The sequence below is a fragment of the Peromyscus eremicus genome, chromosome 10, assembly GCF_949786415.1.
Source record: "Peromyscus eremicus chromosome 10, PerEre_H2_v1, whole genome shotgun sequence".
NCBI lineage: Eukaryota > Metazoa > Chordata > Mammalia > Rodentia > Cricetidae > Peromyscus > Peromyscus eremicus.
Window position 1 is genome coordinate 78,202,819 of NC_081426.1, and position 141,645 is coordinate 78,344,463.

Below are 141,645 nucleotides of genomic sequence, written 5' to 3' on the forward strand. Positions count from 1 at the left end.
AGTTTATGATGCATTGTTTCTTTTCCTACACTGACCTCTTGTGGGCAGTTTGTGCTAATGCTCAGTTCAGGGTTGTTAAAACAGCTCGAATACCCAGCAATGATCAGTGTGGCTCAGAGAAACTGACAAACAAATGAACTGAAACAATTGATGACATAAAAAGAAAATAGTTAACTAGAAATCCTAGGTATAGAAAGAAATTTTGAAGTCAAAATCCAATTTAAACTACATGCAGTTTGCAAGAGTAATGATATGATAAAATAAAAATGGACATAAATCACAAATATTTAAATAAAACAAGATGGGTGATTGTGACTGAGAAAATAATCAAAAACAAGGGGATTGGAGGTATAAATCCGGGATGAAGGTCTGCCTAATGTAAGGTGCTGTGAAATAATCCTTTTGTACACTGTGAAGATGTTTTGTTAATAAAGAGCTGACTGGTCAATAGCCTGGCAGGAAGAGGTTAGGCAGAGGAGTCAAACTGAGAGATGCTGGGAAGGAGGGGATGGAGTCACCAGCCAGACACAGAGGAAGCAGGAGATGAACATGCTGTGCTGAAAAAAGGTACCTCCATGTGGTAGAGCATAGATAAGAATTATGGGTTAATTTCAGTTGTAAGAGGTAGTAACAAGCCTAAGTTATTGGCTGGACATTTATAATTAATAATAAGTCTCTGTGTGGCTATTTGGGAGCTGGCTAGCAGGACAGAAAACCCTGCCAACAGTAAGGTGGTAACGATGCTTTGAATCTGTTTACTGACAATTCCAGGGCACTTAGCTGACTGCTGGGAGCTATTGAAGTTGAGATTCAGTGAGGTAGAAAATTAGTATTTCCTACTATGATCTTGTTCATTCTTTTCCTTTAAGATTTATTTTATTTTTAATTATGTGTTTGGGGTTTGTAAGTGCATGTGAGTGCAGGTGCTCACAGAGGGCAGAGACATCAGGTTCCCTGAAGCTAGAGTTACAGGCAGTTGTGAGCAGCTCAGTACTGGGAATCAAACTCAGTCCTCTGTAACAGCAGTACATTCTCTTAACTACTAAGCCACCTCTGAAGCCCTTGTTTATTATTTTTTATTATTCTTTCTGTTCCCTTTGAATTCATATATTTTTTACATCCTCTGCAACGGATGAATGCACTTCTGATAGCAAGAGCTTATTTTTTTCTTCTCAGCTCAGTTTTGTTTTCCATAACAATGTATTCCTCTCTGAGCATTTAAATAATAATTACTTTGATTTTATAATTTGATGTTTACTTTTATCTGCAATCTTTAGGTACAAAACTTCCTATTTTATATAGTGGGTGGCGTTTTCTCAGTCACAATCACCCATCTTGTTTTATTTAAGTATTTAAAAACATGCTGACTTATGATTTTATTAGTTCTGTTATCATTATACTGTTACAGTGATGGGACATGAAATTTTGGCTACCCAAATCTGTGTTCCTGTGCTATGTTCACTGTTAGATCCAGAATAAATAACCTTTTGGTGAGCGCTGATTTTTCTTATATTGACAATGGAAACAAACATAATGGAGGAAGGAATTTCAAAAATAAGAACGCGAGTCCACAGAACTAAATAATGAACTTAAGCAGTGGTAAATAGTATGGTTGGCCACAGGAAAAGAAATGTAAATTAAAACTACTCTTACATCCTATCTCACTCCAGTCAGAATGGTTACAATCAGCAACACAAATGATAGTATATGCTGGTGAGGATGTGTGTGTGGAAAGGAGAAGCCTTATATACCATTGTTGGGTTATATATTAGAGAAGCCACTCTGGAAATCAGTTTGGAGATTTCCTAAAACAATAAAAACAAAACTACCGTATGACCCAGCTGTACTATTCCTGGGCAGACTCCCAAAGGACTTCATGTCCTACTACAGAGATGACTGTTCAGACATGCTCATGCTACTCTGCTCACAATAGCCAGCAAATGCAACTAGACTAGATGTCCTTCCGTGGAATACAGAATCATGAAAATGCGGTGGTGCATATATATCACAGAATTACATTCGGCTGTAAAAAAATGAAATTTGCAGTAAAATGTATGGACTAGAAAACATTGAACTGGATGAGATAACCCAGGCTCAGAGACAAATGCCTCACTGCCTTACGCTATCTCTCTTATGTAGAGCATAGCTTCAAGTATTTAGATTTATATTTAACCCAGGCTGTCTATAGAAACTGGGAAACTAACATGGAGCCATGAGATGGGAATAATCCTGAAGTAATATTGAAACTGTAGAACATGAGAAATATGAAGGTAGGGGGCTGGAGAAGACCAGACATGGCAATGTTTAGACAAGTAGAGGGACCGAGAGACAGAGAAAAGAAGGGGGTGGAGAGAGATCAAACAAGATTAAGTGTATCTGAAGAAGTCACATGGAAACCTACTACTGTACAAACTACTGAAAAAATATTTTTGAATTGAAGTGTCCTGCCTGAGCTCGTATTATGAGCCATGTGGTTCATGCTACACTTGTTTACTGCGTCATGGTGTAGCTAGAAGACCCTCACCAACTGTCAGTGCAATGCTCTTTGAGCTGGTCACACAATAGAATAATGAGCCTCAGACATTTTGTAGCAATACAAAATAAAGTAAAAACAAGCAAAATACAAAAGGCTTTTACAATCCTGTAAACATGAAACACAGAATTATCAGTTTAACTTAATATGTTAAGGTATATGTGTTTTTAATCATCAGAGTTTTCAAATACACAATTACTTAATGACATCTAATTAATAATTATGGATTTACTTGCATTTATAATTTTATATAGCTATACACAATACAGACCAGCCAGGAGGGCTTCCAGAGTATGCTATTTTTGACACTGCTCCAAAAATGCTACACACAAATTATATATATAAAACCTATAAATGCAAAGCCATTCTCTCTTGGTTGGAAGATAGCCTTATAGAACTGAAAACGATACAAAACAATTTTTAGAACCTTAAGGTCATTGAAGTTCTGTTTGGCAAACTACATTCCACACCATCAGAAGCTGCCCATTAATAGTGGACTTTGAAGTGTACGAGTTACACATTAACTTCTTGATTGATTTCTTGTTGCGTATAAGCTTGGGTTCATAGGGACAACCAATGTAAAAGAAGCCTTTAAATTGCACTAAGCTACCTACAAAGGTTACCTCAGTTCTTTTGCTGATGCCAGTGACATCTTACCTCAACTCTGGAAATTGTGTAAGAGTGCTGATGTGACTGGAAGACAGCCATCAGATCACTATCGCCATATCCTGAATGGATTTGTACTGAGATCATGAGGTGAATTCGATTGTTACTGATCCCAGCAAACTGGGTTCCTCTAAATTTGATATTTTTCTCTGTATATTTGATGAAATAGGAGTTTGAAGATCACATCATGAAATGGGTCAACTGGTGAATATGCGAGTAATAAAAGTGTTGATTTGGGAACTATCAGTCCCAATAATGAAGAGACTTTGCAGATTTTTTTTTTTTTTTTTTTTGGTTTTTTGAGACAGGGTTTCTCTGTGTAGCTTTGCGCCTCTCCTGAAACTCACTTGGTAGCCCAGGCTGGCCTCGAACTCACAGAGATCCGCCTGGCTCTGCCTCCCGAGTGCTGGGATTAAAGGCGTGCGCCACCACCGCCTGGCTGACTTTGCAGAATATTTGAATATTGTGAACTAGTGCTGCAGAGATTCATGATAAAACTACAGGACTCAAACTTTGATGTTATACTTGAAGATGCCACTTGTCAGTGTGGTGAACTGGTGGTTGAGGTTCTTAAAACATGTTTTAAAAAAATACCCTCTGCACTTCCTGCTTGGCTGTACAGTAGAAGAGTATAGTGAAGACTTCCCCTCCTGTGTACCACTGTTCTCTCAGAGCTAAGTGAGCAGATGACATTCATTGAGAAGGTTTAAAAACACAATTTATGTGCTCTGTCTTTGGCTTTTGGTTCCAATTATTTACTGAGAAAAAAAGGAAATAATTTTAGAGTGAAGTTCTAGGGATGTTTTAAAATAGGTGTTGCATTATGTTAGTGTTTCTGTCTCTTTGAAGGTGAACCTGTATATTATTTTTATTCAAAAGACTGGATTTGTGTAAATCAATCAGGGAATCTCTTGTAAGATTGTGTCTCCTGGCAATATCAGAAGTTATAACCATAAAGTCTCACCAACATGACCACCTAAACATGAGATGAACAAGGACAACAACAAGAGACATGTCAAAGTAGACAGAGAAAAAACAGAAGGGCTCAATGAACTGCATGCAGCTAGCTAAGGAATGCTGAAAGCAGGAGAAATAATCTTCTCCATTGAAGAGCATACCAGTTGATTATCCAAAACCAAATGGTCATCCCTGAAAACATACATACAAGTAACGTTATACAGATTTAGATATAGATTTAGCTGGTTATGTTTAGGAGTGTGTGTGTGTGTGTGTGTGTGTGTGTGTGTGTGTGTGTGTGTGTGAAAGAGAGAGGAGAGAGAGAGAGAGAGAGAGAGAGAGAGAGAGAGAGAGAGAGAGAGAGAGAGGAGAGATCATACATATATACATGTAACATTTATTGTCACCTGAGAGATAGTTCAGAGGTTAAGAGCACTGGCTGCTCTTCCAGAGGTCCTGAGTTCAATTCTCAGCAACCACATTGTGGCTCACAACGATCTATAATTGGATATGGTGCCTTCATCTGGAGTGCAGGCATACATACAAGCAGAACACTGTATAAATGATAGACAGACAGATAGATAGATAGATAGATAGATAGATAGATAGATAGATAGATAGATAGATAGATAGACAGACCTGTATTTCCATTATTTAAGAGTCCACATAAGAGAGAAAACATGTGATACTGTCTTTCTTAGATTTGCTTAACTACCCTAATACGCATAACTCCAATTGAGTTTATTTTCCTGAAAATGACATAACTTCATCTTTTAAGGCTGAAAAGTCCTGTTGTGTATATAAACTACATTTTCTTTGTTGCCTGTGCTGAAACCTAAGTTGGTTCCATGACTTAGCCACAGTGAATAGGCTTCCAACATTGATGCATATACATCTCTGTGATGTGCAACCTTGGAATCTTCAGAGTTCATGCTCAAGAGGGATATAGTTGGGTCATATATAATGTAATTTTAGCTCTGTTACATTGTTTGCTCATTTTCTGTGTGTTTGTATGGTGTGTGTGTGTGTGTGTGTGTGTGTGTGTGTGTGTGTGTAAACAAACACATAAATACAACCTTCTGGAGCTCAGGGAACATCATGGTAGAGGGGGTAGAAAAATTGTAAGAGCCAAAATAGCAGGAAGCCTGTTGTAAAACAGTCTCTCCTAGAGATGGCTGTGTAAACAAGACTGGAACAATAGCAGTATCAATGAACATGTTAATATAAAAGGGAGAAATTTTCTAGAGGTCCCTTCCGTAGACAGAAAAAACCCTGCAGGCAACTAATGACTCTTAGGAGAAGAAGAATTAGCCTCTCCCAAGAATGAGTCCTTTTATTGGTTGTCCAGATCAGTGTGGTCAGCACTGAAACCTTAGACACACAAACAACAAGAATATTCCCTTGTTCTGAGAGCGGACTGTTCATTTCATTTGCTCTTTTACTAAGTGGGCTGTCTCGTATTTTCAGTGTTCCATTTTGTGAGTTCTTCATATATTCCGTGGTTTAATCCTCTCTCAGGTATGTAGTTGGCAGGGTTTTCTCTCATTCTTTAGGCTTTTTTCCCTGGATTGTACCCTTTGCTGTGCACAAGCTTTTTAAATATCATGCAATCCCACAGGTCAGTTCCTGATTTCATTTCCTTGTCTCTGAGAATTCTTTTCTGAAAGTTTTTGCTTAACATCATGTCCTGAAACACTTCCTTGCTTTCTTTAACAGTTCCTAAGTTCAGGTCTAACGTCAAGGTCATTATACATTTTGAATTGTGTTTTGTTCAGGGTGAGGAATATTAATCTAGGTTCAGTATTACACATATTGATGTCAATTTTTCTAGCATTCTTTATTGCAGAATTTTCTTTCCTTCAATGTATGATTTTTGCATCTTTTTTTCCAAAAAATAATGGTGGTGGTAGCTGTGCAGGTTCAATTATGAGTCTACTATTCTGTCCCATTGAACTACATGTCTCCTTTGTGCCTGTATCATGTTGCTTTTGCTACTATGAACTGGCAGTGCAATTTCAAATTGGACGGGGTGATACTTTATGAATTATTCTTTTTGCCCAAGATTGCATTGGATATTTGGAATCTTTTGTTCTTCCATGTGAGTTTTATGACATTTTATGCTTCTGTATAAAGCATAATTTTTATTTTGATGAGAATTGTACTGGATCTGTAGTTGTGCTAGGAGAGTGATGCTTACACTATTAAATATGTCATGAATATAGTGGGTCTTTCCATTTTCTAGTACCCTCTTACATTTTTTTCTTCAGTGTTTTAAAATGTCTACTGTAGAAATCTTTCCCCTTATCCCTTGGTTGAGTTTATTCCTAGGTTATACTTTGGTGGTAGTGGGTTTTGTTTTAAAGCTGTTTCGCATAGATTTTTTTCTTGATTTCTTTCTCAGAATGCTCATAATTGACATATATAAAGCGTCCTGGATTTTTGCATGTATTTTTGTGTGTAGCATGCATGTGTCTATATATGTGCATTAGTGCGTTGTGAGTGTGTTGTGCACATGTGTGTGCATTGTTTGGAAGTCTGAGGTTGGTATTGGGAGTCTTCTTCAATCATTCTCCACGTCTTTCACTGAGCCAGTCTCTCATTTGAACTCAGAGCTCACCAACACGGACTAGTCTAGTTAGCCAGTTTGATCTCAGTTCCCTTGTCCTGAGACCTTTGAAATAATGAAATATAGGTGGGCTACCTTATCCATCTGGGTTTACTCTGGTTCTCATGCTTGAGTGGCAGGTGATTTCACTACTGAGTCATCTTCCTGGCCTACTACTGATGTTTGTATATTGATTTTGTGTCAAAACATTGATGAAATAGTTCATTAGTTCTCAGAATTGTCTGGTGGACTTTAGGTTCTCTTACATGGATCACACAATATGCAAATAGCAGAAAATTTTTTTTCTACTTGTATCCAGTTTTTTTCTTTCTCTTGTGTTATCGCTCTAGCTAAGATTTCAGGGACTATATTAAATACACATGGACAAATTGATCCATGTCTTTATGCCTTATCTCAGTGGTAATGCTTGTTTTTTCCATTTAGTATAATGTTAGCTACAAATTTTTCATATATAGTCTTTCTTACATTCCTTCAATTCACAGTATCTTGAAGGCTTTCATCATGAAGGAATGTTGGATTTGTCAAGGATTTTCTGTATATATTGAGATGAATTAAATCCTTTCTTGACTCTCCAGCCATGGACCTTATGATCATTCTCAAATTTCATTTCTACTGTTCCATTAACAGGACTTAAAATTACTCATTATCACCTTCTCTCTAGGAAAAAAAGTTGTGTTGTCTCCTGACATTGCATTTTCACTCTAGGAAATATTACCCCATACAAAGATTCCAATTATAAACCAATGACCACGTGAAGATCAAAGCAAAACTTCATTACTTGTATGACAAGGCTATGATGTTTGTTTTTTTTTATTTTTGAGATTATAATATACTTACATTTCTCCCCTCCTCCTTTGAAACCCTCCCATATACCCCTTCCACTTCTCCTTCGAACTCATGGCCTCTTTCTTCAATGATTGTCATTGAATGCATTCATGTATTTGTGTATACATAATTATTCCAAATATAACCTGTTCAGTCCATATAGTGTTACCTGTACTTCTGTCTTCAGGCCTGACTGTTCGGCACTGCACCACCAATGGGTGTGCTCTTCCTGGGGAAGACACTTGTCCTCCTCCCAGCTTCCATCCATTGTCTATAGTTCTCTGTGTAGAGCTGAGGTTCCTGGGCTGCTGTTTGTGTTATTGATTTTAACCATTCTGACAGGTATAAGATGGAACCACAAAGTAGTTTTGGTTTATATTTCCCCTATAGGTAAGGAAGAAGGAAGTTGAACAATTTTTTCTCATTTGTTCAGCAAATATTTATTGAACAGCATCTTTGTTGGACATGGTTCTAGGTATCTGGAAGACATCAGTTTCTCACTGGTATCATTGGCAAATCTTTTGACTTTTTAAATTACTTTTTAAAAATATTTTATTTATTTATTGTTCCTTCACAAAACACATCCCAACTGCAGCCTCCTCTTCCACTCCTCCTCCCAGTGCCCCCACCCCACGTCCCCTCTCCCCCAGATCCACTACTCCTCCAGTTTCCTTCAGAAATGAGCAGGCCTCCCAGTATGTCAACCGAACTCAGAATAGTAAGGTGCAATAAAACTAGGCACAAGCCTCATATCAAGGCTGGATGAGGCAACCCATTAGGAGGAAAAGGGTCCCATGTGATGGCAAGAGAATCAGAGACAACACCCACTCCCATTGTTAGGAGTCTAACAAAAACCCTAAGCTAATGAACCACAGCATGTATGTAGAGGACCTGGTGCAGATCCATGAGGTTCTGTGGTTGCTGCTTCAGTCTCTGTGATCCCCTATGAGCCCTGTTTAGTTGATTCTGTGGGACATGTTCTCCTGGCATCCTCAAATCCTTTGTCTCCTACCATCCTTTCTCCCCCTCTTTTGTCAAGTTCTCTGAGCTCTGATTAATATTTGACTGTGGGTCTCTGTATCTGTTCCTATCAGCTACTGGAGGAAGCCTCTCTGATGACAATTAGGCTAGGCATTGATCCTATGAGTATAACAGAATATCATTAGGAATCATTTAAGTGTTTCTCAGCCATTTGAATTTCCTCTATTGAGAATTTTCTGTTTAGATCTGTAACCCATTTTTTTAAATTGGAATATTTAGAATTTCCTATATCTAATTTCTTGAGTTCTTTATATATTTTGAATAGTAGTCTATCAGATGTGGAGTTGGTAAAAATCTTTTCCCATTCTGTAGGCTGCCATTTTGTCTCATTGACTATGTCTTTTGCCTTAGAGAAACTTGTCAGTTTCATGTCAAATATCTGCTCTCAGAGCTTTGGGAACCCTGTAAAAGAGAAGGAGGAAAGAGTGTAAGAGAAGAGGGGATGGAGGACACCAAGAAAACACGGCCCTTTGAATGAACAAAACAAGGCACATAGGAACTCACAGAGACTGAAGCAGCAAGCACAGGGCCTACATGGGTCTGCACCAGTCTTCTGCATATATATTACAGCTTTCAGTTTAGTGCTCTAATGGGACTCCTGAGTGTGAGAATAAGTGGTTCTCTGATTCTTGTGCCTGCTCTTGGGCCTCTTTTCCTGCTGTTGGGCTACCATGTGCAACTTGGTTATGATAGTTTTTTCTTTATTTTATTTTATTTTATTTTATTTTATTTTATTTTATTTTATTTTATTTTATTTTATTTTATTTTATTTTGTCTTGTTTGGTTGTTATCTCTTAGAAGACTATTCTTTTCCAATGAAAGACAAAAGAGAGTGGATCCAGAGGGAATGTAGGGAGGAATTGGGTGGAGTAAAGTGAGGGGAAACTATAATCAGGATATATTACATTTGAAAAGAATCTATGTCCAATGAAAGGAAAAAATATTCTGGATAATATATAGTCTACATGGCTATCATTTGGAAACTTTTCTATGTTTCTTTCTTTGAAAATTCTTTTTTGTTGTTGCATTAAACATACATTCTCATGCAAATATTTTGCCATGAATAAATCAATAAATAAGACAATATTGCACGATGTGTTTTTTAAGTGTTTGGCCAATTTAAAAAAAAATTTAAACCAATGATTAAAAAGTTTTAGAAAGTCCACATTTCATATACTAAAGAATTGGTAATATTTTTGCAGTGAGAAAATAATGTATAATATGTGGGAACCCGTTTTCAGGTTCCTCGTGGCTTTACCCAGCTGGTCCGCATAGAGAGGATGATTAGGACCACGGGCCTGAGTGCAGGTGTCTGAGATGGTCTGCGCTTGGCTATGCTAGGGGGGAGGTCTTTTGCTCCACCCCTTGGCATCTCTATAAATACCCTGGGGCAGAGACAGACAGGAGCCGTTGGAATAGGTTCCCGGCCCTCTCGAGGCTATCCTTTATTTTCTATCTCTTCATCTCCACAATCTAAATCCTTCTATCTAATATTTCCTGCTGCTCGCACTCAAGAAAACTCTGGGGAGCTGTGGTATTGGTGAGTAAATGCCCCATAATAATGTAAATAAAATAGTTAAAGAGTATTATACAAATTACATGGATTCAATAAAACTTTCGCCACACCTAGTTGTTTCCTTTAGAGCGGTTTGTTTAATTTCTTCTTATTTTGTCTAGACTTTTTTTTTGCGACAAGATATTACTGTGGTCTCAGATTCAATATGTAGATGAAATGATCTTGAGTTCCTGGACATCATGCCTTCACCTTTCAAGGACCATTACCTGAAAGGGGAGTGTGTGATGCTTGGACAGGAACTCAGGTCTTTGTGTAAGGGAGACAAAGGCTTTACCAATCAAATTCCAGCCCCATACCAAGATTTGATTTCATAAAATGCTACGAATTGAAGGCTTGGTCTCCAGATCACAGCAATAAACATTTTAAGTGGTGGGGCCCAGTGAAAGGATGTTGTGACATTTATTCCTAGAGTGAGGTGAGGTGCCTGCTCTGCCCTTCATTCTTCCCATGATGGCCAGAATAAATGCTGTCTCCTCACGAACTAATTTTGTCAGCTATTGTTCCAGGAAGAGGAAAGTAGCATAAAGGGGAGTGGAAATGAGGCAATATAAGATCATTATGTTTGTAGATAACAACTGGATTTTAAAAGGTCAAGGTTGGGACTTGGACATATGAAAAATGCTCAATTTCAAGCACATTTTACCAAGACCAAATGGTCTTCTGTGAATTGCTGATAGACATCTTCCACTGTGGTTTAAGTATTCCCTGTAAGGACAAAGAGAGCTGAGAGAAGGATCTTCCCATGCCAGTTATACAAGGTGCATTCCATGGGGACATTAAATTGATATTAGAGCAAAAGGTGTCTTACACACACAGTTACATAAGAACAGTGAACATAACATTAAAGCAGGTCAATTGGAGTACATACTTCTGGATTACAAATAGGGCTCTTCTACTAAAATTCTAAATTCCAGCAACATTAACCTGAAAGTCAGAATTTCTTCACTTCTTGCCATGAAAGAGTGATTTTGGTGCCAAGACTGGAAAACTTTTACAAACTTAGACAATATATAAAGGAAGACAGAGGCTAAGAGATGAAAATATACTACAATTTTAATTCCAACTACTTCTTACATAGCTCATAATCAAAGAAAAAAGTTATACTCAATGAAATGAGTCCCAGATAACCTAAAAGAATTTTCTAAAAGTATAATGATAAATAAATTTAAAGTAGCTAAAATACCCTTTCCCTTTTGAAAATACATTGTGAGAGCTGAAGAAATGTCTCAGGGTAAGAGTACTTGTTTCTCTTCAGAGGAGCAGAGTTTGATTTTAAGCATCTGTGTTGGTTGGCTTAAAACTACCTACATAGAATCCTGCTTTGGGGATCTGACATCCTTTTCTGACTGCCATAAGTATAGGCACACTTGTGCACACACACACACACACAGACATCTAATTAATTAATTAATTAATTAATTAAAATGTATACATATCTATAAATGTTAATGGTAAACAATAACATTGTAAATGATAAGTATGAGTAGAACGTTTTCTTAGTGTCCCCAAATAAGCATATTCAAAAGAAAATATGCCCAACGCCTGTGAAAATGTTGTGAGGTATCCACCAGAGAAGACTACTTGGATACGAGTTCAAGCCAATAGTAAGCTTTTATTCACTGGCTGGAGAATACACTGGATGTTTGGGACTCCAATGAAGTCCCAAGTCTTTCTCAGGTTGAACTTTGAAGCACAAAAACAACATCCTGGGTTGACACATCTCAGTTAGCAAAACAGTTAGTTGGAAGTAGAACTACAGAAGCCAAAAAGTAATGTTAGTACTTTTAGAGACTTTCCCAGAACTGTAGGCTTTGATGGATTAGGTCTTTGTTCTTGTTTTTTTCTCAGTGTTTCTCAGTTGTTGCTGCCTAAGTGCTGGGTTCCAAGGCCTGAATGACACTTCCACTATGGCGTCAATTCTGCTAAGATCTGAAGGTCTGTTACAAAAACACAACAAAGTAACTTTATTTAAGACCATGACAGTTAGTGTCTCTATCACTGCAATCATATTTTCAGTGGGAAGTACTACAGTTTGAATCTGACCTGTCCACACAGGAAATCATGATAAACTTTGGTCATTGTAACAAGGTTGAGAAGCAGTAGAGATTTTTTGACAGATGATTAGGCATTCAAATTATAAAGTTCTCCTGGAAATATCTTAGATCAGCTAGGACTAGAGTAATTACATAATAATAAATTGTTATGAAGTAATCCACATACTTGGCCTCTTTTGCACATACACATTTCACATTTTACTTCTCTGTCATTTTAATATATAGACAAATAGCTGTCATTAGGTATTAACCCCAGGCTGTCTGGACTTTCCAACCACCAGAATCATGAACAAAATATAGCATTTTTCCATGCATTGTAGTATGCCATAAGTATTTTGTTATAGAAACATAAACAAAAGATTTTTTTTAATGATGAAAGCTTGATTTGAACAAATGAAATGCAATTTTATAATTCTATGGATTTACTGTGAAACACTGAACTGTAACTTTTGAATTCATGAATTGTATGCTATGTTCATTTTATATTACCAAAATGTTAAGCACATTTTAAACTGGAGATTAAATTTTGACACAGCTGCATTATTTTACCTTTATATTTCTAAGTAAAGGAAAAAATGTAAGCAAAGTGGTTGTGGTTGTGAAAGAGAAAGGAAATGGCAAGCAAACTTTTATGACCTTTGGGTCATCTGAGTTCTATAGTACCCAAGTGTCCACATGATCAAAAGCTAAAAGAGTATTGATTTGTAAGAAGCCATAAAGGTTAGACTTTAACTTTTTTTAATGCTTTGTCCTTAAAGTAAACCAGAGAAGGACAGCAAAATTTGGCAGAAGCACTGGTATTGCAGCAATGTCCATGAGCAGTGGATTTCAGTTCTGCTGATATGTACTGGGGCATCTGTACAGAGGTCACAGGACAACTGGAGAGAATTGCTTCTCTCTTTCTACCACGTATTTACTTAGGATTAAACGCAGATCATCAGGATTGGCAGCAAATGCCTTCATCAGCACAGCAATCTTTCTGACCATAGTCATTTTTTTTTAAATTGTATCTCTTAATTAAATAAAATGTAAAGTAAGGGTCTAGAAAGATTTTGACAGTCAAAAGAACTGACTGCTCTTCCAGAACCTCGATTTTCCCATAGGGAGGCTCACTCTCTTCTCTAACTCTAATCTCGGAGGGCTCCATTGCCCTCAGCTGGCCTCCCCAAGCACCAGGCACATGAGTGGTATACAAACACACACAGCAGCAAAACACTCACACATACAAATAAATAAACTAAAAATTTAAAGAATATGTGAACTGATTGCAAGCTTCTACACTGGCTATTGGCTAAGTTGCCCAAGCCCACCGGTAGCATCCTTCCTACATTTGTAGGCCTGGCAATGGCCACACAGCTCCCGCACAGACTTTCCCAGGTGAGTGTCACTGAAAGCAAGCCTTCCTGTGTCAGCAGCGAATTCCCATGCCTAATTCCAGTTGTGCAGCTCCTGCACTGGCTTTCCCTAGTAGGTGCCATCAGAAGCCTGCCCAAGCCATCTCGGAACTTCTAGACATAGCTCCTGACATGCAGTGCAGACTTTGTCTGCGAACCTCAACAGAATCTTATGCTTCAATACTGTCCTCAAACTCCAAGGCTCCAGGGGTATATCTCCTACAAAGAGCCCAGGCTGAAGCAGGCCAGAATACTAACTACATCATACAGAAAACAAATGAGAAATGTCTACATGCCCATATCACAATGTGAAACACAAATATGAAAGGTCAAAACAGTATGTCCAACCCTTTAACAGAACAGTCCTATGGAAATGTTCTCCAGTGAAAACTACTTAGATGAGCCACAGGGCACATACAGCTAGGGAAGACTGCTTAATTGCTTTCTCTCTTGGCAGATTTCATAGTATTTTCTGGAACCATTGAAGTTAGACAGTAGGAAGAGGCTTACTGGTCAGATCCAGGTCAAATCCTCTGAGTTCTGTGTCCCAAGTGTGTAATGTCTTCAGAAATGAGGTCCAGGGGCTGCATCAGTAGCCAATATTGTTGGGGAGTCATTTGGACAACCACGACCAACCATTTGAAAGGAGGTTGTCTTAGTTAGGGTTTTTATTGCTGTGATGAATCACCATGACCAAAAGCAAGTTAAGGAGGAAAGGGTTTATCTGGCTTATACTTCCATGTCACTGTTCATCGTTGAAGGAAATCAGGACAGGAACTCAAACACAGCAGGAACCTGGAGGCAGCAGCTGATGCAGAGGCTATGGAGAGGTGCTGCTTACTGGCTTGCTATTCATGGCTTGCTCAGCCTATTTTCTTATAGAACCCAGGACCAGCAGCCCAAGGATGACATGAATCATAATGGGCTCTCCCCCATCAATCACTAATTAAGAAAATGCCTTACATCTGGATATAATGGAGAAATTTTCTCAGTTGAGGTTTCCTCCTTTCAAATAACTCTAGTTTGTGTGTCAAGCTGACATAAGACCAGCCAGCACAGAGGTATAGTGTGCTGGAGAGAAATCATGACTGATACTGGAAACCTAGCCAGCCTCCTGGGGCTAGTGACATTATTGCCCTTAGGGTAAAAAAAAATCATTGAATTCCACTTTGCTAGACCAGCACAATTCCTTACTACATTCTAAATATTATCCTTATACCCATAGGTAAGTGTGTGCCTTAGTCAATGTTCTATTGCTGTGAAGAGACACTGAGATCAAGGCAACTCTTATAAAGGAAAGCATTTAATTGGGGTTGGCTTACAGTTTGGAGGTTTAGATCATTGTCATCATGGCAGAAAGCATGGTGGCATGCAGGCAGACATAGTTGAGAGTTCTATATCCAGATCTGCAGGAAGGGAAAGAGAGACATGGGGCCTGGCTTGAGCATTTGAAACCCCAAAGCCCACTCCCAGGGACACACTTGCTCCAACAAGGCCACAGCTACTTCAAAAAGCCACATCTCCAAATAGTGTCATTCCCTGGTGACCAAGTTTTCAATTATTTGAGCCTATGAGGGCCATTTCTATTCAAACCACCACAATGTGGCTGTCACACTCTACAATAGAGAACTATCACAATAAAAGCACAACTTGGCATAATGAAAATATCAAAATGTCAGAAAGTTCTGCCCCAATAGATACATGTACATCACAGCTCCTGTAAATACAGCTCAAGGAATATGATGAAAGAGAGAGCACATGATTGTAAGAGATGGAATGCCAGGAAGTGAAGTCTATGGTGAAACAGGTTTTTTTAGAGCCTGCATAGGCAAGCCTGAAGCCATGGCAATGTCAACAGACATATTAACGTTTAAGGGAGGAAATTTTGTTTGTTCCCCACTGGCTCTAAGAAACAGAAAAACAATTGCATCCCTTTTTTTTCTACTTTCCTTGCCAAATCAGAGACTAGTGAGGAAACGAGAATCGTCATCTCTCTCTTAAATGCTGTACTACTCTCTGTATAAAAGAAAGTTCTTTATAGATCAGTAGCTGAGTCTCAGTAGCATTTACATCACCCAGAGCAACAGCCATACAAACCACTCTACTAGAGTAATCTTTGATTTTATCTGTATCTGTCCCTCTTTGGGCTACAATTGCATAGATGATTTTTCCTAGAAATATGAGAACAAATGTCTATTAAGATCAGAACAGGCATTGATTCCACTCAGGTATGGCAAGGTGAGCCAAGGAATCTATTTAGTTCTTTACAAGAGCATAGAAGAGTGCATATCTGAAAGGCCCATCCCATCGTGGTGAACTCTTAAGAAAGATGCATCTTTGGAATTTCCTATGTTACTTTGTGCTAGTGAGTTTTTAGTCAACTTGACACAAATTAGTGTCATCTGAGAAGAGAGAACCTCAGTAGAGAAAATGCTTTAATCAGATTGTCCTGTGGGTCTATTTTTTGTTTGATGAATGATTAGAAAAGCCCACCCCACTGTGACTGTTGGCATCCCTGGCAAGGTGGTCCTGGATGTAAGAGAGAGCAAACTGAGAGAGCCATCAGGATAAGCCAGTAAATGTTGTTCCTCTATGACCTCTATTTCAGTTCTTCCTTCCAGGTTATGGCCTTGAGTTACTGCCCTAACTTCTCATAATGAATAACAGCTCTAAGCTGAAATAAGCCCCATATTCTCCGGGTTTATTTTAGTCATGATGTTTATCATGGCAATAGAAATCTAAAGAGGACACACTTGTAGATATGTCCACCAAAGAACCTCCAGGATCCAAGTAATTGTGTGTTATATAATCTGGAAGAGATATGTTGTAAATTTTTTTAGTCCCCTGAGCATTATAGGACTGCCTCTTCCTTTCAGGAGGGAATATGGCAATTTGAATATAACATAATGCATCATACATAATCAAAAATTTTGAAAAATACCAAGATCTAAGAAATGCTGATCTCCCTATACCCTTGTTTGATCTTTACTGTTATGTAAGAAATAGGAGGTTCTCATTTGTGACTCTTCATATGACTCTAAAATGTTATATTTAAAGCAAGATAATTATACATGGAAAGTGTTTGATCTTAGCTGAGTAGTATCAGGCACCAGAAAGAAAGAAAGAAAGAAAGAAAGAAAGAAAGAAAGAAAGAAAGAAAGAAAGAAAGAAAGAAAAGAAAGAACGAAAGAAAGAGAGAGAGAGAAAGAAAGAAGGAAAGAAGGAAAGAAAGAAAGAAAAAAGGAGACAAACAAACTTTGTTAACCTTGAGTTCATGTTCCATGTGCATATTTACAGATGATATCACACCACCAGGCTTGTTTACTCATTGATGGTTTTGAAGTTATATGTTAACTTCTTGATTTATTCAAATTTGCATAAAAGCATGAGAACCTGCAAAGAATGATAGATGTCAACAGCATTCCATTTCAGCAAGATGTCTATGAAACAGACTTCAGTTTTGCTGCTGATACAGCTGATATGCTACTTTAGACTTGGAACTTGTGGAAAAGTGCTGGTGTGGCCAACAGAATACAGCCATTGGATCAATATAAAGATGATTCTGGATGAGCTTTTGCAGAGAGGTCATGAAGTAACTGTTCTGACATCTTCAGCTTCCGTCCTTATTGAGCCTAGCAATGAATCTTCTATTAATTTTGAGATTTATCCTGTACCTTTGAGTAAAGATGATCTTCAATATACTTTTGAGAATTGGGTAACTCAATGGACATATGATTTTCAAACACCCTCACTTTGGACATATTATTCAAAAATGCAACAAGTCTTTAGTGAGTATTCTGATGTTATTGAAAGCTTCTGCAAAGCTGTAGTTTGGAACAAGAGTCTTATGAAAAAACTCCAAGGATCTAAGTTTGATGTCATCCTTGCGGATACTGTTGGTCCCTGCGGTGAGCTGTTGGCCGAAGTGCTGAAGATACCTTTAGTGTACAGTCTCCGCTTCTGTCCCGGATACAAATGTGAAAAGTACAGTGGGGGGCTTCCACTCCCTCCTTCCTACGTGCCTGTGGTTCTCTCAGAATTAAGTGACCACATGACATTTGTGGAAAGGGTGAAGAATATGTTGCATCTGCTATACTTTGACTTTTGGTTTCAACCATTTAATGAGAAGTCTTGGAGTCAGCTTTACAGTGACGTTCTAGGTAAACTGTCTTTCACTGTTACAGTGAAATCCCAACTTGCTGCTTCTTTGAATGTGAGTGTGTGTGGATGAATATACAGTCACAGAATGAGGTTGCTAATTGTGAGCTGATAAAGCAAAAATAGAAAAAACTAAATAGCCTCAAAACAAGGTAGAACACTGTAGAGTTGTTCAGAACACTCCAGAAATTGCTCTCCATGCAAATTGAGACAAAGATTTCTCTTGGTAATCATTTGATGTATTCTATGTTTGTCTTAGTATAAGAAACCCTAGGTTTCAATGAATGCATTAGTGACTGTAGATATGTGCACTAAGGACTTATAATTTGCTACCGTGACTATCTGTATAGCACTAAAGAAAATATGTTCCCTTCTAAAAGTTTTTTCACTTGCAAATTGAAACATTTATCTAGAATGTCATGAAAGGTCTTTCACAATTAATCAGTATCTCTAATACCAGAAACAGTCAAGGGAACTTGGTTTTCTTGGAGTTTGAGACGTCTTAGATGCCTAAAACTGATGACTTAAAGCCTAAAATCTTGCTGAAAAAATGCAGGCACTTTTATTGGCTAGTTTTTTAAAATACCTTTCCATTAAATAAAATAACACCTAAATTAAGAGTAAGAAAAATTTGAATGTTAAATTTTTTATGGAAAGTATCTAGCTGTAACTTCCACATACACAAATGTTAGTATTACCAATCCCCTTTGATAGACCCAGTACAGCAGTATCTAAAAGGAATTTAGCCATACCTTACAGATTATCACAGTGCATTTGAAGAGTCAAGGATCAAGAAACTAGCTTCAAAAATACATAAACTAGACTAAATATTCTATGAAAGCTGTTTTTTCAAGATTCTTTGCAGCAGTCAAAAAGCTTTGAAATTATTGGTGTACGTTTGGAAGACAATGTAGTTTTTACACAAATTATTACTTAATTTTATAATAATATTAATAATATTAAATTTAATATTAGTACATCTATATTATAAACCACAAGTGAAACATTTCAAATTGTTGTCTACATTATTTCAACTCATCACTAGAAATCACATGCTATATGCCAGACAAAATCATTGCATATTTTTACTTGTTTTTGTGGTGCAGGGAGACCCACAACATTATATGAAATGATGGGGAAAGCAGATATGTGGCTCATTCGAACTTACTGGGACTTGGAATTTCCCCACCCACTCTTACCTAACTTTGACTTTGTTGGAGGACTCCACTGCAAACCAGCCAAACCATTGCCTAAGGTAACCCTATATTGTTTCCTTTGATAAATTGCTTTGCCTTTTTCATGGAAACAATTCTTCAACACTCTTTCAGGATGTTTGGTTTCATGAGAGATATAAAAAGTGGATTAGAATTCTCTGACAACTGACATACACATTATTTCCATACTGTAACACATCTCTGTGTCTCACTACTGTTAAGCAAAATGTCATATCATTTTAGAATGTGGTCAGTGACTTAAGGGCCTTTATGTAACTCATAAAAAAAGAATTAATATTCTATAAGAACATATAGTAAATGCCAGAGACATATGTTGAAAATCTAAAGAAAGAAGAATAAATTTCTCTAACAAAGAGAACTTATATTCTACTTGAACAGATTATAAGAATGAAGAAATGTTGTATATAGTATAATAAATATTGTGTATTGTGTTACCAGAGGAAGACAGATATGTGGCAGACATATCCACCAGAGATCATAGGAGCTGTCCCAGAATCCTTGCATAGTTACAATGACCTGACCAGTGTGCAGGATTAGATGAAAGAATGAAAGGGAGAAAGAGGAAAGCAGACAATTCCAAGAACCATTGAGGAAACTCCACACTCAGCCAAGCAGGATGACAAAGCAGGCAGGTCACGTGAGAGCCGCGACTAGGAGCGCTCCACATGGCCTCTTGTTCTTTCCGACTTCTTTGTAGTCTTTCTACAGTTATGTTTTTGCTGGTATTTTGTTTTTGTCTTTGTTGTTTCCACTTATAAAAGAAAACAAAGTTTCTCTTTGTGTGCCTGGCTTATTGCTTAACATGGTGACCTCTAATTAATATCTGGGTAGAACACAATTATGTTTATATACCAACACTTTTTTACACATTTGTCAGTTGAAGACTATCTAAGCTAATTCCATAATTGGGACATTGTGGGTAGTGGTATAATAAATACCGTTACGTGTATTTTTTTCTCTTTGTGACTATTTCTCTCAGATGTCTCACCCAAGAATGGCATAACAGAACTGTACATTTAGAGCTAATGTTATTTGTATAAAGAAGCTTTTTTGTGTTTTTCATATTGGTATCATTTCACATTCCTAACTACAACAAATACATAAATGTTTAATTTCATAATGTCTGTGGGAGTATTTGCTATTGTTTTAATTTTTGTGACATACATGCTAACTGGATTACGATGGAATATCAACATATTTTGAATTGCATTTTCCTAATAGCTAAAACTATTAAAATAATTTTTCATATAATTATAGGTTACTTGTACCTCTACTGAGAATGGTCCCTTCTGGATCATTTATCTATGTTGACTGAATTATTTTTTCTTTTGATATTAGAATTTTTTAAATTCATCTACATTCTGGACAAGTTCACAGATTTTTCCCCCAGTTTTTAGAGTCTCTTCATTTTGATGATATTTTTCTTTGTTATTCAGAAGTGTCCCACTTGTCAGTTCCCAATTTATTCCCTGGGCTGATGGGATTCTAAGAAATAAATTACTATCTTTTTCAATGTCATTGAGTTCACTTAGAGAGATTTGAACTTTCAGTTTCCATTTTCATGTCTTTTATCCATTTTGAGTAAAATTTCCAGAGTGAGAGAGAGTTCTATTTTCAACCTATATGTGCAGATAAATAGAATTCTCTGCACCATTCTTTAAAAGGTCTGTCTTCAACTTCCATGTGCAATTTGTGCACCTTTGTTAGGATTATAGACAATCTGTAAACTTATTTCTCATACTTGGTCTATGTGTTTCTTTGCTTTTTCCTGGTTCTTTAAGAATTTTATAGAGTGTGTTTTCATTATATTCAGCTCTCCTTAACTTCTCCCAAATCCACCTCTGATCCTTACCCACTCTAACTTATGTTCTTTTCTTTTTTCACTCTTTTAGTCAAATTTGTGGAATAAAAAATTTTAAATAGAAAAAGAAATCAACATAATATGAAATATGATAGATATTGTTGATATGCCACTGAATTTTACTTACAAGTATTTTATTCCATCTGTGTTCACTGGGGGTGTGTGGAAATTTATGTTGTTTTTTTTTTTTAACCAAATTGTAACAACAGAAAAATACTAGCTTAATAAGAAGGCTTAACAAATATTCCTTCTCTTTCCACTTTATGGAGCTACTTGGGTAGCTTTGGTATTATGTATTTATTATAGCTGGACAGCATTCATCGTTGAATCTACTTAGTGTGCAGTGTTTGGCTTTGTAACAATTGTTCTTTAAAGTTCATTGTTCGTTACTGTTGTGTGTGTTTACAATGAAGTTCTTATATCTTCAGCTTTCTTTCATTTCTTCAAGATTTCCAGATGTGTTAGCATATTGATTTACTTTCTTTTTTGAAGCAGAGTTGGAATTTATTAAAAGACATTTATAACATAGATTTTTTTTTGAGACAGGGTTTCTCTGTGTAGTTTTGCTGCCTGTCCTGATGTTGCTCTGTAGATCAGGCTGGCCTTGAATTTACAGAGATCCACCTGGCTCTGCCTCTCTAGTGCTGAGATTAAAGGCGTGTGCTGCCACTGCCTGGCCATTAATATAGATTTAAATCACAGAGATAAATAGAGAGATGTTCATGCTAAGATGAAGACATATGCAAGTGTGTATATGAACTTTGCAAGGGAGTGTCACAATTGCCTTTACAGTAGCCATACTGGAAAAAATTGGAATTTTTATTCATTCCAAATATATTTTTTTTTTTTTTTTGGTTTCTCTGTGTAGCTTTGTGCCTTTCCTGGGTCTCACTTGGTAGCCCAGGCTGAATCTGCCTGGCTCTGCCTCTCGAGTGCTGGGATTAAAGGCCTGCACCACCACCGCCCGGCCCAAAACTTTTTTCATATAATACATTGTGATTATCTTCTGCCAGATCATACCCACCTCCCCACCCATACTTTTTGTTCTCTCTGACTCTCTGTCAGTCTGTGTGTGTGTGTGTGTGTGTGTGTGTGTGTGTGTGTGTGTGTGTGAGAGAGAGAGAGAGAGAGAGAGAGAGAGAGAGAGAGAGAGAGAGAGAGACAGAAACCACAAAAATGAAAATCAAAACAATGACCTAAAAATCAATAAGACCAAAAAATGCCCAGGCAAAACAAAGTGAAAGACAAAGCCCACAAAAGAAAAAAATCATGGGATTTATTTTGTGTTGACCAAGTACTCCTGGGCATGGGTCCTGCTCTAGGATATGACTGATTTACCCAGTGATATTCCAATAGAGAGAGAATTGATTTTCCCCTTTACTATCGGGTATCAATTGCAAAAAGCTTCCTAGTTAGAAATGGAAGTCCATGTCCATTTTCCACTCTCAGTGCTGGGACCTCATCTGGCTTGGACCTGTGCCGGTCTTACGTGTGTTGCCACAGTCTCTGTGAGTTCATATATTCCTCAGTTTTACTGTGTCTGGAAGACACTGGCATGTCACCGTTCCTTCTGGCTTTTACAATCTTTCTGCCTCCTCTTTGTGTTGTTTTTAAAATACCTCCTAATGATCATCTAAATTTCAGTGATATCTCTAGTAACATTACTTTTTTTCCTCTAATTTACTTATTTTGGTCAGTTGCACTGTAGCACAAATGTACTCTCAATGAATATTGAGTACTGAAGCAATGGAACCACTGATCTTTCTAAAATAATTCCAGTTATTACATGATTTCCTCTCATAAAGTTTGTTGTGGTCCTTCCTATGCTGCCATTCATTTGCGATGTCACATCTCTCTTTGTAGGAAATGGAAGACTTTGTTCAGAGCTCTGGAGAACACGGTGTTGTGGTGTTTTCTCTGGGTTCAATGGTTAGAAATTTAACAGATGAAAAGGCCAATATAGTTGCATCTGCTCTTGCTCAGATTCCACAAAAGGTGAGATAAAATGTCCACTAGGTGGACAATTGTACTATAAGTTTATTGAACTCTGAAAGATTTTAAGTAGAGAAAATTCCTGTGTGAAAAGTAAAATGAAGGTCTCTTTCCTATTCATCTCTAACACTGTTTTAAAAAGAAAATTTTAAATTGTTCAGGGTGAAATATTAGTCTGGTTCTGATTGACCTCATGATCTGAAAGTTTGTAGTTACAGCCATGCATGGTTGTGCATAGCTGTCATTCTGGCTCTTAGAGACCAGAGTGGGTCTTTTTTCTCACATTTAAAGCCAGTTTATACTTCGTGGTGATTCCCAAGCTTTTCATATCTCAAAGAAGTGAGAAGAAAAAGAAAGAAAGGATGGGGAGAGAAAGAGGAAATAAAATAATAAGAAATATATTGGAGCTTGTGTGATGACTCAGTGGTTAAGAGCATTGGCTGCTCTTCCAGATAGCCTGAGTTTGATTGCTAACACTTATATACTAACTAGCTCACAACTGTCCCCAACTCAAGTTCCAGGAGATCTAATACATTTTTCAGGCCTCCAGGTGGCATACTCGAAATGCACAGAATTACATGAGGGCAAAACACCCACATACATAAAATGAAACACAAATGCTTGTAAAAAAAAGGGGGGGGGGAAATGTCTTCTTCCCAATGGCTGATGTAGAAAAATGTAAGAGAAAGGATGATGAAAATAGGTCCTGACCCTGAAGTGAGCCCAGGAGGATAAAATTATGATTGCATCTATAGGAACTCTGCTTCTAGCACATCAAGTGAACATCTTTTTCTGGTTGGTGAAAAAGCATGGAATTTAAGATGGAGTCAGGTGTATGTCAGTATGCCATAGGAAGATTCTAGAAGCTCCTGACTCCATATACTTTTGTATGGTTGACTCACTTTCTAAAAGCATCACTCCTTGGCTGTTTGGGGGCTGAATTTACTCTAGTACTTGATAACAGTTTCTCCTGTTCATGAAGATAATTTTTATGTAAACTTATTTTATGAGATAGAGAGCATATAGAAAGTGAAAATGAACAGTTTGTATTCATTTGTGAGGATTGCTTGTATTTCAGAACTCAGTTTGGCACTAAACATGAATTGTATTTAGAGCAATAGAAACCATGCTTAAAATTTTCCTATTGACGTTTTTCCCTTGGGCAGACCTTAAAGTTTCATCTGAAACAAAGTAAATACACTTTCTAGTATGAAAGAAATTATTTCTCAGAATAGTAAACTATATCAATATGACATTTTTATGCATCAAAAATAAACCTATTATAATGAGTAGACTAGGGAAGATGGGAATATAGGTAAAATTATGTGCCCATGTCTCAAAAAGATATAAATTAATATTGAATTTGTAATATAAGAGCTACAATTTTATATAATATATACATAATCATAAATTGTTACTAGTTGTATATAGTATTCCCATTCAGGATCGCATTAACTGCCTAAAATTTTCATGTATGCTTTAATTTGTCATTAATCATTAGACCTATATAAATTAGCATGATGAAATATCATGCTCAAGTTATTATAAAGCTATGTACAGAAAATGTATTATTTACTTCAGTCTTTTAACATCTCATACTATTTTGAAAGCCCCTCTCTTAATTTCATTAGCAATCACTGGTTCAACTGAATAGTCTTCTCCGTTCTCCAGAATCAAAATATACCAAAGCTTTTGAATTTCTGCAATTGAATAAGGTACTTTCTGTGTATAACAGGTTCTGTGGAGATTTGATGGTAAGAAACCAGAGACCTTAGGATCCAATACTCGGCTGTACAAGTGGATCCCCCAGAATGACCTTCTTGGTAAGACAGAGGTCAATAAAGTAAGAAAACAAAGGGAGCAGCAGATCCTGAGGACAGTCAAAAACAAAGCAAATTTATTTATATTTATTTTCATAAATACAGAATGGAAAATAGCTACCTATAAATTCTGTCATCCTATTGTTAAAAATCAACTCCTCTATGTCTAAAATCTGCATACCTTCAGTTCAGCTGTAATAACTGCTCTAAGAATTGTCCAGAGACTGTATAAATTGCCCCTTTCTCTCTTGCTTCTTAATTTTTCATTATTGTTTATCCTACTACAGGAATATTTCCAATTCCACTGAGAATCTTAGCCCTTCCTGTTGCACCAACTCTGTATTTTCTATGCAAACAAGTGTACTATCTTTACCACAAAGTGCTAATATATTTCATGACGAATTGTAGCTTGATTGGCCTTAGATCCCACCATCTACTATCCTGGTGACTATACACTACACACCAGACCCAGTGCCACAACCATTTCTATATAAATAGTCTACTTGTATTCTGGGTTTTAATGTGGTATTTTAATAAATAAATTTCACACAATATATTTTAGTCAAATTAAACCATCAACTCCATTTATCTTAACTCTTCTCATATCCACCCTCGTCCTTCCCACCCACTCCCTTTTTTTCTCTTTCTCATTGGTTATTATTATTGCATCTGTACATATATATGGATATACAAATACAATCTGCTAAGTTCATCTAGTATTCCTGCTAGGTTTCTGAACTCACCATTGGTATTGGATAATAAATTTGAATTCATCCCTGGGGAAAACTGACTCTCAGCAGTCATTATGTGTCTGTGCCTCTTCACCTGGGGACAAGGCACTGTAACATTTTCTGTCTTTACATTGGCACGTCAACTGGTATATTCATTGTACTGATCTTGTTTAGGCCACCATAAAATCAAGATTCAGTGACTGCAGTCTCCCTGTGCTGTATGAAGACACAATCTCAGAGCAGATTTCCTTGTCCTATGATTCTTACCATATTTCCACCCCCTCATCTGAAATGTTTCTTGAGCCATATATATAGGGGGTTTGTGTTATAGATGTATCACAGCTTCATACCCAAGGTCAGTTGTTCTCTGTATTTTGACAACTTTGGCTTTTTTTGTCTCTGTGTGCTGCAAAAATAAGATACTCTGATGAGGGATGAAAACTACACATACATGCGGGTATAAGGTAAGGATTTCAAATGCAAGGAGAAATGACATTGGTTTAGAAAAGTGTCAGTTGTGGGTTCTTCTCTATGTTCAGAGCCCCAGGGGAAATTCACAACTGGTACTATAAACCTAACCATGTGGATTCTTTCCCACTGGATCTTTTACCCACAATCTTCCTTTCATTTTCGTATGTTGCAATCTTGTTTCATTTTGCAGTTCTCGAGACACATACTACTTCTTCCAAATACTCTTCTACCTCTCCAGCTCACTTAAGAGCTTCTTGATATAAACTTCCAAAGCAGTTTCGCTGCAAATTTGTGGCTATAGCATGTTTTCTATGAAAACAGTCCCTTTGGAACCCTTATATTTCACTTCTTTTTTAATATTTTAATCAATGATTATATAAAAATAATTCTAATTGTAGGTCATCCAAAAACCAAAGCTTTTATAGCTCATGGTGGAACCAATGGCATCTATGAAGCAATCTATCATGGCATTCCTATTGTTGGTATTCCATTGTTTGCGGATCAACCTGATAATATTAACCACATGGTAGCCAAGGGAGCAGCTGTTAGAGTGGACTTCAACACACTGTCAACCACAGACCTTCTCACTGCCTTGAGGACCATCATTAATGACCCTTCGTGAGTACAACTATTTTTTGTTTGAGTTTATTTTTCTTTTTTGAAACAGGGTCTCACTGTATAATCCCATGACTGACCCTGAACTCATAGAGATCTGCCTGCTTCAGCCTACAATGTGCTGGGATTAAAAATTGGTCTCATCATGCTTGATGTATGTAACTACCTCTTTAAAAATATTGATAGAAAGATTATTATCATCATCATATTGATTTTAATCCCATTTGAAGGAGAATAACAGTGAAAAACTTCAAATTATTTTGCATATCTGAAATATGTACTTGTTTTCAAGAATAAAGTTACTCTAAATTCATATTTGACTTCATATGAGAAATGATTAGTCTGAAAATTCTCTGTATATGTGTAAATAATGTTTCAAATATACATCTACTGGTAGCAAGGACATTAAAATATAACAGAATATACATAATGAAGTAATCATGAACTTTAAAATTTATGAAAGAATGTTTAAATGTTTATCCATACTTTCTGAAGCTATAAAACTTTTGGTGAAATTTTATATTATTTCTATCATTTTTTAAACAGGGTCTCATTTTGTAGTACTGAGCTGGCCTCAAATTCAGAAAGATTCTCTTGACTCTGCCTCCCAAGTGCTCAGATAAAAGGCATGTTCTACCAACCCTGCAATAGAAGCTGAAGTGACTAGCTTTGAGAAAATGTGTTCTAGATTCAATTTTATGACATCTCAAAAGCCCTTAGAATAGTTTAGGTCATAAAATTAATATCAAGTCTCACTGAACTCATAGCCAACATCTAAGACTTCTAAGCCAGTGATGGCAACAAAAGAACCCATGTTAGTTGAAATTTATGTTAAGGCCTGGACAATGAGATTAAAACAAGCACACTGGAATGAGAGACAATATTAAATTCATAACATACCCAGGGAACATCATTAGTACTTTCAAGGTTTACCAGAAAACAGATGTACCTAATCAGAAAATCCAGAAGCAAAACAACAGGAGAAAATTATGTTGGTTCTTATAGACACAGTCTCCATGTCTGGGTGCAGAATTGGATTTGTTTTTTCATTATGTTGAGAATTCTGGTGGAAGTTCTGTGCAAGGAAGAATCATACTTCAAAAAGTGTTTTCAAACATAAATCTAGTTTTAGATTGAAATTAGAAAACAGAGGTAGGAGAGGAGATATCCAACATGACACCTTACCCTGTGATGCTTAAGACAATTATATGTCTATTCACTTATTTGTCTTACATCATATGTTATATGTTGCTCACATGAAAAAGATTTAGCTCTCATTATTAATGATTTCTTGCCAATTTGAAAATATAGCTGAACTTCAAAAATTCCAATTAAGAATTAAAATTTTATGGGAATAAAGCAAAAACAGACCCAGCACTTGTAACTGAGATGCCAGTAGATGCTGGTAATCTCATCAATTGGAAAGTGGATAGAGAGGTTCATTAAGTATTTTTAAGGCCAGTGTAACCTACACGACAAGTTCAGACCAAACTTGTGCTACACGAGGCTGACTCAACTCTCCTCCTTGCCACTCAACTCTTCTCCCTGCCACTAAACTGTCCATCCTGTCCCACAACTATCCTCCATGCCGTCTGATAAACACAGCAAATCTATTTGGTTAATTTTTAGTCACTTTGGGGGCTTTTCCCCAAACCAACAAATGTTAGGTAGCTCTGAAAATTAGTTTCATTTTAAATTTAGTTGTACACATTGTCCCTTCAGGTATAAAAAGAATGCCATTCGGCTATCAAGAATCCAACATGATCAACCAATGAAGCCCCTGGACAGAGCCATCTTCTGGATTGAATATGTCATGCGCAACAAAGGAGCCAAGCACCTTCGTGTGGCAGCACATGACCTCACCTGGTTCCAGTACCACTCTCTGGATGTGCTTGGATTCCTGCTGGCCTGTGTGCTGACTGTGATGCTCATCATCATGAAGTCTTGCCTCTTTTGTTGCCGGAAGTGTGCTAAATCTGGAAAGAAGAAGAAAAGGGAGTAGCTGACGTGGGGAGGACTGCTAACGTGGGTAAAAAGAAGAGAAAAGAGTAGCTGCATTGAAGCCTCATGAGTCCTGAGAGATGAGCATCTCACAGCTGCTCCCAGCAAGAAAAGGTTGAGATGCCAGGTCTTTCCCTCTAAGAGAAGACAGTTTCAGGTCTTCAGTAAAGAAGGCTTTCATGTATTTCATATGTTTAAGATGTGCAAGATTTCATGACAAATAGGCACTCAGTGTTATAAAACAAAAATCATGTGTTCACTTTAGAATGTTTTGATGTAATTGAGGAGCTATCCCCAATAATAATCACTGAGATTAACTGTGGTTCACAAAAGTCACATGGGCATAGAATCTTTGGAAATACCATGTTATGTTATGTAAGGGTAAATATGTCATGTTAGGTAAAGGTAATGTCAGTTACCTTTACAAATATCCAGCCTGTTCTGACTTCATTTGGTGGACTATTTTCTTTCTTGTTTTTACTACTCATAAATAATAGTGTTCAGGAGCCTAACTTCTGAAATAGACTTGCTTTTTCTTTGTATAAGGGAGGCCGTTGTTCTGGTTATTTTCCTGTATACACACCACACATCCTTTATTTATTAAAGGACCTGTGATGAAGGTCCCTCCTCAAAACAGAGGCATTTCTTCATGGCATTCAAACAATTATTTCTACCTGCTTGTGTTAAATTCCATTACTTGGGAGGTTCTACAACTTGACAGGATTATTCATTCACTCTCCATCTTATCTCTTAGTCACAACTGACCTGGACACTATCACTCTTTTTTCAACCTTTTGAAGTAGACATGAGCTTTTAAAAGTTCCATTTCCTCTCCCTTATAAAGTACACAGGGTTAGCTACAAGAAGCCGAGTCTCGAGATAAATGCAAGACAAAAGAAAACTGTATCTAGCACATGATGTGGATCCATATGTTATAGATTTAAAAAAATGTGTTGTGCAGTGCAGAATCACAAAAAGATTTACCCCATTGCCACTCTAATCACTGCAATAAAATATCTGTACATTCTGAAATGGACTCCTGTAATGGTGAGCACTGAATTTCAGAATGGACATGAGGACTTCTGTTCAAATGTAAGCAGAGCCTCACTGGAGGATCAGGTGAAACTAACACGATTTTATCAACATCAAGAAGGAAGTCCTGAATGAGAAGCACACACACTGAAACTAGAAACCATTCTACTACCAATGCAGAGCTGAGCCCTTCCACCATAAACAGTTCAAAGCTCAGAGTTCAGGAGCATCAGGAACCCTAGTTAATGAAGATAAAGTGAGCCCTGGGACACCTGTCACACATGTAAAGTATACTGACCCCAAAAGGTTTGGAAATGAATTATGATCAGGTTACCCAGGGAAGGAAGCATCAGTCCTGGACAAGGACAGAAAGGAAGATTAACTGCAATAGTGCAGAGTGTCCAACAAAAGGAGAGATGAGAAAGCTGGTCAATCACAAGACCTTGCTCCTTCTAAACCCAGGAGAGAATGTGACCCCTGTGTCTTAACCCCAGGGCAATACAAACAAGCTGATGCTAGAAATACATGAAATAAGGAAGAGAGCTGAAGCTGGCCAAGAGTGTTCTGTGGATTGAGAAACAGGCTATGTCAATGTGCCTAGGTTACTGGATCTACCCCTAAAGGCAACACTGGGCAAAAGAAAACTTTGCTTACAAGGGTTAAGAGAACACTGTTCAAAGGGAGAAACATATCTGATAACATGCAGAGGGTCCAGCCTTCTGCAGGTCAGGGAGACTGGAAAAGAGATGCAGAGTCGGTGAGAAAAACACACAGACGTCTTTTCTGAGGGATTGTAGCATGAATCTTAAAGAGTCTTACTAATAAAATCAAACCTGGAGTCAAGTATTGGGATGAACACTGGAAGATCAGAGAGACAGAATGGGCCACAGCTAACCTCAGCTGGCCAACTTCTCAGCTGGTCTTTTTTCCTCAGACTGGAAGCCTCTGTGTCCTCATATCTGAATGGTTCTCAGCTGAACTGTGCTGCTAGAAGTCTGAAAGCTTAACCACCCAAATGCTTAACCAGCCAAATGCTTCTAGTTTCTGGTCCTCATGCCTTATATATCTTTCTGCTTTCTGCGTCACTCCCTGGGATTAAAGGATCGATTTCTGGGATTAAAGGTGTGTGTCACCATGCCTGGCTGTTTACAATGTGGCCTTGAACTCACAGAGATCCAGAGGGATTTCTACCTCTGAAATGCTAGGATTAAAGGTGTGAGTGCCACCATTTTCTAGCCTTTGTATCTAGTGGCTGTTCTGTCTCTGACCCCAGATAAGTTTATTAGGGTGCACAATGTTTTGGGGGAACACAATACCACCACAAGGGATAAAAGTTTTTATATTGTTTTCTTCTTCTTCTTTTTTTTTTTTTTTGCCTGTTCTACTCTTTTTTTTGTTCTGTTCTTCTACTCCCATATTTCCCTTTCTCTTTCCTGATGACTTCCTTCCATCTACTTCCTGATGTCTTCCTTCTACATCCTTACTTCTACCTGTATCTTTTCTGTTTTTTCCTTCCATGTATCTTTATTTTTTCCATTACAGCTTATATACCACAGCAGAATCTTTCAAGCAATATAAGAATTACAATGTGGTCACATTATATTTTTATGTGAATGATTACAGTGAATACAAGTAAAAAAGAGCATATTTTCTATATTCCTTAAATGTTTAAACATTTTATATATTACAAGTGGAAAACAAATTATCCCCAAGAACCCACATACACTTAAACATTTATCTTTTAGACTTCTCATAGATCAGGAGTCTTTCAGCTATAACTGTTTACATAGGCAATAGTCTTTATAATTGGCAGAAAAACAGATTACTGGTTTCGCTTTTCATATTTCAGAGTACAGTCTAATTATGTTAACTAAACATGCAATTCTTTGTTTTCTAGTTACAGAAGTCATTATTTAAAACTTTGTTTTAGCTATGATGCACACCAAAATTCATGAACACATTTCCCACTATCAAAAAGAGCTAACTGCTGTGGGATGGTCTGTATGTCAAGTGTGTTGCTGATTTGTCAGTAAATAAATCACTGATTGGCCATTGGCTAGGCAGAAAGTATAGGTGGGACAAAGAGAAGAATTCTGGGAAGTGGAAGGCTAGGAGAGACACTGCCAGCCGCCATCAGGACAAGGAAGATGTAAGGTACCAGTAAGCCATGAGCCATGTGGCAAAGTAAAGATTAATAGAAATGGGCTAAATATAAGAGTAAGAGCTAGACAATAACAGGCCTGAGCTAATGGCCAAGCAGTTTAAATAATGTAAGAGTCTGTGTGTTTATTTTATAAGTGGGCTCTGGGACTGGCGGGACTTGGTGGCGGGAGCTGGAGAGAAATTCTCCAGCCTGAGAGAGATTTGCCCTGACCGTGGGCCAGGCAGGAAAACTCTAGCTACAAATGGCGCCCAACGTGGGGCAAGAGTTTCCACCTAAAAACTTAGAAAAAAGATTCCAAAACGGAGCTAAAAACAGCTTCATAATTGTCTCTCTCAAATGAGCAGCAGCTGCCGGTTTGAGCTGCTGGCGGGTTCCTAGCGTGTGCTCTCGACCTGCAGTATGGTGGGAATGAGGCCTCTGCAAGTGGCACATTAAGCTGTGTGGTGGATTTAGCCTTTGCTAGTACAAAAAAAAAAAAGAGATTTCTGGGCTACACGCTGCTTTGATAGAAACATAGACCCACTATTTCTGAGAGTTGATGGCTCCCAGAACTGGCGGAAAACGTACTACCGCCATGTTGGGAAGCTGAAGTGGGCAGAGCCAGCAGCCACAGGGCCAGCGCCCTTTCAGGCTTAGAAGGCTGCAGTTTAAAGCAATAGGCTCAAGCTAATATAAAAAAATAAGCCACGTAAAGATGGCTACCACACAGAGAATCTGGATTATGTTCTCTTTGATATTCATAACTGAAGAAAAACATTTGATTACAAAAGCTGTTGAGTTATGCCAAAATGTATATTTTAAAGGTACCTTGACTTCAAAATTTGGATGTAAGGATATGTTGCTTTGGAAAGGAGGCTCTGATTTTGTTTCCACAGAAAGCCAGAGGCTATGGATTTGTTCAAGATTAAGATACATCAGATTTGACCAGCCAAGACCCCCTGAAAGGTCTCTGATGACACCATGGCCCTGATGATCCAACATCCAAAATGGTTTCAAGGCAACTGGCTCAGACGACATACCCTCATGGACTATTCCATAATTCTAAAATTTTCTTTGTATCCCCATAAGATACAGCGCCCCCCTCCAGCAGGAAGTAGTAAGAGAAACTACGCCCAAATTCCCAAATATACCAAGCTGACTTTGGAGATATGTAAAGGTTAAAACCTTCCTTTTTAAGAAAAGAAAAGGGGAAGTGCTGTGGGATGGTCTGTATGTCAAGTGTGTTGCTGATTTGTCAGTAAATAAATCACTGATTGGCCATTGGCTAGGCAGAAAGTATAGGTGGGACAAAGAGAAGAATTCTGGGAAGTGGAAGGCTAGGAGAGACACTGCCAGCCGCCATCAGGACAAGGAAGATGTAAGGTACCAGTAAGCCATGAGCCATGTGGCAAAGTAAAGATTAATAGAAATGGGCTAAATATAAGAGTAAGAGCTAGACAATAACAGGCCTGAGCTAATGGCCAAGCAGTTTAAATAATGTAAGAGTCTGTGTGTTTATTTTATAAGTGGGCTCTGGGACTGGCGGGACTTGGTGGCGGGAGCTGGAGAGAAATTCTCCAGCCTGAGAGAGATTTGCCCTGACCGTGGGCCAGGCAGGAAAACTCTAGCTACAGCTAACTTCTGGGACTTGATTGTTTTCGTTAATCATTAACTTAAGCCACTCTCTGTATGGTTCCTCCAGAGAAACTCATAAGTCCTAGCTGTGTGGCATTTCCTTGTTCTTATTTTCTATCCTCTATGGCCCCTAATTATGAGAGGAGAGACAACACTGTATCCTATCTTTACCCATATTAATTTTCCCCATCATAATCCCTTACTATATTTGTTACAAACCCTTAATAATTAAAATTATATTTAAACTAACACCATTATTGTGTATTATATAATAACATATTATTACTTCAGTTAAACAGTACAGCTTAAAATGAAATCATCTGCATAATAATCCACAGGTGAAAATGCCCAGTAGAACAGGATATGTCCATGAGATAATCACACTACACTAAAGGCAGTAAGAATCCCCATGTGCCCATTCACACTGTACCAATAACAGAAAAAAATGGCAGCAGCAAACATGTAAAGGCACAGCAGTAACTAAAGATATTCTGAAGCCAAAGCCTTATCTGAGATTGACCCATCAGTGCCCTGCTTCCTGGTGGGCTGAAATTCCTGAATTCAAGTGCCAGCTTCTGCTCCTCTGACATGGCCATGAGCAATAACAAAAGCAGGCTCTGGCTCCTGCCAATATTTGGATTCAAAACAATCCTAAGCAGAAACCAAAATTCACCTTAGATGAGATCAAGTGGGTTCAGGGTGATGTGCCCAATCTAAGGTTCACTTTTAACACCATCTTTCTGCCCTGGTTAGCAGTTAATTCCAGTCTCTGCATATCTAGAATTAAAAGGCATATTGCCCCATTAATTTCCGTACTTCCGTTTTTATTTTATAAAAATTGCTTTGTAATGGGATTCTAATCCCTCTCCAAGCCTACTTGCTCAGAATTACATTTTAGGTTCCTATTTTTAAATCATATTTATTTAATAAGGATAATAATTTAATAGGATAGCATCAGGATGCTGGGCAGGCCAGGGTATTATCTGCTTGTTGGCCAGGATTCCAAGAAGTAGGTCTGAATGCTAACATTCCTCCCTTTTGATTATTATAAAAAGGTGAGTTATAGATAGCAAGTGGGGGGAGTAGGGGCACTGATTTCTTAAGACTACTTCCTGCTGACAAGTGGCAAAATGGGAAGGGGAAGTTGGAGGTCGATGTCATGCCTGATGGGAGGTGTGAGTAAAGAAGCTCTTAGTTAGCTGTCATAGTGGAGTCCTCAGGCATTTGTTCCTTGAGAGAGTTGAGAAGGCAGATTGCTAGCAGAAAAAATGGCATTGGTCCTATGAATGGGGCTAGCCATGGGAAGAGTGAAACCTGCCAGAAAGCATGGAACAGAGAAGTGCCTTGGTTGTACAGAAGAGGCAAGTGTGAATGAGTGAGACACTAGAACAGATATGTTCTTTATTGGGACATCTTGGAAAACTAGGTACCAGTTGCTGGGTTGGTGCCCACTTGAGCCTGGAGAGGGGGTTACCAGCAGTGAATTGAGGGATGATGTGTTTTTCATGAATACTTGAGCCATCCCATCTGCTGTTTCTCTGGAGGTGGAAAACGCCTTTATCCATCCTGGGAAAGTGTCAGCAAATCGGGAGATAACAGAGTTTTTATGAGTGGGCATGTGGGTGACGTTAAACTGGCAGTATTTGCCTGGTTGGTGTCCTCAGTTGCTACAGTGGCTGGTGGTGTATCTGGAAGGTCTTTGAGGGTCTGGCCTTGGCACAAGTCTTGCAGGAAGGGTCAATCTGTGCAGGGACCTGCAAGTGTTTGTAAAACAATTGGCACAGATTTACATCTTGGTGTCATAGCAAAAGCTATGGCTTTGGGTTAAAAAGCATGAACATATCTTTAAATCTATAACCAGAGGAAACTGACTAAATGGAAGTGGTTGAATGAGTGAAGGAGGAGGGCAGATCCCTACCCTCTCCAATACTAACCTGTCTCCTAAAAGCTGGTAACTGTAAAATCCACAGAAGTTTAAGGACTCCCAAGACTGTCTGTAGTCAGTGATCTATCAGTTTATCAAAACTGCATTTATCAATGTTAAACTTTTGAACCTCTGAAGTTACATCTGAAACCAGTTTTATCCTGTACCATGGAGTCTGTGAATGAGGCACATCTGCCTGTACTTTTGACAGGAAACTTATTAATGAGCTACCAAGGATTGGGGGAGAGATGTAAAATTGGCAAATCCTGGTCATCAAACACCATCAGATCTGAGAAGGATAAGTAAGTGAACAGAACTGAGACAGCTTTCTAGCTATGTAGGCAGTCCCAGGTTTCTCTTAAATGGGAAGGAGGGGGTCCCATCCACCCCTATGACAGGAATTGACAAGGGAACTGTGGGACCCAGGGAAGAGATTAGAACAGAATAAGTAGCTCCTGAGTCCAGTAGAGGGTCAATGGACTTACATGCTACCTGCAGTGCCACCACAGGCTTGGAGAGGGAATGGGAGTCACCAAGTCTAGATGCCATCAGTCTTCCACCAGGCTTAGAAGTTCAAAGGCTGGGAGAGTCAGATGCCAATGTTGCTGAGGCTGGACTTCCATGGCATGGCATAGAGGATGAGCCAGCATGGGGCATTCAGATCTCCAGTGTCCAGGCTGTCAGTAGACAGGGCATGGCCTCGTGGGTGGCTGAGGGTCAGGGTGATACTGTGACCAGTGGCCCCAGGCTGCATTTGACACAGGCTCCTGGTGGTATTGACTTGGGCTGAGCTCCAGCAGGATGGAGCCTCATGGTCAACTTCCCTTGTCTCCCGTGTGTGGGGGCTGATGGGTCTAGTGGCCTCAGGGCAGCTGCCAAGGCATGGGCTTGGAGTGTAGGTTTCTGTTGCAGCTGTGCCCATCAGGAAGACTCAGCTGTCTCTTTTTGGGCGTTAAAACAAGCCAATTTTGCCAATTCCTGTATGGGAATTGGGTACCCTCCTCAGCCCCTTTAAAGCTTACAGAAGCATCTGATTTGACCCACCTGGAAACAAGGAGCATTTATATCCGCTGGGTTGGTCCATATCAGCTTTTAGTAAGTCCATGGTTTACAGGTTGAAGTCAGCAGGTAATGGGTATCTAGACTCATACCTTTGAGTCCTAGCAAAATTACAGATTTGGGTTAAAAATATGTACTTTTTTTGTTTAGAGAGTCAGGTACAGATTCGACAGAGATGTCTTTGGCCTGATGAGAAGTTTAGGTTTATATTTAGAAGACAACCAAAACAAAAAAGTCTAAAATCTTGAGCTTGTGACCCAAACAGTATCAGAATTTTATTAATGTTAAAATCTGAACTTTTGAAATCTTAATATAACAATATAGTAGAAGGGGAAAGTAATCTGAAGCATTTAAATCATCTATTTATATCTTTGTAACTGGTATTTATATACTGAATCATTTTCTGAGTCCTTCAAAGCATGCATGTTATATCTTATAACATGTTTTTTATCAAGAGACCTAATAGCTTTAGAACAAGTAAGGCTTGATTTATGATCTATAAAATGACCTGCAAGTTGTCCATAGCCTTATAAATTTAAATATCTTAAAAACTGTTAAGAAAAAAAAAGGTTTAAAATCCCTCAGATGTCTTCCTGTGATATCAAAAATAAAGTACCCTCTTGTTTTTAGAAATAGCTAACTTTCCAACAAGGCAAACAAAAACTTTTTCGCAACCTCTCAAGCATGTTAGTGTTGCTACCCTATCACAGATTGGGAGAAGCCCCACCCACAGGCATGGGAGCTGGGAGGCTGAAGTGGCAGAGCAGGAAAGGTGAGTCCTCTGGGGCTACAGGAGCTGCTGTCCCGCCCATAGAGAAGTGCAAGCTGGTGACACCGGAGAGGGAGAAGACAGTATTGACAAGGCAGCTCAGGACTCACTGCAGGGTCTGGAAGGCAAGCTCTAGCTCAGGGCCTGCCAGGGTCTCAGGGCCCCCTGTTCTTAGGAGCACATTCAGAGCCTCAGTGGAGTGCCAGACTGTGACCAAAGCCTGCAGAGGCCTGCAAGGCTGGAGTCCTCAGCCCTGTAAAATAATGCCTAGCACTGGGCAGAGCTTTCTTGGCCCAGAGCAGATGTCCCACATCCCCAAACAGACGACCTAAGCACTGGGCACCCCACCAATACTTGAGTCATGGACAGGAAGTGACTTTCTGCTGCCGTTAGTAAAGATGGCAATGAGGCCATATGACCTGTCTGGGGGCCTGACCACGTGGTCATATTTTTTTTTTTTTTAACAAGACAAACAGTTTTAAATGCAAGCATTAAAAACTCAGACAGAAACACAGTCACATGGCCACATCCATCATACACTTCCATTTGCAAATATGAAATAAACTTTTTTTTTTTTAACAGAATGACAGACAAAACTTCCCAGGAAAGGTCAGGTGACAAAAACCCAGAGAGAAGAATTTACAAGATTGCAGGCATACACTGAGAGACAGCAAGGTGGGAGACAGTCAAGGAGAAGAAGGAGATAAGGGAGCCATCAAGCAGTGGCAGCTGGAGCTGCCTAAACGCGGGTGGGTGCCAGAGGCAGGGGCTCAGTTCCTGGAGGCCGCCCTGGTGCCATGAGCGCTGGCAGCAGTGACCACAAGCAGGAGGGAGGGAGGAAGGGATGAGAGTGCAAAGCCCAAGAATCCTTGGATCTGAGTAATTGCCCATGAGTGAGGCAGAAGGTGAAAGCTGCTGAGCAATTCATCAAAAGCAGAGCAGGGGACCGAAGGACACTGAAGTCTGAGAAACAGGACAGCACAGGCTGCTGCAATGTTTCCTCAAACAGAGAACAAGGTGCCCAAATAGAGTGCCCAGTACTGGGATTTCAAGGTGAGACAAATTCTCACTTGTGGGAAATGAACAGAAGCGGGGTAGGGGCTTACCAATTTGAAGGTTCCAGGGATCCTAGGGCGTCTCAGACTGTGTCAGGGGGGCCTCTGCCGAGCCATATAGCACCAATGTTGTGATAGGGTGAAAGAAGCCATATCAATTGTGAAATACAGAAAAAAAACTGATTTATTTATCATGATCACTTCAGGAAGAGAGACAGAGAGAGCCAGTCACCCTTACCCAACTCCATCTTTGGGATTCTGACAAGACATATGCATAGCTAAGCAGTTCAGCCATAATGTGGTCCCTTGCCCAACATTACCTTAGCTCCTAGGCTCTTCAGAAATGTTATCCCACACACACACCCTGTAAATGGCCCTGGAGGACAGATTCTTCTTGAGTACATCCAAGGCATCAGACAATTCTTCTCCCAGCAGGTCACCAGGAAAGTTCAAATTCTTAGTGTCCATTTTTTTCAACAGTCTGATAGTCAAGGGGGGAGGCAGAAGTGTCTCATTAGAATATATTCGCTCCTGCCATGGTGACTACCTGATTGGGTACAGCTGAAACCAATGGAAAGGCTAAAAGAACGGGGCTTCTATCCAGGATAAAATCAGCTCTAAATTTAATTGCAGTGTTTATAATTATAAGGATCTACTCTGGACCTCTGAGTCATATATCTAAAATCATTAAATAGTATGGTAAATTATTGATGTTGCCAACCTCACATGAAAAAACACTAACTATAAAATAAAAAAAAATATGACTCAATAGCTATGTCTTTACTCCAATTTCTTATCAAGGAACCTATATTAGAAGGAGAGAGAGATCTCACTTTCTACTGTTCTTCAAGTTCATTATACATTCAAGGTCACTGAGAATCAGAAATCATTTCCCATGTTCATATCTGACACCCCACCCCCATTTTGCATTTGATATCCAGAGGCTGTGACTATCCCATGTAACTGAAGTTTCCTCTGGTCCTGCCCAGCCCCACAGACCCCACAACCGCTTTTAAAATAATCACTTCAGTTATAATCCCATGTGTATTTGCTTTGGTAGGTACAAGTTATACTTTAACTAATTGATTATTACTCTGTCTATATCTGCAAGAGTTGAGCAATCACCATTTGAAAGGCAGCTTTGAATTTAATCAAGATGTCTGTGAAAATGACAGCAGCCCTGCTCCTACTACAGCTGAGTGGCTTCTTTGGATCTGGGAGTGGTGGGAAGGTGCTGGTGTGGCCAATGGAATACAGCCATTGGCTCAACTTAAAGGTAATGCTAGAAGAACTTGTGAAGAAGGGCCATGAAGTGACTGTTCTGAGACCTTCATCTTCCCTTTCTTATGAGGTTGACAACACATCTACTATCGAGTTTGAAACATACCCTTCATCATATTCCATGGCTGATGTAGAGGAACTTTTCATGGAGTCAATCAGGAAACAAATTTATGAGATGCCAAAGAAATCACTTTGGAGATACTTTTTAATGTTGCAAGAAGTGGTTTGGAAGTATTCAGATTATTTTGAAAGTCTCTGCAAAGATGCAGTTTTTAACAAGGAACTCATGACAAAACTACACAATTCAAGCTTTGATGTTATTGTAGCAGATCCTTTCATACCCTGCAGTGACCTGCTGGCTGAGCTTCTCAAGACACCACTTGTGTACAGTCTCCGCTTCTTTCCTGGATCCACATATGAAAAGTACAGTGGAGGACTCCCACTGCCTCCTTCCTATGTGCCTCCTGCTATGTCAGAATTGAGTGATCGAATGACATTCATGGAGCGGGTGCAAAATGTAATCTATGTGCTTTATTTTGACTTTTGGTTCCAAACATTTAATGAGAAGAGGTGGAATCAGCTTTACAGTGAAGTATTAGGTAAGTGTGTGTTCAATAGGGATTGTTGCATTCTAAATTTGCTGTGTCATTGAATGTGAATTTGAAACAACAGTGTTGACAGCAGAAGGATTTATCTTTCCTAAGTAAAATGGTAAAATGTCTGGGAAATTCTCTGTCATATTCAAAGCATTGTGGAAAACCTTTTGTCCCAATGCCAAATGCAAAGCCTTGGCTATAAGATGAACAGGAATCTTCAGGAAGGCATACACCACAAACCAAAGCTTTGATAATTTCTCTAAGAAATAACATCCATGGGCCATTTTACCTCATGTTTTAAAACAGTAGGTTTACCTTGGTTGTGGCATGATCATCATCATCATTATATCGATGCCATTACTATTATTATTATGAGTAACATGCAGACTTCTATTACGGGTGTAGTGCTCTGTGTTGTGTATGTGGAAATCAGATTAAACCTTGATGAGTTTTTACCTCCAACTTTATTTGGATTTTCAGGATGAATTCAGGTGTTCAGGCTTGTATGAGGACTGAAAATGTCGTGCTTTCATGGTAAACACTTTAACCATCTAAAGCATATCACTAGCCCGTAAAACAGTAGCCTTAAACAAATTCAATGTCTTCATGATTTACACATATAGGCTGAGCACTAATATACATTTCTAGATACGTATCTACATAGTATTGAGAAGTTTTCCATTTATATAAATTAGTTTTCTCATTTATAGTTTGAAATATTTTCTTATTTTTACCTACTAAGTTTCTGCACAGCTGTGAATACAATGTTTATGTACCAAGCTCAGAAAATGTGTGAAATCAGGATTTTGGAGAAACTATATTTATTTATTAGGGGTGTTGAAATTGTGTTTAGAATGTTTAACACTGAAGTGTATGAATAATGATTACTAGTTACAGTGTATTAAAATATACCTAATGACCATACATTGCTCTTCCCTTATTTTAAGACTTGCTATCCTTATTATCTGCAAACAAACTTACACATACTTAATTATTACAGTCAATCATGAATCAAGAGCAGCATGAAGACAAGGAACTCAGGCATAATTGAAAATTCTCTTTGAAGTCAGCCAGGGCAATATAGTAAGACCCTGTCTCAAAATGAAATCCTGAAACAAAATTCCCACAAATGTTTACATTGGGCATGGCAGCACACACCTGTAATCCCAGCAGTTGAGACATGGAGGACAAGGATCTGGAGTTCAAGGTCAGTTTTGGCTACATAGTGACATAGGGACCACCCTGGGGTCCATCAAAATATCTCAAAAAAAAAATAAAACAACACAAAATTCTCAGTTCCCTCAGAGGAGCACACATCAGGAGCACACAGCAGCTAAACAGGGCAAACTAGATGGGGTGTTCCAAGAAAAGCGTTTCCCTGAGCATGACCAATGGGATTCATAGATAATGGCATTGATTATTCTTCACTTCAATGGCATATTTAGATATTTGGTAATCATGAATTTCCAAGGTGTGAAATACCAGATGTGGTATTTTCTCCCAAGTTGCTTGCACAGTGACTTTATATATATATATATCAAAGCATAAGAAATATATATATATATTATATAATATATATTAGTATAAGAAATTCATATTGCAAACTTACATCAGACATTATACACAGAGATATAGATAGATAGATAGATAGATGATTGATAGATAGATAGATAGATAGATAGATACAGATATATAGATACATACAAACATGCTTTATAACCCAGCCCCCCCAAAGAAGGAGAAAAACAAAAGAAAATAAAACACATAGCCATTTAAAACTGTGGTATAGAACTAAACAGAGAATTCTCAAAAAAGATGAAACACAAATGCCTGATAAACAATTAAAGAAGCATTAAATAGCCTTAGTCATTGGGGAAAGGGAAATTAAAACTACTTTGAGATTTCATCTAAAACCAGTTAGAATGGCCAAGATTAACAAAAAATTATAGCTCGTGCTGACAAGGATGTGAAGAAAGGGGAATACCCATCCATTGCTAGTCAGAATGCAAACTTGTACAGGAACTATGGGACTTGGTGTGTGGGTTCCTCAGGAAGATGGAAAGCGATATACCTCAAGATTCAAATATATCTCTCTTAGACATATATACAAAGGATTCTATATCCTATTAAGGAAACACTGGCTCATCCATGATGTTGCTACTCTATTCATAATAGCCAAACTGGAAACAGCCTAGACGTTCATCAATAGATGAGTGGATAATGAAAATGTGGTGCGTTTACATAATGGAATATTATGCAGCCTCTAAAAAGAAAAACTAAATTATGAAATTCATAGGTAACTAGATGGAGCTAGAAAATCATGTTGAGAGAGGTAACCCAGATTTAAAAAAAAAAAAGACAATTATTATATTGTTAGCTTTTAAGCCTGCAATAGACATGCTACAATGTGTAAAATCCCTGAAGTTTGGTACAGAGTAAGGGACTGGGGGATGAGAAGATCTCCCAAAGAAGGAGAAATACAATACATAGTTATGGAGAGACAGTGGGAAGAAAGACACAGGATTGAATGATGAAGAGGATCGGAAGTGGAGCATAAGAGATATAATACAGGCAGTTACTACAAATCCAAGGGCCATTTGGTTGTATGGAAACCTTCTACTATAGAAGCCTTTTTAAATATATAGAGATATGAAAGAAATATAAGTAGAATTACAAAATAATTAGGGAGGCTAGACATCTCCCAGCACAAAGAGAAACTCCTGGTGTTACAAATGGATTACATCTAAATGAGTTGTTGGCCAAAGGAGCCCCATGGAAACCCTCAAACAACTCTGACTATTGCCAAGGCTATTGATTTCTCCCCATGAACTGATGGTAAGGCCCTATTGCTGAAGACCACACTTAACTCATGGAAAAATGGAGAAGTTGAGCTAGCACCTACCGAGAGCCTTCCCCTCTACTGTCCAGTGTTCATGGTACTGAAAGGTACTCTGCAACCTATTGGAGGAGAAATACAACCACCAGCTCAGCTATCAACTCTTAAATCTACAGAGGTGACCTGCCTGCATGATACACCAGAGCAACAGTGGCAGAAATGTGGTGGGAGCAACCAACCACTCTGATTGGAGTGATAGTCCACTTTGTAGTATGTAGTCCACATACTACAATTCTGCTAAAGGAACATAGGAATATAATGACATTTTGCTATATCCATAGATCAGTGTCTTGCTCAACCATCATCAGGGAAGCTTTCTCTTTATAGTGGATGGGAACTAATACAGAGACCCATAACTTGGATAATGTGTAGAGAATGAGAGACTTTGGAATACTCAGTCCTGAGTGTGATAAGATTGTAAGACATCAATGAATTTATGCCTCCCAGATACAACAGGAAAGTTATAGCTATGAACTTACAGAGACTGTGGCACCAAGCACCGGGCAGGCACAGGTTCAAGCCATACAGGATCTCAGTGTGGAGAGAAGGAAGAGTATAAGCTCCCATCCCTAGTCACGAAGCTAACTCCAACTGATTCAAACTGCTCTCAAAGAAAAAATTACTGTTCTCCATTAGAATATCTATGGATATATAAACCACAACTAAGGGTAGGCTCCATGCTCAGTAGTAGATGGCCAACACTAAACAAGTTCAATGATGTTTTTGTGGAGAATTTTTGTTTTTTTGTTTTTGTTTATGTCTCATATTGCTTTATTTGGGCTCTCTTCATCATACTGGTTTTTTTGCTAGTGTGTTATGGTTGCTTTTGTATTTTCATGGTTTTTTTTTGTGTGTGTGTAGCACACACACTTCTTTTGCCTTATCTTTGTTTTTTCATTTTTAATTTTGGTTTGTTTGTTTGCCTGTTTGTATTCTAAAGAGAGAAAAAGGCATGGAGTTGGATGAGTTGAAAGGTTGGGAGGAGATGGGGAAGAGGAAACTATGATCAGAATATATTGTATGAAAACAATTATTTTCAATAAATAACATCAACATTTATAGGGGACAAATGTGAGGGAACAACAAAGAAATAATCAGTTCAGGAATGAATAAATAAGTGTGGTCTTATATTACAAAATGGGGTTTGATGACTACACAGAACTAATTTGCATGCTTGTTATAACATGAAGAGTCCTCAAAAACTTCAGAAATATTGAAGCCATATGCAAAAAACTACCCATATTATAATATAACTTACGTGATATGCTCAAAATAAGGAAACCATAACATACAGAAGTAGAAAAGAAGTTGGAAAAGACTGAATCAAGTTACAAGTTGATTCAGTAAAAAGACTGTGGTTATATCTGGGATAACAAACATCTCTAAACTTTATTACAGTGGTTTGTTTACAATTAAGAGATTATGTTATGAATTTCAGGAGTATAGATCTAATATCCATGGGTGATATGATACATGATTGCCATGTCATACACATTCATATGGGAAAAAGTCACTGAACTGTAATAGAAAAAACTCTGCCTCAGCAGTGTTGCCTTTATTTCAGGACTTATGTCAATATATATAATTTTTACTGTTCTAAAACTATTTTAAAATTTCTAGCATACTACTTCACACTATGTGAGCCCCTATGAACCCTGCTTAGTTGATTCTGTGGGCCATGTTCTTGTGGTGTCCTCTACCCCTCGCTCCTACAATCCTTTCTCTCCCTCTTCTGTGGGATTCCCTGGCTCCACCTAGTGTCTCTGCATCTGCTCCCATCAGTTGCTGGATGATGCCCTGTCTGATGACACTTAGGCTAGGCACTGATCTATAAATATAACAGAATATCATTAGGAATAATTTTGTGGAGTTTTTTTTCTTGCTACTCATGTTTGGTTCTATCCTGGGTCTCTAGGCTGCCCTGACTCTAGTTCCTGGCCATCCAGGCAGTGTCAGGTGTGGGATCTCTCTCATGACCCTGTATGTGTCTGAGCTAGGTCCTCTCCATATACCTTATGGTTATGTAGCTTGATATTCTTGTGGGACTCCCAACAGTGGGAATGGGAGGTATCTCTAACTCTTTTGCTTGTTCTTGGGACCTTTTTCCTACTACTGGGTTGCCTAGTTGAGCCTTAATATGAGGGTTTGTGCCTTGTCTTATAACTTAGTAGGTCATGTTTGTGGATATCCCTGAGAGGCCTCCTTTTTCTTTTAAAGGAAAATAGAGGAGGAGTGTATCTGGGGGAGAGGAGAGGTTGGGGGGAGGACTAGGAGGAGTGGAGGAAGGGGAAACTGCTGTTGGGATGTAATATATGGGAGAAGAAAAGAAAAAAATATCTAACATACCAAAGATAAATTACCCATTTAAGGTCACTAAGAATCAGGAGTCATTTCACATGTTCACATCTGCCTCCTGGAATTACACATGGCATCCAGAAGCTGTGACTATCCCATGTATATTGACTTTGGTGGGTATAAGTTATACTTTAACTAGTTGATTATTACTCTGTCTATATCTGCAAGAACTGAGTGATTGCCATTTGAAAGGCAGCTCTGAACTTAGCCAAGATGTCTGTGAAAATGACAGCAGCCCTGCTCCTGCTCCAGCTGAGTGGCTTCTTTGGATCTGGGAGTGGTGGGAAGGTGCTGGTGTGGCCAATGGAATTCAGCCATTGGATCAACTTAAAGACAATCCTAGATGAGCTTGTGAAGAAGGGACGTGAAGTGACTGTTCTGATACCCCCAGCTTCCCCTTCTTATGAGGTTGACGACACATCTGCTATTGAGTTTGAGATGTACCCTTCATCCTTTTCCATGGCTAGTATAGAAGAACATGTCCTGGAATCAATCAGTAGATACATTTATGAGATGCTAAAGCAATCATTTCGGAGATACTTTTTAATGTTGCAAGAATTGCTTTGGAAGCATTCAGAATATTGTGAGACTATCTACAAAGATGTAGTTTTTAACAAGGAACTCATGACAAAACTACAAAATTCAAGCTTTGATGTCATGGTAGCAGATCCTTCCTGTCCCTGTGGTGACCTGCTGGCTGAGATTCTCAAAATACCACTTGTGTATAGTCTCTGCTTCTTTCCTGGATCTACATATGAAAAGTACAGCGAAGGACTCCCACTGCCTCCTTCCTACATACCTACTGCTCCATCAGAATTAAGTGATAGAATGACTTTTATAGAGAGAGTGCAAAATGTAACCTATGTGCGTTGTTTTGACTTTTGGCTCCAAACATTTAACAAGAAGAGGTGGATTCAACTTTACAGTTAAGTATTAGGGAAGTTCCCCATTCAATTGGGATTGTTGCTCTCTCAATTTCTCTTTCAATTTGCTGGGTCATTGAAGGCGAACTTGAAACAACAGGATTGACAGCAGAAAAATTTATCTCTCCTAAGTAATATGGTGAAAAGTCTGTGAAATTATCTGCCAAATTGAAAACATTGTAGAAAAGCCTATATCCCAGTGTCAAATGGGAAAGCCTTGTCTATAACTTGTACAGGATACTTCAGAATGGCACATACTCACCAAACAATGCTTTGTGGGTTTCTCTAAGGAAGTATATAGCTATTTTATCTCAGCTTTTAAAACAGTTCTACCTCAGTGGTATTTATCATCATCATAATCATCATCATTGTTATCATTATTTATTTGTACACTGACTGTGAGGTTGTATGTCAAGACACACATGTGAAGGAAGTTCAGCAGATAATTTGTAGAGTCTATTCTCTCTTTATACTTTTACACATATTCTAAGGGTTATAGGAAGCTTTTTCATTGGTTGACATCTCACAAGTAAAGACACGTAAGCATTAATTATGGAAAGTTTTCCTTTAGCTTAGGCTTCTTTCAATTAGCTCTTATAACTTAAATCAACCCATTTACATTAATCTACGTCCTGCCATGTGGTGTTACCTCTCTTCCATCTTGCACCTCCTGTTTCCTCTCCATGTCTGGCTGGCAACTCCACATTTCTTCTTCCCAGAGTTCTCTCTATGCCCCAAATTCCCACCTATACCTCCTGCCAATCTATTGGGCATTCAATTTTTTATTATATCAATCACAGCAATACATTTTCATACAGTGTACAAATATCCCACAAGAAAGGACAGAAATATGTCTGCCACCTTGCATAGCAAATGCTTTAATCCATTGGACCACCTGGCTGACCCCTAAAATGATTGTTTTAAACTCATCCAATGTCTTCTTGAGTGACAGGCATGTAGATTGAGGATTAACACATATTTCTACCACAGTTATCTACACAGTGTGGGGAACTTATCACTTCTAAGGTAATTAGTTATTTTATTTAAAATTTGAAATTATTTCTGACTTTACAAAATGAATTTCTTCACAGTTGTGAATACACCATCTCTGTCACAGACACAGCAAATTTATGAATGCAGGATTTTAGAAAATCCATGTTCAGTCACTGGGTGTTTAAAATTCTTCTTTTTTAAACCTTTAATGGTTCTAGCAAATGGCTCACCAGGTAGAGGCACATGCTATCAAGAACCTGACGACCTTAGACCCATTCACCGGACATAAGGAGTAAAAGGACAAAATGCTTTCCTACAAATGTCCTCTGAACACACACACACACACACACACACACACACACACACACACAAATGCAAATAAGTAAATATTTTTCAAAAACCCTACAATGTTCACATGTGGACATGGAAATTATTAGTTACAGAGTTTTAAATGATATCTTTTTTAAATGAAAAATTGTAGGGAATAGACATCTCTTTCCATATTGTAAGGCTTGTTATCACTTAACATTTGCGAACATACTTATATATACATTCCGTCATAATTTAAGAGCAGTACCAGGACAAGGAACTCATGCATAATAGAACTTATATTGTAGATCAGCCAGGAAGATATCATGAGAGCTTGTCTCAAAATGAAGTGCTGAAGCAGAATCCACAAATGTTTACACTGGGTGTGGCAGTACACACCTCTAATCCCAGCAGTGGAGATTTAGAGGAAGAGGATCTGGAGTTCAAGGTCAACTTTGTTACATAGGGACCATCCTGGGCTCCATCAGACTCTCTCATAACAGCAAAAAATTCTCAGTTTCCCTTAGAGGAGCACACATCAGGAGCACACAGCAGCTAAACAGGGCAAACTGGATGGAGAGTTCCAAGAAAAGTGTTTCCCTCAGCACAACAGGCAGGATTTATAGATAATGGAATTTGATTATACTTCAATGACATGTCTAGATATTTGGTAATAATGAATTTCCAAGCTGTTATGTATGTGTTGTCTTCTCCCAAGTTGCACACACACACACACACACACACACACACACACACACACACACACACACTATCCCAGCCACACACTTGTAAACGACTCTGGCTACATTATCGGAAGTGCTTTCAGAAGACTTCCTGGCATATTCATCTTCACCTGACACTTATGTCATGGGTTATACCTTCTCTGTTCTGATTCCTCTTCAGGAAGACCCACAACACTCACTGAGTTGATGGGAAAGGCAGATATATGGCTCATTCGAACCTACTGGGATTTGGAATTTCCTCACCCTCTCTTACCAAATTTTGATTATGTTGGAGGACTTCACTGCAGACCTGCCAAGTCTCTGCCTAAGGTAAATATATTCCTGTCTGCTTGCTTCTCTTTACCTTACATATTTGGCAGGAATGATTCTATTTATTCCTTCAGAATGTTTGTGTCAAACTCAGAGTGTCATAGGAATTTAGATGAAGAAACTGGCCAGTAGAAATGAGTGTATCTATCCCATCACAAGAGTCTGAATTTATTTTATGGAGCCCCGTGGGACTTCTGAGGACAGGGACAGTTAGAGTCCTATTCAACATAAGAAAATCTCAGTGATTCATGCAGAACATACAGATAAGTGACAGGGACACCCCACAGGAAAGTACCGAGCAGACAGAGAAACAAAGTGTGCACAGGCTCACCCAGAAACACCAGCAATTCTGTTTTGAAGACAAACTGTGAACAAGTAACAAACTATGGAAATGTTACAGTGAGGAAAGGCCAAGTTGCCTGGCAGTAAAAGTAAAGAGCAGAGATGGAGCACAGGTAGGGAAACAGTTCTGCTTAGTGAGGAAAACTCAGCTCTCTCTGGTCACTAAAGCCTGCCCTTAGTTAATGACTGCAAATTGCTGCAGGCCGCAGGAATATATCATAAGAACTCAGCTGGTTATGGCAAAGTCACTATCTGGAGGAATCAGGGAATTCCTCCAGAGGAAGCCAAATCCCAAGGAGTTTTTGGTGTTACTTGGCTTGTTATATATCAGCTGTCTTCTGTTATGAAAATTGAAAGGACCAAGCAGATGCCATAACAGGCTGCTCAGTCTTCTCTCAGAGATCAGGCCACAATTTCAGTTTCCTGAGACTTGAGCAAGCAGTTTCTGGGAGGGCCATGAACAAAAGACAGTCCTTGCAGTTGCTCCCTTTCTGCACGTACCCTGACTGCTCAAAGTTCAGCCAGATGTTTACTTTCTGGGGCCCCTCACCAACTTAGAGTTATGTGCAGTACGTGCTTGGCCAGCCAGCCCCCATGGTGGTTCAAGGACAAAGCCTGGGACTTGTGCTGGACTGCCCCAAAGTAATAAATTGTAACCACCAACCAGTAAATTCAAAGGTTACATACCCTCACCCAATTAAAAGAGAACAGAGATAAAAATAAACCAATCCGAGTTGCACCCGTGCAAAACTCCCCCAACCCCCTGAAGGGCTTGTGGATTTTGCCTTTAAAAAGCTAGGCACACAAAGAAAAAGCAAGTTCCTCCTGGCCTCAGGACTACGAGTGAGTGCTTTGGATCGAGCTTCCCTGTCACGGTTTGTAAACAAACAGAAATAAACCATGCTATTGCATTCTGTACCTAAGGTCTGTGGTGAAGTCTTTGGGGTCCCAATCTGGGCATAACAAAAATCATGTGTGCCTTCATAGTTTTCCCAATTGATTTTTCCCTAAGAAGGGCTAACAATGTGGACTGATCACTCTCTGGACATACACATTCCAGGCATTTGGAGAACAGCCTCAGGAAAGGCTTTCTCTGGAATCAGATATCTCCCCTAGCCACTTTCAAGGACTAAAGGAGACACCACCCAGGTGGTCGCCCAGTTTCCGAGGACTAACAGTGATAATAACCCACAGGCAAGTCTCCTGACTTAAGGTAAATTCCACAAGGAGACACCACCCAGGGGGGCGCCCAACTTCCTAGGACTAACAATGATAGCAGCCCACAGGCAAGTCTCCTGATTTAAGGTAAATTCCACAAAGAGACACCACCTAGGTGAGGTGGACATTAAGTAAATAGCTTCACACAATTTAGCTTGGACCCTTCCTATATATCCTGGGACTTCCAGAGCACAGGGGAGAAGAGAAAAGAGAATGGAAGAACTAGATGGGTAAGAACTTGAGAGGAACAAACTGAGATAGAGAAGAACTAGATTGAAAGGCTAGAAGATAGTACTAGAGGAACGAGATGGGAGATGAGGAAGAGCCAGATGAGAGAGAAGGAGACAGGAGAGGACCTGATAGGGGAAAGAACTAGATAGATGAGAACCTAGAAGGGACAGAACTAGATGAAGGAATTAAGATAGAACCTAGAGGGGACAGAGAAATCAGGAAAGAAAGGAGCTAGACATGAGAGCAGAATAGAAGCTGTGTAGAGAGAACTATCACAGAATAATAAAGTGTATGAACTAAGGAGTTTCATGTACATATTCATTTCTTTTTATCAAAGATTAATTATCAGCTGGTTGTAGATTCTTCCCAGACCCTAGGAGGGGACTATCGAGGGGCTGGACCCCCCAAGTCCCCAATAGCAAATGAATTGTGTAAGCTCATAGATGATATTCCTCCGAAGGTTCAGAGGAATGCAGTGTGATTTTAACATAACACTTCATGATGCAAGAAAAGTGAAAGTTTTTTTTCTGCTGTAGTAAGAAATGTCTCCTGAGACACCCCACTCCTTAGTTGGGCAATACAGCAACATACAATCTGATCTTACCCCAAAGTTTACACGCCTTTTTTCAAAGTTAGTTAAGATGTAACTGAGAAGTCCAAAAGCTGAGGGAAGATTCATAAAACTCCATCTTTACATTAAGGATGGTAATGTCAGCAGGAGAGATGGGAGGGAGGTAGACTGAGGACCTATAGGGTATGCTGAGGCTGTGGTTCAGTAGTGGAGAGCTGGCCCCACATGCCCAGTGCACCAAAAAGGAAAAAGAAGTAGGGGGGATTCTAATCATGGTAATCGGGAACAATAGAGGGTGGATTGAAGTTTGAGACACAAGTTTTCAGTTTTAATAACTTTGGATTCTTTTTGTCATTTGTGATGAGAATTGTTGTTCCTCTATAGCACCTACTTCATATCAGATTCTCAAATATTTCTGTGCATCTCAAAGAACATATATTTGATAAAGTACATCAATAATGCAAATATGCACATTAAATTTTAGTGTATATTTAAGAATAGCTAAAAGGCCTGGAGAGATGGCTCAGGGGCTAAGAGCACTGGCTGCTTTCCCAGAGATCCTGAGGTTAATTCCCAGCAAACACATGGTGGCTCACAAGCATCTGTAATTAAATCTGGTGCCCTTTTCTGGCTTGCAGGGATACATGCAGGCAGAACACTGTATACATAATAAACAAATAAATCTTTAAAAAATGTATATATATTCTAATATATATATTAGGTTTGTAACACACACTACTCATAAAAGAGGCCATGAAAAAGCAAGTAAGGGAATATACATTGTTATGTTGGACTATATGAGTAGTTTTTATGGTAGTATTATATTATCTAAACAAAGAAACAGTAAAATAGTATAACAAATAAAAAATATTTAAAAAAAGATTAGCTAAAAGATAATATTTGGAGCATTCTTAAACTAGAAAACTAAACATTATTTAATTGGGTGAATATACTATTTGCTATGATTTGAAAATCCTTCATATAAAAAAAGAGAACCAATTTCATGAACTTACTAAATATGTGTATGTTCATATGAAATAGTTTAATCTAAATATTGTTAAACCCACCAAATGAGTATAGATACCACTATCTGCTTGGGATATCCTGTAAATATATGTTACTATGATTGATAAATAAAATGCTGACTGGCCAGTAGCCAGGCAGGAAGGATAGGATAGGCAGGACAAAGAGAGAGGAGAATGCTGGGTGGAAGAAGGCTGAGGCAGGGAGAGATGCTGCTAGCTGCCACGAGGAGAAGCATGATGTGACATACTGGTAAGCCACAAGCCACATTGCAAGGTATAGATGAACAGAAATGGGCTGAGTTTAAGTGTAAGAGCTAGACAGTGGTAGGCCTGAGCTAATGGCCAAACAGTTTAATTAATATGAGCTTCTGAGTGATTATTTGAGTCTGAGTGGCTGCCAGCCCAGGCGGGACTGGAGATAACTCCAGCTACAATTATCCAAATACTTTGGTCAAATTATGCAAGCTTTATTTTCTGCATCTCCCCAAAGCAAAGTTTGAGAAAATGGCAGCAAACATAGGGGGATATTATAGCTTCCAAAACTGTGAGACTGGGGGGCTTTCAATGGTTGCAGAATTACCAAAGGAATTTTGGTTATGCAGCAATGTAGTTGAATATTTCAAGATTCCTTGGCAGAACTTCCTATCAGGGTAGAGTTCAGGGTAGGTTCAACAAGTAAGTCAGCCTCCAGAGGGTGGGGAGCATATTAGACTCCACAAACAGGTTAAAGCATGATCAAACTTGAATTTTGCAGCAAGTAGAAACAAATTTATTCTGACTTAACAAAAAAATGGCTTCTGATATTATGAAGGAATCAGGCTGGTCCATCAGTGTACCATACATAAGGGATTATGCTCACCCTGACCCCACATCTTGACAAAAAAGCAAAACTCTGGGTATGGGATACTGTCCCTGGTGGTATTGTTCAGAGGTATCACACAGATTCCTAAAGCAATGCAGGGTGTTTCCAAGGCTTCTGGTTGACCCCTAAAGCTACATGAAAGACTACTGCTGAAGACAGGACATATTTTGGTCATAAGACTTGGAGATATCCAAGTGAAACTAAGTAGGAAACTTCCTCCTTGCTGGCTAGTTAGCACACTTAGTGCTGGAAGGTGCTATGAAAAAAATGTCCTCAGCAGTCATCCCAGATGGTAACCCAGTGAACTACAATTGTGACTAGCATGGCAAGACCAGTCAATGAGGACAACAGCAGCATGAATGTTATGGGAATAACCAACTGCTCTGAGCTTAGATTTAAAGCCTGCTTCATAGAAGAAAAGACATGGCTGGCACCATAAATTTGGTCATGACCTTATTTGGGGGGAGCTCACAGGCCCCAGTGATGAACATACTCCTATTATTTTGCAAAATGGAGATAGCATCAGATGCCTTCTTAATTAATATCTCCTTACTATAAACTAGTTCAGTTCTCTGACCTCATCTAAGAAGCTTCTTGGGTAATCAGCAGTGGATAATGCAGAAACAGACTCTACTGCTCAAAGTACAGAGCATAAGTGACTGTGGAGTACTTAGCCACAAATTTGACATCTGTGTCAATATCTCTCTCTCTCCAAGGGCCAGGAGCCATGGAGTAATAGGAGGTAGACATACTGTAAGGGCTGTGGGATGGGTAAGAACAGAGGAAACAGTGTCTTCTGGACATGACAGGACCACTGCATTAGCAAACTCCCAGAACCTGTAGCTATCTGCGTAAGAGCTGCACAAGACCAAGCTAACAAGCATGCTTGCATGGAGTAGGAAGGGGCTCATGAGCTCATACAACTTACTGAGGAGCTTCGACAGTTGTTGGCTTCTAAAGGAATGGAGTAGATTTTCTTTAAGCATGCAACTCCTGAAAGGTTAGCTGTGCTCCGGTGAATGGCCCCAATGTTCAGTAGTAAGTGGCCAGAACAAATTGAAATCAATGGGTTATTTATTAAAGGTTTCGAGAAGAGGATCAAAAAATGGAGTACCAGGCAGAGCAGTGGTGGCACACTTCTTTTTTTTTTTTAATTTTTTATACCAACCACAGATCCCCCTCTCCTCTCTCCTCCCGTCCCCCAGTCTTCCTCCTCAACTCCAACCCCATTGCCACCTCCTCCAAAGCAAGGCCTCTTTTCCAGAGTCAGTAGAGTCTGGAACCTTTAATTGAGGCAGGTCCAAGCCCCTCTCCCTGAACCAAGGTTGTGTAAGGTATCCCATCATAGGCACTGGACTCCAAAAAGCCCGCACACGCACCAGGGACAGATCCTGATCCCACTGCCAGGGGGCCCCTTAAGCAGGTCAAGCTACACAACTGTCTCGTCTATGCAGAGGGCCTAGTCTAGTCCCATGCAGGCTCCATAGCTATTGGTCCACAGTTTATGTGTTCCCATTAGTTTGGTTTTGTTGTCTCTGTGTTTCCGCATCATGATTTTGATGCCCTTTGCTCATAGAATCCTTCTCTCTCTTCAACTGGACTCCTAGAGCTCAGCCTGATGCTTGGCTGTGAATCTCTGCATCTGCTTCAATCAGTTACTGGATTATTGGTGAAATTATTAAGGTCACTCCACGTAGTTAAAAGGAGATTTATTTAATGGCGTAACTTACAAATTAAGGGATAGGTAGGTCGCGGGGTCTGGGGAAGGTGTATCACAGTCCAGCGGTGTTCTCTGGAGCTCTCCTCTGTCTACCTCCACCATCCAGCGTCCTGGAACCAAGAGCGCGTTCCCCGATCCGGATCTCGGGTCCCCAGGCGCCTCCCTTGGCCCCGCCTTGTAGGCGTGACAGTTGCCGAAGTCTCAATGGGGGTTGGAACTTCCAGAACAAAGCTGGAATGGCTACCCACTACATCTCCCCCTTTTTGTCTAAATAAGAAAGTTCTAACCTAATACAAGACTATATACAAAGGAATGGTTATCAAATATTGTCCAGGAATAATGAGGGATAATGACCTAGATAAGATGGAACTACTTCCAATGCAAACAATATCAAGCAAGAAACACATATTAAAATCCAGAGAAGTATAGAGCATAGATAAATGGCATGTTACAAAGATCATTCCAAAAGGTGTCCTACCCTAAAGAACCTGAATCTAATACTTAATATGTTCTATCTACTAAGTTGTAACTATAACTGCTAGTCTTCAATCCCATCAAAGACCTGAGAAGGAATATAATGGTACCTGAGAAATGGTAGATGGATGCAAGCAACTTTTGGGAATCTTGCGAGAGTAGACCGAGACAGCTGGCAGCCTGGACAATCACCTAATGTTTCTCAGCATTGTTGGTGCATTCAAATTGGCTACAGGCCTAAAGTATCTGACAGACCATTTTCAGAAGCAGGAATTCTGAAAGACCATCTTACCCTGTCTTGGCAGAGTACAGTGGTCGCTTTCCTTGTGACCCGCTTGTCCAGAAAAGATAGCATTGCATTTGTACTGTCAGCTGTCGAGGCAAGGGCAGTTCTTTGCCCAGTAGGCCATTTTGTGCCAAGAAGACAAACTTCCAAATGGAAATGTCTAGAAGCCCAACATTCTCTCGGGATCAAATTGGTGCAGCCAGGAGCAATTGTGTCTCACATCAACAGAATTCTAAGTTATTTAAATGCCATATTCTCTAGGTCTATGAAGTGTTTGAAGATTACCTGTCCATCTGACCTATGTATCTGTAAATCTGTATAACCTGACTAACGTAACTATAGAGATAACAAGCATAGGTGACTATAAATCTACAAGTCTTATCTACTGAAATAACCTAAGGACTAAGGCTTCACGTAAACAAGGTAGACAGTCTATAAGCAAGTGTATGGTAAAGAACGATGACTTCAAAGTTGTGACAATACACAAGATGTTATAACAGAGGTAGGAGTGTATAGTGTGATATACAATATGACAATAATCTTAAATATATATCAATATTTATAACAGAGGTAGGAGTATGTAGTGGGATATGCAATATGACAATAATCTTAAATATATATCAATATACCGAATATCCTAAACAGAAGTAGAACATACATAAAGTATGACAGATATAAATTTACATTTGTATCAATATACAAACATTTCAAATAAGAGTAGAAATATATGTACATTATACCAAGTATAGTTCTGTATTTGTATCAATATACAAATTATCTTAAACAGGAATATAAAAATAGTTTACATTTGTATCAACATATAAGAATCCATAACAGTGCAAATTACAGTGCAAATTATTTAAGGCTGCTATTTTACTAAATTTGTTTACTAGTATACACAATAATCTACCATAATGTCTTATACGTATCCATTCCATTTCTTCTTTTCCTTTTTTTTTTTTTTTTTTTTTTTGGGAGTACTGAGTTTAATATTTCCTTCCACCCCCAACCCTATAACCATCATCCATAACCCTGAGAATTATGAAACCTAAGGGAGAAGGGGCGTCGTTTTCTTAGAATTGCTTCCTGCTGTTTAGGGGGTGATGTTATCTCTGTTGGGTACTGTGAGAAAGCGCAGATAGTTAAATTTCAGTTAGACTAACTGTAGGTTCTGCAGCAAGTCTTAGAGTAATGGGTAAGATTGTCTGAAATTCTGGTAAGAAGTGTAGTATGATGATGATTACCATGGCATCATTCTGGATTGGGTAGAGTTGTTGTTGGGGCCCCATCTTCCTTCTGGAGACTTCTGAGATTGCTATTAGAAAAACCTATTTGTTATCAAAATGGAAGATTTGGATTTAAAGAGGACATAGCATGTAAAAAAGGATTCTGAGAAATCAAGAGTAAGCATGGAGAGAATTAGAATCTAGAAGACAATGGTCCCTTTTTATTGGTTTCCTTCTGTCCTACACCAGAGGGCTCTTCTGATATGGTACTGAAGAATCTCTCAAACTTTTCTTTTAGCAATGTGCTTGGGTTTAGAGAAGGAGTGAGCCAATTCCATCTCCAAAGCCAGCTTGGCTTATAATTGAATTGGGACCACAACTTTTCTATATTGATAGAGAGATAGATGTTAGACAGTGAGATTTTACCGTGTGTAGATTGGTACCAATAGATTCTTTCTTTCTGCTGTAAACATCCGGATATCCAAGGCCTTATGATTTTTGGAAGATGGGTATTTCCATTATCCTGGAAAGACAAAAACAGAACCCTACCCCAACCTTGATTGTTAAATTTTTCTTACAACTTGTAGAGATGTCACATTGGTGGATGATCTTTTACTTCACCTCATCAAGGGGTTTTTCCTGTTCAAATCGAATTTTTATTAATTTTGTTGGTATCCATAGCTTTTCTTCTCCTGCAGAAACAAAGGCAAAACCCCTTCCCCAACGTAGAACATATCCAGGTTTCCATTCTGAGGTCAGCACATCCTTGAAATAAACCGGTTGGTTTAGCTCGGGAGTTTTGTCTGTCGTCCAATGTCTCTCTGCAGCTGTTGTTCCTTTCTCATCAGCATTGAGAAAATTCAAGGTTAATAAAGCACTATGCAATCTATTTCTAGGAGTCATTGTTACCTGTTGCTGTTTATTTAGCATATCCTTTAAAGTTCGATTGGATCTTTCTATGACTGCTTGGCCTGTGGGATTGTGTGGTATACCTGTAACATGCTTTATATTGTAATAAGCAAAGAATTGTCTCATTTTATTGGAGACATATGCTGGAGCATTGTCTGTCTTAATTTGTACAGGTATCCCCATGATGGCCATAACTTCTAATAGGTGTGTAATCACAGAATCAGCCTTTTCAGAACTCATAGGAGTTGCCCATTGAAATCCTGAATAGGTGTCAATGGTATGATGTACATACTTTAATCTTCCAAATTCTGCAAAATGAAACACATCCATCTGCCAAATTTCATTTCTTTGTATACCTTTTGGATTGCTCCCTGCAGGTAATGGAAGTTGGTTATAGATGGAACAAGTAGGACATTTTTTCACAATATCCTTAGCCTGTTGCCAAGTGATGGAGAAATCCTTCTTCAAACCTTTGCTATTTGCATGGTATTTCTTATGAAATTCTGAAGCTTCTAGCACATTACCTATTAGTAACTGATCAATCTCATCATTACCTTGTGCTAGAGGTCCTGGCAGACCTGTATGGGATCTGATATGTGTTATATATATAGGATGTTCCCTTTTTCTGATGATTTCCTGCAATTGTATGAATAATGAAGTTAATTCTGTATTATCAGGAATAAATTCAGCAGTTTCAATATGTAAAACAACTCTCTCTGCATATTGAGAGTCAGTGACTATATTGAGGGGTTCTGTGAAGTCCATCAGTACCATAAGAATGGCATACAGTTCTGCCTTTTGTACAGAGCTGTATGGACTTTGTACCACTTTACTTAAGTCTCCTGATTTATATCCTGCTTTCCCTGATTTATTTGCATCAGTATAGAATGTGAGGACTCCAGAAATTGGCTTTTGTCGTACAATGTGAGGAAGGACCCATTCGGTTTTCTTTATAAATTCTATTCTCTTGCTTTTGGGATAGTGGTTGTTAATCTCTCCCAAAAAGTTACTGCAGGCTCTCTGCCAGTATTCATTATCTTTCCATAGTGATGAAATTTCTTCATTAGTTAAAGGTACTACAATTTCTGCTGGGTCCATTCCTGTCAACTGGCGAAGTCTTAGTTTACCTTTTTGAATCAAATCAGAGATCTTTTCTATATAAGTCTTTAATTTCTTATTTGGTTTACGTGGTAGGAATATCCATTCTAATATAATATCTTCCCTCTGCATCAAAATACCTGTTGGGGAATGTCTGGAGGGGAATATGACAAGAATACATTTAAGTTCTGGATCCACACGATCCACATGTGCTTCTCGAATTGTCTTTTCTACTAGAGCCAATTCCTTCTCAGCTTCGGCTGATAATTCTCTTGGACTATTTAATTCTTTGTCCCCTTCTAGAGTATTAGCTAAATTTCGTAGTCCATCTTTGGGTATTCCCATGATACCCAGTAAGTTGGAAATGCTTCCTAATAACTTTTGAAAATCATTAAGAGTCTTCAATCGATCTCTCCTTAGCTGTACCTTTTGGGGTCTAATTTTTTGTAGCTCTATCTTATATCCTAAGTAGTTAATAGAATCTCCTCTTTGTATTTTTTCAGGAGCAAGTTGCAGTCCCCAGTGAGGCAAAACTTTTTTTACTTCTTCAAACATGCTTTCTAATGTATCTAACTTTGGATCAGCTAATAGGATATCATCCATATAGTGATAAATTATGGATTGTGGAAACTTTACACGAATTATCTCCAATGGTTTCTGCACAAAGTATTGGCACAAAGTAGGGCTGTTTAACATTCCCTGTGGGAGGACCTTCCATTGATATCTCTTGACTGGCTGAGAATTGTTATAATTAGGTACTGTGAAGGCAAATTTTTCTCTATCATTTTCTTGTAAGGGTATGGTAAAGAAACAGTCTATTAAGACAATAACTGTTATAGGCCATTCTTTAGGTAGCAGAGAGGGCAAGGGCATCCCAGTCTGTAGGGAGCCCATTGGCTGAATTACTTTATTAATAGCTCTCAGATCTGTCAGCATTCTCCAATTACCAGACTTTTTTTTTTAATAACAAATACAGGAGAATTCCAAGGGCTGGTAGATTCTTCAATGTGTTGAGCATTTAACTGCTCTTGAACCAGCTGTTCTAAAGCTTGTAGCTTCTCTTTTGTCAAAGGCCATTGTCCAACCCAGACAGGTTTATTACTTAGCCATTTTAAAGGTAAGGCAGTTGGTACTTCTGAGAGTTCAACAGCAGTTGTGCTCTGTTTGTGAACAGCCTGAATGGTTGGTGCCTGATTTTTATAGCATGCGATGATATTATTCCTAGAAACATGCATTGGTCTGTATTCTTTTTCTGAAAGTGTAGGAATTTTAATCTGGGTATTCCACTGTTGTAACAGATCTCGGCCCCAAAGATTTACTGCTACATTTGCTACATATGGCTTCAGTCTTCCTCTCTGTCCTTCTGGCCCTATGCATTCAACCCATCTCGAACTCTGTTTTATCTGAGATAGGGTGCCAATCCCTAAAAGTTGGACATCTACCTCTTGAAGAGGCCAATTCGGATGCCATGATTTTGGTGTAATTATAGTCACATCTGCACCTGTGTCTACCAGTCCCTCCATAACCAGGCCATTAATTCGAATTCTAAGCTTTGGTCTTTGACCATTTATGGAAGTCTGCCAAAATATTTGTTTTATAGTGTTCTTTGTAAACTGTGATCCATCCATCAGAGCTGTTTTATCATCCATTGCAGTATCGGTTTTTACATTAGGCAGTGGTTTATTCAGTTGTCCTGGAGAGGAATTTCTTCCACAGTGGCTGGAAATGTTCGTACTACATTTGATTTGGGGGCCTGCAAGAGGCCCCCTGAGGCGTTTCCCGCCAGTAAAGGGTTACCTCGTATATCTATTTTTGATCTGCACTCACTGGTCCAATGTCGGCCTTTGCCACACCTTCTACATAATCCGGGAGGTGGTTGGGGTCTCCTGTTTAGGCTATTCCTAAAAGGAGTATTATTCCTAGGAGTACCCCATGTACAGTTTTTACTTATATGACCTGGTGTACCACATTTAAAACATTTGGTAACACGGGGCCTTCTCTCACCTCTGGGATTTGTCTCTCCTATCCAAGCCTCATTACTGTAGTTACGAGACTCAACACCATTAGTATACTGAATCCATTCTTCCAAAGGAGCTGATCTGATCTTTAATGGTGTAAGTATTCTTCTGCATTCTGCATTAGCATTGTCGAATGCCAAGGACTCAGTTAATACTTTTCTTAATTCTTTATCTGATACAGCTCTTGTTATAGCTGTGTTCAGTCTTTGTAAAAAATCAGTGAAGGGTTCGTGCGGTCCCTGAAATATCTTTGTGTATACCTCAGTTGGTTTTCCAGGTTCTGGAATTTTTTCCCAAGCATTTAGAGCTGCTGTACGGCATAGGGATATTGTATGTTCATCATAAATGGCTTGTACATTCCTGTCAGCAAAACATCCCTCACCAAGTATTTGATCTTGGGAGATCACAAAACCTCTGAGTTTACCTTGTTGTTCTAAATTTTTTGCCTCTTCTCTCAACCAGCTTTTCCACTGTAGCTGCTGACTATATTCTAGAACAGCTGAAATCAACTGATGCCAGTCATCTGGGATGATTCTATGTGAGGTAGACCATGAATTTAACAATTGTTTTACGTATGTGGAGTGTATCCCATACGTAACTACTGCTTCCTTTATATTTTTAAAGTCCCTTGTTGAAATTGGTTGTAATGTATATGTATTATATGGCTCGGGGTGTGTGTCATCCGCTGGCTTCTCCTGGATGATAACAGGATAAGCCATTGTGTGAGAGCCATTTGGAGATGTTACAACCTCTATGGTCTTGCCCTTCTGCTTATTAGGTCCCTTGTCATGTTTACTGAGAGTTTCTTCTAAGGCCTGCAAACGAGCACCTAGGGTCTGTTCTAGGGAGTGAACCTCCTCTCTGGCAAGGGACTCCAGATTTCTCATGGAATCATAGAAGTTTTTATGTTCCTCAGAAACACATGATTCCATGGACCTTATCTTATCAATTAATGATAATCTTTCTTCCTTATATAGTGTCTGGAGAGTTAGTGTTCTATCCATTAAATATTCACATTTATTATCAATAAGATCAATTTTTGGTACAAGCCTGTTTTGTAAATCCTGATTAGCAGATTCCAGAGAAAGAATCTTTTTCTCTAAGGTCTCATTGCTATCCATTAAAGCAGATTCCAGAGATAGAATCTTTTTCTGTAAGCCATCATTGTTAGTTTTGAAAGCCTGTAAATCCTGATTAGCAGATTCCAGAGAGAGAATCTTTTTCTCTAAGGTCTCATTGCTATCCATTAAAGCAGATTCCAGAGATAGAATCTTTTTCTGTAAGCCGTCATTGTTAGCTTTGAAAGCCTGTAAATCCTGGTTAGCAGATTCCAGAGAGAGAATCTTTTTCTCTAAGGTCTCATTGCTATCCATTAAAGCAGATTCCAGAGATAGAATCTTTTTCTGTAAGCCATCATTGTTAGTTTTGAAAGCCTGTAAATCCTGGTTAGCAGATTCCAGAGAGAGAATATTTTTCTCTATGGTCTCATTGCTATCCATTAAAGCAGATTCCAGAGATAGAATCTTTTTCTGTAAGCCATCATTGTTAGTTTTGAAAGCCTGTAAATCCTGGTTAGCAGATTCCAGAGAGAGAATATTTTTCTGTAAGCCTTCATTGCTCTCACTTAAAGCCTGTATCAGTCCCAATAATAACTCATCTTTGTTCTTGTTTTTAAACCAGTGTTTGAACACTGTGTGAATTATTACGATGAATGCCAAAATGGTACAGGCCAGATATGCCTTAGGAAGGTCGTATATTTCCAGGAAGATGTCATTCATCATACAGGCAAAAAGGTTTTCAAATTCTTGTGAGGTAATGTTGTCAGCCATATTACCAGAATTACTCAAAATTTGTCAGTCAATTTTAAGGTGTAAAATTATCAGGTACTTTTACTTACCTTTCGTGGTTTTGGGGGGTGTAGTAGCACTTTTCAGCCAGCAGGTGGCGATGGTACAGCTCCAAAGCAGGGCCTGCTGGTGATCTTGGCTGACTGCAGCTCGCTGGAGTCAAGATGGCGGGAGCCGGAGCTGGCGCCGGCACGGAGGAAGCTGGGGAGTGCCTCTTTCGCTGGTCTGGGGCTAAGCTAGGGAGCTGAGACCGGACTAGCTGCTCCCTTTTTCGGGAATGGAACCGTGTAGGTGTTCCCTGGTTATATGGAACTTTGCAGGCGGGTTTAGGTACCTGTTAGCCGGGGAGGAGGCTGAGGGCAGGAGCCACCCAGGCTTTTGGGATTTGCCCCACGTGAGCGCCAGATATTGGTGAAATTATTAAGGTCACTCCACGTAGTTAAAAGGAGATTTATTTAATGGCGTAACTTACAAATTAAGGGATAGGTAGGTCGCGGGGTCTGGGGAAGGTGTATCACAGTCCAGCGGTGTTCTCTGGAGCTCTCCTCTGTCTACCTCCACCATCCAGCGTCCTGGAACCAAGAGCGCACCCACCGATCCAGATCTCGGGTCCCCAGGTGCCTCCCTTGGCCCCGCCTTGTAGGCATGACAGTTGCCGAAGTCTCAATGGGGGTTGGAACTTCCAGAACAAAGCTGGAATGGCTACCCACTACACTGGATGAAGGCTCTATGATGACAATTAGGGTATTCACCAATCTGACTACCAGAGTAGGCCAGTTTAGGCACCCTGTCCACTATTGTTGTAGTCTAAGATGGGATCATCCTTCCTTGTGGATTTCTAGGAACTTCCCTAGCACCCTGTTTCTCCCTATCCCCATGATATCTCCTCTATCATGATATCTCTTTCCTTGCTCTCCCACTCTGTCCCTGTTCCAGCTCAACCATTGCATTCCCTTATGATTTCATCTCCCATACCTCACCCTCCATTGCCCCTCCACCCCCATTTACTCATGGAGGTCTCATCTATTTCCCCTTCCAAGGGTAATCCATATGTCCCTCTTAGGTTTCTCCTTGTTAGCTAGCTTCTTTGGAGCTGTGGGTTGTAAGTCTGGTTATCCTTTGCTTTACTTCTAGTACCCACTTATGAGTGAGTATATACCATGTTTGTCCTTCTGATTGTGGGTTACCTCACTCAGGATGATATTTTCTAGTTCCATCCATTTGCCTACAAATTTCATGATGTCATTTTTTTTTTTTTTACTGCCAAGTAGTACTCCATTGTGTATGTAGGTGGCACACTTCTTTAATCCCAGCACTCGGAGGCAGAGCCAGGAGGATCTCTGTGAGTTCGAGGCCAGTCTAGTCTACAGAGCAAGTTCCAGGACAGGCTCCAAAGCTACACAGAGAAACCCTGTCTCAAACCGCGCCCCCCCAAAATGGAGTACCATTATAAGGTCACTTCTCTGCTAAAATAAGGGATTCATTAACTAAATGTCAGGAAGTAAATAAAGGAGGTTTGAGAGAGCTAATATGTGAAAGAGCAGGTAGTATGAGGAAAGATAATAATGTCTCTTACGGAGATTGTTAACTTATGTCAAAAACATTAATAAGGCTTAATTGTGCTGTCTTCTTCTGTAATAACATTTTCCATACCACCTTTCTCTCAGCTTTCTTGACATATAGAAAAGAGAGTGAGATGTTGCAAAAGGTGAATTCTTGGGAGTTCTTGTCAGTGTGTTGTGAATGAGGGCATACTCAGAAACCATTTAAAATTGCATCTTTCCACAGGAATTTAAAATGTGCTTTTTGTATCTCTGCATTAAGATAGAAAATGGAGGTATGAATGTAACAATCTGTCACATGAACTTGGGGTCCCAGAGCCACACACTTAAGGATTTAAAATTTTATAACGCAGTAATGCATTTGGTTCTAAAAATATGAGTTTGATTGAGTTGTGATTGATGACCATTGGTGTTAACGTTAGAGAAGAAGGCATTGAATTCTATCATAGCATCTTTCAATAAGTTGTACTCTGTGGAAGGAGAGAGAAAGAATATACCATTAACATCTGTTTCATGGGGCCAGAGAGATGGCTTAGAATTTAAGAGCACTTGCTGCTCTTGTAGAGGACCCAGGTTTGGTTCCCAGCACCCACGTGGTACTTTACAATCACCTATAACTCTAGTACCACAGAATCTGACTCCCCTTTTCTGGCCTCAGGGAGCACTTGCACACACATAGAACACATACATAAGTGCAGGCAAAACACTCAAAAGAAAATCTTTTAGAAAAGAATTTGTTTTACTATAAACTGTTGGGAAATTATGCATATAAATAATTAAGATGTATTTATGATTAAGATTCATAGCAGTTATTCATGAAGGAAGCACTGAATGTTACTTACATGTATAAAAAGCTGGTTTTATTTTTATATGCATGCTGTATGCCTACAAAAATGTTACGTTTTTTATTGAAAATTCATACAATATATTCTATAATTATTTTTCATAGAATATTTAACTACTCACAGCCACAACACAAATTTACATATAAAATGAAGAGAAAATGAAAAAATAGGGAGAAACAATGTTGTTCTATAGGAGTAAAAATGTCTATATTATAGGACTTTAATTTTCTAAATGTATATCACATAATCAGCATGTGTAATATATATATATATATATATATATATATATATATATATATATAGTAATTTTACATATGTGTTTGCTGGGGTAAAACCCAAGGTTGCAATAATGGAACACATGTGACATGAAAATAGACTGTGATCCCTGCAGTAGAAGATGGAATGGGGAATGGAAGCTCAGGGGCACGGGACAGCAAAACAAAAGCAAATTATATTCCCAAATGTCACAACGAAGCCTACTGCTCTATGTACTGATTCAAAAAGATGGAGGACTGAAGAAACAGCTCACTGAACCAGAGCAATTGCTGTTCTTGTGGAGGACCCAGGTTCTATTCCCAGCTTTTCAGTATCAAGTAAAAAGAAGTTTTTCCCTTTAAAAGTCGGGAAATGACCCCCCCTCTAGAGTCAGTCAGCAAGATTTCCAACCAAGAAGGTGCCTCAACTCAACAGACTGTAACTAAAACTAGATTCTAGAAGCCAGGGAATTTCAGCCAGCCTATTAGAATTGGGGAACTGAGGAAACTGTCCTCCATTTCTTCTGAATTCAAATTCAACTTATAAAGGGTAGTAAGGTATTAGTAGACAAAATATGCCCCATGCAACATCAACAAATGTTTTTTGATCAGGAGTTTGACTCAACAGCTGACAATCAGCCTATTTTGACCACTGGCCACGGCTTCAAAGATGCACATGTACGGCGAGGTATGGCCATGTCAGGACGACAGTGATGTGCTTTGGCTCTCTCTGTGGTAGAACATCAAAATTGTTGTGGGAAGAAAGTTATTCAGGACATTTTGGGTCAAATATCCCCTAGATGGCATATGCAGGAGTTGAAAAATACATGAAGGATGATTAGGACCAATTTCAGCATTTGGATCAAATTGATTCAAAAGATCTGTTAAAGACTGTTTTCTCAGCTGGGCAGTCGTGGCACACAGCTTTAAGGCAGAGAAAGGAAGATCTCTGTGAGTTTAAGGCCAGGCTGGTCTACAGAGCAAGTTCTAGGACAGCCAAGGCTACACACAGAGAAAACTTGTCTCAAAAAAACAAAAAGAAAAAAAAAACTATTTTAAAAATGTTTTCTTTCATTCAAACATGCAAAGGAGAACACACAAATACTTAATGCAAGAGCAGTTCCAGAAGCCAAGTCCTATTCAAAGTGAACTAGGAGAAGACAAATGGAGTTATGTCAAAGAAAAACTTATTGTCAAAAGTCACAATGGCTGTATGTACTGTCTTGATCAATCAGTCACACAAGTAGAAACACACTCATGTACACAGACACATACATACATACATACATACATATATACATTTATACAAGGAAGCACAGTAACATAAATTGACAACATAGTAAATATCTTGCCAACAAAATGAGCACCTCTTAAAATACACACATACTATAGAAAAGAGAATGAACATTGTTAACGAAATTAGAAAAAGATTCGTGTTCCATGAATTCTTGGGTCTGTGTGCAAAAGAATGGATGGAAGGATGATCACAGCTGCCCTGTTCCTGACAGGAAGATGTGTGGTAGTTGAAGAAGAATGTCCCCATAGGGTCATACATTTGAATGCTTGGTGTAAAGTCGAGGAACTGTTTATAAAGGACTAGGAGGTGTGGCCTTGCTGGTGTGTCACTGGAGACAGGCATTGAGGTTTCAAAGGCCCAAGCCATACCTGGTGTCTTTCCCTCTGACTACAGTTTATGGATCAGGTTGAGCTCTCAGATACTCTGCTGGTGCCATGCTTGCCTGCCTACCGCAGTGCTCCCTACCACAGTTTTCATAGACTAAACCTCTGCAACTGTGACCAAGCTCCCAGGTGGCCTTAATCATGGTGTCTCCTCACAGCATTAGAACAGTAACGAATAAAGGGAGAAACAGTCTAGGTATCACTAGAAGTATAAGTAAACAATATGTAGTACATAAATACAAAAAAAAATCACTAAACCTTTAAAACTGAGAGTATAGAGATACATGGTATGACCTTTAATGACTGTACACAAAGTAAACTCAGCCACAGAACAAGACAGAAATAAGAAGAAAATCTTATGTATACTACCCAGACTGGTCAAAATTATAGAAACAGAAAACAGATGTATGGTAACCAAGGGACTGGAGAAGGAGAAAGATAATGTTGGATTTAATTTCTACAAATCTTGCCTTTCAAGATGAAAATGTTCCAGAACTGTTTATATGAATGTGAATATGTGTAACACACAGAACTGTAACCTTACAGTTGGCTACAACTGTCCATCCATATGGATAGTTTTCAGCACCCACTACTCTATCATTTCTATTGCTGCTCAGTTTCTTCCTGTGGATGTTGGTGTCAGTTTTTATGCAGGTTATTTGGTGTTGAAGCTGTTAGTGATGAGCTGATATTTCATTAACAGGAAATAGAAGACTTTGTCCAGTCATCTGGAGAACATGGTGTTGTGGTGTTTTCCCTGGGATCCATGGTGGGTACCCTAACAGAAGAAAGGGCCAATGTGATTGCAGCAGGCCTTGCCCAGATTCCACAGAAGGTGAGATACAGTGCCTCAGTGTTGCATCCTGTTCAGGTGTGATTGCAGAAACCTCTTTTGTGTGAAACTGAAGTTGTCCTGATAACTCTAGCTCATCTCTGAAGTCACCTGTGACACAGAAATAGAGGGGACAGATGCCAAATAGTAGGTGATGTTTTTGATTAATAACTTTGTTATTAACATTATGTTCAGAAAAAAAAACTAAACAAGAGTTTGTGAACTTAGTGTCAAGAAGGTATTATAGGCACAACAATGTGCCTTCTTACTTCCTCCATTCACTTGGAGGACTCTGTGCACACTACCTTAAAACCATACAGCATTTAAATTATAACCAGTAAGTGCACTGGCCCAGTAACAATAAGGAAGCAATCAAAATTTGCAGTTGTGGGACTGCAGAAGTGCCTCATCCTTGAAGAGCATGTGTTGCTCACCCAGAGGACCTGAACTTACTTCTGAGACCCAACATTTGTCAGCTCACAACTGCCCATAACTGCATCTCCATAGGATCCAACGCCCTCATCCAGCCTGTCATGACACCCATACACACTTTCCATCCATATGTATACACATACTGTCTTAGTTAGGGTTTCTATTGCGGTGAAGAGACACCATGACCATGGCAATTCTTTTTTTTTTCCCCCCTTGATTTTTCGACACAGGGTTTCTCTGTGTAGCTTTGTGCCTTTCCTGGAGGCAATTCTTACAAAGGAAAACATTTAACTGGGGCTGGCTTACCATTTCAGAGGTTTAGTCTATTATCATCATGGCCAGGTAGACATGGTGATGGAACAGGGGCAGAGTTCTACATCTTTATGCACAGGCAGCAGAAGGAGATGACTGTGTGCCACACTGGGCTTAGGTTGAGCATATGAGCCCTCAAAGCCTGTCCCCACAGTGGCACATTTCCTCCAACAAGGTCACACTTCTTCCAACAAGACCACTGCTCCAAATAGTGCCACTCCCTATAGGCCAAGCATTGAAACACATGAGTCCACAGGGGCCATACCTATTCGAATCACCATACATACACACTCACACATGCAGACACACTAGCTTACACATAAACAAAAATAAATCTTTACTTTTAAAATGGAATTAGTGCTATTCTGGCTTATTTGCTTATCTGTTATATTATTTTATTTTATTATTTAGATGCCAGTTTGCTTTCTAAGGAGAGAGAAAGAATGGGTATGGATTTGGATGGATGAGGAGAGGCTGGGGGAGGGAAAATATAATCAGAAGATACTGCATGAAAAAAAATCTCTTTTCAATAAAATGAAAATAGAAAAAGAAGAAAATGTAAATTTAAAAAGAATGAGGTTTGGTTTGCCTGGAGGTGTTGGCGCACGCCTTTAATCCCAGCACTCAGGAGGCAGAGCCAGGAGGATCTCTGTAAATTCAAGGCCAGCCTGTTCTACAGAGTGAGATCCATGACAGGCACCAAAACTACACAGAAAAACCCTTTCTCAAAAAAGAAAGAAAATAAAAAATGAGATTTGTATAATGGCATAATATCCCTTTGTAGCTTGGCCAAATGTGACCACCTACATACTAAAATAGGCTTATGCAGGGTACTGTTTTCCTTGCTACACAAAACAATAGGTAAAATAGGATTTACAAACCCCAGGTCCACCTGGGGGACTGAGGATGTTAATGCTGAAATAGGAGGCAACTCAGACACTTGCTCTTGAAGTGACCCTGTGCTTAAACAGTGCCATGCGACAAGGATATAATCTAACAAAATACCTTTGATAAAAGTGATGATACATGAACTAACTCAAATATCATTGACAAATATTTATATTGAATTTGGAAAATAAAAACTGCTATAAATATATATTAGAAAAAATCAAGTTTTGTATTAGTAACATTGGTAGATTGTTTAACTGTAATTTCAATCATATATTTCTTTTTATTTTTTTAAATTTGTATTGGTGTTTGGCCTGCATGTATGTTTGTGTGAGGGTGTTGGATCCTCTGGAACTGGAGGTACAAACAGTTGTGAGCTGCCATGTAGGTGCTGGGAATTGAACCTGGGTCCTGTGGAAGAGCAGCCGGTGCTCTTAAACACTGAGCCATCTCTCCAGCCCTGACACATTTCTTAATCCTGCTTGACATTGCTGGACCTGCCTTTGCCTAAGTTGCTGTTGGTTAAATGTTAAGGTGGCATGCTGACACTTAGATAAGCATGGGAATAAATGCAGGAGAATGAAAAGTATTGCATCCTTGCTGTAGTCGTTCTTCACAGTTCCCATCATGTATCCTCACCTCCTGGCTCCTCAAGACTGGGCATTTATCTCAATTGATTCTTAAATATCTTGAGAATTCTAACAGGAGTAACTTGCATTTGACCAAAGTAATAAGAGGCTAGCTTAATCTTAACAGGTTTTTTGGCGATTTGAAGGCAAGAAACCAAACACCTTGGGCTCTAACACTCGGCTATACAAATGGATCCCCCAGAATGACCTTCTTGGTAAGTATTAGGAGACGCCTGAGACATAAAAATGGCTGGTCAACACTAATGCATTTATGACAGCTGTGATCTAGTCCTGGGGAAAATGGATACAAGAACTAATGGGAATATTCTAACACTAATATCCAGATGGGATAACCCATTTTTATCTCTTCTTTAATTACTGTTCCAATACATTTCAGTCACTTCTTTTTCTCCACCTCCTATGTCTATACCTTTACATACACCCTTTCCCCTATTGTAGGTGAATTTCTAATGCCAGTGAGAATGGTATTTTTTCATTAATGACTCTTCAGTTACTAGCTCCCAAAAACTCCACATCATGAGGCAGTCCTGTATTTGGTGAAGTATTGCTTGTCGTAATTCTCATTCCATCAGTATGGTCAACCAACCCCCTACTACACGGAGGCAACCTACCATGAGCAGTGGCTTCACTGTTGCTTTAAGAGAACACACTCTCCTGAACCACAGCCTGTGCTTACACAAGCTGTTTGCTGCACTTGGGAGGAGCTCTGCCCTTTTTGGTCATTGTACAAAATCATTCTGCTTCCACACTGCACCTCCTCTATGTGGCCTTCACTTAACCTCTGTGGACTTGTGGTGCTCTTTAGTCTAAGATATGGGGGGAATTCAGTGTAGTCCTGTGGTTATGATAATGTTAACTAGAGAATATTTACCATTTCTGTGCCTTTTCCCCCTGCCTCTCATTTTCTATCTCAGACTCATGATTAACACTTGCCCTTAATATCTCCCCTTCCTAGGTCATCCTAAAACCAGAGCTTTTATAACTCATGGTGGCACCAATGGCATCTATGAGGCGATCTACCACGGGATCCCTGTGGTTGGCATTCCTTTGTTTGGAGACCAGTTTGACAATGTTGTTCACATGAAGACCAAGGGAGCAGGTGTTAGACTGGACTTTCTCACAATGTCCAGTGCAGATCTGGTCAATGCACTGAAGACAGTCACTGATGATTCTTCGTGAGTATAGTGATTTTGTTCAAATTGGTACTGGTCTACATAGGCTCTCTCCAAGATAACAGTAGAATTCATCTGGTCTTATTCTAAGTTTGAAAACAGCAACAATATAAAACTCATTTAAGCACTATGGAATGAGCTTTCACTGTCAATCAAGACTGTAAATTGGGCTGGAGAGACAGCTCAGTGGTTAAGAGCACTGCTACTCTTCCGGAGGTCTTGAGTTCAATTCCCAGAAACCATATGGAAGCTCACAACTACCTGTAAGGAGATCTGGTGCCCTCTTCTGGCCTGCAAGGATACATGCAGACAGAACACTATATATAATAAATAAATAAATCTTTTAAAAAAAAGACTGTAAATCGCTATAGACTTACTGTATGAGAGGTTAGTTTAAAATAATTTGATGATGGAAATAGTTTCTAAGCAAGTTATCAATGAGCTGCATCCCAGCCCTCAAGTCATCTGGTGCAAAGTATGTCCCATTCTCACCAGTTCCCAATTTTTAATCATCAATAGTGTTTTTATTGAGATTATACAGAATTTTGACACCTTTTCTTCTAAAGAGCATCAATGTGATCATGCTCAATGTCTATGAATCACCTCACTTACAGTGCTAGAAAAGGATTATGAACATTTGCTCTGCTGGAAAGATTTACTTCCCAAATGATTTCCATTTTCTGAGAAAGAATTTCTCAGAAAATGACAGCTTACAGGCAAACCTACAAACATGTCCCGATCAAACCACACTGTATCTAGGGCTAATCTAAGGAATGTACTGAGTCTCGTGATACTTTCCCAGAACCTTCCATAGGCTTGATGCACTTAAGTAAACTAATTTGTTTCCCACGTTGCTGTCTTTAGCTATAAGGAGAATGCCATGAGGCTATCAAGAATCCACCATGATCAGGCAGTGAAACCCCTGGACAGAGCCATCTTCTGGATTGAGTATGTCATGCGCAACAAAGGAGCCAAGCACCTTCGTGTGGCAGCACATGACCTCACCTGGTTCCAGTACCATTCTCTGGATGTGCTTGGATTCTTGCTCGCCTGTGTGCTGACTGTGATGCTCATCATCATGAAGTGTTGCCTCTTTTGTTGCCAGAAGTTTGCTAAATCTGGAAAGAAGAAGAAAAGGGAGTAGCTGAAGTGGGGAGGACAGACATACAGACCTCCCCCAGTGCATCCCAGCAAGGCAGGCTTTCCATCTTATCCCTTAGTCACAACTGACCTGGACACTGTCACTCTTATTTCAGCCTTTTGAAGTAGACGTGAGCTTTCAAAAGTTCCTTTTCCTCTCATTATAAAGTACACATGCAAGAGAAGACCACAATTTTTTAAGTCCCAACATCACTTACCTCATATTATATTCCAATCCTGAAAGGTTCCCCACAGACTCCCAATTTGTTTGGTTTATTTTGTTTAATTTATTCATTTATAATTTGTAACCTTGATTCAGTGAAATATTAAATTGGTCCCTCCTGATCACGTATCTGCTTCCCACTGGATCTCACCCAAATACGTCCAAATCCCAACTTCCTGTCCTCTAATTATTAATAACCCAGTAAGTCCAATTAGTGATGCCTATAGATGCATGTGTGCATTCATAGGGAGACATTGCTGGATCATGGCCAATGTACCAGTGTCCACCCAACCCCCATAATAATGATTCATCCCTTCCTGGAATCTATGACTGCCAAAAACTCTTTATTTATGGGTGGAGTATTAGGAGATCCTCCCCATTTATTATGGAATTTTGGCTACCTGATCTTACACAAGTCCTGTGCAGCTGACAGATTCTTTGAGTTTATGAATGAGAAAGCCATGGCATGTCCAGAAGAAAGTGTTCCATATCACTTCTCATCATTGGGTTCTTACGTTCTTTCCCCGTTCTTCTGCAGATTCCCTGAGCCTTGGCATGGACTTCATCACTCTCAGCCCTTTGGGCAGTTGTGAGTCTCTGAGTTGATTAGTGAACACAACAACAAAAGCTTCTTTGATAAAGGCTGAAAGTAAGCCAGATCTATGGCTATGGCTGTTACCATAAACATTGAAACTAGAAACCATTCTACTACCAATGCAGAGCTGAGTCCTTCAACCATAAACTGTTCAAAGCTCAGAGTTCAGAAGCAGCAGGAACCCTAGTTAGTGAAGAGGAAGTGAGCCCTGGGACAGCTGTCACACCTGTAAAGTATACTGTATACTTTACAAAAAGTGTAGCGTGAATTCTAATTGGTGTTAATAATAAAAATCTGAAGTCAGATATTGGAGTAAATGCTGAAATGTCAGAGAAGTGAAAGAGCCAGACACTGGAGAGACTTCTTACCTCTACTGAATCCTCAAACCGAATGGCTGAGCTCCTGTCTCCTAATGCTTTGTATTAATGTCTCCATCTCCCTAGTGCTGGGATTAAAGGCGTGAGCTTCCACCACCTGGCTCTGTGTCTCTTTTAGAGATAAATCTCCTGTAGCCCAGGGTGGCCTTGAGCTCCTGATTTTCCTGCTTTCTCCTCCCAAGTGCTGGGATTAAAGGTGTGTGTCACCACTGCCTGGCCTCTATGGTTAACTAGAGCTAGCTCTGCACTCTGATCACTAGTCAAGCTTTATTTGTTAGAGCATATACAAAATATCACCACACAGACAAACACACACACACAAAAAAAGGTTGGGAAATGAATTATGAACAGGTTACCCAGGGAAGGAAGCATCAGTCATGGACAAGGACAGAAAGGAAGAGTAACTGCAATAGTGCAGAGTGTCCAACAAAAGGAGAGATGAGAAAGCTGGTCAATAAAGAGCCCTTGCTCCTTCTGAACTCAGGAGAGAATGTGACCCCTGTGTCTTAACCCCAGGGAAACACAACCAAGCTGATGCTAGAAATACATGAAATAAGAAAGAGAGCTGAAGCTGGCCAAGAGAGTTCCATGGATATGGAAGCATTATGTCAATGTGCCCAGGCTGAAGGATCTAGCTATAAAGGCAACACTGGCCAAAATAAAACTTTGCTTACAAGGTTAAAAGAACACTGACTGTTCAAAGGGAGAAAATTATAGGATAACAGAAGCAGTTTCCAGCTCCTGCCAATACTTGGATTCAAAACAATCCTAAGCAGAAACCAAAGTTCACCTTAGATGAGATCAGGTGGCTTCAGAGTGATGTGCCCATTCCAAGGTTCACTTCAAACACCCTCCTTCTGCTTGGTTAGCACTTAATTCCAGTCTCTGCGTATCTAGAATTTAAAGGCATATTGCCCCATTAATTTCCATATTTCTGTTTTTATTTTACAGAAGTTGCTTTATAATGGGGTCCTAATCTCTCTCCAAGCCTACTTGCTTAAAATTACATTTTAGTTACCTATTTTTAAATTTATTTATTTGTATATGCTGCATGAATGTTTTCTCGACAAGTATGTGTGTGTACCACATGTGTGCTTGGTGCATTCAGAAGCTAGAAGATGGATTAGGAAACCCTAGGACTGGAGTTACAGATGTGTATAAGTTGTGTGGGTGCTGGGAATCTAACTGGGTCCTCTGGAACAGCAAGCAGTGCGCTTAACTGCTGAGCCATCACTTCAGACCAGGGTTTGAAGTGAAACATATGTTTATCACTTTCTTTTTATTTCTTTTATTCTTTTATTTGTTCTTCTTTGTGATTGTTGACTTGTATACTTGAGACAGACTCTCACTATGAATCTCTGGGTGTCCTCAAACCCTCTATGTAGTCCAGGCTGGCCTTGAACTCACAGAGATCTACCTGCATCTGCCTCCTTAGTGCTGCGATTAAAGGTGTGTGCCATCTTGCCTGGCTACTTAAACTTCTTCTTCATTTATTTACTTTTAATTATTTTAAGTACCTAGGCGGGGTGGTGCACTCTTTTAATCCTAGCACTCTGGATGCAGATACAAGGGGATCTCTGTGAATTCAAGATCAGCTTGGTCTACAGCCTTGTCTCCTAAACCAAAAAAGAAAAAATATATTTTATGTAAATAATACAAATTAAAAAAAATAGTCAAGAATGGTAGCACAAGCCTTTAACTCCAACACTCCAGGGGTAGAGGCAGGTAGATCTCTGAGTTTCAAGCCAGCCTGGTCTACAGAGAGAATTCTAGGACAGCCAGGAATACATGAGCAACTCTCTCTCCAAAAAAAGATATTTGTAGTAGACAAATATTTGTAATAGACACACATATATATGTATGTTTAGAATTCCTATCCATTTTCATTGTTACAGTGCTGGGAAATAATTGTTTCATATTTGATTTTTGATCTGGGTTTGATTTTTATCTTTATTTAAAAGAAAACTGTTATATCAATAAATTATGCTCTTTGGCATAGGTAATGTCTACAGTTTTTCTGTACACATAAACATATTAAATCATGTATTGGCAATAAAAGATTCTTAATGCTTGATGATGGTTTTATTACTTTTATGCTGTATTAATTTTGTGTAAGAGTGCTAAAGTTATAGAGAATATAAAAATATACAATTTGATTGATATTTGACAAGGATCATAAAACTATCCATGGGAAAGTTGCAGGGTTTAGTTTTGTTTGTTTGCTTTGTTTTTTTTTTCTTTTTTTATCAAGGGCTTCTAAGATATCTATTGGCATGAAAAATTAAAAATGGACCTCTAACTCTTAAATAATCATGTAAAAGTATCATTTAAAATGCTTTGAGAAGTAAATGTAACAATTATAAATATTAGATGTTAATAAATGGGTAAATGTATATTTGTTATTGAATTTGAAATTTGATTTTCTCTTTGACCTCAAAAGCAGAAGCAGCTAAGCTAAACTTCATTAATTGGACTCATAAAAATGAAAACTTCTCTGCATCAAAAACATCACTGTAAGTCCTGAAAACACAAATCACAAACCTGGAGGATGCATTTGAAATTCATATACCTCCCCCACCCCAAAGACTGTATAAAGAAAGGTCATAACTTCATAATGTGGAAGGGAAAACACCTGACATGACTCAAAAATAAAATATGGACACAGGATCTGAATAGACATTTTTCCATGAAAGAGCTACATGTGGCCAATACGCATGTGGAAGTATGTTCAGCATCATTATGCTTAACGTCAACCAAGCTCAGCTCAAAACAATTGAAAACCACAATGAGATAGGGCTTCATCCTCTTAACTGCTTGTAATCAAGAGAGAAACAGTAGAGAGCAAGGGGAGACATCAGGATACTACTGTACTCTGCTGTGGGTGGCAACCTGAGCAGCTCCTTGGAAACAGTCTGCCACTTCTGCAGACTTCAAAGATTTCATCATTAGGCTCCTGTCAAACAGATCCAAACAAACCTCTTACAGGAAACTGGGATGGAGACACAGCAGCAGGCAGGGTGGATCCCTATTTCTTCAGGTCCCCGCCCAGAGCCTGTTAAACTCCAGATAAGAACTGCAAGAAGTCTCTGCCCATGCTGCCTGCCCGCCCAGCTGCAGTACTCCCAGCTGCACCCCACTTCCGTGCTCACCCCAGGACAGCCACGAGTTCCACCGGGTGTCCCTTTCTTCAATGCCCATTCAGGAGCAACTCTGCCGTTTTGCTAGGCAGATCCCACTAAGGAGCTCCAGACAGCACACCTCAAGGTAAACTGGGTTCTGCCCAAGAGCATGATGGTGTTTTCACCTTTTCCCCCTTTCCTGTCCCAGCTTGCTCAGTCCTCTTGCCTTTGCTCTATGAGTTGGAGCCCACGTAGGAGCTCATGGTTTGCTTGGTGCTGTGTGTAGGACACCACTGGAGCTAAGCAAGGAGGCACCCTGGACTTTTTCTAATAACATTTTGCCTCAATGAGGGAATAATGAAAATAAGGGGTTATATTCTTTGTGAGGTCTGCTAAAGATACATGGACTCAGGAAAGGGTTGAGATCAAAATATAGAGCAGACAAATATATGGTAATGAATATTAATAAAAAACAATAGTAGTCAAAAATTGGGAAGAAAAGCTAATGTCAAATTAGAAATGAGCAAGTGTGGACTTTCTGTTACAATATGTAGTTAACATTACATAAAAGAAACTTGGCTACCTCCTATAACATGACAGTACTTTAAACCCTTAATATAATCAAAGCCAATCACAAAGCACCACCCATTTTATACCAACTATACAAAAAGCACAGAATAAGGAAAAAGGGGTTTCATGACTAAGGGGTTTCAGCCTGTGTGTCCCAACAAGCCAGTTACACACACACACACACACACACACACACACACACACACACACACACACCTAAATAAGCCCATCAAAGGAGCCAAATAAACTGTAAAATGCAGAAAAAAAAACAGATTTACTGATTGTAATCTCTTTAGTAACAGAGGCAGAGAAAACCAGTCACGTTTACCACTCCATCGTCGGGATTCTGACAAGATATATGCATAGCTAAGCAGTTCAGCCATGATGTGGTCCCTTGCCCAACATTTTCTTAGCTCCCAGGTTCTTCAGAAATGTTAGTCCCCTTTAGTTGTAAATGGCCCTTGAGGATAGATTTCTCCTGGGTACACTCAAGGAATTAGACAATTCTCCCAGCAAAAGGTCATCAGGAAAATTCTAATTTTTTAGCATCCATTCTTTCAAGTCTGATAGTCGAAGAGTGAGGCAAAATGTCTCATTAGAATATATTCATTCCTGCCAGGGTGTAGAGAGCCGTGCACGGCTGTGCCTCAAGGATGGCGCGGCGTCTGGTTTCTGCCTTCCCGATGGCAGATGCTCCTTATTTGGCTAAGGCTAGGATCTGGCTTGCTTCTACACACCTGGACCTAATCTGGCTTGCTTGCGTATGTCTGACCCTAGCGGCATTGTCCACGTAGCACCACGGGGTTGATTGCCCAGTGGCTATAAAGGGCGTGGGCTGACTTTCCCGATGAATGACTGTGAGAGTGACTGTGAGAGTGACTGTGGGGGTGACTGACTGTGAGTGAGGATGAGAGAGAGAATGGGAGAGTGAGTATGAGTGAGGGAGAGAGTGACAGTGAGAGAGTGAAGAAGAAAATGACTTTCCCCGGGGTCAGAAGATTGTTCAAGGTTCCTGAATAAACTGCTTGGAGAAGAGCCTGGCGTTGCGTCTTCCTTGCTGGTCGAGGCGGACGTGACACCAGGGTGACTAATTTCAAGAAAGAAGATTCCTGATTGGGTAGGTCCGGAACCAATGGAAAGGCTAAAAAATGGGGCTACTACCTTGGATAAAATCAGCTTCAAATTTAGTTGCAGTGTTTATAATTCTAAAGTTATACTATGGACCTCTGAACCATTTATTTAAAATCATTAAATAGTATTGTTGTAGATATCACTCTGTATGTTGTAAATGTATTGCTCTGATTGGTTAATAAATAAAGTGCTGATTGGCCAGTAGCCAGACAAGAAAAATAGGTGAAAAAAGCAGAGAAGAGAATTCTGGGAAAAGGAAAGCTGAGTCAGGAGTCACCAGCAAGACACAGAGGAAGTAAGATGTAAAGACAGAACTGAAAAAAGGTACCAAGCCACAAGGCTAAACATAAACAAGAATTATGGGTTAGTTTAAATGAAAGAGTTAGTCAATGGTAGACCTGAGCTAAAGGCCAAACAGTTTTAAATAATATAAGCCTCTGTGTGTTTACTTGGGTCCAAGTGGCTGCAGGACTGGCAGAGAGATTTGTCCTGCCCATGGGCCAGGTGGGACATAGAAAAACTTCAGCTACATAGTATGGTAAAGGAATGCTGTTGTCAACATTCATATGAAGACACATTGGACTGTGATATTTTAAAAGTGTGACTCAACAGTTATGTCTTTTTTGTAAGTTCTTTATCAAGGAAGCTACATTAGAAGGAGAGAGACAAAGAAAGAGAGGGAGATCTTACTGTTTACTGTTCTCCAAGTACATTATATGTTCAAGGTCACTGAGAATCAAGAGTCATTTCACATGTTCACATCTGCCTCCTGTTTTTTTGCACTTGGCATCCAGAGGCTGTGACTATCCCATGTGTATTTGCTTTTGTGGGTACAGGTTATACTTTAACTAATTATTACTCTTCTATACCTGTAAGAGCTGAGTGATTGCCATTTGGAAGGCAACTCTGGATTTAACCAAGATGTCTGTGAAAATGACAGCAGCCCTGCTCCTGCTCCAGCTGAGTGGCTTCTTTGGATCTGGGAGTGGTGGGAAGGTGCTGGTGTGGCCAATGGAATACAGCCATTGGCTCAATTTGAAGATAATCCTAGAAGAACTTGTGAAGAAGGGCCATGAAGTGACTGTTCTGATACCCTCAGCTTCACTTTCTTATGAAGTTGAGGACACATCTGCTATTGAGTTCGAGAAATACCCTTCATCCTTTCTCATGGCTGATTTGGAGCAACTTTATATGGAAGCAATCATGAAATGCATTTATGAGCTACCAAAGCAATCATTTTGGAGATACTTGTTAATGTTGCAAGAAGTGGTTTGGAAGCATTCAGATTATTTTGAAAGTCTCTGCAAAGATGTAGTTTTTAACAAGGAACTCATGACAAAACTACAAAATTCACACTTTGATGTCATGGTAGCAGATCCCTTCATACCCTGCGGTGACCTGCTGGCTGAGATTCTCAAGATACCACTTGTGTACAGTCTTCGCTTCTTTCCTGGCTTTACACATGAAAAGTACAGTGGAGGACTCCCACTGCCTCCTTCCTATGTGCCTGTTGCACTGTCAGAATTGAGTGATCAGATGACATTCATGGATCGGGTGCAAAATGTAATCTATATGCTTGGTTTTGACTTTTGGTTCCAAATATTTAATGAGAAGAGGTGGAATCAGCTTTACAGTGAAGTATTAGGTAAGTGTGTGTTCAGTTGGGATTGTTGCATTCTAAATTTGCTGTGTCATTGAATGTGAATTTGAAACAACAATATTGACAGCAGAAGGATTTATCTCTCCTAAGTAAAATGGTGAAAAGTGTGTATAATTATCTGCCAAATTCAAAGCATTGTAGAAAAACTTATGTCCCAATGTCATTTGCAAAGCTTTGGCTATGACTTGAACATGTCTTGTCAGAAAAGCACATACCCACAAAACAAATCTTTGATAATTCCTCTAAAAAATAACATATCCATAAGTCATTTTAACTCATGGTTTGAAACAGTAGCTTTAACTGTGTGGTGGCATCATCATCGTCATCATCCTCACCATGATTACTATACTGCTGCTATTACTTTTATTGTATTATGACTATGCACATGCGCAGTTGTGACAGGTAGGGCATTTGTGCTCTTTGTAACATATGTGAAGGTCAGATTCAAATTTGCTGAGTTTTTACCTCCACCTTTACGTGGTTTCTCAGGATCAATTCAGGTGTTCAGGCTTGTATGGGGACTGCACTCAAGTCATTAAGCTTTCATGATAAACACCTTACCATCAAATCCATTTCACTATATAGAGGCCGACAGAGGTTTCCTAGTAAGATCTGAACTTACCCTGACCAGCAGTGCTGCATTAAGAGATGACTTGACCACATGCATAGTTACCAGGTGATTGGAAGGGTCTGCACTTGCTTGATCTAGAGGAAGCTGCTTTGCCCACCCCTTAGCATTCCTATAAAAAGCCCCTTTGAAGAGACAAAAGGGATGGTGTATACTGATCCAGGCCCTCCTGAAGCTATCCTGTGTTTCTATCTTTCTTCTCTCCTCTCTATGTTTCTATTTAAATATTTCTCATCCCTCTCTCCTCAAGAGTACCCTGTGGAAAAAGTGGGAGTTGGCCTCCCACAGATGACACTATGAACAGGGACAGGGACTTGGCAAAAAGAGGGTTGGGGGCCCACAGGAAGCAGTAAACATGCCCCTTTTTATAGTATAATTTAAGGCAGGCATATTCCGTTTTCGGAAGTGAAAGTAGAGTGGCTGAAAGAAATGACGAAGGGAAAAGTGAGGCTGCAGTGAATCTCTCACACACGTTTTATCTATAAAAATTACATAAAAATATAGGGTCAAATATAGGAATATTGGTAAGAAGAAACTTAGGTAAGAAGAAACTTAGGATAAGAGTAGAATTTCCCTAGTGCCAAAATGAGGCAGGAAAACAGTAAACAGATCTTCAATGATTCACTTGAAGAAAGTTTGAAAAACTTAGGGTAAGTTAAAGTATAGCAATATAGTGTTAAAAAAAACCAAAACATTAGAGCCCGAACTGACCTACTCTGGTGATGGGATGGCCAAATACCCTAATTGTCATGCTAGAAACCCCATCCAACGACTGAGGGATCTGGATGCAGAGATCCATGGCTAGGCCCTGGGTGGAGCTCTGGGAGTCCAATTAGCGAGAAAGAGGGGGGTTTATATGAGCGAGAATTGTTGAGACCAAGGTTGGATAAAGCACAGGGACAAATAGCCAAACGAATGGAAACACATGAACTATGAACCAATGGCTGAGGGGTCCCCAACTGGATCAGGCCCTCTGAATGGGTGAGACAGTTGATTGGCTTGATCTGTTTGGGAGGCATCCAGGCAGTGGGACCGGGTCCTGTGCTCATTGCATGAGTTGGCTGTTTGAAACCTGAGGCCTATGCAGGGTCGCTTGGCTCGGCCTGGGAGGAGGGGACTGGACCTGCCTGGACTGAGTCTACCAGGTTGATCTCAGTCCTTGGGGGAGGCTTTGCCCTGGAGGAGGTGGGAAAGGAGGGTGGGCTGGAAGGAAGGTGAGGGGGGCAAGAGGGAGGAGAACAAGGGAATCCGTGGCTGATATGTAGAACTGAATTGTATTGCAAAATAAAAAAATAAAAATAAAAACAAAACAAAACATTAGGATAAGAAAAGCAACAAGATCAAGGAGCTATGTCCTTGATTCTCCAAATTATTGGACTATTAATGCAGACTCCTGGGGAAGAATCAGAGTCAGGAAAATACTCTGAGGAAAATGGGCAGAAAAAGATTCCTGTGGAAGTTTTTGGCCTGTGGACAGCTTAGATCTGAGTCCTGAGCAGCAGGGAAAGTATTTTCCCTGAGACCGATGCAGGCCAGACAAAACCCTCTGCTCTGCAGATATTGCCACTGTATGAAAACATCTTACCATCAGAATTAGTATCATCATGGCCATGAAGTCAAGAAAAAGGAACAGAAATCTTGGGAAAAACTTAATAATCTCTCTTTCAACAACTGAAAGCTTTTCAGACCTTTTTTTTTTTTTTTTTTTTTTTTTTTCTCTCTCAGAACTCTTTTCTTTCTGTAAGGGCAAAATTAGACTCACCAGGAAGGAACATCTATCTGAATGGGAAAGGGAAAGTCACCTGTAATTGCCCTAGAAAAAAAACCAAAAAAACTTCTTGGAACATGGTAAACCCTCTCCGCTAGTCCTGTCTTCCCTTCAAGCCAGTATTAGAAAAACAGCAGAAACTTAGGACCCTGGCTAGAGTCCCTTATGGCCAGAGCCTAGCGAGAGACACTTGCGAGAGCCTTCCTTCCAGTGTGGAGCTGCAGCAGAGGCTATGCAGGACCCGGAGAAAAGCTGCTGGCGTGGAGGAAGCAGTCGGGGCTTGGAAATCCTCCCTGCAATGAAAAAAGCAGGGTCAAGTTTCTAGCAGTAGCTGCAAAGCTGCAAGGACATCACAGGAAAAGTAAAGGCAAAAACTGGCTGTACAAATGAGGCTGGTGAGGATGGCAGGAGCTGCTTGCTTGAACACAAACCCCAAGTCGATAGATAGGGCTACACAGTCCCCATGGATGAGGAGAGGAGCAAAATAATACCTCTGACAAAGCTTTTTTCTTTTTCTTTTTTTAAAATTCTTTTTTCTTTTTTTATTAAGAAAAATTTTCCATCATTTTATGTACCAATCAAAGATCCTCCTCTTCCCTCCTCCCACCCCCAGCATCCCCCTTCCAATCCAACCCCCACTTCCACCCACAAGAAGGCAAGGCCTCGAATGGGAAGGCACATCCATTAGAGGCAAGTCCAAGCATCCCCCTGCCTCAAGGTTGTGTGAGGTGTCCCATCATAGGTAGTGGGCTCCAAAAAGCCCCCTCATGCACTGGGAATGGATTCTGATCCTAGCACCAGGGTGACTCCCAAGGAGATCAAACCACACAACTTGATCTGTACAACTATGTAGAAGGCCTAGCCCAGTCCCATGCAGGTCTTTGCCATTGATCCAACTTTCATGAGTTCCCACTAATTTGGTTTGGTCTCTCTGCAGGTTTCCCTCTTACGATCTTGATGCACTTGCTCATAGAATCCCTCTTCTCTCTCTTCGACTGGACTCCTGGAGCTCTGCCTGGTGTTTGTCTGTGGATCTCTGCATGTGCTTCCATCAGTCACTGGAGAAAAGCTCTATGATGACAGTTAGGGCATTCAGCCATCTGATCACCCGAGTAGGCCAGTTCAGATACCCTCTAGACTATTGCCAGTAGTCTCAGGTGGGGTCATCCTTGTAGATGCCTGGGAACTTCCCTAGCATTCTGTTTCTCCCTATTCCCATGATGTCTTAATTAATCATGGTATCTCTGTCATTGCTTTCCCACTCCATCCCTGTTCCAGCTTGACCATCCTGTTCATTTATGTTCTCAACCCCTACATCCTACCCTCCATTGCCCACCCTTCATCCCCAGTTTATTCATGGAGATCTCATCTATTTCACCTTCCCAGGACAATCCATGTGTCCCTCTTTGGGTCTTCCTTGTTAGCTAGCTACTCTGGAGTTGTGGGTTGCAGTCTGGTTATCCTTTGCTTTATATCTAGTATCCACGTATGAGTGAGTACATACCATGTTTTGTCCTTCTGAATCTGGGTAACCTCACTCAGGATCATATTTTTTAGTTCCATCCATTTGCCTGCAAATTTCATGATATCATTGTTTTTCTCTGCTGAGTAGTACTTCATTGTGTATATGTACCACATTTTCTTAATCCATTCTTCAGTTGAGGGGCATCTAGGTTGTTTCCAGGTTCTGGCTATTATGAATAATGCTGCTGTGAACATAGATGAGCATGTGTCCTTGTGGTATGATTGAGCATTCCTTGGGTATATGCCCAAGAGTGGTATAGCTGGATCTTGGGGGAGAATGATTTCCAATTTTCTCAGAAAGTGCCATATTGATTTCCAAAGTGGTTGTACAATCTTGCATTCCCACCAGCAGTGGAGGAGAGTTCCACTGCTCCACATCCTCTCCAGCATAAAGTGTCTTCAGTGCTTTTGATCTTAGCCATTCTGACAGGTGTAAGATGATATCTCAGAGTCGTTTTGATTTGCATTTCCCTGATGACTAAGGATGTTGAGCAATTTCTTAATGTCTTTTGGCCATTTGAGATTCTTCCTTTGAGAATTCTCTATTTAGCTCTGTAGCCCATTTTTTAATTGGATTGTTTGTTATTTTGATCTCTAGTTTCTTGAGTTGTTTATATATTTTGAAGATCAAACCTCTGTCAGATGTGGGGTTGGTAAGGATCTTTTCCCATTCTGTAGGCTGTTGTTTTGTTGTATTTACTGTGTCCTTTGCCTTACAGAAGCTTCTCAGTTTCAGGAGGCCCCATTTATTCATTGTTGCTCTCAGTGTCTGAGTTACGGAGTTATATTTAGAAAGTTATCTCCTATGCCAATGCATTAAAGACTACTTCCTACTTTCTCTTCTATCAGGTTCAGTGTAAATGGTTTTTTATTGAGGTCTTTGATCTACTTGGACTTGAGTTTTGTACATGACGATAGATATGAATCTATTTGCAGTCTTTTACATGTTGATGTCCAGTTATGCCAGCACCATATGTTGAAGATGCTTTCTTTTTTCCATTGTGTAGTTTTGGCATCTTTGTCAAAATCAGGTGTTCATAGGTGTGTGGGTTAATGTCACAGTTTTCAATTCCATTCCATTGGTCCATATGTCCATTTTTATGCCAATACCAAGCTGTTTTTTTTAAAAATTATAGCTCTATAGTAGAGTAGAGTAGAGATTATGATGCCTCCAGAGGTGGCTTTATTGTACAAGATTCTTTTAGCTATCTTGGGTTTTCTGTTTTTCCAAATGAAGTTGAGTATTGGTGTTTCCAGGTCTGTGAAGAATTGTGGTGTTATTTTGATGGGGATTGCACTGAATCTGTAGATTGCTTTCTTTTACTATGTTAATCCTACCTATCCATGAGCATTGGAGATCTTTCCATTTTCTGATATCTTCAATTTTTTTCTTCAGAGACTTAAAGTTCTTGTCATACAGGTCTTTCACTTGCTTAGTTAGAGTTACCCCAAGGTATTTTATATTATTTGTGGCTATTGTAAAAGGTGATTTTTCTCTTATTTCTTTCTCAGTCCATTTATCATTTGTATATAGGAGAGTTACTGATTTTTTTTTAGTTAATCTTGTATCCTGCCACTTTACTGAAGGTGTTTATCAGATGTAGGAGTTTCCTGGTAGAAATTTTGGGGTCACTTATGTATACTATCATATCATCTGCAAATAGTGACAGTTTGACTTTTTCCTTCCCAATTTGTATCCCCTTGTTCTTCTTTAGTTGTCTTATTGCTCTAGCTAGAACTTCAAGTACTATATTGAATAAATATGGGGAGAGTGGAAAGCCTTGTCTTGTTCCTCATTTTAGTGGGATCCCTTGAGTTTCTCTCCATTTATTTTGATGTTGGATGTTGACTTGCTGTAAATTGCCTTTAGTATGTTTAGTTATGTTTCTTGTATTCCTGATCTCTCTAAGACATTTATTATGACAGGGTGTTGGATTTTGTCAAAGGCCTTTTCAACATCTAATGAAATGATCATGTGTTTGTTTTTTCAGTTTTTTTATATAGTATATTACATTGACAGATTTTTTTTTTTTTTATGTTGAACCATCCTTGCATCTCTGGGATGAAGCCTACTTGATAATTTTTTAAATGTGTTCTTGGATTCCTTTGCCAATATTTTATTGAGTATTTTTGCATCAATGTTTATGAGGGAGATTGGTCTCTAATTCTCTTTCTTTGTTTCATTTTTTTTGTGGTTTGGGAATCAGAGTAACTTTAGCTCATAAAAGGAGTTTGGTAATGTTCCTTCTGTTTCTATTGTGTGGAACTATTTGAAGAGTATTGGTATTAGCTATTCTTTGAAAATCTGGTAGAGTTCTGCACTGAAACCATCTGGGCTTTTTTGGGTTGGGAGATTTTTAATGACTGTTTCTATTAGGGGTTATTGGTCTTTAAAATAGTTTATCTGGTCTTGATTTCACCTTGTTATGTGGTACCTATCGAGAAAATTGTCTATTTATTTTAGATCTCCAATCTTGTGGAGTACAGGTTTTTGAAGTATGACCTGATGATTCTCTGGATTTCCTCCTTGTCTGTTGTTATGTCTCCCTTTTAAATTTCTGATTTTGTTAATTTGGATGCTCTCTCTCTCTCTCTGCCTTTTGGTTAGTTTGGATAAGGGCTTGTCTATCTTGTTGATTTTCTTAAAGAACTAACTCTTTGTTTCATTGATTCTTTGTATTGTTCTCTTTGTTTCTATTTTATTGATCTCAGCTCTCAATTTGATTATTTTCTAGCATCTATTCCTCCCGGGTGACTTTTCTTCTTTCTGTTCTAGAGCTTTCAGTTGTGCTGTTAAGACATTAGTGTGAGACTTCTCCAGTTTCTTTATGTGGGTATTTAGTGCTATGAATTTTACTCTTAGCACTGCTTTCAAGGTATCCCATCAGTTTGGGTATGCAGTACATTAATTTTCATTGATTTCTATGAAGTCTTTAATTTCTTCTTTTTTTTCTTCCTTGACCAATTGGTGATTCAGTTGAGCATTATTTAGTTTCCATGAGATTGTAGGCTTTCTGTAATTTTTGTTGTTGTTGAAATCTGACTTTAAGCCATAGTGGTCCAATAGAATACAGGAGGCTATTCCAATTTTTTTATATCTGTTGAGATTTGCTTTGTGGTTGATTTTAGAGAAGGTTCCATGGGGTGCTGAGAAGAAGGTATATTCTTTTTTGTTAGGGGGGAATGTTCTGTACATATCTATTAGGTCCATTTGAGTCATAACATCTCTTAGGTCCCTTATTTCTCCGTTAAGTTTTAGTCTAGCAGATCTGTCCAGTGGTGAGAGTAGGGTGTTGAAGTCTCTCACTATTAATGTGTGGGGTTTGTTGTGTGATTTAAGCTTTAGTAATGTTTCTTTTACATATGTAGTTACCCTTGTATTTTGGGCATAGATGTTCTGAATTGAAACTTCATCTTGGTGGATCTTTCCCGTGATGAGTATGTAATGTCCTTCCTGTTCTCTTTTGATCGATTTTAGTTTGAAGTCTATTTTGTTACATATTAGGATAGCCACACCAACTTGCTTCTTAAGACCATTTGATTGGAAGGTCTTCTTCCAGCCTTTTACTCTGAGGTAGTGTCTGTCTTTGAAGATGAGTTATATTTTTTTGTATGTGGCAGAAGGATGGATCCTTATTTTGTATCCATTCTGTTAGCCTGTGCCTTTTTATAGATGAATTAAGTCCATTGATATTAAAGAATATTAATGCCCAGTGATTGATAATTCCTATTAACTTTTGGTGGTAGTGTGTGTGCATTTTTCTTCTTTTGAGATTTAATGCTGTAGGGTTATCTGTTGTCTGTGTTTTTGTGGGTGTACCTGACTTCCTTACATTGGAATTTTCCTTCTAGTGCTTTATAGATCTGGATTTGTGGATAGGTATTGTTTAAATCTGTTTTTGTTATGGAATGTCTTGTTCACTCCATCTATGGTGATTGAAAGTTTTGCTAGGTATATTAGTCTAGGCTGGCATTCATGGTCTCTTATTGTCTGCATTCCATCTGTCCGGGACCTTCTGGCTTTCAAAATCTCTATTGAGAATTCAGGTGTTATTCTGATGGGTCTACCTGTATAAGTCACTTGGCCTTTTTCCTTTGCTGCTCTTAATATTCTTTCTTTATTATGTATGTTTAGTGGTTTAATTATTATCTGGTTAGGGGACTTTTTTGGGGAGACAAGTCTAATTGTTGTTCTATAAGCTTCTTGTATCTTCATAGGTATTTCCTTCTTTAAGTTGGGAAAGTTTTCTTCCATGATTTTGTTGACTATATTTTCTATGCCTTTGAGTTGGTATTCTTCTCCTTCTTCTATCCCTATTATTCTTAGGTTTGAAATCTGGTGTCCCAGATTTCCTGAACATTTTGTGTTATGACTTTTTTTGTCTTTTGTGTTTTCTTTGACTGATGAATCTATTTCCTCTATTGTATCCTCTACACCAGAGATTCTCTCTTCCATCTCTTGTACTCTGTTAGTTATGCTTGCATCTGTAGTTCCTGTTTATTTACTCAGGTTTTCTATTTCCAGCATTCCCTCTGTTTATGTCTTCTTCATTGTTTCTGTTTCACTTTTCAGGTATGGAATTGTTTCCTTCACATGTTTAGTTCCTCTTTCATGGTTTTCTTGGCTTTCTTTAAGGGATTTATTGATTTTTTTTCATTTTTTGTTTGTCTTTTCCTCAATTTCTTTAAAGGAAATTTTCATTTCCTTTTTAAAGGCCTCTAGCATCTTCATGAAGTTATTTTTAAGGTCACTTTCTTCTGCTTCTTCTACATTGTGATGTTCAGGTCTTGCTGTTGTAGAAGGGCTAGGTTCTGGTGATGCCATATCACTCATTTTGTTGTTGTATGTATTTTTGCACTGGCATCTACCCATCTCTTCCTCCAATAGGAGCAAGAGGTGCCTGTGTCTGAGTGCGCTGCTATTGGTCCAATCTGTGCTTGCTGTGTCTGTGTCTCAGGGGCCCCTTTGGGTCCAATCTTAGCTGTTGGTCTAATTGGAGCTGGCAGATTCTGTATCTCAGGAAGCTGCTCTTGGCCCAATCCAAACTACCTGATTCTGTGACTAATGGAGCTGCTTTTAGTCTTATCAGGGCTCTTGGTCCAGTCAGAGCTGGCAGATTCTATGTCTCAGTAAGCCACTGGTGTCACAGGGGGATAAGTATTGGGTTAGGGTATGGGTCCTATGAATTGCAGGGTCTGATGGGGGATTTTGGTGGGAAAGCCTGGCCAGCAACTGGGGCAGAGATGGGTGGGGGTTTATGGGGACTAGTTGTGTCCCAGGGCTTAAGTCCTCTAGTTGAAAAAGTTTTTTTAAGTACTATTTTCACTGACCCAGTGAGGAGGGAGAGAAAAGCCACCATGCCCCTGTCTACGTGAACACAGTTGGATGGGCATGACCTGCTCCAGGGACAGTGCCAGGTGAACTGGGAATGCAATGGCCACAATTGGCAACAGCTGGGACCCAGGAAGGCTGCTTGGGAAATGTAGTTCATAACAGCATGCCCGCATAGGCAAGCAGGCCCAGAGGAAAGTGCAGAAAAAAACAGCATGGTATCTGTTCAGCTCAAAATGCATTTTTTTTCTCAAGCTTTGTAAGCCTTTCCTCCTGAGAATTGGAAGAAGATGAACAAAACTTGCCTGTAAAGAGGCAATTAAGGTGCTAATGATGTTTATCAAGTCACTTTGTGATCCTTTAGAAAACAAGGGAAAGCAGTCTGCACACTGGGAAATTGCTTTGGGTGTGGAAAAAACTTATGGTAAATAAGAAACTTGGGTTGTGCTTGAGATGCAAGAGGGGAACATTGAAAGACAAAGCAAGGCATTATTAAAAGAGCTGATGGTAAACTTAAAAAGCAGCTTCAAGTAATTGAGAAAGGGGAAAATTGTACCCACAGTTAATAAATGAAGCTTGATGGCTGCCTGAGTCTGGTGAGGTGTGTGGAACAACAACAAAAAAACGTGAGCTCTATTAATACCGTAGCTGCTGACATTTCTCCAAGAAAGCTGGAATGAAACATATCCTGGAGCCACACCACTTCTTTTTCAATGCAGGCTCCTTTAAGAAAGATGGTTCCTAATTGCTGTGCAGGAAGTTTTTGCTTTACAGCACCTCAATATGGTAATTCCACTCTTGCCCTGAGGTGAGGCTTCTCAGGAGAGTGAACCGAAAGTTCTGCTGTAACTGAGTGAAGTTTCAGCAATGTTTGTTTGAATTGTGGCACTCAGGGGAACTGTAATGAGTTAGGGGACAGCCCCATTGCAGGTGACAGTCCACTGCTGGGTGCACTTCTCCCAGTTCTGGAATGGCTAAAAGGGCCTGGCAGGAAAGATGAATGGGGAATTGGTATCATCCTGAGTGTTACAGCTCCCTAGCAACAAGTGTTACAGACCCCTAGCAATGACACTGCCTGTAAGAGTGGTGAAGCCACTCAGCCTCAATTTGACCTTTCAGGGCATAGCCTAGCAGGGGAGCCTGCTGAGTGCTTCAGGTCTGGAACACCACTCTAACTTAGACAAATATTTTCCCCTGATGGGAGATTGACTGTTGTTGAGCTACCAGCTGTGTAATTCAGAAACAGAATGTTCCTTAGGTACTTCTCCTCCTCATGCTCCTTTCTTCCTTTTTGGGCTTGCTATGTATGTTTAGAAATGAGATAGCTCTCAATAGAGTTTTTAAAAAACCTGGAATGCATAAAGAGTTATTTAGCAGCAGTACTACTCTTTGAAAACTAACATTTCGCTTGCTTTGTCAGAAAAGTCTAAAGAATATCAATTATAGGTGATTGAGATTAATGATCTACTGAGCAATGTTTTGCAAAAAATGTTTTACATATTATGCTGTATACTTGATCTAGACCTTTGAATTTCATAACTAGCACCATATTCTTACTTTTCAAATGAAGTCCAAAGAAATTACTGTCTTGTTGGAAGAAAACAGTTATGTTAAGAAATCTCTTCTAGATGTGTGCTAAAGTTTGTAAAATAGTTCTATAGAGTTTCCTTTTGAATATAAGTTTGTAAAAAAAGTATAAGTTTAGTGATATTCATGTTAGTTGTAAATATCTACAGTAATGTTCATAATTGAATTGAGGGGGAGATCTGGAGGCCCACAGAGGTTTCCCGGTAAATTCTGAGCTTGCTTTATCTAGCAGGGCTACATCAAGCAATGGCTTGACCACATGTGTGGTTTTCAGGTGATTTCCAAGGGTCTGCACTTGGCTGAACTAGAAGAAGTCTTTTGCCCCAACCCTTGGCATGCATATAAAAAGCCTTTATGAATAGACAGAAGAGGCCAGTGGATATTGAGGCAGGCCCTCCCAAAGCTATCCTGTGTTTCTATCTGTCTTCTTTCCCCTCTATATTTCTATCTAAACATTTCTCAACCCTCTCTCCTCAAGAGTATCCTGAAGAAAAAGTTAGAACAGGCCTCCCACATCACTAGTCCCGAAAACAGTAGCTTTAAACAAACTCAATGTCATCATGATTTGCACATATAGACTGAGGACTAATACATATTTCTAGATAGGTATCTATAGCATTGATAACTTTTCCCTTTATATACATTAGTTTTCTCATTTATAATTTGAAATATATTCTCATTTCATCTGCTAAATTTGCACAGCTGTGAATACACTGTCTATGTAATCAGCACAGAAATCATGACTATTTATGATTTTGGACAATCTATATTTATTTATTAGTGGGGTTGAAACTTTGTTTAAAAAATATATGATATTGAAGTGTAGACACTGATTACTAGTTAAGTGTTTTAAAATATACATAATGACCAAACATCTCTTTCCATATTTTAAGACTTGTCATCATTATCATCTCCAAACAGACATACACAGACAAATTATTACACAGTCAATTGTGTATCAAGAGCAGTATGAGGAGAAGGAACTCAGGCATAATTGAAAATTCTCTTTGAAGTCAGCCAGGGCTATATAGTGAGACCCTGTCTCAAAATGAAGTGCTGAAGAAAGAATTCCCACAAATGTTTTCACTAGTTGTGGTAGCACACACCTGTACTTCCAGCAGAGGAAACATTGATGAAGAGAATCTGGAGTTCAAGGTCAACTATGGCTATATAGGATATAGGAATCACACTTGGGCTCCATCAGAATATCTCAAAACAAAATAAAACAAAACAGCACAATTCTCAGTTCCCTTAGAAGAGCACACATCAAGATTCCAGCAGATAACCAGTGAAAACCTGATGGAGAAGAGCAGGGTAAAGTGTTTAAGTGACTATGATAAACAAGAGTCATAGAAAATGAAATTGAATATATTTAAATAGCATATCTAGATATTTGTTAATCATGAATTTCCAAAGTATTTTACAGATGTGGTATCTTCTACATCACTTGCCAATTGCACGGTGACTTCATATATCTCTAAGCATAAGGATGAGTAACATCCTTATGCTTAATGTATAGTGTGTAACACAAGTATCTAGCAGGGCTGCATCAAGCAATGGCATGTTATAAACTTGTGTTAGACACTATACATTCAGATATAGATAGATAGATAGATAGATAGATAGATAGATAGATAGATAGATGCAAATATGTTTTATATTCCAGCCACATGCTTGTAAATGACTCATTATCAAAAATGCTTTCAGAAGACTCCCTGGCATAGTCATCTTCATGTGACACTTATGTCGTGGGTTATACCTTCCCTGTTCTGATCCTTCTTCAGGAAGACCCACAACACTCACTGAGATGATGGGGAAGACAGATATATGGCTCATTCGAACCTACTGGGATTTGGAATTTCCTCACCCTCTCTTACCAAATTTTGATTATGTTGGAGGACTCCACTGCAGACCTGCCAAGCCTCTGCCTAAGGTAAATATAGTGTTGTTTGTTTGCCTTGCATTTTCAGCAAGAGTGATTATATTTTATTACTTCAGAATGGTTGTCAAACTCAGAGAGTCACAGGAATTTAGATAATAAAGCTGCCTGTAGAAACACCCATATCTATTCCATCACAAGATGTGAATTTTAAACCAGCAGTGGTGGCATAGGCCTTTAATCCCAGCACTTGAGAGGCAGAGGCAGGAGGATCTATGTGAGTTCAAGGCCAATCCAGTCTACAGAATGAGTTCTAGGACAACTGGAATTGTTATACAGAGAAACACTGCCTCAAAAAATCAAAAAAAGTGTGAATTTCATGTGGATTAAATTAATTCAGCAAGATTCTGTTATAAAAAACATTTTTCTATATTTGAATATAACAAACACACAAATACTAAATGCAGAGAGAGGTCCATAAGCCAAGTCCTATACAAAGTGAGAGTAGATAGATGGAGTATGAACAAAGAAAATCTAATTTTCAAGAGTCACAGTGACTCTGTTTACTTTCTTGATCAAACACACAAGTGAAAACATACATACACGCATACATTTGCCCAAACTGACACAATAACATAAATAGAAATAGAGGTGGAGCTTTTCTCTTATCCTGGCTGCTCGATCCAAAATAATCACACAAATCTTATATTAATTACAGAATGTTTGGTCTATAGTTCAGGCTTATTACTAACTAGATCGTACAACTTAAATTAACCCATTTCTATTAATCTACATATTGCTACATGGCTTCGTGGCTTTACCTGTTTTCTAGCATCTTGCTTCTCCTGGGGCTGGCTTGTCTCTCTCTGACTCTGCCCTTCTCCTCTCTTCAGTTTGGCTGTCCCACCTGGCTTTTTTCTGCACTGCTATTGCTATTCTGCTTTTGCTAGGCCAAAGCAGCTTCTTTATTAATCAATGAGAGAAATACATATTGACAGCATACAGAAGGATATCCCACAGCATTTGCCCCTTTCTGTCTAGTCAAAAAGGAAGGTTTCAACTTTAACATAGTAAAATTACATACAAGAAAACAGTTATCAAATAAGAATTACAGTTACAGTATCCAGTCCATTTGCATTTGATAAAATCAGAGAAAATATTTTATTACCTATCTAATCTTTGTGAGTTTAAAGTTTTATATCTAACTTACCTTTTTATCATAACTAAGAGAAACTATAATTATGTAGTCTTCATTTCCATCAAATAACTGAGAAGGAAATAATATTACCTGAGTAAGCAAAAAGTGCAGGCAAGCAACTTCCAAAAAAATGTGACAAATGACAGAATCAACTAGCTGCCTGGAAAGTCCCCCAAGTCTCCTCTGTAATATTGGACATCCTTCTTTGTGATATAGGCCTAGCATATCTGACAGACTTTCCTGTGAAGCAGGGAAATTTGAAGGACTGTCCTACTTTGTCTTGGCAAAGCTCAGCAGTCACCTTTCTTGTGTCCTGCTGGTACAGTTTGGACAGTAACTGTTAGCAATTGAAGGAAGGGCAGTTTCTTTGCCCACATGGCTAGCTTTTGTCATAAAGAAAACAAACTCCATATGGAGTTTCTTCAATGCCCATCAACTTTTATGGAGTACATTGGTGCTGCCAGGACCAGATGTGTCTCACTGTCATGAAAAGTCTAAGTTATTAAACATTTTAAATGCCATATTCTGTAGGTGTTTGAAGATTACATATCTATCTGAAATATATCTTTGTATATCTAGAAAACCAAACTAGCATGACTATAAGTTTGACTATTATAGATGACTAACTGTATGTTTGCAATTTTGTATTTTTAAATTATACCTTACATTTTTAATTCAGCTGCATATACACAATACCTATAACAAGAGCAGAAATATACATGAAGCATAACAAAAATTAACCTTAAATTTATATCAATAAACTAAAATCGATACCAATGTAAAATATTTTGAGAATAACAGTTGTTTTGGATTAAATAAGATTCAATAATCTTTATTTAACCTTTTTCCCATCATTTTTTTATAATATGCTCCTTTCTTCTTTTAGAGAGTGATTGACTATGATCAATAACATTTAGTAACCAACATCCCTTAAATGTGGTGGACAAGCCCCCACCATTATTTACCTCAGGGACTCTTGATGAATGAGGGATAAGAAACTTCCTTAGAAATAGAGGGGAGAGAAACAGAGAAAACACAGGGTAGACTTGAGTGGGCCTGGGTCCTTATCCAAACAGATCCTCAACTTTATTCCTAAGGTCTATTTATAACAATGCCAAGGGGTGGAGAAGAAGACCCCCCTACCCCCGCTAGTTACAGCCAAGTGTAGACCCTTACAAACACCTAATACTCAGGCCCGTGGTCCAATCAACCTCTTGTGCAGTCCTGCTGGGTACAGCCACTAGGAAAACTAGTGGGCTACAACAGGTCCCTCTTCTTTACATTTTAAAAGAAAAAAACTCTTGATGCAACTCCATCAAACTTAATAATTCTAACATGAACATTTTAATTAGCAATTATAATTCCTACTCTCAACCTTCCTACAAACCTACTCTCAACCTACAAACCTACATTCAAGAACAATTTCTTCATAGAACTATACAAAACATAACATTAATTCACTCAAGTAAAACGAAAATATTTTTTAAATTAAATATACTGAGGAATATTAACTCTCCCTTTCTTTATATTTTAATTAAATCTTGAGCCTAGTTAGAAAACCTGTATTTCTCTATAAGCAATTCCATTTTTACATAAATAGTTACACATTCAGTTCATAAGTCATCACCGTTGATAGAGTCGATATGCATAAGTAAATTCAAACTGTCCCACTGTAATGAAATCATTACTGTCCATTTCATTTCTTAAGCCTGAAAGTTCAAAAAGAGTTCTGGTACCATTCCTAAAAGTTCCTCTAAGCACTCTAGTCAGGACCTGGCTTGTCAGCTGCCCTTAAGTCTGTGTATAGCTGTCAGAGTTGTAATGACTCTGAAGCAACAGCTACAAAGAAGAGAAGTCCCACAACCAAAACTTCTCAGGTCATGCAAGTCTCTCTGAAACCTCTGCTCCCAACCACCACTGTGCTCTGTAGTCTGCCGCCCGCCCAGAGCAGGCTCCTCCCAGACCAGGCTAGGGAGATTCAGCTGTCATAAGCTGAACCGTGGCCCTTTGGCAGAAACCCTGGCTTTGGGAGGAAAATCCATTCCCTGCATCGCTCATGGTCCAAGTGCTCAGCAAACCGGGTCCCATTCGCAGATTCCTGGTCTGGCTGCTCATCAGGGAGCACTCAGCAGTTCCCATGTGTCTCAGCTACTCATCCAGCACTGACACCACTCTGTTCTAGGCCTCTGGAAGCAGTCTGGTCTCTGTAGTGTCCATTGATTGCTGTTCATCTTTCCTGAGGCGACATCAAACCGCTGAGCTCTCCCCACCGTTCACCTTTCTCAAGGTTTAGAAGGCTGCAGAACCTTGCTGTTCACCTTTCCCGCAGTGCAGCGTCTCTGCTGGGTTTCTAAACTGCTGCTTGCCCTTAGCTTCTCTCATAGCTTAGCATGTTCCCTTCTCACCATGACTTCCTTTCGGTAGAAACCTTGTAGACCCTTGTTTACAGCATTGATGCCTTGAGGGTCTCAGCTTCTGAGACTCTCTTGCTGCTGGCACTTGCACTGGCTTTTGACGTCTGATGCTTGAGAAGCTATGACGCTTCCTAGGTCTCAGCCGTGAACACGTGGCTGCTATTTTCTGAAGCTGGCAGTCTCTGGAGCTGCTTCTTGTTGTTATTGGTGGTTTCTGGAACTACCAAGTCTGGTATGGATATTGTTTTCCCAGGTTGGGAAAACTTACTCTTCATATCCTTAGACCTAAAGCTATATAATTCTAAACCTACATTTTTATCACTAAATCTATGACCTATTTAAACCTACATTTGATAGGACTACTTTATAAACCCTACCCAAGTCTCCTTCAAGCCTATATAGTAAACATACATTCTATAGGACTACTCTCTAAACCCTAACTAAGTCCTACTCAAGCCTTTACATCTACTTTATAAACCTTACATAAGTCATACTTATATTCTATAGGTCTACTGTATAAACCTTAACATCTAGAAGAAACCTTACCTAAGTCTACAACTAGCATCTTTACTTCTTACAGGCTTAATATAGGACTGCTTTAGGTATTTTTAAGAAACTCTATAGAATTACCTTAGCAAAGATATTTCTTAACATCTAGAAAAGATTTTTTAACTAAATTATTAACAAGACCAGAAGTACACAAATAATTTCTAAAGTTCTGAATTTATAGTAAAGTTTTGATATTATTCTAAAAGTTCTTGAGAGTTTAAAGTAAGATTTGTCAATGGCTCTTTCAATGCTGCGATTTAGTGAGTTCTGTTGCTATGGATTTGTAACATTTGTTGCTACGAAGCTGTAACATTTTTGGTACAAGGCCACACCCCAAAGTTGCCTTTCGTGCCAAGCTCTCTCAGGCATTCCAGAACCAGCAGAGATTAGCTCTCAGCGGTAACTGGTTTCTAACTAGAGGCTGTCCCTTTACCCAGAGTCATAACAGCTCCCCTAAGTGCTTCAGTTCAGACAAAACATTTTTGGTACAAGGCCACACCCCAAAGTTGCCTTTCCTGCCAAGCTCTCTCAGGCATTCCAGAACCAGCAGACATTAGCTCTCAGCGGTAACTGGTTTCTAACTAGAGGCTGTCCCTTTACCCAGAGTCATAACAGCTCCCCTAAGTGCTTCAGTTCAGACAAACATTTCTGTTACAGCAGTACTTTTGGTTTGCTCTACCCAAAAACTTCCCTTCAGGCTGAGAGTGAAATTACCATATTGAACTGCTATAAAGCTCTTAGCAAAAACCCTTTGAGCAGCTACTAGATGATATAAGGCACTGTTTCAAACCTGCATTAATACTACATTTCCCAGAAAGCTTTTTTGGGTACGCTAGCAAACTTTCCAGTACCCTTTACAGGGTTTCACTTTTGCAACAGGAGATTTTTTTTTTTCCTAAGCTTGCCTTAGAATGCCTGTGCCACCTTTTAACAGGTATACCACTCTAATTAGATCTTTCACCTAACCCAGTTCCTGAGCCTTGTATCTATTTGTCTCCTCACTCAGTTTGTGGCTTATTGCCAGAGTCAAATCCCTTAGGGCTTCACTCCAGGTCAATGAGGCAAACTGAAAGCATGTGTTTCAGAAATTTCCTTTCTTGGACAGAAAAAAGAGCTCCTCTCCTGGATAGCTCCATGTTAACCTCTTCTTTGATAGATTTTTCCTCTGAGTCTTCCCCGGGATTTTGCATTCATAGCCCCATAGTTAGGCTTATCTTATCCTACTTTACCCTAAGCTTTTTCTTTTCTATATTCCTAACCCAATATTTCTATTTTTTGCCTTCCTTAATTTTTATAGATAGAAGAGAGAGAGAGAGAGAGAGAGAGAGAGAGAGAGAGAGAGAGAGAGAACACACACACACACACACACACATACACATATATATATATATATATATATATATATATATATATATATATATATATATATATATATATATAAATCTAATGTTGCAGCCTTGTGGTACTTTACTGCCTAACCTATGCACCCAAGAATAAAATACCATTGCCTTCATTTTTCAATTCCTTATCAGTGTGTACACACTCCCAACACCCTCACAATCCTTTCACCAAGTCCTAGGGGTATTTTTTCTTTTTTATCTTTTTCTTTGTCTCTGTTCAGTTGCCATCTGTGATGGAGCATGTGTGGGGAAAGAGCCCCTATATTTATTTACCCCAGGGACTCTTGAGGAATGAGAGATAAGAAACTTCCTTAGAAATAGAGGGGAGAGAAACAGAGAGAAAACACAGGACAGACTCAGGTGGGCTTGGATCCTCATCCAAATGGGCTCCGAACTTTATTCCAGAGATCTACTTATAAGAATGCCAAATGGTGGAGCAAAAGCCTCCTGCTTGCTGGTTACAGTCAAGTGTAGACCCTTACAAACACCTGATAATCAGGTCCATGGTCCAGTCAACCTCTTAAGCAGTCCTGCTGGGTGCAGCTACTAGGAAACCTAGTGGGCTACAACTATTAAATGAAAACAAACATTCATAAATATAATTTTGGGAATTTGGGTGTAGTTTTCTAGACTATTTCCCACTGACTGGAGGGTGCTGCTAATCTTTGAGGGACCCTGAGAAAAATTAGAATTATGGTCAAGTCCTAACTGGAGTCCTTTGTAACAGCAGCTTTCAAGCTGTTCTGGATGTAGAACTCAGAGGAAACTGCAACAGAGGTGCTCTAAAACATTGGATCATCTCGGACATCCATTCCCATCAGAGATTTTTCAGGGGATCTTCCTCAATCAAACCATATTAACTTGGAAGATATGCATAGCTCTCCTTTCCTGTGGAAACAAAATCATAACCTCTCCTTGGAAGTATTTTTGAACTCCATTTGACAAATATATTTTTGACTTCCATTTTAAAGTTAAGGCATCCCTAAAGTATCTTGGTGGGTTTATTTCAATATTCCCTCTTTCAATTACAGGTCTCTTAGCAGCTGTCCTTTGTTAGCAATAAAAAAAATTCAAAATTAACACAGCAATATACAGGATCCAGACTTCCTATGTATTTCCCATCTTCATGTGGCTTTTTTATATTACTTTTACTGTTTATTTAACTATGTATTTGTTTCTGTGAAGGTCTATACCCATTCTTTATTAACCAATAAAAGGAATACACATTCACAGAATACAGAAGGACTATCCCACAGCCCACCAATTGACAGCATATAGTACATTTCTTCTCAATGAAACTAATATATGTTACAAAGAACATGAATGAAAAGACAATGGACATTCTTAACAAGATTAGAAATAGATTTATGGTCCATAAATTCCACTCTTGAGTATGTATGTAAAAGAACTAAATGAAGGACATCTATGAGATAGTAATGCAAGGATTATCATGGCAGCACTATTCCTGAAGGGAAGAGTGCAGGTGGATTGAATAACAATGGCTCCCATAGGCTCATATACTTGAATGTTTGGTTCCCAGTTGGTGAACTATTTAGGAAGGATTGGAAGGGGTAACTTAATTGGAGAAAATGTGTCACAGGAGGTAGGCTTTAAGGTGTCAATAACCCAAACCATGTCTGGTCTCTTTCTATGTGTCTGCAACTTATGGTTCAGGTAGAGTTCTGGGATACTATTCCAGTGAAGGCCTGCCTGCGAGGGTGCTCCCCACCATGATGTTCATAGACTAACCCTCTGAAATTTTAAGTGAGTCCCCAACAAATTGCTTTTTTTACAAATTGCCTTTATCATGGATTCTCCTCATAAAATTAGAGTAGAAACTAAGAAAGGTAGAAGCAACCTAGATATCCCTAGAATTGATGATAAAACTTAGATAGTATGCAAATACAAAAAAATCACTAAAACTTCAAAACCTATGGTCTAGAGATGCAAGGTATTACTTTTAATGACAATACACTAAGTAAACTAGCCAATGAAAAAGACAAAAATAAAATAAGTATACCTTATGTAAACTCCTTAGACTGGTCAAAATAATAGAAACAGAAAACAGGTGTTTGGTGGCCAAGAGTCTGAGGAGGAAGAAAGAGAACTTTGAATTTAATATCAACAAATCTTGCTTTTCAAGAAGAAAATGTTCCAGAACTGTTTGTATGAATGTGAAGATGTGTAACACAGAACTGTAATTTTATAGCTGACTACAACTGTACATCTTGTATGTGGATGTGAATAGTTTTAAAGCATCCAGTATTCTAGTCATTTCTAATGCTGTTCAGTTTCTTCCTGTGGATGTTGGTGTCAGTTTTTATGCAGGTTATTTGGTGTTGCTGCTGTTTGTGATGAGCTGATATTCCATTAACAGGAAATAGAAGACTTTGTCCAGTCCTCTGGAGAACATGGTGTTGTGGTGTTTTCCCTGGGATCTATGGTGGGTACCCTAACAGAAGAAAGGGCCAATGTGATTGCAGCAGGCCTTGCCCAGATTCCACAGAAGGTGAGATACAGTGTCTCAGTGTTGCATCCTCACTAACACTGTCATATCCAATTCAGGTGTGATGGCAGAAACCTCTTGTGAGAAATTGAAGCTGTCCTGATAGTTCTAGCTCATATCTGATGTTACTTAAGACACCAAAATACAAGGGACAGATGCCAAATAGTAGGTGATGTTTTTGATTAATAAATTTGGTATTAACATTGTGTTCAGAAAAAAAAAACACACTTAACAAGTGTTTGTGACCTTGGTATTAGGAAGGTATTATAGGCACAAAAGTGTGTCTTCTTACTTCCTCCATTATCGTGGAGGATATTTAAGGACTCTGCACACACTACCTTAAAACCATACAGCATTTAAATTATAACCAGTAAGCACACTGGCCCAATAACAATTTGGAAGCAATCAAAATTTGCAGTTGTGGGACTGCAGAAGTGCCTCATCCTTGAAGAGCATGTGTTGCTCACCCAGAGGACCTGAACTTACTTCTGAGACTCCAAGTTTATCATCTCACAACTGCCTATAATTGCATCTCCATGGGATTCAATGCCCTCATCCAGCCTGTCATGACACCCATACACACTTTCCATCCATATGTATACACATACTGTCTTAGTTAGGGTTTCTATTGCTGTGAAGACACCTCATGACCATGGAAATTCTTACAAAGGAAAACATTTAACTGGGGCTGGCTTACCATTTCAGAGGTTTAGTCTATTATCATCATGGCCAGTGGCATGCAGGTAGACATGGTGTTGGAAAAGGGGCAGAGTTCTACATCTTTATGCACAGGCAGCAGAAGGAGACGACTGTGTGCCACACTGGGCATAGGTTGAGCATATGAGCCCTCAAAGCCTGTCCCCACAGTGGCACATTTCCAACAACAAGACCACTGCTCCAAATAGTGCCACTCCCTACAGGCCAAGCATTGAAACACAGGAGTCCACGAGGGCCATACCTAGTCAAACTACCACACATACACACTCACACATGCAGACATACTGGCTTACACATAAATAGTAATAAATCATTATTTTAAAAAATGGAACTTGTGCTATTCTTGTGTATTTGTTTATCTTTTATCTTATTTTTTATTATAATTTAGATGCCTTTCTTCTAAGGAGAGAGAAAGACTGGGTGTGGATATGGATGGAAGGGGAGAAGGTAGGGGAGGGAAAAATATAACCAGAACATATTGTATGAAAAAAAATTTCTTTCCAATAAAAAAATAGAAAAAGAAGAAAATGTAAATTTTTCATAATAGAGTTTGTATAACAACATAATATTCCTTTTGGTCGTGGCCAAATGTGACCACCTACATATTAAAATGGGCTTATGCATGGAAATGTTTTCCTTGCTATTCAAAACAATAGGTAGGCTAGGATTTACCAACCGAGAGTCCATCTGGGAGACTATGGCTGAAATAGAAGGTAACTCGGGGACTTGCTCTTAATGTGACCATGCACATAGACAATGACATGTCACAGGGACCTAATCTAACAAAATACCTATGATATAAGTGATGATAAAGGAATTAACTCAAATATCATTGAAAAATATTTATATTGAATTTGGAAAGTAAAAATTGTTATAAATATATATTGGAAAAAAGGTGTATGTTAGTAACATTGGTGGATTGTTGAACTGGAATTACAATCACACATTTTTTTTTAATGTGCATTGGTGTTTGGCCTACATGTATATTTGTGTGAGGGTGTCTGCTCCCATGGACCTGGAGTTACAGACAGATAGTAGTGAGCTGCCATGTGGGTACAGGAAATTGATACTAAGTCCTCTGAAAGAGCAGCCAGTGCTCTTAAACACTGAGCCATCTCTCTAGCCTTGACACATTTCTTAACTGCTGGTTGATATTACTGGACCTAACATTGTCTAAGTTGCTCTTTGTTAAATGTTAAGGTGGCATGCTGACACTTGGATAAGCATGAGAATAAATGCAGGAGAGTGAAGACTATTGCATCCTTGCTGTAGTAGTTCTTCACAGTTCCCATCATCCATCCTCACCTCCTGGCTCCTTGAGACTTGGCATTTATCTCCATTGATTCTTAATCTATCCAGAATTCTAGCAGGAGTAACTTGCATTTGACCAAAGTAATAAGAGGCTAGCTTCCTCTTAACAGGTTCTTTGGCGATTCAAAGGCAAGAAACCAGACACCTTGGGCTCCAACACTCAGCTGTACAAATGGATCCCCCAGAATGACCTTCTCGGTAAGCATGAGAAGATCCCTGAGACATGAGGAATGACTGCTTAGGAATGTGAATGTCAACACTAAGGTATTTAGGACAGCTGTGATCTACTTCTGGAGAAAATGGGTAAACAATTGATGTGAATATTCTGTACAGTAACATTGGAGATGGGAGAATCTATTTTTAACTCCACTGTAATTATCTTTCAGATACACTTAAGCCACTTCTTCATGTTTCTGTTCACCTCCTATTTCTATACTTTTACATACACCCTTTCCCCTACGGTAGGTCAATTTCAAATGCCAGTGAGAATGGTATCCTTTCATTAATGACTCTTCAATTACTAGCTCCCCCAAAACTCCACATCATGAGGCAGTCCTGTGTTTGGTAAAGAATTGCTTGTCCTAATTCTCATTCCATCAGTATGATCAACCAACCCCCTACTACACAGAGGCAACCTACCCGAGCAGTGGCTTTACTGTTGCTTTAAGAGAACACACTCTCCTGAACCACAGCCTGTGCTTTCACATGCTGTTTGCTGCACTTGGGAGGAGCTCTGCCCTTTTTGTCCATTGCACAAAATCATTCTGCTTCCACACTGCACCTCCTCTATGTGGCCTTCACTTAACCTCTGTGGACTTGTGGTGCTCCTTGCTTTAAGACATGAGAGGAATTCAGTGTAGTCTCGTGGTTATGATAATGTTATCTAGAGAATATATACACTTTATGTGCCTCTTTTCCTGCCTCTCATTTTCTATCTCAGACTCATGATTAATACTTGCCCTTAATTTCTCCCCTTCCTAGGTCATCCTAAAACCAGAGCTTTTATAACTCATGGTGGCACCAATGGCATCTATGAGGCGATCTACCATGGGATCCCTGTGGTTGGCATTCCTTTGTTTGGAGACCAATTTGATAATATTGTTCGCATGAAGACCAAAGGAGCAGGTGTTAGACTGGACTTTCTCACAATGTCCAGTACAGATTTGGTTGATGCAGTGAAGACAGTCACTAATGATCCTTCGTAAGTACAGTGATTTTGTTCAAGATGGTACTGGTCCAGATAGGTTCTTTCCAAGGTAACAGTAGAATTCATCTGAACTTTTGTGTAGTCAGAAGTTTTCCTGTGTCCCACTTGTCCTGTAGCTTCTTGGACAAGTAAACACATGGATTATATTACTTTACAAACTGTATAGCATATGGCAGACCTCTTGCTAGCTAGCTCTTATATCTTAAATTAACCCATTTCTGTTAATCTATGTTTTGCCACGAGTTCCATGGCTTACTGGTCTGCTGGCATGTTGTTCTTTGGGTGGCAGGCTGGTTTCTCTCTCTCTCCTCTCCTTTCTTTTTCCTGTCTATCTGCTTGTATTTCCTGCCTGCCTCTAAGCTGCCTTGCCATAGATTAATATATCTTTATGTATCAACCAATGGGAACAACATATATTCACAACATACAGAAAGACATCCCCCAGCATTTCCCCTTTTCTATCTAATCAAAAAGGAAGGTTTTAACTCTAACATAGTAAAGTTAAATATACTAGATCAGTAATCAGCAGGAATTACAGTTATAATATCCAGTCTATTTAAAATTAAAGAAAATATTCTATCTAGTCTTCAACTACATCAAAGATGACATAAGGTTTATCTAGGTAAACAAGAAGAGCATTGTAAGCAACTTCCAAAAATCTAGAAAGACAGATACAGCTGGCTGCCTGGAAATCACCCAAAGTTCCTCTGTAATGTTGGGGCATCCATCTCCAGCCTATAGGCTTAGTGTTTCTCAGTCATTTCTCCTTGTGTCATATAGAATATCTGGCAATCTCCTCTGTGAAGCAGAAACTCAAAAACCATCTCACCTTGCAAAGTTCAGTGGTTACCTTCCTATGGGTCCTGTATGTACATTTTATGTAACATACTGTCAAGCAGTGGACACAAGGGTACTTTTTTGCTCAGTGGCTAACTTTTGCCACAAAGAAAGCAAACTCTTCCAGGTGGTGGTGGCACAAGCCTTTAATCTCAGCACTCAGGAGGCAGAGGCAGGAGGGTCTCTGTGAGTTTGAGTCCAGCCTGGTCTACAGAGTGAGATCCACAGAGAAACCCTGTCTTGAAAAACCAAAAAAAAAAAAAAAAAAAACAAAACAAAACACAGAAATCAAACTCCATAAGGAGTTTCTTCAATGTCCATTATCTTCTCTGAAGTAGATTGGTGCTGCCAGGAGCAGACATGTCTCAATGTCCATCCAGAAAGTCTAAGTTTTTAAAACATTTTAAATGCCATATTCTGTAGGTGTTTGAAGTATTTGAAGATTACCTACCTAACTGAAATATATCTATGTATATATAGAAAACTTAACCAATATGATAAGTTAGATGATTATAGATGATTAACTATTAATCTGTATTTCTTAATGATACATTGCAATTTCAAATGAGTTATATAAACATAATATTTTAATAAGAGTAAAAATATACATACAGTATAGCAAAATTAAATTTGTATCAATAAACTAAAATCCATATCAATGAAAAATATTTTAAGCAAGTTGTTGCTCTTTAAAAGTAGATTCAATAATCTACCCTTTCATCCTATCGTACCTATATCCTATACCCCTTTTTTATTTTAGAAAGATATTTACTATGACCAATAACAAATATAACCAATCTCTAAACAAAGACAAATATCCATAATCCAGTTTTTGGAGTGTGGGCATAGATTTCTGGCTACTTCCTGCTGATTGTGGGTGTTGGTAGTCTTATGGGACATAAAGAAAATTTTAGGTTTATGGTCAAGTCCTGACTGGAGTAGTTTGTGAGGCTATATTCTCTGACGCAGTTGCTTTGAAGTTGATTTTGAATTTTGGATCATCTGGGCCATGGTGTTATTGGAGACCTTTCAGGGGGTCTTGGCTGGTCAAACCATATTAGCCTGGAAGCAATCCATAGGTTCTCATCTTCTGTGGAAACAAAAGCAGAACCTCTTTTCCAAAGTAACATATCCTTAGACACAAGCTTTAAAGTCAATATACCTTAATATATATATATATATATATATATATATATATATATATATATATATATATAGGCTTAACACATCAGTCTTTACAATCAAATGTGTTTCTGCAGTTAAAAATCCCAAAGATAATGTAATCCAGACTCTCTGTGTGATTTCCATCTTTACGTGGCTTATTTTTACATCATTTTTATTGTCTCTTTAAAGATTTTATTATTTAAAATTATCTATATGTTTATATAACTGAATATACTCCCTTTTCTCTCTCGTTCAAGCCTATGTACATTTTTACATACATTGTAAACAGTTTAGAGTTTTGTTCCATCTGAATCCATCTTATTGTGAATCTATAATCCTTCTCTGACCAGGAGAGATTTTAAACTGTTCAACTGTGTGGCTAGGAAGAAAAGCAGCAGCCTTGGCTGCTGGCTCTACCCACCTCAGCTTTCCAACATGGTGGAAATAATTCATCACCAGCTCTGAGAGCCATGCCATCTCCTGTCTCTGGGAGGCACTGGGTCCATGCCTTCATCCAGCAGCAGCATATAGCCTAGAAACCTCTCCTCCTTCTCCTCCTCCTCCTCCTCCTCCTCCTCCTCCTCCTCCTCCTCTTTCTTTTTCTTCTTCTTCTTTTGGTACTAGCAAAAGAAAAATCCACCACACATTACACTGCTCAGCTTGGAGACACACTGTGTACTGCAGTGGGGATCCACCATGCTGCTTAGCTTATAGCAGCTGGTGGCAGGCTCCATCTCACAGGCAGCTGTTGGGAGAAAAGACTCCACTGTGCTACTGGCATGAGACTGTGAGACTAGGAAGCTTAGTGTGGCTCTGTTTCTGTGCTTTCAGAATCTTTAAGCTTTCTTAGGTCTATATGAACCAATGCCCAAGGGTGAGCACTAAATGTAATCAGAAATTTTCCTCTCTCCTGCCCATCCCGGAGCCTCTCAGACAAGTAAGCACACAGACTATATTACTTACAAACTGTATAGCATATGGCAGGCCTCTTGATAGCTAGCTCTTATATCTTGAATTAACCCATGTCTATTAATCTATGTTGTGCCATGTGTTTTGGGGCTTACCAGTCTGCTGGAATGTTGTTCCTTGGGCAGCAAACTGGTGTCTCTCTCTCCTCTCCTTTCTTTTTCCTGTCTATCTGCTTGTATTTTCTGCCCACCTCTAAGCTTCATTGACATAGGCCAATACAGCTTTATTTATCAACCAATAAGAACAACATATATTCAAAGCATACAGGATAACATCTCCTAGCACATTAGTCTAAGTTTGAAAACATCAACAACAATGTAAAACCCATTTAAGCACTGTGGAATGAGCTTTTACTGTCAATCAAGACTGCAAACTATCTCTACAGACTTACTGTATGAGAGGTTAGTTTAGAATAATTTGATAATGGAAATAGTTTCTAAGCAAGTTATCTATGAGCTGCATTTCAGCCCTCAAGTCATCTTGCGCAAAGTATGTCCCATTCATACCAGTTCCCAATTTTTAATCAATAGTGTTTTTATTGAGATTATAAAGAATTATGACACCGTTTCTTCTCAAGAACATCAATGTGGTCATGCTCGGTCTCTATGAATCACCTCACTTACAGTGCTAGAAAAGGATTATGAACATTTGCTCTGCTGGAAAGATTTACTTTCCCAAATGATTTGCCATCTCAGTTTTGGAAAGAATTTCTCAGAAAATACAAGCTTACAGGAAATCTTTCAAAAAACGTCCCAATCAAAACCACACTGTACCTAGTGCTAATCTATGGCATTTATTGAGTCTCATGATAATTTCATTGAAGCTTTCTTAGGCTTGAAGCACTTGAGTAAATTAATTTGTTTTTGATGTTGGTGTCTTTAGCTATAAGGAGAGTGCCATGAGGCTATCAAGAATCCACCACAACCAGCCAGTGAAGCCCCTGGACAGAGCCGTCTTCTGGATTGAGTATGTCATGCGCAACAAAGGAGCCAAGCACCTTCGTGTGGCAGCACATGACCTCACCTGGTTCCAGTACCACTCTCTGGATGTGCTTGCATTCCTGCTGGCCTGTGTGGTGACTGTGATGCTCATCATCATGAAGTGTTGCCTCTTTTGTTGCCGGAAGTTTGCTAAAGCTGGAAAGAAGAAGAAAAGGGAGTAGCTGAAGTGGGGAGGACGGACACACAGACCTTCCCAGTTCATCCCAGCAAGGCAGGCTTTCCATCTTATCCCTTAGTCACAACTGACCTGGACACTATCAGTCTTATTTCAGCCTTTTGAAGTAAATGTGAGCTGTCAGAAGTTCCATTTCCTCTCACTTATAAAGTGAACATGCAAGAGAAGACCACAATTTTTAAGTTCCAACATCACTTACCTCATATTATATACCCAATCTGAAATTTCCCCCACAGACTCCCAATTTGTTTTATTTATTTTGTTTAATTTCTTCATTTAGAATTTCTCACTTTGATTCAGGAAAATATTAAATTGTTCCATCATGATCACATTCCTACTTCCCACTAGATGTTTCCCAATATGTCCAAATCACAACTTCCTGTCCTCTAATTTTTAATAACCCAGTAAGTCCAATTAGTGCTATATATAGATGCATGTGTGCATTTGTGGGGAGACATTGCTGGATCATGGCCAATGTGCCAGTGTCCACTCAACCCCTATAGTAATGATTCATCCCCTCCTGGAATCTATGACTGCCAAAAGCATTTATTATGGAATTTTGGCTACCTGATCTCATGCAAGTCCTGTGCAGCTGACAGATTCTTTGAGTTTATGAATGCGAAAGCCATGGCATGTCCAGAAGAAAGTGTTCCATATCACTTCTCATCATCGGTTCTTACATTCTTTCCCCGTTCTTCTGCAGTACTCCCTGAGCCTTGGCATGGACTTCATCACTCTCAGCCCTTTGGGCAGTTGTGAGTCTCTGAGTTGAATGGAGTCCGCTATGACTAAAGCTTCTCTGACAAAGGCTGAGAACAAGCCAGATCTATGGCTATGGCTGTCGCCATAAACATTTAGAAGGCACTTTGCCAACATGACCTGCTGGGGGATGTCTTTCTGTACACTTTGATTATGTGTTGCTCTGATTGGTTGATAACGCTGCGTTTTCCTATGGCAGGGCAGGTTAAGGTTAGGCAGTACATTCACACTATAGACTAGATGAAGAAGGATGGAGTCCAAAGAGATGCCAGCCACCGCAGAAGGAGCAACAAGATGCCAGCAGATTGATAATGCCACAGCTACATGGCAACATATTGATTAATAGGAATGGGTTGACTTAAATTGAAAGAGCTTGCTAATATAAGTTAAAGCCACAGTCCATACAGCTTGTAATTAATATAAGCCTCTGAGTGATTATTGTATAAGTGGCTGCAGGACCACAATGAGAGAGATTCATCCTGACCACAGGGCCAGAGAGCACCCAAGAAACTCCCAGCTACAGTGAACATTCAACAAAATAGCAACAGTAGGTTCCAAACTAGGATTTTATTGACCTTCAATCAGGTTTATAGTGTCAGCTTCCTCCCAGTAGAGTGGGGCTCAAATCCAATCAGAAAATATTTAGTTATCCATCTGGTTAGCTTCACAAAGCCTAGAGTCATCTGTGAGGAAAGTCTGGCCTATTGGCAAGTCTGTGGGAGTGGATATTGATTCTTAATTTACTTGTACTCCTGTCCACTACAAATTGAGTCAACCTGATATAGGAGGGGCCATCTCTGTGGTCTTCTCCACAGCATGTAGATCCCTTCTACATCATGACCATCCTGGAGTGAATAAGGAAACTCATCAAGGATGAATCTGGGAGTCACACAACTCCAACTTTATTTTGAGGTCATATCATACTGCTCTGAAACAGCCATGTGTCATCATACCACCATCAGATTTCATTTCTATTCCAGTTCATGAAAATCCAGGAATCCTAAACATGAGGAATAAAACAGCAAACGGCACCCAGGTCATGGCATTGTGAAAAGTTCTATTACTCATTTGACTTTCAGTGACAGCTTACACCTACCCTGTGTTAGGTTCATCCTGGATAGAGACCTCGACTTCTTCTTCTTCACATATCCCCACTTCATAGCACAATGTGACTCTCTGTGAATGGTTTTTGAATGAATCTAAAAATCTAGTTCTATAATCTGGGAATGTACTATATACTATATATTTCTCATGGGCAGAAAATATTCTGAATGTAAAAACAAGATTATCCAAATCTGATATCATAGCTGATTCAGATATAACTTGATAGTGCTATTCAAGAAGTAGGAAGAATGCTTCAAGGCATAGTGTGATTTCTGTACGCTGATGACATGGATTTATTATGAAAAAACTGGGTATTTTATCTCATGACCTTGATCATAAGATATAGATTACCCTTATGATGTAAACAAGTTCCTATAATTAGTTCTTGAAGTTTTAATAGCAAAGGGTGAAAACAATAGTTATCACTTTATAAAGAAGATAGCAGAGTTAACTACAAGAAGCCGAGTCTCCAAATAAAAGAAAGACAAAAAAAAAAAAACTGTATCTAGCACATGATGTGGCTCCATATGTTATAGATGAAAACTGCTTTGTGCAGTCTGCACAAAGATCACAAAAAGATCTACCCCATCTGATTACTCCAATAGAATATCCACACATTCTGAAATGGACTCCTGTAATGGTGAGCCCCAGGTGAAACCAACACGATTTTATTAACAAGAAGGAAATCCTGAATGAGAATCACGTGCACTGAAATTGGAAACCATCTTACTACCAATGCCCAGCTGAGACCTTCAACCATAAACAATTCAAAGCTCAGAGTTCAGAAGCAGCAAGAAGAGGAAGTGAGCCCTGGGACACCTGTCATACCTGTAAACTATACTGTATATGTTACAAAAAGTGTAGCGTGAATTCTAATTGGTGTTAATAATAAAATCCTGAAGTCAGATATCGGGGTAAATGCTGAAAGGTCAGAGAAGTAAAGGAGCCAGACACTAGAGAGACTTCTTACCTCTACTGAATCCTCAAACCGAATGGCTGAGCTCCTGTCTCCTAATGCCTTGTATTAATGTCTCCATCTCCCCAGTGCTGGGATTAAAGGTATGAGCTTCCACCACCTGGCTCTGTTTCTCTTTTAGACTGGATAAATATCGTGTAGGCCAGGGTGGCCTTGAACTCCTGATCTTCCTGCTTTCTCCTCCCAAGTGCTGGAATTACATGTGTGTGTCACCCCTGCCTGGCCTCTATGGTTAACTAGTGGCTAGCTCTGCACTCTGATCTCCCGGCAAGCTTTAGCTATTAGAGCATAAACAAAATATCACCACAAAAAAGGTTGGGAAATGAATTATGATCAGGTTACCCCGGGAAGGAAGCATCAGTCATGGACAAGGACAGACAGGAAGAGTAACTGCAATAGTGCAGAGTGTCCAACAAAAGGAGAGATGAGAAGCTGGTCAATCACAAGCCCTTGCTCCTTCTGAACCCAGGAGAGAATGTGATCCCCCGTGTCTTAACCCCAGAGAAACACAACCAAGCTGATGCTAGAAATACATGAAATAAGGAAGAGAGCTGAAGGTGGCTAAGAGAGTTCCATGGATGTGGAAACAGATTATGCCAATGTGCCCAGGTTAAAGGATCTTTTTTTCTTATTTGGTTTAGGAGAAAAAACTGTAGACCAAGCTGATCTTGAACTCACAGAGATCCCCTTGTATCTGCCTCCAGAGTGCTAGGATTAAAAGAGTGTGCCACCACCACCTGGGTACATAAAATAATTAAAAATAAGAAGTTTAAATTAGCCAGGCAAGATGGTACATACCTTTAACCCCAGCACTGAGGAGGCAGATGTAGGTAGATCTCTGTGAGTTCAAGGCTATCCTGGCCTACATAGAGGGTTTGAGGACACCCAGAGATACATAGTAAGAGTCTGTCTCAAGTATAAAAGTCAACAATCAGAAAGAAAAACAAATAAAAGAATAGAAGGAAATAAAAAGAAAGTGATAAACAAATATATGTTTCACTTCAAGCCCTGGTGCTGAAGTGTTGGCTCAGCAGTTAAGAGCTCTGGTTGCTGTTTCAGAGGACCCAGTTAGAGTCCCAGCACCCACACGGCTCACAGACATCTGTAATCCAGTCTCAGTTTCCTAATCCATCTTCTAGCTTCTGAATGCATCAAGCATACATGTGGTACACACACATACACACTGAGAAAACACTCATGCAGCATGTATAAATAAATAAAATTTAAAAATAGGGACCTAAAATGTAACTTTAAGCAAGTAGGCTTGGAGAGAGATTAAGTTCCCATTATAAAGCAATTTCTATAAAATAAAAATGAAAGTATGGAAATTAATGGGGCAATATGCCTTTAAATTCTCCATATGTAGAGACTGGAATTAAGTGTTACCAGGGCAGAAAGAGGGTGTTTAAAGTGAACCTTAGATTGGGCACATCACCCTGAACCCACTTGATCTCATCTAAGGTGAATTTTGGTTTCTGCTTAGGATTGTTTTGAATCCAAATATTGGCAGGAGCCAGAGCCCGCTTTTGTTATTGCTCATGGCCATGTCAGAGGAGCAGCAGGTGGCACTTGAATTCAGGAATTTCAGCCCACCAGGAAGCAGGGCACTGATGGGTCAATCTCAGATAAGGCTTTGGCTTTAGAATGTCTTTAGTTACTGCTGTGCCTTTACATGTTTGCTGCTGCCATTTTTTTCTGTTATTGGTACAGTGTGAATGGGCACATGGGGATTCTTACTGCCTTTAGTGTAGTGTGATTATCTCATGGACATATCCTGTTCCACTGTGCATTTTTACCTGTGGATTTTTATGAAGATGATTTCCTTTTAAGCTGTACTGTTTAACTGAAGTAATGATTTTATGCAATAATAGTGTTAGTTTAAAGAGAATTTTGATGATTAAGGGTTTCTAACAAATATAGTAATAGATTACGAGAGAGGTTGTTTTAATGGGAAAATTAATATAGGTAAAGATAGGATATAGTGTTGTCTCTCCCCCAATAAGACAGGGGCTATAGAGGATAGAAAATAAGAACAAGGAAATGTCCCACAGCTAGGACTTATGAGTTTCTCTAGAGGAGCCATACAGAGAGTGGCTTAAGTTAATGATTAACAAAAACAATCCAGTCCCAGAAGTTAGCTCTTTTTTTTTTTATTGGCCATTCACTTCTTTATTGGACCATTAGGTGTTTTAGACAGACACAGTATCACAGCTTCACAGAGTTAAACAAACGCAATATAAACAAAAGTAACGCACCTTAAAATAATATTCTACAACAGAGAAAGAACAAAAGAAAAAAATCCTGCATTGTTACAGGGTTTTACATAATGTTGAATGCTTTCTATATTCTTGGAGGAGGTCTGGCTGTCTGTCATGAATTCTCCCATGAAGTCTGGTTAATGTGTTGTAACTTGGCTTTTTTTTTTCCAAACGCCGTTTATTGAAGGAGGGAGGAGGTCTTAAATACAGGCTTACAGCACAGTGGGAGAACCCTGGAGGGCAGAAGTTCGCTATCAATGTTAGCTCTTTTTGATAGTGGGAAATGTGTTCATGAATTTTGGTGTGCATCATAGCTAAAACAAAGTTTTAAATAATGACTTCTGTAACTAGAAAACAAAGAATTGCATGGTTAGTTAACATAATTAGACCGGACTCTGAAATATGAAAAGCGAAACCAGTAATCTGTTTTTCTGCCAATTATAAGGACTATTGCCTATGTAAACAGTTATAGCTGAAAGACTCCTGATCTATGAGAAGTCTAAAAGATAAATATTTAAGTGTATGTGGGTTCTTGGAGATAATTTGTTTTCCACTTGTAATATATAAAATGTTTAAACATTTAAGGGATATGGAAAATATGCTGTTTTTTACTTGTATTCATTGTAATCATTCACTTAAAAATAGAATCTAACCACATTGTAATTCTTATATTGCTTGAAAGATTCTGCTGTGGTATATAAGTTGTAAGGGAAAAAAATAAAGACACACAGAAGGAAAACACCAGAAAATATATAGGTAGAAGAAGTAAGGATGTAGAAGAAAGACATCAGGAAGTAGTAAGAAGCAAGACATCAGGAAAGAGTAAGGGGAATATCAAAGTGGAAGAACAGAACAAGAAGAACAAAAAAGAATAGAGTAGAGCAAGCAACAGAAAGAATAATAAAACAAAATAAAAGCCTTTATCCCTCAGAAAAGAAGTCTGTGTGTTTTTCTCGCCGACTCTGCATCTCTTTCCCAGTCTCTCTGACCTGCAGAAGGCTGGACCCTCTGCATGTTTTCAGATATGTTTCTCCCTTTGAAAGGGCAGTGTTCTTTTAACCCTTGTAAGCCAAGTTTTCTTTTGGCCAGTGTTGCCTTTATAGTTAGGTCTTGTTACTTGGGCACTTTGGCATAATCTGTTTTCCAATCCACAGAGCTCTCTTGGCTAGCTTCAGCTTTCTTCCTTATTTCATGTATTTCTAGCATCAGCTTGGTTGTGTTTCCCTGGGGTTAAGACACAGGTATCACATTCTCTCCTGGGTTTAGAAGGAGCAAGGGCTTGTGATTGACTAGCTTTCTCATCTCTCCTTTTGTTGGACACTCTTGCAGTTACTTTTCCGTTCTTTCCTTGTCTATGACTGATGCTTCCCTGGGTAACCTGATCATAATTCATTTCCCAACCTTTTGGGGTCAGTATATTTTACATGTGTGACAGGTGTCCCAGGGCTCGCTTTATCTTCACTAACTAGGGTTCCTGATGTTCCTGAACTCTGAGCTTTGAACTGTTTATGGTGGAAGGGCTCAGCTCTGCATTGGTAGTAAGATTGTTTCTAGTTTCAGTGTGTGTGCTTCTCATTCAGAATTTCCTTCTTGTTGTTGATAAAATCGTGTTAGTTTCACCTGGTGCTCCAGTGAGGTTCAGCTTACATTTGAACGGAAGACCTCTTGTCCATTCTGAAATTCAATGCTCACCATTACAGGAGTCCATTTCAGAATGTGTGGATATTTTATTGCAGTGATTAGAGTAGCAACGGGGTAAATGTTTTTGTGATTCTGCACTGCACAACGCATTTTTTAAATCTATAACCTATGGATCCACATCATGTGCTACATACAGTTTCCTTTTGTCTTGCTCTTATCTGGAGACTTAGATTCTTGTACCTAACCTTGTGTACTTTATAAGAGAGGAATGGAACTTTTAACAGCTCATGTCTACTTCAAAAGGTTTAATTATGAGTTATAGTGTCCAGGTGAGTTGTGACTAAGGGATAAGATGCAGACTGAATGAATAATCCTGTTAAGTCGTAGAACCTCCCAAGTAATGGAATTTAACACAAGCAGGTAGAAATAATTGTTTGAATGCCATGGAGAAATGCCTCTGTTTTGAGGAGGGACCTTCATCACAGGTCCTTTAATAAATAAAGGATGTGTGGTGTGTGTACAGGAAAATAACCAGAACAACGGCTTCCCTTATACAAAGAAAAAGCAAGTCTATTTCAGAAGTTTGGCTCCTGAACACTATTATTTATGAGTAGTTAAAAAAAAAAAGAAAAAAAATAGTCCACCAAATGAAGTCAGAACAGGCTGGATATTTGTAAAGGTAACTGACATTTAGAGAGGTATTTTCAAAGATGTATGCCCATGTGACTTTTGTGAACAACAGTTAATCTCAGTGATTATTATTGGGGATAGCTCCTCAATTACATCAAAACATTCTAAAGAGAACTCGTGATTTTTGTTTTATAGCACTGAGTGCATATTTGTCATGAAATGTAGCATGTCTTAAACATATGAAATACATGAAAGCCTTCTTTACTGAAGACCCAAAACTGTCTTATCTTAGAGGGAAAGACCTGGCATCTCAACCTCTTCTTGATGGGAGCAGCTGTGAGATGCTCATCTTTCAGGACTCTTGAGGCTTCAATGCAGCTACTCTTTTCTCTTCCTTTACCCATGTTAGCAGTCCTCCCCACATCAGCTACTCCCTTTTCTTCTTCTTTCCAGATTTAGCAAACTTCCAGCAACAAAAGAGGCAAGACTTCATGATGATGAGCATCACAGTCACCACACAGGCCAGCAGGAATCCAAGCACATCCAGAGAGTGGTACTGGAACCAGGTGAGGTCATGTGCTGCCACACGAAGGTGCTTGGCTCCTTTGTTGCGTATGACATATTCAATCCAGAAGACAGCTCTTTCCAGGGGCTTCATTGGTTGATCATGGTGGATTCTTGATAGCCGCATAGCATTCTCTTTATACCTGAAGGGACAATGTGTACAACTAAAATTAAAATGAAACTAATTTTCAAGCCACCTAACATTTGTTGGTTTGGGAAAAAGCCCCCAAAGTGATTCAAAATTAACCAAATAGATTTGCTGTGTTTTATCAGGCAGCATGGAGGACAGTTGTGGGACAAGATGGACAGTTTAGTGGCAGGGAGAAGAGTTGAGTGGCAAGGAGGAGAGTTGAGACAGCCTTGTGTAGCACAAGTTTGGTCTGAACTTGTTGTGTAGGTTACATACATCAAGCATGTTGAGACCAATTTTTAATCCCAGCACATAGTAGGCTGAAGCAGGCAGATCTCTATGAGTTCAGGGTCAGTCATGGGATTATACATTGAGACCCTGTTTCAAAAAAGAAAAATAAACTCAAACAAAAAATAGTTGTACTCACGAAGGGTCATTAATGATGGCCCTCAAGGCAGTGAGAAGGTCTGTGGTTGACAGTGTGTTGAAGTCCACTCTAACAGCTGCTCCCTTGGCTACCATGTGGTTAATATTATCAGGTTGATCCGCAAACAATGGAATACCAACAATAGGAATGCCATGATAGATTGCTTCATAGATGCCATTGGTTCCACCATGAGCTATAAAAGCTTTGGTTTTTGAATGACCTACAATTAGAATTATTTTTACATAATCATTGATTAAAATATTAAAAAAGAAGTGAAATGTAAGAGTTCCAAAGGGACTGTTTTCATAGAAAACATGCTATAGTCACAAATTTGCAGTGAAACTGCTTTGGAAGTTTATATCAAGAAGCTCTTAAGTGAGCTGGAGAGGTAGGAGAAGAGTATTTGGAAGAAGTAGTATGTGTCTTGAGAACTGTAAAATGAGAAGATTGCCACACAAGAAAATGAAAGGAAGATTGTGGGTAAAAGATCCAGTGGGAAAGAATCCACATGGTTAGGTTTATAGTACCAGTTGTGAATTTCCCCTGGGGCTCTGAACATAGAGAAGAACCCACAACTGACACTTTTCTAAACCAATATCATTTCTCATGGCATTTGAAATCCTTACCTTATACCCGCATGTATGTGCAGTTTTCATCCTTCATCAAAGTATGTTATTTTTGCAGCACACAGAGACCATTACAGAAAGCCAAAGTTGTCAAAATACAGAGAACAACTGACCTTGGGTATGAAGCTCCAAATGATACATCTGTAACGCAAACCCTCTATATATATGGCTCAAGAAACATTTCAGAAGAGGGGGTGGAAATATGGTAAGAATCATAGGACAAGGAAATCTGCTCTGAGATTGTGTCTTCATACAGCACAGGGAGACTGCAGTCACTGATTTTATGGTGGCCTAAACAAGATCAGTACAATGAATATACCAGTTGACGTGCCAATGTAAAGGCAGAAAATGTTACAGTGCCTTGTCCCCAGGTGAAGAGGCACAGACACATAATGACTGCTGAGAGTCAGTTTTCTTTCTTTTTTTTTTTTTTTTTTTTTTGTTTTGTTTTTCGAGACAGGGTTTCTCTGTGTAGCTTTGCGCCTTTCCTGGGACTCACTTGGTAGCCCAGGCTGGCCTCGAACTCACAGAGATCTGCCTGGCTCTGCCTCCTGAGTGCTGGGCTTAAAGGCATGCGCCACCACCGCCCGGCGAGAGTCAGTTTTCCTCAGGGATGAATTCAAATTTATTATCCAATAGCAATGGTGAGTTCAGAAACCTAGCAGGAATACTAGATGGACTGAGCAGATTGTATTGTATATCCATATATATGTACAGATGCAATAATAATAACCAATGAGAAAGAGAAAAAAAGGGAGTGGGTGGGAAGGAAGAGGGTAGATAGGAGAAGAGTTAAGATAAATGGAGTTGATGGTTTAATTTGACTAAAATATATTGTGTGAAATTTATTTATTAAAATACCACATTAAGCCGGGCGGTGGTGGCGCACGCCTTTAATCCCAGCACTCGGGAGGCAGAGCCAGGCGGATCTCTGTGAGTTCGAGGCCAGCCTGGGCTACCAAGTGAGTTCCAGGAAAGGCGCAAAGCTACACAGAGAAACCCTGTCTTGAAAAACCAAAAAAAAAAAAAAGAAAAAAAAATACCACATTAAAACCCAGAAGGCAAGTAGACTATTTATATAGAAATGGTTGTGGCACTGGGTCTGGTGTGTAGTGTATAGTCACCAGGATAGTAGATGGTGGAATCTAAGACCAATCAACCTGCAATTCATCATGAAATATGTTAGCACTTTGTGGTAAAGATAGTACACTTGTTGGCATAGAAAATACAGAATTGGTGCAGCAGGAGGAACTAAGATTCTCAGTGGCATTGGAAATATTCCTGTAGTAGTATAAACAATAATGAAAAATTAAGAAGCAAGAGACAAAGGGGCAATTCATACAGTCTCTGGACAATTCTTAGAGCAGTTATTACAGCTGAACTGAAGGTATGCAGATTTTAGACATAGAGAAGATGATTTTTAATAATAGGATGACAGAATTTATAGGTAGCTATTTTCCATTCTGTATTTATGAAAATAAATATAAAATAAATTTGCTTTATTTTTGACTGTCCTCAAGATCTGTTGTTCCCTTTGTTTTCTTACTTTATTGACCTTTGTCTTACCAAGAAGGTCATTCTGGGGGATCCACTTGTACAGCCGAGTATTGGATCCTAAGGTCTCTGGTTTCTTACCATCAAATCTCCACAGAACCTGTTACACACAGAAATTACCTTATTCAACTGCAGAAATTCAAAAGCTTTGGTATATTTTGATTCTGGAGAACCGAGAAGACTATTCAGTTGAACCAGTGATTGCTAATGAAATTAAGAGAGGGGCTTTCAAAATAGTATGAGATGTTAAAAGACTGAAGTAAATAATACATTTTCTGTACATAGCTTTATAATAACTTGAGCATGATATTTCACCATGCTAATTTATATAGGTCTAATGATTAATGACAAATTAAAGCATACATGAAAATTTTAGGCAGTTAATGCAATCCTGAATGGGAATATTATATACAATTAGTAACAATTTATGATTATGTATATATTATATAAAAATCTAGCTCTTATATTACAAATTCAATATTAATTTATATCTTTTTGAGACATGGGAACATAATTTTACCTATATTCCCATCTTCCCTAGTCTACTCATTGTAATAGGTTTATTTTTGATGCATAAAAATATCATATTGATATAGTTTACTATTCTGAGAAATAATTTCTTTCTTACTAGAAAGTGTATTTACTTTGCTTCAGATGAAACTTTAGGGTCTGCCCAAGGGAAAAATGTCAATAGGAAAATTTTAAGCATGGTTTCTATTGCTCTAAATACAATTCATGTTTAGTGCCAAACTGAGTTCTGAAATACAAGCACTCCTCACAAATGAATACAAACTGTTCATTTTCACTTTCTATATGCTCTCTATCTCATAAAATAAGTTTACATAAAAATTATCTTCATGAACAGGAGAAACTGTTATCAAGTATTAGAGTAAATGCAGCCCCCAAACAGCCAAAGAGTGATGCTTTTAGAAAGTGAGTCAACCATACAAAAATATATGGAGTCAGGAGCTTCTAGAATCTTCCTATGGCATACTGACCTACACCTGACTCCATCTTAAATTCCATGCTTTTTCACCAACCAGAAAAAGATGTTCACTTGATGTGCTAGAAGCAGAGTTTCTGTAGATGCAATCATAATTTTATCATCCTGGGCTCACTTCAGGGTCAGGACCTATTTTCATCATTCTTTCTCTTATATTTTCCTACATCAGCCATTGGAAAGAAGATATTTCCCCCTTCTTTCTTTACAAACATTTGTGTTTCATTTTATGTATGTGGGTGTTTTGCCATCATATAATTCTGTGCATTTTGAGTATGCCACCTGGAGGCCTGAAAAATGTATTAGATCTCCTGGAACTTGAGTTGGGGACAGTTGTGAGCTAGTTGGTATATAAGTGTTAGCAATCAAACCCAGGCTCTCTGGAAGAGCAGCCAATGCTCTTAACCACTGAGTCATCACACCAGCTCCAGTATATTTCTTATTATTTTATTTCCTCTTTCTCTCCCCATCCTTTCTTTCTTTTTCTTCTCACTTCTTTGAGAGATGAAAAGCTTGGGAATCACCACGAAGTATAAACTGGCTTTAAATGTGAGAAAGAAAGACCCACTCTGGTCTCTAAGAGCCAGGATGACAGCTATGCACAACCATGCATGGCTGTAACTACAAACTTTCAGATCATGAGGTCAATCAGAACCAGACTAATATTTCACCCTGAACAATTTAAAATTTTCTTTTTAAAACAGTGTTAGAGATGAATAGGAAAGAGACCTTCATTTTACTTTTCACACGGGAATTTTCTCTACTTAAAACCTTTCAGAGTTCAATAAACTTATAGTACAATTGCCCACCTAATGGACATTTTATCTCACCTTTTGTGGAATCTGAGCAAGAGCAGATGCAACTATATTGGCCTTTTCATCTGTTAAATTTCTAACTATTGAACCCAGAGAAAATACCACAACACCGTGTTCTCCAGAGCTCTGAACAAAGTCTTCCATTTCCTACAAAGAGAGATGTGACATCACAAATGAATGGCTGTAGAGAGCCGTGCACGGCCGTGCCTCAAGGATGGCGTGGCCTCTGGCTTCTGCCTTCCCGATGGCAGGTGTTCTCTGGGATAAACAACTCCTTATTTGGCTAAGGCTAGGATCTGGCTTGCTTCTCTGCACACCTGGACCTAATCTGGCTTGCTTGCATATGTCTGACCCTAGCGGCATTGTCCACGTGGCACCACGGGGTTGATTGCCCAGTGGCTATAAAGACCGTGGGCTGACTTTCCCAGGGGAGTGATTGTGAGAGTGACTGGGAGAGTGACTGTGGGGGTGACACTGAGTGAGAGAGAGAGAGAATGGGAGAGTGAGTATGAGTGAGAGTGAGAGAGAAGAAGAAGATGGCTTTCCCCGGGGTCAGAAGATTGTTCAAGGTTCCTGAATAAACTGCTTGGAGAAGAGCCTGGGGTCGCGTCGTCCTTGCTGGTCAAGGCGGACGCGACAAATGGCAGCATAGGAAGGACCATGACAAACTTTATGAGAGGAAATCATGTAATAACTGTAATTATTTTAAGAAGATCAGTGATTCCATTGCTTCAGTACTCAATATTCATTGAAAGTATATTTGTGCTACAGTGCAACTGACCAAAATAAGTAAATTAGAGATAAAAGGTAATGTTATTAGAGATATCACTGAAATTTAGATGATCATTAGGAGGTATTTTAAAAACAACACAAAGAGGAGGCAGAAAGATTGTAAAAGCCAGAAGGAATGGTGACATTCCAGTGTCTTCCAGACACAGTAAGACTGAGGAATATATGAACTCACAGAGACTGTGGCAACACACGTAAGACCCGCACAGTCCAAGCCAGATGAGGTCCAAGCACTGAGAGTGGAAAATGGACATGGACTTCCATTTCTAACTAGGAAGCTTTGTGCAACTGATACCTGATAGCAAAGGGGAAAATCAACTCTCTCTCTCTCTATTGGAATGTCACTGGGTAAATCAGTCATATCCTAGAGCAAGACCCATGCCCAGGAGTACTTGGTCAACACAAAATAAATCCCATGATTTTTTTTTCTTCTTTTGTAGGCTTTGTCTTTCACTTGATTTTTCCTTGGGCATTTTTTGGTCTTATTGATTTTTAGGTCATTGTTTTGATTTTTATTTTTGTGGTTTCTCTCTCTCTCTCTCTCTCTCTCTCTCTCTCTCTCTCTCTCTCTCTCTCACACACACACACACACACACACACAGACTGACAGAGAGACAGAAAGAACATAAAGTATGGGTGGGGAGGTGGATATGATCTGGCAGAAGATAATCACAATGTATTATATGAAAAAAGTTTTGGGCCGGGCGGTGGTGGTGCATGCCTTTAATCCCAGCACTTGAGAGGCAGAGTCAGGTGGATATCTGTGAGTTTGAGGCCAGCCTGGGCTACCAAGTGAGTCCCAGGAAAGGCACAAAGCTACACAGAGAAACCCTGTCTCGAAAATCCCAAAAAAAAAAAAAAAGTTTTGGAATGAATAAAAATTCCAATTTTTTCCAGTATGGCTACTGTAAAGGCGATTGTGACACTCCCTTGCAAAGTTCATATACACACTTGCATATGTCTTCATCTTGACATGAACATCTCTCTACTTATCTCTGTGATTTGAATCTATATTAATGGCCAGGCAGTGGCAGCGCACACCTTTAATCTCAGCACTCAGGAGGTAGAGCCAGGTGGATCTCTGTAAATTCAAGGCCAGCCTGATCTACAGAGCAACATCAGGACAGGCAGCAAAACTACACAGAGAAACGCTGTCTCAAAAAAAAAAATCTATATTAAAATCTATGTTATAAATGTCTTTTAATAAACTCCAACTCTGCTTCAAAAAAGAAAGAAAATCAATATGCTAACACATCTGGAAATCTTGAAGAAATGAAAGAAAACTGAGGATATAAGAACTTCATTGTAAACACACACAACAGTAACGAACAATGAACTTTAAAGAACATTTGTTACAAAGCCAGACACTGCACACTAAGTAGATTCAATGATGAATGCTCTCCAGCTATAATAAGTACATAATACCAATGCTACCCAAATAGCTCCATAAAGTAGAAAGAGAAGGAATATTTGTTAAGCCTTCTTATTAAGCTAGTATTTTTCTGTTATTACAATTTGGTTAAAAAAAAAACAACATAAATTTCCACACACCCCCAGTGAACACAGATGGAATAAAATACTTGTAAGTAAAATTCAGTGGCATATTAACAATATCTATCATATGTCATATTATGTTGATTTCATTTTCTATTTAAAATATTTTTATTCCACAATTTTGACTAGAAGAGTGAAAAAAGAAAAGAGAACAGGTTAAATTGGGTAAGGATCAGAGGTGGATTTGGGAGAAGTTAGGGAGAGCTGAATATAATGAAAACACGCTCTATAAAATTCTTAAAGATCCAGGAAAAAGCAAAGAAACACATAGACCAAGTATGAGAAATAAGTTTACAGATTGTCTATAATCCTAACAAAGGTGCACAAATTGCACATGGAAGTTGAAGACAGACCTTTTAAAGAATGGTGCAGAGAATTCTATTTATCTGCACATATAGGTTGAAAATAGAACTCTCTCTCACTCTGGAAATTTTACTCAAAATGGATATAAGACATGAAAATGGAAACTGAAAGTTCAAATCTCTCTAAGAGAACTCAATGACATTGAAAAAGATAGTAATTTATTTCTTAGAATCCCATCAGCCCAGGGAATAAACTGGGAATTGACAAGTGGAACTACTTTATAGTAGTAACTTCTGAATAACAAAGAAAAATATCATCAAAATGAAGAGACTAAAAACTGGGGGAAAAATCTGTGAACTTGTCCAGACTGTAGATGAATTAAAAAATTCTAATATCAAAAGAAAAAATAATTCAGTCAACATAGATAAATGATTCAGAAGGAACCATTCTCAGTAAAGGTACAAGTAGCCTATAATTATATGAAAAATTATTTTAATATTTTTAGCTATTAGGAAAATGCAATTCAAAATATGTTGATATTCCATCGTAATCCAGTTAGCATGTATGTCACAAAAATTAAAACAATAGCAAATACTCCCACAGACATTATGAAATTGAACATTTATGTATTTGTTTTAGTTAGGAATGTGAAGTGATACCAACATGAAAAACACAAAGAAGGTTCTTCATACAAATAACATTAGCTCTAAATATACAGTTCTGTTATGCCATTCTTGGGTGAGACATCTGAGAGAAATAGTCACAAAGAGAAAAAAATACATATAACAATGTTTATTATACCACTACCTACAATGTCCCAATTACGGAATTAGCCTAGATAGTCTTCAACTGACAAATGTGTAAAAAAGTGTTGATATATAAACGTAATTGTGTTCTACCCAGATATTAATTAGAGGTCACCATGTTAAGCAATAAGCCAGGCACACAAAGAGAAACTTTGTTTTCTTTTATAAGTGGAAACAACAAAGACAAAAACAAAATACCAGCAAAAACATAACTGTAAAAAGACTACGAGGAAGTCGGAAAGAACAAGAGGCCATGTGGAGCGTTCCTAGTCGCGGCTCTCACGTGACCTGCCTGCTTTGTCATCCTGCTTGGCTGAGTGTGGAGTTTCCTCAATGGTTCTTGGAATTGTTGTCTGCTTTCCTCTTTCTCCCTTTCATTCTTTCATCTAATCCTGCACACTGGTCAGGTTATTGTAACTATGCAAGGATTCTGGGACAGCTCCTGTGATCTCTGGTGGATATGTCTGCCATATATATGTCTTCTTCTGGTAACACAATATACAAAGCAATTTATCAAAGGAAACAATATAGGGTTACCTTAGGCAATGGTTTGGCTGGTTTGCAGTGGAGTCCTCCAACAAAGTCAAAGTTAGGTAAGAGTGGGTGGGGAAATTCCAAGTCCCAGTAAGTTCGAATGAGCCACATATCTGCTTTCCCCATCATTTCATATAATGTTGTGGGTCTCCCTGCACCACAAAAACAAGTAAAAATATGCAATGATGAAAGGGTTTTGTCTGGCATACAGCATGTGATTTCTAGTGATGAGTTGAAATAATGTAGACAACAATTTGAAATGTTTCACTTGTGGTTTATAATATAGATGTACTAATATTAAATTTAATATTATTAATATTATAAAATTAAATAATAATTTGTGTAAAAATTACATTGTCTTCCAAACTTACACCAATAATTTCAAAGTTTTTTGACTGCTGCAAAGAATCTTGAAAAAACAGCTCTCATAGAATACTTAGTCTAGTTTATGTGTTTTAGAAGCTAGTTTCTTGATCCTTGACTCTTCAAATGCACTATGATAATCTGTAAGATATGACTAAATTCCTTTTAGATACTGCTGTACTGGGTCTATCAAAGGGGATTTGGTAATACTAACATTTGTATATGTGGAAGTTACAGCTAGATTCTTTTCATAAAATATTTAACATTCAATTTTTTCTTACTCTTAATTTAGGTGTTATTTTATTTAATGGAAAGGTATTTTAAAAAACCAGCCAATAAAAATGCCTGCATTTTTTCAGCAAGATTTTAGGCTTTAAGTCATCAGTTTTAGGCATCTAAGAAGTCTCAAACTCCAAGAAAACCAAGTTCCCTTGACTGTTTCTGGTATTAGAGATACTGATTAATTGTGAACGACCTTTCTTGACATTCTAGATAAATGTTTCAATTTGCAAGTGAAACAACTTTTAGAAGGGAACATATTTTCTTTATTGCTATACAGATAGTCACAGTAGTGAATTATAAGTCCTTAGTGCACATATCTACAGTCACTAATGCATTCATTGAAACCTAGAGTTTCTTATACTAAGACAAACATAGAATATATCAAATGATTACCAAGAGAAATCTTTGTCTCAATTTGCATGGAGAGCAATTTCTGGAGTGTTCTGAACAACTCTATAGTGTTCTGCCTTGTTTTGAGGCTATTTAGTTGTTTTCTATTTTTGCTTTATCAGCTCACAATTAGCAACCTCATTCTGTGACTGTATATTCATCCACACACACTCACTTTCAAAGAAGCAGCAAGTTGGGATTTCACTGTAACAGTGAAAGACAGTTTACCTAGAATGTCACTGTAAAGCTGACTCCAAGTCTTCTCATTAAATGGTTGAAACCAAAAGTCAAAGTATAGCAGATGCAACATATTCTTCACCCTTTCCACAAATGTCATGTGGTCACTTAATTCTGAGAGAACCACAGGCACATAGGAAAGAGGGAGTGGAAGCCCCCCACTGTACTTTTCACATTTGTATCCGGGACAGAAGCGGAGACTGTACACTAAAGGTATCTTCAGCACTTCGGCCAACAGCTCACCACAAGGACCAGCAGCATCTGCAAGGATGACATCAAACTTAGATCCTTGGAGTTTTTTCATAAGACTCTTGTTCCAAACTACAGCTTTGCAGAAGCTTTCAATAACATCAGAATATTCACTAAAGACTTGTTGCATTTTTGAATAATATGTCCAAAGTGAGGGTGTTTGAAAATCATATGTCCATTGAGTTACCCATTTCTCAAAAGTATATTGAAGATCATCTTTACTCAAAGGTACAGGATAAATCTCAAAATTAATAGAAGATTCATTGCTAGGCTCAATAAGGACGGAAGCTGAAGGTGTCAGAACAGTGACTTCATGACCTCTCTGCAAAAGCTCATCCAGAATCGTCTTTATATTGATCCAATGGCTGTATTCTTTTGGCCACACTAGCACTTTTCCACAAGTTCCAAGTCTAAAGTAGCATATCAGCTGTATCAGCAGCAAAACTGAAGTCTGTTTCATAGACATCTTGCTGAAATGGAATGCTGTTGACATCTATCATTTTTTGCAGGTTTTCATGCTTTTATGCAAAGTTGAATAAATCAAGAAGTTAACATATAACTTCAAAACCATCAATGAGCCTGGTGGTGTAATATCATCTGTAAATATGCACATGGAACATGAACTCAAGGTTAACAAAGTTTGTTTGTCTCTTTCTTTCTTTCTTTCTTTCTTTCTTTCTTTCTTTCTTTCTTTCTTTCTTTCTTTCTTTCTTTCTTTCTTTCTTTCTTGTGCCTGATACTAATCAGCTAAGATCAAACACTTTCCATGTATAATTATCTTGCTTTAAATATAACATTTTAGAGTCATATGAAGAGTCACAAATGAGAACCTCCTATTTCTTACATAACAGTAAAGATCAAACAAGGGTATGGGGAGATCAGCATGTCTTAGATCTTGGTATGATGCATTATGTTACATTCAAATTGCCATATTCCCTCCTGAAAGGAAGATGCAGTCCTATAATGCTCAGGGGACTAAAAAAAATTACAACATATCTCTTCCAGATTATATAACACACAATTACTTGGATCCTGGAGGGTTTTTGGTGGACATATCTACAAGTGCATCCTCTTTAGATTTCTATTGCCATGATAAACATCATGACTAAAATAAACTTGGAGAACATGGGGCTTATTTCAGCTTAGAGCTGTTGTTCATTATGAGAAGTTAGAGCAGTAATTCAAGGCTGTAAGCTGGAGGCAGGAACTGAAGTAGAGGCCATAGAGGAACAACATTTACTGGCTTATCCTGATAGCTCTCTCAGTTTGCTCTCTCTTGCATACAGGACCACCTTGCCAGGTATGCCAACAGTCACAGTGGGGTGAGTTTTTTTAATCATTCATCAAACAAAAAAAATTGATCCACAGGACAATCTGATTAAAGCATTTTCTCTACTGAGGTTCTCTCTTCTCAGATGACACTAATTTGTGTCAAGTTGACTAAAAACTCACTTACACAAAGTAACATAGGAAATTCCAAGGATGCATCTTTCTTAAGAGTTTACCATGATGGGATGGGCCTTTCAGGTATGCACTCTTCTATGCTCTTGTAAAGAACTAAATAGATTCCTTGGCTCACCTTGCCACACCTGAGTGGAATTACTAGTTTGGTCTTTCATCAATGCTTTTTCTGATCTTAATAGACACTTGTTCTCATGTTTCTAGGAAAAATCATCTATGCAATTGTAGCCCAAAGAGGGACAGATATAGATAAAATCAAAGATTATTTTAGGAGAGTGGTTTGTATGGCAGTTTCTCTGGGTGATGTAAATGCTACTGAGACTCAGCTGTTGGCCTATAAAGAACTTTCTTTTATACGGAGAGTAGTGCAGCATTTAAGAGAGAGAGATGATGATGCTCGTTTCCTCACTAGTCTCTGATTTGACAGGGAAATTAGAAAAAAAGGGAGGATGAGGTAGAAATATTGGTTTGCTGTTTCTTAGAGCCAGTGGGGAACAAACAAAATTTCCTCCCTTAAACATTAATATGTCCGTTGACATTGCCATGGCTTCAGGCTTGCCTATGCAGGCTCTAAAAGAACCTGTTTCACCACAGACTTCACTTCCTGGCATTCCGTCTCTTACAATCATGTGCTCTCTCTTTCATCATATTCCTGGAGCTGTATTTACAGGAACTGTGATGTACATGTATCTATTGGGGCAGAACTTTCTGACATTTGGATATTTTCATTATGCCAAGTTGTGCTTTTTTGTGATAGTTCTCTATTGTAGAGTGTGACAGCCACATTGTGATGGTTTGAATAGGAATGGCCCTCATAGGCTCATATAATTGAAAACTTGGTCACCGGGGAATGACACTATTTGGAGATGTGGCTTTTTGAAGTAGCTGTGGCCTTGTTGGAGCAAGTGTGTCCCTTGGAGTGGGCTTTGGGGTTTCAAATGCTCAAGCCAGGCCCCATGTCTCTCTTTCCCTTCCTGCAGATCTGTTTGTAGAACTCTCAACTACCTCTGCAACACTATGTCTGCCTGCATGCCACCATGCTTTCTGCCATGATGACAATGATCTAAACCTCCAAACTGTAAGCCAACCCCAATTAAATGCTTTCCCTTTATATGTGTTGCCATTATCTCAGTGTCTCTTCACAGCAATAGAACACTGACTAAGGCGCACACTTACCTATGGGTATAAGGATAAGATTTAGAATGCAGTAAGGATAGTCATTATCATACAGGCTCAATCGTGTGTGAGCTGCAGAATTAACTGTTGCCAAAGATCTCAAAGTGGCACTGGGCTTGCAGTCTGTGTGTTTGACACAGAAAAGACCAACGGAATTCCTAATCCACCCATAGCCAGTAGGCTAATGGCAACTGAGCCATTCCCTTCCTTAACGAGTCTTACTGCAAGTTGGAGTCCTTGTAAGATGGTATCCCAAAAGCAAATGGAACTTGAGTTTATAAATTTATAACTTTCGAAGCCAATCAAAATATATATAACTATTTAATTAAATTTATCATGCCCAATAGAATGAAAGATTAACTAACTGTGGTAGCTACTTTTACTGCCAGGGTCTCCACTGTGCTAGCTGTAGTAACCAATTATGAAATGGTAATCCCAGAAACAGTAGCAGCAGTGGCTGCCACTCTATAAGAGCAACAGCAGCAGCAGCGATGTCAAATTCTCTTCTGTAGCGTGTGGTCATCTACTGGCATGGACATAACTCCAGGAACATGAACCTCCTAGGCCCATTTTTCTTAATCCCAGCATGACTTAAGCTGGCAGCTCTGCAAAAGACCAACTAAGAACCATAAAGAAAAAACAGGCAGCTCACAAGGAGCAGAACTAATGATCTCATAATGGCTACGTTCAGGCTCACAAATTTTAAGGTATCTTCAAAGGGGGCTAAATAAATTTCAGGAATATTCAGAGATGGGTAATGCCTGGGGGGCACTTATCAACCTAAGACAGAGCACCTGTGTGGCCTGGGCAGGTGTCTCCATGATGGGTAAGGTGACCTGCTGATGTCCCATGCAACCTAAGTCAGAAGCTCATTTTTTAGTAAAAGGGGGGACCTGTAGGGCCCTGGCCCGTGTTTTGGGTAACTGTTGCCTTGCTTGCTGATCTTGACCTTGATATCCTCCCTATGCTAATTCTCTGCCAGGTTCCACTCTCCTAAATGTTTAAGGGAAGTTCCTCGTCTGTGTATCCTGCATATTGGGTGTTAACAGCTTAGATGCAAGATTGTAAAACATCAGTAGTGAACTTCTGCCCTCTGGGGTTCTCCCATTGTGCTCTAAGCCTGTATTTAAGACCTCCTCCCTCCTTCAATAAACGGCATTCGGCATTAAAAAAAAAAGAATGTAGTAAGGAATTGTGCTGGTCTAGCAAAAATCTTTTTTTTTCCCCCCTAAGGTCAGTAATGTCACTAGCCCTAGGAGGCTGGCTAGGTTTCCAGTATCAGTCATGATTTCTCTCCAGCACACTATACCTCTGTGCTGGCTAGTCTTATGTCAACTTGGCACACAAACTAGAGTTATTTGAAAGGAGGGAACCTCAACTGAGAAAATTCCTCCATAAGATCCAGATGTAAGGCATGGGAATTCGCTGCTGGCACAGGAAGGCTTGCTTTTGGTGACACTCACTGGGAAAGTCTGTGCAGGAGCTGTGTGGCCATTTCTAGGCCTGCAAATGTAAGAATGAAGCCAGTGGGCTTGGGCAACTTAGCCAATAGCCAGTGTAGGAGCTTGCAGTCAGTTCACATATTCTTTAAAATTTTTAGTTTATTTTTATATGTGTAAATGTTTTGCTGTCTTGTGTGTTTGTATACCCCTTGTGTGCCTAGTTTGTGGGGACATACAGCTAGGGAAGACTGCTTAATTGCTTCCTCTTGGCAGATGTCATAGTATTTTCTGGAACCATTGAAGTCAGACTTGGGAAAGAAGCTTACCAGTGAAATCTAGGTCAAATCCTCTGAGTCTTTGTCCTAGGACAAAGCATTTTCTTAATTAGTGATTGATTGGGGAGAGCCCATTATGGGTCATGTCATCCTTGGACTGTATGTACCCTGTGACTCATTTAAGATGTTTCACTGGAGAACATTTCCATAGGACTATTTTGTTAAAGTGTTGGACATACTGTTTTGACCTTTCATGTTTCTGTTTTACATTGTGATATGGGCATGTAGACATATCTCATTTGTTTTCTATATGATGTAATATTCTAGCCTGCTTCAGTCTGGGCTCTTGTATGGCACAGCAGGCACCTCACCTCGTGCTGGGAATAAATGTCATAAAATCCTTTCACTGGACCTCACCACTTAAAATGTTTACTGCTATGATCTGAAGATCAAGCTTTCAATGTTTAGCCTTTTATTGAATCAAACCTTGGTATGGGGCTGGAATTTGATTGGTAAAGCCTTTGTCTCCCTTACACAGAGACCTGAGTTCCTGTCTAAGCACCACACACAAACTGCTCTAAAGGAAACAACTAGGTGAGGCAAAAGTTTTATTGAATCCATGTAAATTTGTATAATACTCTTTTTATTAATTCACTCTTTTATTTACATTATACATTATTTTCTAGCTGCAAATTATCACCAATTCTTTAGTATATGAATTGTGGACTTTCTAAAACTTTTTAATCATTGGTTTAAATTGGCCAAACACTTAAAAACACATCTTGTAATACTGACTTATTTTATGGTGATATTTTATTTGTATTAAAATGTTATTTGTATGTTAATAAATAAAGTTGCCCGGCTAGCTCAGTCGGCAGAGCATGAGACTCTTAATCTCAGGGTCGTGGGTTCAAGCCCCACATTGGGCACCAAATATAGATGTAACCAACAGTCTTATTAAATAAAAAACACAGAACCAATGCAAAGAAGAAAGCCAAGAGGTCAGAGCTAAGAGCTAAAACCTTACCCTTCCTCCTGCAGTGGTCCTACCTCTCTGAACGAATGCTACTTCCTGTGTTAAAGTCCTTATATAGAATTTCTATTCTGCCTTCTCATTGGTTGTAAACCCAACCACATGATCTCCTTGTCACTGCCTGTCTGTATAGACCTCCAGGTCTTCTATGGTTGGTATTGAGATTAAAAGAGTGTGTATCCAATGCTGGCTGTATCCCTGAACACACAGAGACTTACCTAGCTCTGCCTACCAAGTGCTGGGATTACAAGCATATGCCACCACTGCCCGGCTTTGCTATGGCTTGCTAGTAGCTCTGACCCCTTGATTTATTGATTTATTCATGACAAAATATTTACATGAGAATGTATGTTTAATGCAAAAACAAAAAAAGAATTTCCAAAGAAAGAAACATCAGGTTTCTTATGTTTTGGAAACATAAGTTTCCAAATAATGGCCATGTAGACTATATATTATCCAGAATATTCTTTCCTTTTATTGAACATAGATTCTTTTCTCATGCAATATATCCTGATTATAGTTTCCCCTCACTTTACTCTACCCAGTTCCTCTCCACATCCCCTCTGGATCCACTTTCTTTTGTCTTTCATTGGAAAAGAACAGTCTTCTAAGAGATAACAACCAAACAACACAAAATAAAATAAAATAAAATAAAATAAAATAAAATAAAATAAAATAAAATAAAATAAAGCAAAAACTATCATATCCAAGTTGCACACAGTAGCCCACCAGCAGGAAAACAGGCCCAAGAGCAGGCCCAAGAATCAGAGAACCACTTATTCTCAAACTCAGGAGTCCCATTAAAGCACTAAACTGAAAGCTGTAATATATATGCAGAGGACCTGGTGCAGACCCATGTAGGCCCTGTACTTGCTGCTTCAGTCTCTGTGAGTTCCTATGTGCCTTATTTTGTTCATTCAGAGGGCCTTGTTTTCTTGGTGTCCTCCATCCCCTCTTCTCTTATACTCTTTCCTCCTTCTCTTTTACAGGGTTGCCAGAGCTCTGAGAGGAGGTATTTGGCGTGAATCTGACAAACTTCTGTAAGGCAAAAGATATAGTCATTGAGACAAAATGGTAGCCTACAGAATGGAAGAAGATTTTTTACCAACTCCACATCTGATAGACTACTATTCAAAATATATAAAGAACTCAAGAAATTAGATATAGAAAATCCCAAATATTTCAATTTTAAAAAAAATGGGATACAGATCTAAACAGAAAATTCTCAATAGAGGAAACTCAAATAGCTGAGAAACCAATGATTCCTAATGGTATTCTATTATACTCATAAGATCAATGCCTAGCCTAATTGTCATCAGAGAGGCTTCCTCCAATAGCTGATGGGGACAGATACAGAGACCCACAGTCAAATATTAAGCAGAGCTCAGAGAACTCCACAAAAGAGGGGGAGAAAGGATGGTAGGAACCAAAGGATTTGAGGATGGCAGGAGAACATGTCCCACAGAATCAACTGAACAGGCCTCATAAGGGCTCACAGAGACTGAAGCACAACCACAGAACCTTATGGATCTGCACCAGAGCATCTGTATAGATGCTGTGGTTCATTACCTTAGGGTTTTTGTTAGATTCCTAACAATGGGAGTGGGTGGTGTCTCTGACTCTCTTGCCACCTCATGGGACCCTTTTTCTCCTAATGGGTTGTCTCATCCAGCCTTGATATGAAGGCTTATGCCTAGTCTTATTGTACCTTGCTATTATGAGTTTGGTTGACATCACTGGGAGGCCTGCTCATTTCTAAAGGAAAATGGAGGAGCAGTGAATCTAGGGGAGAGGAAATACAGTGAGGGGGTATTGGAAGGAGGAGTGGGAGAGGAGACTGCAGTTGGGATGTATTTTGTGAAGGAAGAATAAATAAATAAAATATTCTTAAAAAAATCAAAAGATTTGCCAATGATACCAGTGAGAAACTGATGTTCTCACATAGAGTCCCAGATACCTAGAACCATGCCCAACAAACATGCTGTTCAATAAATATTTGCTGAACAAATGAGAAAAAAAAGTTCAACATCCTTTGCTATCAGGGAAATGCAAATCAAAACTACTTTGTAATTCTATCTTATACCTGTCAGAATGGCTAAGTTCAATAACACAAATGACAGCTCATGCATTGAGGATGTGGAGCAAGAGGAATACTCCTTCCTTAATGGTTGCAGTGTAAACATCCACTATGGAAAGCAATATGGTGGTTCCTCAGAAAGTTGGGAATATATCTACCTTAAGATCAACCTATACCATTTTTGGGCATATACCAATAGGACACTTCATCCTACCACACTTGCTCAGCCATGTTCACTGTGGCTTTATTCATAATAGCCAGAAACTGGAAGCAACCTAGATTTCCCTCAACTGAAGAATGGATAAAGAAAATGTGATACATTTACACAATGGAATATTATTCAGGTGTTAAAAAATGGCATCATGAAATCTGCAGGCAAATGAATGGAACTAGAAAAAAATCTTCTTTATGAGGTAACCCAGACCCAGAAAGATAAATATGATATGTATTCACTTAGAAGTGGACATTAGCTGTCAAGTAAATAATAATCAGGTTACAATCCATAGACCCAGAGAGGTTAGAGAGGTTAGTTGTAGAGGAAGTGTCTAGGATAGAATGCATGGATCTCCCTGGGAGAGGGAAAAAGAACAAATTTATAGGTGGACTGGAGGTGGGTGTGGACAAGAATGGGAGGGAGGGCAGGGTAGAAGGACAGAATTCTGGAAGAAACACCTGGAACTGAGGGTCATTTGATGAATAGAAATTTAGTGTAGTGGAAACTTCCTAAAATATGTGAAGGTGATACTAGTGAGGTTTCCTAATAGTGGGAGTGATGGAGTCCAAACTGGGTATCTCTTGTCACCAAACAGAGATTCTAGTAGTGGGACTGGGCTGCATTCCATTGAGTTGTTGGCCAAGGGAGTCCCACGGGAAATCCCCAAACAACTCAGGCTGTTACTAAGACCAAAAGATGCTGTCTGCAAACTGACATAGGAGTCTCATTGCTGAAGCCAACACCCACACAACTCATTGAACACAGACAAGTGGAGCTGGTGCCTACATGGATCCGTCACCTATTTCAACCCAGATAAAAAGTGGGGCATTGATCATGTTCTTACTGGGTCTGTGAACCACACTTAAGGGCAGACCCCATGCCCAGCAGTAGATAATTAACACAAATTGAACTCAATAGTATCTTTGGAGACTTTTTTCTTCCTCATTGCTTTGTTTGGACATTTTACATTATTGGTCTTCTGCTTGTATATAATTTCTGATTTTGTGTTTTATGATTTTATTTGAGAGTGTGATGTGTGTGTGTGTGTGTGTGTGCGTGTGCGTGTGCATGTGCGTGTGTGTGTGTGTGTGTGTGTGTGTGTGTGTGTGTCTATATATCTGTGTTTTGGTGCTTTTTCTTATTTTTAAAATTTGCCTGTTTGTTTTTGTTTTTTCCTTTTTTGATTTTTTTTTCATTTTACATACCAACCCCTGTGCCCTCTCCCTCCTCTTCTCCTGCTCACCCCAACTTCCCCAATTCCACCCCCATTCCTTCCTCAAGGTTTCTTTTGGGTAGTCAACATAGGCTGTAAACCAAGTTGGTGCAGGACCAAGCCCCTCCTCCCTGCATCATGGCTGAGTAAGGCATCTCACTACAGGGAATGGGTTCTAAAACGCCAATTCATGTACCCAGGATCCCTGCATCATGGCTGAGTAAGGCATCTCACTACAGGGAATGGGTTCTAAAACGCCAATTCATGTACCCAGGATAAGCCCTGGTCCCATTGCCAGGGGACCCACAAACATATCAAGCTATGCAACTGTCACCCACATTCAGAGATCTAGTGCAGTCCCATGCAGACTCCCCAGCCGTCAGTCCAGTGGAGAGGGAGGAGGGATTATATGAGGGAGTGGGGTGGGGGTGGGTGGTGGTGGTGGTGTCAGGATCATAATGGGAAAAACCACAGAGATAGCCTATTTGTTTTCTAAAGAGAGAGAAAGAAGGCATAGAGTCAGATGGGTGGAGAAGTGGGGAAGATCTAGAAGGCGATGAAGAAAGGGAAATCATGATCATAATATATTGTATGAAAAAATTATCTTCAAAAATATGGGACATTAAATTAAATAGAGAGTTCTCAAAAGATGAACACTAACTACTGAGAAACATCTAAAAATTTCCAGCATTCTTAGACATCAGGGAACTGCAAATTACAAATATACTGAGATTTTGTTTCTTACCCTAGTCAGAATGCTTCAATTAAAAAAATAATGCTGACAAATATTGGAGTGGATGTGGTGAAAGGGGAACACATATTTACTGTGTTCCTATTGTTGAAGACACCACATATTTGAATCATAGAACACGTAGAAACACAGAGAAATCAGGTTAGTAATGACCAGTGAAACCCGTCAGCTACAATAACAACCAGCTTGACAGATGTACCCAATGATGCGATAGTAGCATGAGTGCCATGGGAGCAACCCATCATTTTATGATTAGATCTGAGGCTTCTTATAAAATATGAAAGGATATCTGGCTCCATTATTGGGTAAAGAACCTACGGTTAGATAAATCATAGGCCCTAGGAGAGAATCTACTATTGTTCTGCTAAAAGGACATAGTAGTAAACTAATTCCTTATGCTTTACTATTATAACCCTAGATTAAGATATTATCTTAGAGAAGCTTCTGTTTATAGCAGATAATCAACACAGAGACCTACAACTGGCTAAGGCTCAGAGAATAAGAGACCACAGAATGTCCAGCCCTAAATGGAGCACATATACTGACCTTCTCCACCAATGGCTCAAGGATTATTGTGGAAATGGTGATAGAAAGAATGTAAAGCAGTGGGTGACTACAAGGAAACAGTGTCTTATGGACACAGCAGGACAGTTGCACATATGAATGCAGAGAAGTTGTGATACCATGCATAAGACTCGTGCATGCCAAATCCAGACCAAATTCCAGCGCAGAGATGATGTTGGGCATGAAATTCCACCCCTAATGAAGGAACTATTGGAAGTTCTTAGCTACTGGGAGAGGAAGTGTGGTTTTCTCTAAAAGTGTAGCCCTTGAGAATTCAACCCTGTTTGAGTCGACGGCCACACATCTAAGAATATACGTGGAGCACACGGCCTCGATGCTGGTGGGGGGGGGACACAGAAAGCTGAATGGAAGAGACAGCGATCGATCTTGGACAATTTTGGGGAAGGAGGCTGAATAAGATCAAAATATGTTTCAAAATTCTCAAAGAACTAATAAAAACAAACAAAAGTAAATATTAATGGTTCTATATGCATTTTCAAAATAATTTTTCTTTAGCTTCAAATATCACATTCTTTAAGAACAGGTAGTGAATATCTTGCAAGCCAATTAGACTAGACAAGTTGTTCCTGAAATGTTTCGTCACAGGTAAAATGAATCAGGCATCACAGCTCTTACGAAAATGGACAGGATAGCTTGATAATAGGCTTTCCATTTTTTTTTCTTTCCTGTTAGAATAAAATTCCAGCAACATTTTTAACTGGGCAACATTTTTATTATAATGAATTTCACAGTCACCACAGGCCATCAGGAACCCAAACACATCCAGAGTGGTATTAGAACCAGTTGACTACATGCATTGTCACCGGAAGGTATGTAGTTCCTTTGTTGCTCATGATAAACTCTATCCAGATCATTCCATCCTGGGGCTTTACTGGATGATCATGGTGGATTCTTGATAATATCATAGCATTCTATTTATATCTGAAAAGGAAAAAAAATAGAGATACTAACATAGAAGGAAGTTAATTTGGCAGCAAATCAATGTAAAAAAGTTAAAAGTAACCAACAGGCGATGAAAAATAAATGCACAGTAAATTCATGGTTGTAGATTCTCCTCCAATAGTCATGACCTCACTAGAGCTGAGTAGTTAGCTAGATTTTCAGTTCCAGGTGTGGTTTCCCTCTTGTTATTCCTATACCCACAGATAAGTGTAGTCTTCATCCCTCATCAAGGAAACTTCTCTTTGCAACTGACAGAGACCACTACCAAAAACCACAACCAATGGAACTGCAGAGTTGTGCAGCCCAGTCCCAGGGAACACATCTACAAAACACTCCTGCACCTAAAGCTCAGGAAACATTGTAGAACAGAGATCAGGAAGACTGCAAGAGGCAGAGAGTTTACTGTGAATATTGTGTGTCTCCTAGTACTGTCAGAAACAACATCCCCCAAATTTCAACTACATGGCCACCCAAACAAGAGAGGAACAGGGATGACACCAACGAACCAGCAAAACTGGATGGAGGAGAGCGTAGGAACCTCAGCCCTACACAAAGAACTATAGACAATGGAGGGAAGCTGGGAGGAGGACAAGTGTCTTCCCCAGGAAGAGCACACCCATTGGTGGTGCAGTGCCAAACAGTCAGGCCTGAAGACAGAAGTACAGGTAACACTATACGGACTGAACAGGTTATATTTAGAAATAATTATGTATACACAAATACATGAATGCATTCAATAACAATCATTGAAAAAAGAGGCCATGAGTTTGAAGGAGAACTGGGAGGGATATATGGGATGGTTTCAAAGGAGGAAAGGAAAAATGTAAATATATTATAATCACAAAAATTTTTAAAAAATGAACATCATAGCCTTGTCATATAAGTAATGAAGTTTTGCTTTCATTTTCATGTGTTTGTTGGTTTATAATTGGAATCTTCTTATGGGGCAATATTTTATAAAGTGAAAATGGAATGTCAGGAGACAACACAACTTTTTTTCCTAGAGAGAAGGTGATAATGAGTAATTTTAAGTCCTGTTAATGGAACAGTAGAAATGAAATTTGAGAATAATTGTAAGGTCCATGGCTGGAGAGTCAAGAAAGGTTTTAATTCTTCTCAAGTTATACAGAAAATCCTTGGCAAATCCAACATTCCTTCATGATGAATGCCTTCAAGAGACTGTGAATTGAAGGAATGTAAGAAAGACTATATTTGAAAAATTTATAGCTAACATTATACTAAATGGGAAAAAACAAGCATTATCACTGAGATCAGGCATAAAGACATGAATCAATTTGTCCATGTGTATTTAATATAGTCCCTGAAATCTTAGCTAGAGCAATAATACAAGAGAAAGAAATAAATTGGATATAAGCAGGAAAATTTTTTTTCTGCTATTTTCATGTTGTGTGACGTTATATGTAAGAGACCCTAAAGTCCACTGGACAATTCTGAGAACTAATGAACTATTTCATCAATGTTTTGACACAAAAATCAATACACAAATGTCAGTAGCAGGCCAGGAAGATGACTTAGTAGTGAAATCACCTGCCACTCAAGCATGAGAACCAGAGTAAAACCAGATGGATAAGGTGGCTCACCTATATTTCATTGTTTCAAGGTCTCAGGACAGGGGAACTGAGATCAAATTGGCTAGCTAGACTAGTCCATGTAGGTGAGCTCTGAGTTCAAATGAGAGACTGCCTCAATGAAAGACATGGAGAATGATTGAAGAAAACTCCCAATACCAACCTCAGACTTCCAAACAATGCACACACATGTGCACTACACATTCACAATGCACTAATGCACATATATACACACATGTGTAGCAGGAATCTTAGAGAGTCTTATTAATAAAATCAAACCCGGGGCCAGTTATTGGTGTGAAATGCTGGATGGTCAGAGAGACAGAACAAGCCACAGCTAACCTCACCTGGCCAACTTCTCAGCTGGTCTTGTTTCCTCAGACTGGAAGCCTCTGTGTCCTCATATCCAAATGGCTCTCAGCTGAACTGTGCTGCTAGAAGCCTGAAAGCTTAACCAGCCAAATGCTTAACCAGGCCAAATGCTGTTAGTCCTGGTTCTCACGCCTTATATATCTTTCTGCCTTCTACTATCACTCCCTGGGATTAAAGGCTTACTCCCTGGGATTAAAGGCATGTGTCACCATGCCTGGCTCTTCCCCCAGAGTGCTAGGATTAAAGGTGTGCGCCACCACCACCCAGTTTTCCTATGGCTTGCTAATAGCTCTGACCCCCGGGCAACTTTATTTATACATACAAATAACATTTTAGTACAAATAAAATATCACCATACACATGCATACTGCACACAAAAATACATGTGAAAATCCAGGATGCTTTATATATGTCAATAATAAGCATTCTCAGAAAGAAATCTGTGAAAAATAGCTTTAAAACAAAACCCACTACCACCAAACATAATCTAGGAATAAATTCAACCAAGGGGTAAGGGGAAAGATTTCTACAGTAGAAATTTTATAACACTGAAGAAAACATTTTAAGAGGGTACTAGAAAATGGAAAGACCCACTATATTCATGACATATTTAATAGTGTAAAAATTACTCTAATAGCACAACTACAGATACAGTACAATTCTCATCAAAATAAAAATTATATTTTATACAGAAGCATAAACTATCCTAAAAATCACATGGAAGAACAAAAGATTCCAAATATCCAATACAATCTTGGGCAAAAAGAATAATGCAGAACCAAACCAACAGCTCTCATTGGACCAAGAGATGAGTGACTCTTCTCCCACCCAGAGAGTCCTGCTCCTAGGACCCAGGCCCTGGGACACAGCCACTTCCCAGGAACCCCCACCCAACTCTGCCCCAGTTGCCAGCCAGCAGGGAAAACTCCTGCAGGAAGCCCCACCACCACCAAAACTCCCCATCAGACCCTGCAATCTACTAGTTCCAAGCCCTGACCCCATACCCATCCACCTGTGGCCCCAGTAAATTCCTGAAGCCTGGAAACCAAAACACCAGCTCTCATTGGACCAAGAGCTCTCATTGGACCAAGAGTAATTTCCTGAGACAGGAATCCACCAGCCCTCATTGGACCAAGAGAGGCTTCTTGAGTCACAGAATTTATTAGCTCTGACTGGGCCAACAGCCCTGATAAGACCAAAAGCGGCTCCGTGAGTCACATAATCTACTAGCTTGGGTTGGGCCAAGAGTAGCTCACTGGGATACAGAATCTGTCAGCTCCAATTAGACCAAGAGCCAACATTGGACCAGAGGGCCCTCCTGAGACACAGACACAACAAGCACCAAAGGATCAATAGCAGCACGCTCAGACACAGGCACCTCTTATACCTATTGGAGGAGGAGATGGGCAGACCTCAAGGCAAAAATACATACAACAACATGAAGAGCTATATGGCATCACCAGAACCTAGCCCACCTCCAACAGCAAGACCTGAATATAACAATGTAGAAGAAGCAGAAGAAAGTGACCTTAAAAATAGCTTCATGAAGATGCTAGAGGCCTTTCAAGAAAATATGAAAAATGAAATTGAAGAAGAGACAAACAAAAAATTGGAAGAAATCAATAAAGAAATTGAGGGAAAGACAAATAAAAAATGGAAGAAATTAATAATTCCCTTAAAGAAAGCCAAGAAAACCATGAAAAAGTAATTAAACAGGTAAGGAAAACAGTTCAAGACCTGAAAAGTGAAATAGAAACAATTAAGAAGACACAAACAGAGGGAATGCTGGAAATAGAAAATCTGAGTTAAAGAACAGGAAACATAGATGCAAGCATAACCAACAGAATTCAAGAGATGGAAGAGAGAATCTCTGGTGTAGAGGATACAATAGAGGAAACAGTACATCAGTCAAAGAAAATACCAAAGCCAAAAAGGCATATCACAAAATGTCCAGGAAATCTGGAACACCATGAAAAGATCAAACCTAAGAATAACAGGGATAGAAGAAGGAGAAGAATACCAACTCAAAGACACAGAAAATATATTCAACAAGATCATAGAAGAAAACTTTCCCAATTTAAAGAAGGAAATACCTATGGAGATACAAGAAGCCTATAGAACACCAAACAGACTAGACCCCCTCCAAAAAGCCCCTCTCCACATAATAATTAAACCACTAAACATACATAATAAAGAAAGAATATTAAAAGCAGGAAAGGAAAAAGGTCAAGTGACTTATAAAGGTAGACCCACCAGAATAACACCCAAATTCTCAATGGAGACTTTGAAAGCCAGAAGGACCTGGACAGATGTAATGCAGACACTAAGAGACTATGGATGCCAGCCTAGATAAATATACCCAGCAAAACCTTCAATCACCATAGATGGAGTGAACAAGACATTCCAAGACAAAACCAGATTTAAACAATACCTATCCACAAATCCAGCCCTACAGAAAGCACTAGAAGGAAAATTCCAACCTAAGGAAGTCAGATACACCCATGAAAACAC

The 141,645-nt window shown here is 39.1% G+C and overlaps 4 protein-coding genes and 1 non-coding gene across 11 annotated transcripts; 4 read left to right on the forward strand and 1 right to left on the reverse strand.

Moving 5' to 3' along the window:
• The first annotated feature begins 17,108 nt into the window (after positions 1-17,108).
• Positions 17,109-28,561, forward strand: LOC131920725 (UDP-glucuronosyltransferase 2B1). 2 transcript variants are annotated; one of them, XM_059275154.1, is made up of 6 exons: positions 17,109-17,832; positions 18,937-19,085; positions 22,790-22,921; positions 24,654-24,741; positions 26,339-26,558; positions 28,278-28,561. In XM_059275154.1, exons 1-6 carry the CDS (start codon positions 17,109-17,111, stop codon positions 28,555-28,557), a joined length of 1,593 nt encoding a protein of 530 aa, XP_059131137.1. In that variant the 3' UTR covers positions 28,558-28,561. The 2 variants fall into 2 exon arrangements, with proteins under 2 accessions (XP_059131137.1, XP_059131138.1); XM_059275155.1 differs by having other exon boundaries at positions 17,109-17,580.
• A 10,768-nt stretch (positions 28,562-39,329) lies between these two features.
• LOC131920726 (UDP-glucuronosyltransferase 2B31-like) lies at positions 39,330-72,176 on the forward strand. Of its 3 annotated transcripts, none has more exons than XM_059275157.1 (6): positions 39,330-40,057; positions 48,434-48,578; positions 67,450-67,581; positions 69,967-70,054; positions 70,816-71,035; positions 71,897-72,176. In XM_059275157.1, the coding sequence occupies exons 1-6, from the start codon at positions 39,330-39,332 to the stop codon at positions 72,174-72,176; spliced, it is 1,593 nt and encodes a 530-aa protein (XP_059131140.1). The 3 variants fall into 3 exon arrangements, with proteins under 3 accessions (XP_059131140.1, XP_059131139.1, XP_059131141.1); XM_059275156.1 differs by having other exon boundaries at positions 39,330-40,053; positions 48,430-48,578; XM_059275158.1 differs by having other exon boundaries at positions 39,330-39,801; positions 48,430-48,578.
• A 6,932-nt stretch (positions 72,177-79,108) lies between these two features.
• Positions 79,109-108,070, forward strand: LOC131920727 (UDP-glucuronosyltransferase 2B31-like). 3 transcript variants are annotated; one of them, XM_059275160.1, is made up of 6 exons: positions 79,109-79,836; positions 92,475-92,619; positions 100,504-100,635; positions 102,771-102,858; positions 103,642-103,861; positions 107,720-108,070. In XM_059275160.1, the coding sequence occupies exons 1-6, from the start codon at positions 79,109-79,111 to the stop codon at positions 107,997-107,999; spliced, it is 1,593 nt and encodes a 530-aa protein (XP_059131143.1). In that variant the 3' UTR covers positions 108,000-108,070. The 3 variants fall into 3 exon arrangements, with proteins under 3 accessions (XP_059131143.1, XP_059131142.1, XP_059131144.1); XM_059275159.1 differs by having other exon boundaries at positions 79,109-79,832; positions 92,471-92,619; XM_059275161.1 differs by having other exon boundaries at positions 79,109-79,580; positions 92,471-92,619.
• A 7,738-nt stretch (positions 108,071-115,808) lies between these two features.
• Positions 115,809-126,470, reverse strand: LOC131920729 (UDP-glucuronosyltransferase 2B1-like). Of its 2 annotated transcripts, none has more exons than XM_059275163.1 (6): positions 125,999-126,470; positions 124,487-124,635; positions 120,513-120,644; positions 118,695-118,782; positions 116,503-116,722; positions 115,809-116,088 (listed from the first exon to the last, which is right to left on the reverse strand). In XM_059275163.1, exons 1-6 carry the CDS (start codon positions 126,468-126,470, stop codon positions 115,809-115,811), a joined length of 1,341 nt encoding a protein of 446 aa, XP_059131146.1. The 2 variants fall into 2 exon arrangements, with proteins under 2 accessions (XP_059131146.1, XP_059131145.1); XM_059275162.1 differs by having other exon boundaries at positions 125,747-126,470.
• A 4,744-nt stretch (positions 126,471-131,214) lies between these two features.
• On the forward strand, positions 131,215-131,287 carry Trnak-cuu (transfer RNA lysine (anticodon CUU)). The gene has a single exon. It is a non-coding gene; the product is annotated as a tRNA-Lys (tRNA).
• Positions 131,288-141,645: the final 10,358 nt, after the last annotated feature.

Excerpts from the sequence above, each read along its gene's own strand:
- LOC131920726 (XM_059275157.1), top strand. The coding sequence starts at position 39,330 with ATGTCTGTGAAAATGACAGCAGCCCTGCTCCTACTACAGCTGAGTGGC. Across the intron at positions 48,579-67,449 it reads CTGCCAAGTCTCTGCCTAAG|GAAATAGAAGACTTTGTCCA; the intron begins GTAAATATATTC and ends TTTCATTAACAG. Across the intron at positions 70,055-70,815 it reads CCCCCAGAATGACCTTCTTG|GTCATCCTAAAACCAGAGCT; the intron begins GTAAGTATTAGG and ends TCCCCTTCCTAG.
- LOC131920727 (XM_059275160.1), top strand. The coding sequence starts at position 79,109 with ATGTCTGTGAAAATGACAGCAGCCCTGCTCCTGCTCCAGCTGAGTGGC. Across the intron at positions 100,636-102,770 it reads TTGCCCAGATTCCACAGAAG|GTTCTTTGGCGATTCAAAGG; the intron begins GTGAGATACAGT and ends TCCTCTTAACAG. Across the intron at positions 102,859-103,641 it reads CCCCCAGAATGACCTTCTCG|GTCATCCTAAAACCAGAGCT; the intron begins GTAAGCATGAGA and ends TCCCCTTCCTAG.
- LOC131920729 (XM_059275162.1), bottom strand. The coding sequence starts at position 126,470 with ATGTCTATGAAACAGACTTCAGTTTTGCTGCTGATACAGCTGATATGC. Across the intron at positions 118,783-120,512 it reads TTGCTCAGATTCCACAAAAG|GTTCTGTGGAGATTTGATGG; the intron begins GTGAGATAAAAT and ends TGTGTGTAACAG. Across the intron at positions 116,089-116,502 it reads GCCATCATTAATGACCCTTC|GTATAAAGAGAATGCTATGC; the intron begins GTGAGTACAACT and ends TTGTCCCTTCAG.
- LOC131920725 (XM_059275154.1), top strand. The coding sequence starts at position 17,109 with ATGTCTATGAAACAGACTTCAGTTTTGCTGCTGATACAGCTGATATGC. Across the intron at positions 24,742-26,338 it reads CCCCCAGAATGACCTTCTTG|GTCATCCAAAAACCAAAGCT; the intron begins GTAAGACAGAGG and ends TTCTAATTGTAG. Across the intron at positions 26,559-28,277 it reads ACCATCATTAATGACCCTTC|GTATAAAAAGAATGCCATTC; the intron begins GTGAGTACAACT and ends TTGTCCCTTCAG.